Below are 140,928 nucleotides of genomic sequence, written 5' to 3' on the forward strand. Positions count from 1 at the left end.
TCACCTGAGACTTGAGATGGGATCAGGAGAGATAATCACACGCTCCCAAGTCTGATAGCCACATTTCTCCACTGGCTAATTCCTCTTGCTCCAGCTTTTAAGGACATTTTGAAAATAGCTAAAATTGTGTTCTGCATATTAGGATATTAGAAGCAGCTACCAAGTATAAAACACATGCTGACCAAACCCTTACCTCAGAACTGTGCAAAGATTTAGGATATAGATCATTCAAAAGGGAAGAAAATGCCCAAAGCCTAGTGAAACCAGAGGGATTCTTAAGCCTCTCTCTCCCAGTCTCTCTCTCATTTTCTGTCTCTCTTTCTCTCTATCTATACTAGAGGCCTGGTGCACAAAATTTATGCACTGGGGGCGAGGGGGTCCTTCAGCCTGGCCTGCATCCTCTCCAATCCGGGACCCCTTGGGGGATGTCTGACTGCCAGTTTAGGCCCGATCCCTGCAGGATCGGCCCTAAACTGGCAGTCAGACATCCTTCCCACAATCCGGGACCACTGGCTCCTAACCACTCACCTGCCTGCCTGCCTGATCACCCCTAAGCCCACTACCTGCCTACCTGATCGCCCCTAACCACCTCTGTCTGCCTGCCTGATGCCCCTAACCACTCTCTCCTGCCAGCCTGATTACCCCTAACCCCTCTGCCTGCCTGCCTGATCGCCCCTAACCGTTTCTGCCTCGGCCCCTGCCACCGTGGCTTTGTCTGGAAGGATGTCCGGAAGGACATCTGGAAGACATCCAGTCTATCCGGTCTAATTATTTCTATTTGACAGCAAAGAACATGGAGAGGGGGGGACGGGAGGGACGGCGGAGGTTGCATGTCCTGCTGAAGGACACACCTTTGGCAGAAGGAAGAGGCGGGACTCCTGCGCAGGTCTGTCTGTCTGTCTCCACAGCCCCTCTGTTCCTGCACTTCCCACCACCGCTTCTCGGGACAACTGAGGAGCGGTGGGCATAGGAGAAGGGGAAACTGAAACACTAGACAGATGTGCAGTGTCTCCGCCACAGTGTCCTAGGTTGGCGCCACCTCTGGCGCAAAACAGGGCCGTGAGCCTGTCTCTGGAGGCCTGGGTTGTGTGCGCAAGTTTTCAGAAAGCTTTGTTTCTTGTCAAAAATTAAACTGATGTTTTTCCTGGAATGGCTTTTGGAAGGGAGCATGATTGCTGACTAAATATGAAGTGGTTTGAAACCCAAGTGTCTCTCTGAATAACGTAATGTTTACTCCTGAGCGGGAACGGGTGCCAAGGGGCTGTCTCCCGGGGTGATTTACGTGTCCTGCTCTCCTACGTCCACTCTGCAAGCTGCTGCAGTGACCCTCTCTGGGTGTGATGCCGCCGCTGGGGATTGTGTCCTGAAGTGGCCTGAGGACTGGGAAGAAGGATGGCTGTCCCCAGAGCCATCAGCTCTGCTGGCTGAACCCCATGTCTGCCCAAACACTGGCTGCTTGGCTCTTCTGGGAGGAGGAGGCAGAGGCTTATGCACTCTCCTGCCACCTTAGTTTGGGACCATGAACCTTGGTACCAGGAACCCTAGCCCCGGAGGCTGGTGATGGAGTCCTGGTGGAGGGTGGAAGGAATGAGGGAAGGTTTTTCTGGAAGGGCCTCCTATGAATTCCTCAAAGACCCCTCCATACTGTCATTCTCATTGCCATTTTACAAATAAAATAAAATAAAAAAAAATAAAAACACTAAGGCCCCGGAAAGTTAATACTTTCCCCAAGTTCACACAGGATTTGAACCCAGGACTGTCTGATTCCAAAGCCCCTGTTTATTCTAGGAAGGAAAGACAGGGAGGGGGGCAAGGGGACTTACTTTATCCCAAGCACTGTACTAGGCAACTTGTTCCCCTCATCTTCTACCACTCCTTCAAGGGAGATATACTTAAGCCCATTTTACAGGTAAGAAAACAGAGGTTCAAATATCAGAGTGTTTGCCCAGGGCCACAGGCAGGTAGAAGCAGGCTACAGCCCAGGCTGGTTCTCATTTCCGACACTCCCTCATGCCCTGTGTGGAGTCCCAAAGTCAGGACCTCTTCCTAACTTTACCAGTAATTGGTATGTGATTTGGAACAAATCACTTGCCTCCTTCAACCTCAGTTTCCCCTTGAAAAGGCCTCAAGAGTCCCCCAGGTTTATAAACGCAAGACAAGGGAAGCCCAACAGGACAGTCTTTACATGTTGGAAAGATGACCTGGCTCCTGGCTGGGTTATAAACAAAGACTGTTTAAGAAGCTGGCCCGGGAGCTGTCTTTGTAGAGGAAAATATCCCAGAAGATACCAAAGAGTTCATGTTGGTCACTAGGGAGAGGTTGGAGGGGAACTGGAGTGTGGAGTATTTGGGAGAAGCAAGGAACTTCAAGAAATCCTTGGAAAGTCCCTGAAATAGCTTTTATGGCCGTCTCACCCAAGCAGCGCTGGAATAGTGCGCATGATCTGGGACGGTGTGTGAAGTGATTCTGAACTTGCTTAGAAGGAGGGTGGTATTTTCTGCCCACCTGCCTGAAGCAAATAGACCCCCAGATTATCATCCCCAATTGCTTCACCCTTTTCTATACCTCCAGCCTCTGCAAGAGTCAGGGCTTCATGAGCCCCTTGCAAGCATTCAGTTGTGGGGCCACCACTTCTTGTAGAGGCTCCCATAGACGTACCCCTGGGAGGGAAAGGAAGTACTTGGTTGCAGTTTAAGTGTATACCAGGCAGGTATTTAATAATAAAAGTAGCCAATACCACACTGTATCTTTTGCATAATAATTAGAAATAATACCAATACAAAGGAAAATAAAGACAATAAGAACAACAACCAATGCTTATGGAGTGCTTTGTGCTAATGTGTCAGGCCCTTTGCATGTATTATGTTAATCCTCACAACAATATTATAAAGTATTTACCATTCCTGTGCCCATTTCACCAACACAGCTTCCTGAGGCTCCAAGAGGCTGAGCAACTCATACAAAATCGCACACAAGGCAGCTGAACCCTGGTTAGTTTGACCTGAACGTTTTGGCTGCTCTTAGTTAAACCAGGAGGCCTCCTGGAGGCACTGCACCAACTTCCCCTTCTTCCCTCCTGTGAACTGTGTCACCTTGGTCAAGGCATCCAACCCCTCTGAACCTCAGTTTCCTTATCTGTAAAATGGACTAGTGTGGGAACCAAAAAGATTAGATCCATTCACGTATTTATTTGTGATTCCACAACCATTTGTGGGGCTTCGCTGGTGTATCAAGTGCTGAGCTGGAGCTTCATGAGAATCTCCACAAACAATGTACAAAAGACACAGGTGTTGCAACTCCTTCAGAAGGCAGATTGCTAAGCGTTGTTAGAGAACTGTTTGCACACCTGGAAGCACTGGGTAGATAGTCAGTGTTTTTAAAAGTCTTATATACCGGTAAATTATTATTGCTATTGATTGCTACTATCAAAGGGCCCTTGCCCTTCTGCATTGCACTTCCTGGGGTTCTCCCTTCAGATCCCGCAGCCCTGGTTTCAGAACTTTCGACACATTAAACTATTTTTCTTTGTAACCCTCCTGGAGCCTACAGCCTGGAAAACCCCAAAGGTGACTCAGAGACTTTCAGGGAAAGTGACAAAGTGGATGCCTCTAAAGCACCTGGATTCTACCAACTCTGCAGCCACCCCTTGCCCGGAGCAGAACTGGCTGAGCTGAATTACACAAATCTGCTCACTTCCTGAGGCAGCTGAGGGGGAGGGCATCCAGCTGGGAGTGTGTGTGTTGGGGGTGGGGGGGTGGGGGGGCTCAATACCCAGGTTCACCGTACCCCTTAGTGCTGTGTCGGTTGTGAATCCCTGGGCAAGTCCCTCCAAGCTCAGTGTCCTCATCCATAAAGAGGGGATAGAATATCAGCCCTCTCTTCCTTCCAAGACTCCTGTTAAAACTAAATGGGAAAATCCAGTATTATGCAATGATATTTCTGTAAGAGAGAATCCATTCATTCTCTATTTATTGAGCATACACTTTGCATCACAAACTGACCATAATATCTAACATTTACTGGGCACTATTTCATATATCAACTTAGTTTATAATTCATAATTCCATGTATTAACTTCCATATATTAACTAAGTTAATATATGTAAAGGTACTGCATACTAGTTAATATTAACACAGTTTTACATATATGAAGTTAATATATGGGAATATATGGAACTATTAAAAATACATAGTTTTACATATATTTAGTTAATTCTCATAACAGCCCTATAGGTATTTTCTCTATCCCCATTTTACAGATGGGGTGAAGTTCCAATAGACTTAAGTCTACACAGACACAACTGAAGAGCTGAAATATGAACCCAAAATCTGTGCTCATAGCTCTCTACTGTACTGCCTCACTCTCCATGGGCAAGATATGGTTCCTGCCTTCAGGGGGTTCACAGTCTAGAAGGAAAGAAAGACAAGTAAGCAAGCAATCTATATATATAAAAGCCTAATATGCAAATTGTCCCCATGGGAGTTCAACTGGGAAATGGATCATTCCCTATGATGTGCGCTGACCACCAGGGGGTGGCATGGAATGAAGGGAGGCCCTGACCAGCAGCCAGAAGGCCCCAATCAGCCCTGATCACCAACCAGGCCTAGGGACCCTACCCATGCACGACTTTCGTGCACCAGGCCTCTAGTTACAGAATAATATGATATACACTGTGACGGGGGAGATACATGAGGCCCCTGGAGCCAGAGAAGGGGCTCTGACTGAGACTGGGGATATTAAGTAAGGCTTCTTGGAGGAGGTGTGTTGGGAGTAACAAAATTATCTTGGCCAAAGCACCAGGTGTGGGAAAGCTCTGAGGTGAGAAATAGGCTGATGCATGTGAATAATGGGGAGAAGTTGGATAACTGGATGCAGGGGAGAGATCCGCTGGGGTAGAGCTCCGTCTCAGCAAGAAAGGGGTGACATTCTCACCTGAATGATTCAAGAGAAGCTTAAGAAGGAAACTTTACCCAAAGTGTGGGTAGAGAGTAGGGGAAGTAATAATGGACGCTGCAGTTTTGCAGGCTAGTCACCATCACCATCCTGAAGCCTGAGGGACCGGAGAAGGGTGGAGTTTAGGGAAGACTGTGAAGAGCTGTGGCCTTTGAGAGATGGGCACAGTCCTCCCACAGAAGGAAGGCAAGAGGGAAGCAGTAATTAAATGCTCTGACCACTCTCCTCTTCATGGGCCAATCAAAAGACATCCTTGCTCAGGAAATTATTCTTTATTCCGAGGATCCTGGGGAGACATTATACTGACACTATCACATCTTCATTATAGAAGAATGGCTTTCATCACAATGTGGTAGCAAATGAAAGCAGTGCATTAGACTGGACGCAGGGAGGCTAGTTATGAGGCTGTGGCAGACGTCCCAGTGGGATGGGTGTGGGCTTGGACCATGGCAGTGGGGTTTAGGTTAAAGAGACTTTGATAGGTCATTAGGAAAGTCCTTCCTTCTCAAACCTCAGGAAAATGCAAACCTTTCCTCTTCCTCCTCCTCCTCCTCCACCTCTACTGTAACACACCCTTACACCATTGCACATGCAAATGCACAGGTACTACCACCACCACCTCCAAACCACATGACCTGGTGCAGTCATGGGCTGCATCCTCCATTCTCCTGATTCAAATTCAAGGCACACTTGGGGAGCAATCCCAGTATAGCTGACACTGCCACTGAGTTGTTTTTTCATATGCTCCACAGCATGGTGATCTGTGACCCAGGCACTCTGCTCACATCTCACAGAGGAACAACATATACTTGTTCAGAGCTCCCACAGCAAGTAAGCAGCATACCCAGGACTTGAACCTCAGTTGGCCTAGCCTGCCTGATCTGGCTCATCCTGCTTTGACTATAAATGGAGTAGACCACCTCCTCTTTCCTTCATCGGTCCCCCCTGTCCTGCCATGAGGCCTTCAAGTCTTACACCTTGACCCCACAGGGTTTCCTTAACAAGAGGGAACTGAGTTAAGCAGACTGAGTTTAGCATTATTTCCCCACTGCCACAGGAAGCCTGGTGCATCACTGCAGCTTTGCAGGCCTGTGGTTCCAACAGCAGTAGGTCTGCTCCTCCCACCTTCCTAATCAGAGGGTGACAACCACAATAATGAGCTGGGAACTACTTAAAGGGCTTTACAATTAATGGTCACAAAACCCCATGTGGTGTGTCCTAAGAGTATTCCTATTTCACAGATGAGAACACTGAGGCAGGGGGTTTAAATGAATTACCTGAGGGCACGAAGAGAATGAGCAGCAAGACTAGATCAGAACTCAAGCAGGGTGGTTCTGTTTACTTAATCTCTGCATAGTTTTTTTGTCTAAGCTGGAAAGCCCCAAAGCTCATTCAATACCACTCCTCATTTTGAAAATGAAGAAAAGGAGACCCAGAGGGAGGGAGTGACTTGCGCAGGTCAGTGACAGTACACAGACTAGAACCCCTGACTCCCAGTCCAGTACTCCTCACACCTCCAGCACTGCACCTCCTCCCTCCCGAAGCTTTGTGCGCCCCTAGGTGGCCATAGGCTGAGGTTCTCACTTAACAGCTCGATGATGCTGGGGTGAGCATTCCCCTCCAGAAAGCCAGCTTACTGGACATTAAAGTCTCTTGCTAATGACCTATATTCCTCACATCCATGCTGGAGCGTGGCCAGGTACTCCAAGCGACTCCTTGAAGGAGTCGAGAAGCTTTTGGCTGGGAATTACCCAACGCCAATTATTTCCAGAGCAGGAAAACCCCTAGGGTCCCATTCCTCAGCTCCTCCTCAGCTCACAGGAAGTTGCTCTGCAGCCAATGGGAGATGTTTTTCTTTCATCCTGAGACTCTCAACAGATGGCACCTGGTTAGTCTGAGGTTACCATCACCTCCTAATCACCTTCACCCCAGAAGCAGACTATACTAGTAGATGGAAAACTTTGAGATGGGAAATGTCCTTTTCCAATGTTGAACCAATGGGGAAACTAAGTCACACAGTAGGGCCAGCAGAGGCCAGAGGTGGGCTGAAAACCCAATCCGTCCACTCTGAATTCTACTTTTTCCCACCACACTTTGTTGCAGCTTCCAAGCACTTTGTTTGACCAAAGCAAACATTGGCTAAAAGTGTTTTTATTATTCTTAAAAGCCTAAACAGTTGTAGATGTCCTTTCAAAAACATATTCGTAGAAATAAAGAAAAATTGTTCAGGGAATTACTTGTCTCCCTCTTCCCTTACTTCATCTGTTTACCCCAGGATTACTGGGTTACCAGGCTGTCCCCTTCCCTCCCCTTAGGGGCTTGAAGGAGGTAAATTTAGGACATATCAATGAGTCCAATGAACTAATGTTTGTGAAGTACTTCAGTGTACACAGTGTTTTCATGTTACATTTACACCAGCCTTGTGAAGTAAACACATGCCTATTGCGAGAGGCCCTGTGGCCTGGCCATGTCCCCGCTGCACAATGGAATGAAGCCAGTCTAGGGCTGGATCCCAGCCCCAACACACACAAGCTGCGTGAGCTCAGCCCAGTTATTTATCTTCTCGAAGCCTCCAACTTTCTCATTTATAAAACAGGCATCATACGTACTTCGAAGATTTGTTGGGAAGATAGAATGAGGTAAGGCACCCAGCACATTGTAGCACTTAGTAAATGTTAGGGTTGGTTATCTTTGTGCTGTCCTCTGCCAGGGACCACATTACCAAAAAGGTAGTTAACCCCAGGGTTTGTTATCCCAATACAGGCAGAAAATATAAATAAGCATTAGCAGGGTTTGATAGGTTCCAGATGACAAATCCATAGTGGGAGCTAGATAGGTTCAGGATTGGCAAAGTGCTCTGATTAATCTAATCAGAGGGATCCAGATCTTGTGTGGGAGCTACAAGGAAGATGTGCTATTTTTTTTCTGGTAGATGCAAACATAGCAAATGTAGGCCCACAGGTGCTGGCCAACATCTTGCCACCCTGTGGAAACTGAGAGTGAAACCAGCTTGGAGGCCTGAGCCCGGCTGGCATCAACCTTTAAAACAGGAGGTCACAGTTCAATTCTTGGTCAGGGCACATGCCTGGGTTGTGGGCTCGATCCCCTGTGGAGTGTGCAGGAAGCACCCGATCAATGATTCTCTCTCATCATTGGTGTTTCTCTCTCTCCATTTCTTTTCCTCTCTGAAAATTAATAAAATATACTTTAAAAAAAAAAGGAGGCCTAAGAAAGAGAGATGGGGTCCTACTGATACCATATGAGCTTCCCCGTTCAGCAATATCCCACTTAAATTGTATGAACTGATGCATGACTCTTTTTGATAGGGGAGGGTGTCTCTCACTTGTGAATGAAAGAGTTCTACAGATTCACCCACTGGCCTTGAGGGTTGTTGAAAGATCAAGAGAGATGCTGCCCTGCTGAGTGAGAAGGGTTAAATGATGCCATCAGATTGAGATACACAGGGCACTTCATGGAATTTGGAAATGTTCTACTTCTTAACCTGGATAGTGGGAACATTGGTGTGTCTTGTGCTAACCTTTGTGCTTTGCATGTATGAAATATCTCAAAATATATTTTTAAATTCTACCTAAAGAAGTAGAGCTTGGAACAGTTTTTTTAGAGACATTTTTGGCGGTATTTATCAATTACAATGCACAAATTGATTTATCAATTTAATTATTTAGATGATCAATTTAAAATGCACAAAGCTTCTAGCCCTAAAATTCCTCTTCTTATCCTAAGAAAATATTAAAATGTGCACAAAGATTTATGTTCCACAGTTTATAATTTTCAAAATGAAAAGTACGTATGACTTTTATCAAGAAGGAATGAGTAACCTATGGTAAATTCTTACAATGGAATATTTATGTAGTCGTGCAAAAGAATAGATTTTTTATACGTTGACAGGGAATATAATCTTTAATATAATGTTAAGTGTGGGGTGGGGAAGGTAGTAATTTCTATCATTTAGAAGTTGCACCTGGTACCAGTAACAGAAGACCTCAGCACAGTGGCTTTAAAACATGGAATTATTCTCCAATGTCCAAGCAGGACTGAAGAAAAGCAATCAGGCCAGTGTGGCTCTTCTTTATGGTAAGTTATTAAGGCCTCAGATACCTCTCTTTTGGTCTGCAATGTGTGGCTCGCATCCTTATATCCTACAATGATGATGGCTGGACCTTTACCTTCCCATCTGTTTGGCCAGTGAGAAGGAGACAGACAAAAGGCTGAAAAGACACATCTCCCATGTGAATTAGCCTCTTTTAGGCATCTTTCTTAGTGCCATACAGCCTGCCTGTGAACATGTTATTGCCCAGAACTTAGCCACAAGCACCCAAGCCACAGGAATGGAGGCTGGGAAATGTAGTCATTATTCCAGGCCCCAATGTGTGGTGTGTGGAGCTAAATATTGAGATTCTTCACTAAGACATGTGTGTGTGTGTGTGTGTGTGTGTGTGTGTGTGTGTGTGTGTAATGCATATACGTTTACATGAATACAGAATCAAGTCTGGAAACATATACAACATAACAAAAAATGGTGATGTCTGGAAAACCAAATTAATGAGTGTACTTACACTTGCTACTTCATATCATTCTGAATTAATAAAATTATATTCAACCAAGTTATGTTATTTTTAGAATCAGACAAAAAAAAATAAAGATATCTCAATTTTGGAGGAAAAAAGGGACAATAGTGTTAAAGAGTGCATTATGTAATTAGCAACAATGTTTTCTGCCAGGGTTTAGTATATGCATTTATACTCATGTAGTAACCAAGCATTCTTACAGCCTTTAGATGGGAGCAGGCATTGAATAAGGGAAAGGCCCAACACAGGAGACAGGGAACTTCTCTTCTGATCTAAAGAAATTCGAATCTACTGACGATATTCTTATGGCAATTCAATGAAGACTTCCTTTTACAAACATTTCCTCTCCCTATGAGGTTCATTCAATGAACATGAATGGCTGCCTAGCAATCCCTGGGCAATGCATTAGGTCTTTCCCACCTTTTCTCATGCAATCTTTAACAAAAACTGTTAAAGATAGTATCAGGCAGATACTATCATCCCATTTTATAGATGAGAAAACGAAGCCTCAGAGCAATGAAATAAGTCACTTGCCCAAATGTAGCTCAACACGAGGCCGGTCTGATTTCAAAGCTCATCCTTTTCTACTCTACTGGGGGGTGCCTCCAAGCTGAATCACCCCCAGCCGCTCCTCTGGAGGCCAGTGGATGATGACTGACAAGTAATCCTCACCGGGTTCCTTGTCTTAGACCTTAGGAGCCTCCGAGTCTGAGGCTTTCTAAAATTAGGTCCATGGCTTCCTTCCTTACCTCCAGCCAGTTTTAAATAAAGGCTCTCCTATCCATCTTCCTCACTCATGGATGTTTCCTCTGCACTTCATGGACCATCAAACCCCAGCAGTATTTTTCCTATTGCCCTCTTAATTTCCTGTGGGAGTCTGATTTGTTACTCATTTTGGACCCAGTGTCTTGTGAACTTAATGGTCCTCCTCACCTGTCAGCTCTGACACAGGTCAGGAAAAGCCCTGGTGGTTAGTCACCCCGTAGGTACAGGGCAGTGGGTGTCATCCAGCCCCTTCTACAGAACCTTGAGTGAATTTCCTGGAGGCAGTGGGTGGGATGGAGAGAACATAGGCTTTGGAACCATGCGGACTTGGGTTCAAATCTTAGCTGGGTGATATTTCTGACTCCTGGTTTCCTTATTTCTAAAATTCAGGTGATAATACGTATTTTCCAGGCTGCATGTGAGGATTTATTGAAATAATAGAAGTATTTTATCACCTGGCACCTGGGGATTAATAATTTAATTTCTTTTTCTTCCAGTTTTCTTGATGGAAAATGCCCCAAATGCTCACTTTATGGCTACAGACTATTAACATCTATGATAATTATGCCAACAATTACATAGCACAGGCTCTCGATAGGATGCCTGAATCTGAATCTCAGCTCCACGACTTAGCGGCTATGTGACCTTGGGCATTTACTTCAACCTTCTGAACCTCAGTTTTCTCTACTGCAAAATGAGTTTTATGATCACATCTACCTCATGGGGTTAAATCATTTAGAAAAATGCCTGCCCATTGTAAGCACTCTATTTCTATAAGCTATTATTATTGTCACTATGTGTTGAGCTCTTGCAAAATGCCTGGCTCTCTATTAAACTCTCACCCATTCTCTCTCATTTTCACAATGACATGGATCATACTGCCCCCACCTTTAGGCTGGGGAAACTGAGATTCACTGTGGGAGAGTGACTTGCCCCATTCCCACAGCTAGTAAGTGGCAGAGGATTCATGTCAGGTGGCCCTTTTCACTCCACAATTAGGTTATCTCCCTCTGACTTCCACCTCATTCTCCAAGGAGCCCCCTTGGCTCCTTCACAACTTCCTATCCTGATATCTGAGGGACATTTCCACATTAATCTTGGTTTCCTTGGCTATTTATGTTCTGTTACCTTGCCCATGCTGTATCCCAAAGGTTGATTAATCAGAAGTTGTGATGACCCTAAAGGAAATGTTCCAGAACCCTCGTCAGCCTGTCCCTGATCTCAGCTCATGAATGATGAGCTGTTTATCAGAGGGCAGAAGGCAGCCTATTGTTGGGATGTTAAGGGAAGATGACCAGGTTAGAGGGCCTGCTCCAAGACGTGGGCCTCTGCTGCTGAATAAGCTGGTGTTCACGTGGCCCTTGGTAAACAGGATGGTGTCAGCCCAAATTGCTGACAATCAGCTCTGCTATGCTACACCCTGAGTCATCCTGGAGCAGGGCCTCATCACCACAGAGACAGTCATGTGTCCACCTAACAACCAGTAGATAGTAATATCTTAGCAGTTATCTCTGACTGAGTGCTTCTCATGTGCTAAGGAGAAGGTACACATACCTCTTGGGTGTCAGGTCTCACCCCTCCCTGTCTTGCTCTAGGAACTCAGAAAATACCAAAGAACCCAGAGCCCCCCCAGGGGCACCATGCTAATTCTTGCCTCTATGCCTTTATCCATTCAAACTTTCTTTCAACAAATATATTTTGACTACCAACTATGCATCTTTTACAAGTTGAATTGCATCCCCTCACCCCAACTCTTATCTTGAAGTCCTAATACCTCATGTCTCAGAATGTAATCTTGCTTGGAAATAGGTTCATTGCATGTAATTAGTTGAGATGAGGTCATCCTGGCTGTTGACGTGGACCATGTTCTAGGCCATGATTCAACTGGCCTGAATGGTTGAAGTAGCTGGCTGGGCTATCACTAGTTAGACCCAAGTTCCTTGGAAGTGCTTAGCATTTTACAAATCACACTTTGACATTTCCATTTGATCCTTACAACAGTCTTAAAGTATGCAAACAGGATAATTGTCTTCATTTGACAGATAGGAAAATCTTGCTTCTGGGAGGTTAATTGAATGGCCTGGGATCTCACAGTTGGTGAGAAGAGCAAGGACTCCTGAGCCACTGCTTTTTCCATTCATGGTGCTGGCTCCACAACTAACTGACCCTCAGAACCATATCTCAGAGTCTTGGACCTTAGAGGACCGTCCACTTCTCTCGTCCAAACTCTTACAGACAAGGAAGAAGTGGCTCAGGGTTGGTGACTCCATGCTTAGCATCCTCACCCCCAGGCTGGCCTCAGTTCACTTGCTCCAAAGAAATACCAGAGAGATGCTGCTCTGTCCAAAAACAACAGGAAGCACCTGCCCTTTAAAGCAAAATAAACTAAAACCAAACCAAACAAAGGAAGAAAAAAAGAAAACCATTATCTAGACATTGCCCTTAAATCCATTTTTCCTAAGAACTGTACTTTCTCCTTCAAAGCCCCCTCATTTGAATAGCATCAGCTTTCCTAGAAGGTTGAGTTGAAGGAGGACAGAGTGATGATAAATCCACCAACCACAGCAGCCCCTTCCATCTTTAATGAGAAACACATGGAGGTAGATGGGAATGACGTCAAGGATGGACAGAACTCAAGGCCCTGCATAACCTATCTGGTGTGGATGGTAGGTTGTTGTGTATTTGACAGCCCAGCATTGCTAGCAGGAAATGTCAGAGAGCAGAAGTCCCGCCGTAGCCAGCATACTGTGGGTCGGCAAAGGTTACAAAGGCCTCCTCTCCACCTGAGAATTGCTGTCCTCTGTTCTGTCCCTACTGCCCAAGTCAAGGATATGGATTCAACCTAGAGAGATCAAGGTCAGATCCAGGAGCTGCAGTCAGCCCCAGTCCCCCATGTGAAAAAAATCTTTCAAGCTTACAAAACATTTGGGGGTAAAGTGTCTCAAAACTGATCTAAAGGAGAAGACTCTTATTTGCACCCCTACCCCAAAGCCTACTTCCACTCCTGTGTTCTCAATGAACACCAATACTCACCTATCATTCAGCTAGAAAAAAAAATCTGTATCTTAATTTTATCTCTATATTATCATTCCTATATTCAAATGATGAGTAAGGGCAGCTGACTCTACTTGAAAAATGTCTCCCCACTTTCACTTCCTCTCCCTTCCTGGAGCACCTGCCCTAGGTCAGGCCTCATTGCCTCTCTCTTGGCCTTCTTGTTACAGCAGTTCCTCCCCCCCCCCACCCCCCGCTCTTCCCCTGCTCCCCTGCCAACCCACCCTACCTCTTGGTGGGATATTCCTGCACAATTAACCAGGTCAATCCTCTGCTCTAACTGTTGCATTCCTATTTCCCTTGAGAAACATCTAAACTCTTTATCAGAAAATATAAGGTTCTGCCCAGGCATCATGGCTCAGTGGTTGAGCCTCGACCTATGAACCAGGAGGTCAAGGTTCAATTTCTGTCAGAACACATGCTGGGTTGTGGGCTCAATCCCCAGTGTGGGGTGTGCAGGAGGCAACCAATCAATGATTCTCTCTCATCATTGATGTTTCTATCTCTCTCACCCTCTCCCTCCCTCTCTGAAATCAATAAAAAATGTATTTTTTTAAAAAGAAAACATGAGGTCCTGCATAACCCAACCACATCTCCTCATCTACCACTTCTGTCTTCCACTTTTCTTTCCAGCAGCTTGAACTGCTTGTAGTTATAACATTACACCATTTATCATCTCCATTCGTTTCCTCATGTTAGTTACTTCTCCTGGCATGCTTCCCCTTCTCTCACCACCTCCCACCCCCACCCCCACTGCCCTGCCTAATGGCAACTCATTCTTTGATGTGAGCACAGGTATCATCTCCTCCAGGAAACTTTGCCATATCTGCCTTGCCCCATCCCAGCCCTAACCCTGGGGTATATGCCTTATTCACACTCCCTTAGCAGACTCTTACTATATTACATGCCCAGAGTGATAGACATATGTTCATGTGCCTTTCTTCTCATTTGACTGTGAGCTAGCTACTCAAGGGCCAAGGCTCTGTTCTATTTATGTCTATGCTAGAGGCCTGGTGCACAAAATTCATGCACGGGGGGGGGGGTGTCCCTCAACCCAGCCTGCACCCTCTCCAATCCGGGATCCCTCAGGGAATGTCCGACTGCCAGTTTAGGCCTGATCCCGACCAGCAGTCAGACATCCCTCTCACAATCCTGGACCGCTGGCTCCTAATTGCTCACCTGCCTGCCTGCCTGGTTGCCCCTAACCCCTAACTGCCCCCCCCCCCTGCCAGCCTGGTTGCCCCCAACTGCCCCCCCTGCTGGCCTGGTCATCCCTCACAGCCTCCCCGCTGGCCTGGTCACCCCACGCAGCCTACTTGTTCAGTCGTTTGGTCGTCCCTCACTAACACCCCTGCCGACCTGGTTGTAGGCAGCCATCTTGTGAGGGTGTGAGGGTTAATTTGCATATTACCGCTTTATTATATAGGATTACTAAAGCCCTGGCAAAAAGAACTACATAAATGTCAAATGAATGAATGAATGGATGAATGAATGAATGGTTGATGGACTTGATGTGACTTTTGAAGGAAAATAAGGAGTCTAGAATGATTCCAGGTTTGAGGATATAATGAGTGGTTAGATATTGATACTTTTCATAAGCAGAGTAAATACAGAATAAATGAAGGGTTAGGGAGCAAAGACTAGAGACTTCTACTAGGCAGTTGGATCTATGTACACATCTGGAGTTCAGGAAAGAATTTATCTGGGTGAGACATTATTTGGAGAACCACTGCATTGGGAAAATTCCCCAAAGAAGGGTCTAGAGCAGGTGTCCTCAAACTACGGCCCGCGGGCCACATGCGGCCCACTGAGGACATTTATCCGGCCCGCCGGGTGCCGCTGCCTGTCCTGCTTAGCAGCCGACTCATCCCGGGCCCGCAGTGCGCATAGAAATTTGTTCATAGTTTTTTTTTTAAACTATAGTCCGGCCCTCCAATGGCCTGAGGGACAGTGAACTGGCCCCCTGTTTAAAAAGTTTGAGGACCCCTGGTCTAGAGTGTCTAGAGTGATAAAAACTGTAGAGGGAACACTGAAGAATATTGGCATTAGAGGGTGGGCAAAGACAATCCCATGCAAATGGCAAATGGGTAGTGACCAGAGAGGTAGGCCCTGCTCCATCAGAGTATGCTATCACCCAAACCAAGGGAGAAGTGAATTCCAAGAAGAGTGATTAGTGCTTCCAAATGCAGCAGCCATGGCCACACTTCTTAAATGATGAGCAAGGTCTCATTTATAATCTGCCCTTGCCTGTATTCCCTACCTCAACCTCTTGCATTGTCAGTTCTAGCCTGTCTGCATAGCTTAGAGTTCCCTGAATATTTCATGCCATTTCACCCTTCCACGCCTTTGCTCAGTCATTCCCTCTACCTGTCAGATCCACATCCACCCACATCCATCCACCCCATCATTAATCAAATGCCATCTTGAGCTTTTCCTCCTGCAAAGCCTTCTCAACCTGGCCCCCACCCAAGTGGAATGAGTTGGCCACTCCCTTCTCCAGGCCTCCACTCTTCTGTAAACTTGGCTCTAACTCATCACCTGGAATACTACAGTTTTGTCCCCATGCCTATTTTCTCCACAAGATTTGAGTTGCCTTGGAGTGCAGGCTATTTTATTTATGTCTATAATGCCAATACCAGACACAGAGTCTGGCATAAAGTCAGAAGTATATTTTATTGAATGAGAAAAAGTAAATGAAGGACTTGGCACATCAGCATCACCAGAGAACAAATCATTAAAAGTACAAAAATAAAAATCTAGTTAATTGAAGATTTTTCTTTGTTGGGTTTTGGTTAACTGAGATTTCCCTGGAAATGCCTGGGTTAATGTTATACAAAATACATTAAGTGAGTTTTGCCCTGGTCTGTGGCTCCTGAACACAGTTGTAAATGAAATAATCTGGGTGGGAGGCAGCACCTTTGTGGGGTTAAATAGAAACAACCTTTTGTGTTGAGGCTACTAAACTGCCTTTTGGTCACCTCTCCTGCACTGAGGATGTCTCATAAATGTTAAATAATCATAATGACCATGCTCAAGGGAGTATAAGTGGCCATAAAAACTAGCTTTTATGGATGCTTCCCTGCGTCTCCTGGTGGGTGGTTAGAAATTGAGCAAGCGTTATGGCCAGAGGTCTACATACAAGCTGCATTTGAGAGACCAGGCTGCCCAGCCATTGATTGATTGTAGAAGGCCACCCACACTGAGCCTTCTGGAATCCATTGGTGAGTCATGAGCCAAAGGATTATGTCTTCAATATGGGCCATCGGGCCTGATACCAAGGCATTTCCTGCTTACAGCTTAGGGGAGCCATCCTTAATGAGGGTGATGACCTATAGGTTCAAGAAATAACCAGATGAGGGAAAGAAAAAACTATTCTTATTTATACATTGGAGGACATGGTTTCCTAAGCCTTTTCTGTTTGATTCTATATTCTCCATTAGACCTGTTTACATTCATTCCATCATTTATCCTTTGTACTAGTATTTACTCATTCCATGGACATTAATTGAGCACCTGTGCCCAGAGACAGTAAATGATCTATCAAAAGTCATCCTGAAATTTGGGTCAGAACCAAGACTCAGGAAAAAATGGAAATATTCTTCATCCCAACCCAAGTTTGATCAAGTTACCAAGTTTGACCTCAACTCCTTCCAAGACACTGTAAACTCCCTGGCCCAAGTTTCAGGGGGAAAAAAAAAAGGAAGTAGGAGGCAAAACCAGCATCTTATCAAGAAGTATAATGTTGGTAAAGAAGCCTGCCTGCAGATCTTCTCCCATGCCTTCTAGCCACTGTGCCTCCACTCTGCTGATTCCCAAAGGCAGAGCAGGAAGTTGATTGTTGACCAGATCTGCAGATCTAGAACCATTGCAACCATCCACCTGATACTTCTTTGGAATATAAAAAATCCAAAACCTTTTCCTCATAAGCAAATTAAATCTATGGATATATTCAAGTCACTTTAGACATAATAAAAATATTCCCAGGACATCCATCCAGGTACCCAAGGAGAAATCCAAGTGTGGTTCTAGCTCCTCCCTCTCTGTCTCTCCCATTCCAGTCCTGAAGCACACTCCTCTCTCCATCCTCTCTGACTTCAAAGCCACACCCTTTGTTTCCTGGGCTATTGCATTAGTGGCCTAACTAGTCCTCCTTCTTCCCATCTATCTTTCTTCTCTGTGCTGCCACCAGGATGGTTTTGACAAACCAGGGACATCCCCACTACTATCAGGTAAAACCCAATCTCTTTCACATAGCATACCACACCTTTTGTGATTTCCCCCAAACACCTGTCATTGCTCATCTCTACCTTCATATTCCAGGAAAGTGCACAAGTATTATTCATAGTTCTACAGATCTATTGTGTTCTCTAAAGTCTCTACCCCTTTGTTTGGGCTATTTCCTATGCCTGGAATGCTTCCCATCCTCAAATCCATCAGCCTTAGACATCTCTCCTATATTGGTCTCCTCAGATTACCATAACAAAATACCACAGACTGGGTAGCTTCAACAACAAAAATTTATTTTCTGACAGTTCTGGAGGCTAGAAGTTTAAGTTCAAGGTGTCGGTGACAGTTTGTTTCTGGTGAGAGGTCTCCTTCTGGCTTATAAGCAGCTGCCTTCTCTCTTGTCCTCACATGGCCTTTTTCCTTTGTGTGGGCATGGTGAGTTAACTTTCTGGTATCTCTTCCTCTTTTTATAAGGACACCTATAGTATTAGAATCCCATCCTTATGACCTCATGTGACCTTATAACCTTCCTAAAGGTATCTACTCCTATATTTCCAAATACAGCCACATTGAAGGCTAGGGCTTCAACTATGAATTAGGGGGAAGGGGACATAATTCAGGCTATAACACCTCAATTATAGCTCTTATCTCCATGTATTACTATGATGTTTTCATGTCTGTTTTCTCCACTGGCTTCTGAGTTCTTGAATTTTATATCAGTGAGAACTGGTCCAAGTTTTGCAAGGCCCAAGGCTTATAAAATGTGGTAGGAATATTGAGAAAAGGTTTAAAAAATAGGTATTAAGTGAATTTAGAAAGGGCTTTATAGCTTCACAGTTTATCTGCTTCTGAGCTCATAATAAAAGTCTTATTCTTGTAGAGAAGGAAGATTCATTTGATATGAACCACAACAAGGAATTTATCTGAGGAGATAGCTTCCCATTGTCAACCAAGGGCCCAATTTTTAGAAATAACAAGAGTCTAGCAGTCATTTGCTGACAGGGGCTCCTCATCTACTCTGTATACTGAGAACAGCCTCAGACTGAGCTCTTGGCTTCATATACTATGGCCTGCTTCCTTACACTGATTCAACCACTGCAGGGAAGCCTTGGTTTTATCTTTTGACCAATGGACCGAGACTTGCCCTGTCCAATCAGAACAGCACAATTATATCCTCACTAGAGGCCCATTGCACGAAGAGATGCAATAGGCCTTCCTTCCCTTGGCTTCCAGCACCAGTTTTTCTCTGGCACCTGGGACCTTGGCCTTCTCTCCGGCTGGAGTCTGCCACCTTTGCTGCAGACTCTGGCCAGAGTCTGCCTTCTTCGTCTTTGCTGCAGGCTCAGGCCAGAGTCTGCTGCCTTCGTCTTCGCTGCAGACTCTGGCTGGAGTCTGCCATCTTCTGCTGTCTTCGTCTTCGCTGCAGTGCAGTCTTCATCTTTGCTGTGGCCAGAGTGCCACTCCGGTAGATCCCTTCGCCCCCCGCCCTCCCTCTCAGAGCAGGCGTCCTGCCCAGCCTGGCCACTCTGTGCCTGGAGCAGCTGGGCGGCTGCCATCTTTCTCCTTCTAATTTACATATCCCCTCCTGATTGGCTGGTGGGCGTAGCAGAGTGATGGTTAATTTGCATGTTTCTCTTATATTAGTGTAAATTTGCATCTATACCAAGCAGAACTATTCTATAACAACCAATCAGAACCTATGATACCAAGCAATCAACAGCACAATTCAGACCAATTAAAACTATGTGAATTTGGAAACCTTATTTGCATAAATGGGGCAAGAGCTTTCTCTATAAAAGGTGAGCTCCCCGCCCTGACTGGTTTGGCTCAGTGGATAGAGCGTCGGCCTGCAGACTGAAAGGTTCCAGGTTCAATTCTGGTCAAGGGCATGTACCTTGGTTGTGGGCACATCCCCAGTAGGGGGTGTGCAGGAGGCAGCTGATTGATGTTTCTCTCTCATCAAAGGTTCTAACTCTCTATCTCTCTCCCTTCTTCTCTCTGTAAAATCAATAAAATATATTTTTAAAAAAAAAGGTGAGCTCCCCTTTGTCTTAGTGGTGTGTACTTTCAGTTTCTACCAGAGGCTTCATTTTTCTGGTTTGCTAACTATTTCACCTGAATAACATCTCTCCCCTTTTATGTGCCTCTTTGGGAATTTTGGTTTACATATGGTACTAGAAAGACCACAGGCTGGGTTGCATTCCAACTTTTCATCTCACTTTGGATAGATACTGTCACTATCTGCAGCTCAGTATTTCTACGTGTGTAAAATGGGCTTATAATACCTGCCTTGTGAGGTTGTTTTGAGGATATACTTAGATAACCAGAAAATATGTTAAATTTTTACTTGCTAATTGTCTGTATCCAACTACAATGTAAGTTCCGTAAAAAAGGGGACTTGGCTCTAGTTACTGCTGAATCCCCAATGTTCCATGATTATGTCTGGAAATTGTTGGATGCTCAATAAATATTTATTGATTGAAAGAATGTAGTACCTTGTAGTATCTGAAAAAATGGTGCCTGGTATTCATCAGTAAGTAAGTTCTCCCAATTGTAACTATTGCTATTATTAATGAATCTTAGTTAAATAAATAAGGAATAGACAGAAAATAGCAATGATCAGAAGACATAAAATCACTGTTAACTAGACTCTGAAGAGCATGATGATTCAAAATTTCTCAGTGTCCTAAATGTTTTTAAACCTAGAATAATAAAGTATGTAGAAGGAAGGGAGAGAAGGAGGGGAAAGGAGGAAAGGAGGGGAAAGGAAGGAAGGAAGGAAGGAAGGAAGGAAGGAAGGAAGGAAGGAAGGAAGGAAGGAAGGAAGGGTGAGAGACAGAGAAAGAAAGAAAGAAGGAAAGAAAGAAAGAAAGAAAGAAAGAAAGAAAGAAAGAAAGAAAGAAAGAAAGAAAGAAAAAGGAAGAAAGGACACCAAAACCATCCAGACAATGGGACAAGTTAAAATAGGAAAGCCCCAGAAATTTGCCATTATTTCTTTGGTGACCAAGACAATATATTTATTTATTACTCCAGGGAGTAGAGACTAATCCTGGATTCTGAATGCTCTCCAGTCAGCTGTTTAAGAGGCAGGAATAGCCATCATCAGATAACCTCAAATCATGTCAGGCCCAGTCTCTTCTAGCCCAGAGCTGAAAAGCCAATCCTCCAACTTTGCTCTGAACTCTTCACCCCAATCAATTACGAGAAATCCCATCAAAATCCCAAACAAGTAAGCTTGGCCTGACCTTGAGGACTCCAGTTAAAGAGATATCACTCCTCCTGGAAGAATCTATCATTTTTAAGCACCTCACACTGATGGTTGAGAAATTCGTGGAGAGTTAGACTGAGTCCAAGCACTTGAGAGCCAAGAGGGACCTCAGCCCTCACAGAGGGCACCCTTCATTACAGAAGAGGAAACTGAGGCTCAGACACAGGGAATGACCTTTTGAGGTCCTATAGCTTTGCTACTATAATTGTTAAAAGAAGTCTCTTAGATTGATCTAGATTTCTACACAGTCCATTTAATTCTCACACTTGACCATGTCAGTAACTCAGACACATGGTTCAAGAACAAGTGTGGCCTCAGCTTCACAACCTTATTTCAGTTTCTCATTCTGTTCCGTATTCACTGTGGGAACTTGGACAAGTGATTTCACTTTCTGGGCCTCACTTTTAACCTCTGCAGGACAGGATATAGCATTTTTCTCACATGGGTGTTTTCAAGATTAAGTGAGATAGGATTTACCTAAAAGCTGGTACTTTTGGTGCTGAATAAATGCTGATTTCCTACCTTCTCCCCACTCCCTCTTTCCCATCCTTCTTTTCTTTCTCCTTTCTTCCACTCTTTCTCTCTCTCTTTGTTCTTAATAGGACTATGACGAATGCAAAGTAGTATAACAGAGGCTCAAAGGACATTTGTCTCCAATTGGGCTTTGGTTTTCACATCCATAAAATGTAAAGGTGAGAAGAGATGGTTTCTGGAGACTCATGCTCCCCTGACCTACTTCTCCATCGCCACATAAGTTGATATGTATCAGCCCTGACTGCCGACCACTCCTCATGGCCAGGTCCTGGGTCATGTTGCAGAGATACACAAAGGTATATTCCCTGTCCTCAGGAGCACATAGAAAACTGGAGCCGAAGACAAGGGGAAAAAATCCCACAGTAAACCTAAAAGTACATAAACATTTTCAAGAGCTCAGAAGTCATGTAGAAGAAGGGAAATAGTCATGTCAGGGTCCAGTGATATGGTCAGAGGGGGGAAACCCAAGAAGTACTGTAGTTCTCCTACAAGTCAAAAAATAGCAAGCAAAAATAATTGTCAAAAGGAAGTACAAGTTCACCAGTCAGGGCGAACTCTTTCTGGGAACCCCATATTCTGAGGAAAATATAGTAAAAACCAACTACTACATTTATTCAGTCCTCAGGGTCCTGTGATTATTAAGCCTGGTGAGAAAATATATAAAATCATGTAACACTGGGAAAAAAAGAGAGAAAGTAAATGAAAGGAGAAGAGAAAAGAGGGAGGAAGAAAAGAAGGAATACCTTTGGTTTATACTCCTCTGTACTAAGTTCCATGTCAGGTCCCTTCATTTATTCATTCCAGGAGTGAAAGGAAAGGGTGGGAGGGGGGAAGAAGAGAGGAGGAATAAAATGTAGGGGTGGAGAGAAGGAAAAGGAAGGGAGAAAAGGAGAGATGGGAGGGGAAGGGAGAAGGAGGACAAAGAGGAGGGGGAGGGAGGGAAGAAGAGGGTTCAGAGGAAGAATGGAAGAAAAAGAAACCTGTGAGAAAGATATTATCTTCTTTTTAAACTGAGGAAACTAAAGCCAAGAGAGGATGTGCCTTGCCCAAGGCATCTCAGTCATAAGAAGCAAAACCAAGATTAAAAGCCAGCCAAAGCTCATACTCCTTTCAGGATATCCTGATCCTCAGGGCAAAGTCTACTTTATCCCCAGTGATGCATTAAGTGGTAGGTGTAGTCTGAAGAGCCAGGACATCATGGGAGTAGGACAAGAGCCCCTCCAAAGAATTCTACCACTCCTGTGATTATCTACATAAGGTTAACTTCTCCCTTTGTTACTGAGTTCACCCCGCGCAAGTCACCTAACTTCTCTGGGCTCCCAGTTGCCTTATCGGTAGAATGGGTCCATAATATCTTTATCATTTAAGGAAACAGACTGGATTAGTTCAACTCATGAGCTCCCTTCTAATTGGAAGTCTTTAAATTCTAATCCCTTCACAAAATTTCATACCCAGAAAGAACTTTAGAAATTAGTGTTCCTCAAACTTGAGAAATAATTAGACATGTAGAGATTTCTATTTGGTCCCTTCATCTGTTCTCTTCTTTTGCATAGTAATATAAGTTTTAGTTGGTCACAAGATTGGCCTCCCTTGCAGCTATGTGTGGCTCCATGACCAACTTACCTGTAGTGTAACATGTACAACGTTTTGCCCTTAAAATGAAATAGCAGACTCTCCCCTTCCCTCCCTTCCTCCTTCCCTCCTTCCTAGGGGATGAATGAAGACTTGCTGGCAGGAACAGGGGCTCCATCTCAAACTGGAAGGCCCATGTGGAGGACTACAGAACAACATGACAGAAGGAGTGGGGTTCTGATGCTTGTGGAGCCATTATTCTAGCCCCGGACCACCTACCTGGATTTTATATATGAGAAAGAAATTTTTATCTTGCTCCTACCACTGACTTGTAACAAATACATCCCTTTAAAAAAAATTAAAGATTTCCCAATTTTGAAAATACACTGCATGGAATGGGAAATGGGAAATACGTTAAATTGTTTTATGGTGTAACCACAATCATAAATACAAATTAAAATGGGGCCACTGAAATCTTATGTCTATACAAGGAAATCAGGGGTGGAAGGGAGTCATCTAGATTATGTTATATTGAATGGAGAGAGCATTCGATCATCATTTCAATGTAAACACAAAAATCGTAAAAATTATCACAGAACTTTTCAATTGTCTTCATCCCTAACCTGAGCCCAGGGGCCACAGCAGCCCAATGAGAAAGAAAATGAAAAAAAAAAATCTAATCCAATCATTTCAAACTGAATTCCACTATGACTCCAGGGCTGTCTTTAGTAGTAGCAGAAATCCTGAGAGGGTGAGGCAGGACAAGGTAGAATCGAAATAAGCAGAACTACAAGCCCCAACCTTTGCCTCAACTACAGCACCACGGCTTTTACCTGGTTTATACACCATAGTTCTCTAGAAGAATTTAAGGGCTGTGTTGTTCAAGCTTGAATAAATTCAACTTCCTGGTTAATAGAGGAAGAAACTAGTCCAGTAAGGAGCAGTACCTGACTTGCCCACAACCATACCATGAGGCAGAGGCCACCTTCCCAAACCTGGGAACAGCCTATCTCACCTGAATCAGACTACTGATCAGGCTAACAGCTTCTAACCTGGGAACAACCTGACCTCCTGGAATCCCTCCTGGAATCCCTCAGCCCACTTAACCCCAGAGACAGAGCTTCCGTTTTGTTAATCATTTTAGGTGATTCTGTCATCTTCACTGGTATTTTAACCAGAGGAGAAAAAGCCTTCACCACAACAGGTACCATAGCCTAAGGAGGAGCCGGTGAAAACCTATATAGGACTCAGGAAATCACAGGTCATCCAGCCTGCTCAGCTAACCCAAGAAGAAATGGATTTCTTTGCTGGTCAGGATGGGCCTTGACAGTGGGACAAGGGTGAGTGTCACAGTTCCTGTATCATGTGATCATAACCAAAGGTGTACAACTTAGTGGTTCGACAATCATATACTTCACCAGAAGATCCCAGTTCTTAAAGGGGTTTTACACATACACTATCTCATTGGGGTGTTGCACGATGCTAAGTGGGGCAGTAATCAGTATTCCCTCAGGATACCTTAACAGACACTGCAAGCCCATCAGGAGCTCACTAGGATGTAAATTCCTTAAGGGCAAGAGATTTTATCAACTTTGTTCACTATTATTTCTCTAGTGTGTACAGCACTAAACTTGGAATAAATATTTGCTTAATGAGTGAATAATAAACACCCTCTGTCAATCTTCCCAATCTCATCTCTCTTCAGTTCCCCCAATAACTACTCACTCCAGTCACACTGAACCAACAGCAGGTCCCCGAGTGAAAGAAACTCTTTCCCAGGCCTGCAGGTCTTATACATGCTCATTCCTCAGACTGAACTGGAGTCTTTGACCTTTGCCTTCCACTAGACCAGTGGTTGGCAAACCGCGGCTCGCGAGCCACATATGGCTCTTTGGCCCCTTGAGTGTGGCTCTTCCACAAAATACCACGTGTGGGCGCGCACGTACAGTGCGATTGAAACTTTGTGGCCCATGCACAGAAGTCGGGTTTTCGGCTCTCAAAAGAAATTTCAATGGTTATACTGTTGATATTTGGCTCTGTTGACTAATGAGTTTGCCGACCACTGCACTAGACCTTTACATCTCAATCTCAACCTTAAGGGCTGCTGTGTCCAAATATACAGGTTGTTCACAAGGCAAAAATGACTAGCCCAGGGGCCAACTGGAGGCACAAATATCTGCTTGGGACCTACTTGCCAGCTGTGCACCCTAATGTGGTGCTGCATCTGTCCAGAAAAAGACGTGCCTTTTTCAACTTTTCACAAAGATTCCAAAAGGGCTAACAGTGATCCTGTTAACATCCATCATTCTAGGAGGCCTTTGCCCAGACCCCAGGGTAATTTAGAATCTACTCACAATTTCTGTTCTTATCTATTTCCCCCTCAAGGCTGTATATTCTTCCACTGCAAGACCTGTCTACTTAGAAATTGTCTCATCCATTAAGACTGTGAGCTACGCCCACAGTACGGGTTCAAGAATTCCCCTCCCTTGCGCCCCCCCTCCCAGTGGTGAAAGGTAGTAGTTTATTATAGGACTGACCAAGTTAGAGAACTTATCAGCTCACTCCCTGAAAGACCCAACCCCCCAACGGCATGTAGGTTACAGATTATAAATAGGGCAAAATCAAAATACACCATGGGTTAATGGTCTGGGGTCATATAGGAGGTGATTGTGTTACCGCACTGGTTTCGAGCAGGGGCAAGCCTTACCTTGCCACAGTTCTCCAGGATCTCCAGGCTCTTGACTCACACAAGAAAGAAGAACAAGTTCACGTGAGTTCAAAAACAAGTTTTACGGGTAGTAATGCAAACTCCCTGCAGAAAACAGGCAGAGAGATTCTAGTCTTCCGATTCTGCTCTTGGAAACAAATCTTAGCTCAAGAAAATAAGAGATTCTTCAAGAAAAGCAATCATTCTGAAGAGGAAATTTTTGTTGTTTCAGCTCCCGGCCCAGAAAAGCAGGGAAACCAGACAAACCGCGCCATGGCTGACATCAGGACCAGCTGCATTGACTAATGACCCCCTGCCCTGATGCGGACAAATCAGTGGAGACTAGGACCCTAAAAGCATGCACCTGGAAAGCTGATGAATATTCTATTGAGATCCTCCACTGGGACCGCCCCTAAAATCCCCACCCTTAAAAGCCCCTAGGCCTAACCTCTCTACCTCTCTCCCTGGAGCATGCCTGCACCTTTCCCCTCCCGCTGTGACTCCCCTGAGGCCTGCTACCTTTACCTTTTTCTCTCCTAAGCACCAGGGCCATCCTTTTGCCTCTGTAACTTGTTTCCTGCGACCATTTCTTCTATAGCTCGCTTCTTTTTACCTCTTCTACCTTTGTGACTTTCTAAATAAACTTTCTCTTGTCGTTTGGGGGGGGGGGGGAGGTGGGGAGAAAGTTTTATTTAGGTAGAGAAAGAGGCCAGGATGCAGTTGCTGGAGCCGGGATCAGGGGTATGCCTGTTGTTCCCCTGGCTGCTAGTCTTACAGATGTGGCTCCACCATACTATCACTCTGTGACCTTTGGCAAATAACTGAACATCTCTGAGCATCAGTCTCCACGTCTGAATAAAAGGGATAAAAGTTTCCACATTGAAAGGGTTTTGTTGGTTGCACCCTTCTTTCCATATCTACTTATTAGTATAGCTAGGTAGGAAAGAGCAAGGCTCCAGGCTCCCACTCGCTGTGTCATCTTGGGTAAGTTACTTCTCTTAGTCTCAATTTCCTCTTTTGTGAAATACTGCCTACCTCATGGAGTTGTCACAAGGACTAAAAGAAACGAAAGTATATAAAGTACTTGTTTAGTAAGTGCTAAACAAGTGTGAACTCCTCTTACATTACATCTGACTACAAGTTATTAAGAAGACAGCCCAGCGGGTATTGCTCAAGAGTTGAGGTCATAGATTGATTCCCAGTCAGGGCACCTGCCCAGGTTGTGGGCTCAACCCCCAATAGAGAGCATGCAGGAGGCAGCCAATCAATGTTTCTCTCTCATCAATGTTTAACCCTCTCTATCCTCCTGCCCTTCTCTATTAAAAAAAAAAAAATCGATTAAAAACACCCTATTTAAAAAAAAGAAGACAGACCACAGATTACAAGGTAGAACACCTGGATTCCAGGCCCAAATCTGTCACCCTCTTGTTTTGTGATCTGAAATACCCTCTCTGGGCCTCCATTTGCTTCCTCAGTAAAAGGAAGGGGTGGAGGCTCCTTAAGGGCCTTGCAGTTCTTACACTCTGTGGTTACCAGGATCTCTGCCCCTATGAACCTCCTGCTCCCTGGGAATGAACCATCCATCTCTGCCTGTGGAACTTCCTGCTCATCCTGTGTGATGGGTTACATTTAATTTCCTCTGGGGATACCTTCCTGAATAGCACAGAACAAGCAAACAAAAACAAACATGGACATTTCCCCTGGCCTTTAGGATACAGCACTGGCTGCTTTACTATCGTTAGTTTCTCTTGTTCTCTCCTCACCCAGCAAACCAGGTACCCTGGAGGGCATGGTTGGGGTAGTGTAATAAAAAGTGCCTGGCCTTTGAAGGCAGATAGAGACCAAACCCGAATTCTGTCCCTGCTAACTAGGTGATATTGGGTAACACTTCCCCAACTCTTAATTGCTTTATCTTTAAAAAAGGGAGATGTACATCACAGGGTTGTGAGCATTCAATGCAGAAACCGCCAAGTGCTGGGACAGGAGAATCAGAAGCAGTCACTGGAATGGACTGGAAGTTGCCTTTCTTTCAGGAAACATTTCCAGGATGGGGCACAAAGGAAGCAAGAAATAAGTGTCGGTGGGACAAACGCTGTGCATAGAGCTGCTTGGAATTCGAAATCCTGCAGCCGCCAGGCCTCCCGCGACTAAACTACCGCCAAAAGGGTTAATGTTCAACAACCCTTCTAACCCCTAACTTACAATAAAAGGACTGGCTGGAAGCCCTGGGCTGCTCCTTCTGGGCCCGAGCCTGCCCCGCCCTTCCATCCGATTTGGTCTCTGGTTAGGGGGTGGGGGGGCGGGAGTCTGACAAAATCCTTTCGCTGTGACCTCACCGCCCTCTCCCAGACAAACCACAGCATGCAGCGCTCGCACACTAAAACGTCCCGGCTGGGAATGAACACAGGGGATTAGGTGCCGGGCGTCCCGTGGAGTTCTGAATCTCCCCGCCCGCCAGCAACCCAGGCCAGGGACCCCCATCTCACAGCCGCCTCACACTCAGGAGGGCACTAAGGAGTCAGGAGGAGTCCTAGCCACCGAGAAAGGACCTCTCCTCTCAGTCCTCCTCCCCTGGTCGGTGATAGGCCCCGTCCACAAGCGCGGGACTTCCAATCAGCGCTTCCTTCTCTCCTGCAACCGGATTGGACATCCGGGCAGCAGAGGCGGGAGGAAAGCCCAGGACCAAAACAAAAGGAACCTCCACTTCCCAGGAAACCAACCAAGCGGCTACGGGGGCCCCAAAAGTACCACTGAAAGAAACCGCAACTAACTTCCTCCAAAGAGGGAGACTGTAGTCCACCCGTGGAAACGACGGCAGATTCTGTTAAGACAGAGGAGAGCCCATTCCAGTGACTGCTTCTGATTCTCCTGTCCCAGCACTTGGTGGTTTCTGCATTGAATGCTCACAACCCTGTGATGTACATCTCCCTTTTTTAAAGATAAAGCAATTAAGACTTAGGGAAGTGTTACCCAATATCACCTAGTTAGCAGGGACAGAATTCGGGTTTGGTCTCCATCTGCCCTAGCCAGTGTCGCCTATCCTGTTCACACCTGTCAAACCCCAAGCTGGTTAAATCCAGCTCTGCTGTCCGCCCTCACCTGCGCCCACCCGGAGCAGCACACTGCCTTGCTGACTGGTCTCAATAAATTCCTGACACCAAACCCAGAACCTACTAAATTTCCCGAGTAGACTCTCTCCCACTCTTCTAAACATCTATTTTACATCCTCTTCTCTCTTGTCAGCCTCAACACCTCCTCCCCCATCTTTACTCACAGCTGCGAATCTTTGCTTTGGTTTTATTGAGGAAATAGAAGCAATCAGACCAGAACTCTTTGTGCCCTTGATCTCCGCACCTACATCCGCGCCTGCCCTGGGCCCATCCTCTCTGCCCCCCCTCCTGGGGGTTGCAGAGTGCTCTGTACTTTCTTAGGTCTCAGCTCTGCTAGTACTCCATGCCCATGCCTTCCACCGCCCCAGCAACCCTCACTCCTTGCCTGCACCATCACCTTTCCCCTCTTGACTAAATCGTTGTCCTCAGCACACAAGTACCTGTAATTTCTCTCATTTTTAAGCAGCAGCAAACTAAAACCAAACCAAAAACAAAAATCTGTTAGTTCCATATCTTCCTCCAACTCATTTCTCAGCATCTCTTTACAGCACAAGCCAGTGGTTTTCAAATTTGTTTGGTTAACCTACCCCCAAAAGAATTTTGAAAAATATGTTCTCTAACACACATGTTTAAGCCGATATCTAAACCTGCTCATTAAATAATTGCAAGGAAGGTAATTTATGGTAATTTCTAAATATTACTACATTTTTTAAATAAAGTTACTAAGTCACTCCTTTAAATGTATCTAGTTGAATTTAAGTATCATAGCATTCTTAAATACTTAAAAATATATGAAAGAGCTCTTAACAATCAGAAATTTTATACAGTTACTTTTATTCTCATATCTTCATTCCATTTACCTCCCCTCCAGAATTTTAACCTAATGCAGATTATATTATTTAAATTCTTTTATTGAGCCCTAGCTGGTTTGGCTCAGTGGATAAAGCGTAGGCCTGCAGACTGATTCCCATCAGTGCAGGAGGCAGCCAATCAATGATTCTCTCTTATCATTGATGTTTCTATCTTTCTCTCCCTCTCCCTTCCTCTCTGAAATAAACAGAAATGTAAAATGTTGTTTCCTGCAACCATATAATTCTAAGTATTATAAAATTCCATCTGAGCTGACTTATTATAATTATCAATACTACACAATTGATCAAAATAAATATATTATAAATTTAAAAAAATAAGTCTTAAACTTATAAAGTACAATTTTATAGGAAATTCATCTCATAATGAGATATATGAAGATTTTTAAATCAGTTCATGCATCTATTGACATATAATATTTATTGCTAGAATGACAGAGGGATAAACATCAAATTTATTCCTTTTTTCATATTTAACAGATGCCAACACTGAGAGACCTTACTCTCAAAAATAAGTATGTAGGGAAAGTTTTGTTATAGGAATGTGACTCATTCTTTGAACCCCATCTAAGCTGTATTCCAAAAGCCGCATAGTGAACTATCATCAAAAATTATTTTGAAGAGTATAGCATCTTATAGCTAATAAAGCAGGAGCTCAGTATAGGGCATGCTAATTGTGAGGTGCCTCTCAGACATTCAAGCAGAGATACAAGGGACTGTTTCTTCTGTCTCCTATGGCAGGTGGTGTCCGGCAGGAGCAGGATGTGAGAGGTGGCTGCGGAGGCTGACCCTGACCCTGACCCTGACTGCCAGTGGAACGGGAAGAGTGATGCACTGGAGTCAAAAGACTTGAGTTCTAGTCACAGGACAACCCTGCTGGCAGTGTGACCTTGAAGCTCTCTGATTCTCACGTTTCCTCTTCTGCCTTCATGCAGGCCTACAGAATCTGAAGGCAAGAGGAACTCTGGCAATTCAAATTTTTTGAGTTCTTTAACTTCTTAGGATAACAAAATAACAGATCCAGGTGCGGCTGAATCACCAGTCATGCACTCTGGTTTTTGTTATAATACACTAGTAGCCCTGTGCCTGAATCCATGCGCCACTAGCTCGCTACCGCCCTCCTGTAGCTCTCCCCACTCCCTTCCCGCTGCCCCCTCCCATAGCTTGCTGCCCTCCCCTCTCCTGTAGCTCTCCACCGCCCGCTTGTAGCTCGCTGCCCCACCCTCCTGCCGATCCATCCGCTTCATGGTGTAATGACCATTTGCATATTACATCTTTATTATATAGGATTTATGTAGTAAAATACTATACTTACGTGGTAAAATACTACATAAGATGGTAACATAAGAATACCATCTTAACCATTTTTTAATGTACAGTTTAGTACATAAGTATATTCACATTGTTGTACAACCATGTGTCAGAACTTACTCATCTTACAAAACTGAAACTTAAACTCATTAATAACAACTTTCCATTCCCTCTTCTCCTCAGCCCTCAACCCCTGGCAACCACCATTCCACTTTCTGTTGCTTTGACTACTCTAGATACCTCATACAAGTGAAATTATACAGCATTTGTCTTTTTGTGACTAGCTTATTTCATTTAGCATAATGAAATAAAGTTCATCCATGTTGTAGCATGTGTCAGAATTCCTTTCATTTTAAGGCTGAGTGATATTCCATTGTAAGTATATACCAACTCTATATTTTATTCCACTCAGATGAGGTTTTTGTTATTCAAAAACTGTTGATTGAGCACTTAATATGGTTGCGTATATACACTTACGTATGATGTACAATGTATGCCAAACCAATATAAAGTTTAGATTCGAGTATAGATTTAAAGTGGACTCATTCTCTTTCCCCATCTTTTCATCTATCAACCAAGCGTCTAGGTCATAATATCAAATTAGCACCACAATCTCAATATTCCAATTTGGAACCTGAGACTACCTAGTTTTATTCTCCACAAAGACAGTACATCTCCAGATTCTTCTTCACACCCATCCAAACCTCTGCCCCACCTGTATTCACTCCCCATTAATAGTTGCATGGGTGTCTGTATCTCTCAGAAGATTGTACACCTATTGGCAAATAAGAAGAAAATAAGATTTAATTCTGTATCCCTGATATTTTGACAAGATATTGGGCTCATAGAAATCTTCAATAATTGTTTTCTAATATTTATTCCTAAATCTGGAAAATCCTTTATTTACTCAAAATTATTCAAAATAATTTAAAAATTACTGCCTGCCTACTTGTGCCAGGCTCTGATCTGGGACTATTACAAAGAACAAGACAAGACTGACCCATACTCACATGACAAATTCTGGTCGGGAGGTAGGAGGATCAACAATGAGTAAAACACCAGACAGTGAGTAGATAAGGGAGCTAGAGTAGCAAGGGCCTGGCTTTCTGCTGATTTCTCCTGGAGGGTCAGGGACATCCTCTCTGCAGAAGTGTTAGTTGAGCAGAGATCTGAAAGACAAGGAGCCAAGTGGGGGAAGGTTATAGGGAAGGGCATTTGAGGAAGTAGGAACAGGGAGTGCAGAGGTCCTGAAGTAGAAAAGTTATATTGATGCAAGTTAAAATCATACTATGCCTATTTTTTAGAAATAAGACAACCAAATCTAAGAGAGAGGCAGTGATTTTCCCACCTCTCACAGAAGTGGTAGCTAGATTAGGAGTTGCATATAGTCAGAAAGTAATAATACTTGAGGGATTTGCGAACATTTGTCAAAGCAGTTCAATCCTCTAAGCTAGAGAAAAAGACTAGCCTGGCTGAACTTGATCCATTACACTCTCCCACTGGCCATCTATCTCATCCACTGCTCATGGCTTTCTTCACCTTCTCCATGTCCAGGTGGTTGACTCCTAAAAGTATATCTTCAGCCCAGATGTTTTTTCTGAGATTAGAGATTCTAGCCTGCATGAAAATACAAGCTCTACTTTATTTTGTACGTTACTGTGTGTTCAAAATCAAAGCATTGGCACACATAGTAGATACTCAATAAGTATTTGTTGAATGAATGAACTACTGGCCTATTTATCCAAGTACTTATCCAACTGGATGTGTTTATCTCAACATCCCACAAGCACCTGAAAGTTCAACATATCCAAATCAGAACTCCTGATCTCCACATCTCTCTCCTCCTAACTGTCCTTTCCCTGTTTTCTCTCTCTGAGATCAGTATACACTCCACCTAATTGCCCAAGTCAGAAACCTGGGCATCACATCTGATTTCTTTCCTGTATTTTTATCCATATCTGATAGACCATGAACTCTTCCCAATTCTAACTTTTATATTTCTAGAATCATCTCTGCATCTACATTCTTCTGGGTATGCCTTGTCTACAAACCTTATCATTTCTCTCCTGGATTATTATAATAATCAAATAATTGTTTCATTTCTTTCTGTATGCCTTAGTTAACCTCTATTCTGTACAATGTCTGTAAGAGTGATAATTTTAAAACAGTTTTTAAATGATAAATCTACATATTCATTTTAAAGATATGGAAAGTGTAGAGAAACTTAAAAAAAAGAGACAGAAATCACTGGTAATCCCACTATGCAGAGATAACTATAGTGTTTTGTTTTGTTTTGTGTACAATTCATTTCAATAGTTTTGTTGCACTTTATTTATTTATTTACAGCCCAAATCAGAATTATTGTATTTTAGGTTTGAACTTAAAAAATGCAAATCTTATCACATTAATCTTAGTTCATTAATACACAAGAGATTTGGATATGGTCATGTTCTTTGCCTAGAACACCCTTTTTTCCATCTAGCCAACTCCTAGCTGTTGCTTCAAAATATAGCATTAAATGTCATCTATATAAGATTAAATAAAATATCTTCCATTTAAATGCTTGCAGTGAGTCAGACTCTATGCTAAAAACTCATTTAATTTAATTATCGCAACCATTTTGCATAGATATGCTATCTCCAATGTCCAACTGAAGAAATAGAGGCTCAATTAGTGAGTGGCTAATGTAGGTGAGTAGCAGAGTGGAGATTTAAACCCCGTCTGTCTGATTATAAGCCCATGTTCTTTATCAGTGTGTCTTTAACTTTCTTTCCCTCTGATCTCCCTGTCATTTAGATTCCTCTGGGTTTCCATAGTATGCAAGGCTCACCTTTGTCTTTCTGTGTGTCCAAATATCAGTCTCCCTTGTTGGACTGTAAATTCCTTGAGGGCAGGAACTATGTCTGATTCACAGTGTCAGAGCTCAGGGAATATTCATTGAATAGATGAGGAATGGATATACAAACAATGGTTGTAGTATTATAACTCTGACCTCGGTTTTCCTTAATTTCCTTTGCTTTCACCCATGATGACTTTATGAGCTTGTTGCCTGGGGGGGCTCACCACTCATTTCCTCTGTCTTGATTCATGCTGGGGTCCTCCAATTGAGCCATGGTGACATCATGGTGGGAGAACTCCTCTGCCAGGAAAGGTGGACCCCAGACAGCAGCCCCTGAATCAAGCAGAGGAGAAAGATGTCAAGAGGGAGAACCAGTAAAAAGTTTCTGTTTGCCCACAAGTGCCAGAGTAATGAGGGGAAAGGAAACAGAGAAATAGAAGGCAGAAGCTTAATGGGATGGAAAGAAGCCCCCGTATGAAGCAGGAACTGGTTTCAACAGATTAAAATGAAAAAAGTAAAAACTTTGCATATAAGCTTCAATTTAAATCAGAGAGATCAGGTCCACAGGAACCGTTGTTGTCCATCAAAACTGTCCCGTCAATGTCAAAACTTCCTCACACCTTGAACCCAAGAACAGTGTGCTGTTAACTTAGGTACAATGGATTCCACACCCCATGATAGGCACCTTCCAGAGGGAGAGTTTCTGAGAGCTGCTTGGACCACATATTCCACAATTTGGTAACCAAAGTGGCAATTATCCTTTACTTCTCCTCTCCACTGTCACCGCAAACATTATAGCATCTCCACAAATGCTACCTAAGGGTTTGTGTGACCCACTCAGAAGAAGCAGTGCAAATATGCACATAACATGCCTATTACATGAACACACACAAAAACTTGTATGCATATCCAGAGATACACAATTGTGTATTTGCAAATACATATATATACTTGTACATACACACACACACACACATACACACTTCTACATATGTAAGCTAAAGAATGGACTGTCTAGGAATCTATTCAATAAAAAAACATCGAGTACTGCCCTAGCTGGTTTGGCTCAGTGGATAGAGCGTCAGCCTGTGGACTGAAGGGTCCCAGGTTTGATTCCAGTCAAGGGCACATGCCCGGATTGTGGGCTCGATCCCCAGTGTGGGGCGTGCAGGATGCAGCTGATCAATGATTCTCTCTCATCATTGATGTTTCTGTCTCTCTCTCCCTCTCCCTTCCTCTATGAAATAAATAAAAATAATTATTTTTTAAAAAAGAATCAATGTTGTTTCATGTACTCACAACTGTAAACTTACTTTTGCCTCACCCTGTGTGTTTATTTTCATTTGTATATCCCTGATTTTTTTAAAAAAATGGGTTGTTTCTCTTTTTCTTATTCATTATTATTTACAACCTGTTTGGTATTCAAAAAAAATTACCAAAGCCTCCCAGATACTCAACATTCATCTCTGAAATCTGGGGCCATTCATTCCACATCTTCCTTTAGAAGGAGTGGAGAATCCAATGTGATTGGCGTACTCAAGTGTTTTTCAAAATGGGAAATGGAAAGGATGTTAAAGGCTAATTGTCAACATGAGAAGGATTCATGCACAACTGGCTTTTTTTTTCTTTTTCAGAGTTGTATGTTCTAGAAGGTTACACAAAGAATATCAAAGGCTTTTGGAGAGAAACCAAGATGGTGGCATAGGTAAACACCTAAACTGCTGCTTCGCACAACAATTGCAAAACTACAACTAAAAGAAAATGGACATCATCCAGAACCACAGGAAGGATGGCCGAGTGGAAATTCTACAACTAGAAGGAAAGAGAAAAGCACACTGAGACTCAGAGGAGCTACAGGAGGCAGAGGTACTGAGACGCGCGCGTGGAGAGGACTGGCAACTGAGTGCGCGGCTGGCTTTCTCAAGCGGGAGAGAGACAAAAACTCCCGACTGCACTGAACTCCAGTTCCAGGCGAGACACTGGGGACTCAGACTCATTCAGGGAGAAACTGGACTGTCTGGCAGCAGGTGTGAGGGCAGCTTTCTCTCAGAGGTGCTTGCAGTGATTACCACGGGACACTGAGACACAGGGGCCCATTAGGGCAGGGCTGACGGGAAACCAATGCTGTCTGCTCCACCCTGAGACTCCGCCCCATTCAAGCTGAGCACAGAGGCTTTTGAAAGTCTTCTCCCATAAGGGTGTCTCCAGCACAGAAGTTCTCCCAGCGCAGACACAGCTGATCCTCACAGCCAATTGGCCTGGAGATCAATTCCTCCCAGTGATACCAACAACAATCAAGGCTTAACTACAACAAGACTGTGCACACAGCCCACAAAGCGGTGCACCAAAAGCATCTACCTCAGATAACTGGGGAGGCTGAGCCACTGGGCCCTATAGGACACCTAGCACACAAAGCCACTCTATCAACTCAGGGAAGCAGCCAAAATGCGGAGACAAAGAAACAGGTCACAAATGAAAGAAATGGAGGAAAGCAAATGACTGGATATAGAGTTCAAAACCACGGTTATAAGATTTTTCAAGAATTTTCTAGAAAAAGCCGATAAATTTAGCGAGACCCTTGAGGATATGAAAAAGGACCAACTAGAAATTAAGCATACACTGACTGAAATAAAAAATAATACACAGATATCGAACAGCAGACTAGAGGACCGCAAGAATCAAGTCGAAGATTTGAAATACAAAGAAGCAAAAAACATTCAACCAGAAAAGAAAAAAGAAAAAAGAATGCAAAAGTATGAAGACAGTGTAAGGAACCTCTGGGACAACTTCAAGTGTACCAACATCCAAATTATGGGGGTGCCAGAAGAAGAGAGAGAGCAAGATACTGAAAACCTATTTGAAGAAATAATGACCGAAAACTTCCCCCACCTGGTGAAAGAAATAGACTTACAAGTCCAGGAAGTGCAGAGAACCCCAAACAAAAGGAATATAAAGAGGACCACACCAAGACACATCATAATTAAAATGCCAAGAGCAAAAGACAAAGAGAATATTAAAAGCAGCAAGAGAAAAACAGTTAGTTACCTACAAGGGAGCACCCATACGACTGTCAGCGTATTTCTCAATAGAAACTATGCAGGCCAGATGGGAGTGGCAAGAAATATTCAAAGTGATGAATAGCAAGAACCTACAACCAAGATTACTCTACCCAGCAATGCTATCATTCAGAATTGAAGGTCAGATAAAGAGCTTCACAGATAAGAAAAAGCTAAAGGAGTTCATCAACACCAAACCAGTATTATATGAAATGCTGAAAGGTATTCTTTAAGAAGAGGAAGAAAAAGAAAAAGGTAAAGATAAAAATTATGAACAACAAATACATATCTATCAACAAGTGAATCTAAAAATCAAGTGAATAAAAAAATCTGATGAATAGAATAAACTGGTGAATATAATAGAATCAGGGGCATAGAAAGGGAGTGGACTGACAATTCTCGGGGGGAAAGGGGTGTGGGGGGTGCAGGAAGAGACTGGACAAAAATCGTACACCTATGGATGAGGACAGTGGGGGGAGGGGTAAGGGTAGAGGGTGGTGTGGGAACCGGGTGGAGGGGAGCTACGGGGGGAAAAAGAGGAACAATTATAATAATCTGAACAATAAAGATTTATTAAATTTTAAAAAAAGTCTTTTGGACTCATTCTATTTTCATTCCCACAGCAGTTCATCTAGCCCCTCCTCCCCTTATTACACTGCCATAATTATTTACTTACTCATGTTTCTCTCCTTCAGCAGGGCTCTTTCCATTCATTCTGTTGGTTTAGAGGCATGGTGTAAACAATCTTTGGGCTCTAGGTAGAACTCAGGGAAACCACCCTCAGATAGGACAGGTCTTCCTGCCGAAGTCTCTCATAGCTTCCTGTACTATCGATACTAATAATAGACTAGGGCCATCATGACCAGAGGACGACTGGTCCAGGCGGGTACACTGGGCCCACCGCCAAGTGCGGGAAAGCGGAGTCTGGGCGGGAGCAGCCCGAGCGCCTGTGGCTGGGTGACCGTGGGGGCTGTGCAGATGGACAGACCACGTTGGATGGACCACGCTGTACGGAGCCAGCGGGCTTCGCAAAAGGCCACAGAGGTATGGAGCTATAGGGCAGTGGCCCGCGTAGTCAGTGAGGCTGGGGTGCCAGGTAGGCCCCAGGTCCTCGGGCGCTGCCGGGGGAGCGTGGCCATCCAAAGTGGGAGAGAAAGCCCTTCTTTCTGGAAGAACGCGATGGTTTAAACGTGCATAGCGAAACTGCAACGGTACCAACATGGCTATGTCAGTTCCCCGAGCCGCCTGTCGGTGCCCGACTGCAGGCTTCACTGTGGGGCGTAGGCAGGATGTGACCTTGGCAGCCAGACTCACCCCTGGCATAGCCTCAGCATTATGACTTCACGACGTCACCCACAAGTGGCCATCGCTGCTGGTCTGTGGTCCCCAGTGAGCTGGCGCCGTGCATGCTCAGAGCAGCGCTCTCTGTGTTTCTGTTGAAAAGACACCGTATGTGATGGGTGCTGTTGATTCCTTAAGGTTAAAATGGGGCAGCCTGAACTTGTTTATGACACGATCTTTTCTCCATATTTTACCGCACAGTCTTCTCGTGCATCAGGCCTCTAGTTTCTTCATAACACTCATCTTAGTTCTTAATTACAATTTGTGTGCTCATTTGTAATTTTCGCATTCTCTCCTAGCCTACATAAGCCCCTGGAAGCCAATACCCCATCCGTGTCATCCATTATCCTATCTCATGTGTCTACCAGTGCATGGTACATAGTAGCTAATAAATACTAGTTAACAAGTAATTCAAATGCTTTGGATCTGAATCCCAGAGCTAACCCATTGTCTGGCATGGCTTCATTGTTACTGAAGTCCCCATGAAATGGGTTTATTTCTTTTTAGACTAGTTTAGACTAAAAAGACAGGAAGAGCCCTAGCTGGTTTGGCTCAGGGGATAGACCCCCAGCCTGTGGACTGAAGGGTCCTGGGTTCAATTCCTGTCAAAGGCACGTACCTCGGTTGCAGGCTCCTTCCTGGTCTGGGCCCTGGTGGGGGCTCATGCAGGAGGCAACTAACTGATGTGTTTTCTCAAATGGTTATTTCTCTCTGTCTTTCCCTCTCTCTTCCACTCTCTCTAAAAATCAATGGAAAATATCCTCGGGTGAAGATTAAAAAAGAAAAAACGACTAGAAGACTAGTAGTAAGGAGAGTCTTGGGGTTTGGTCTCACCAGTTTCTCCACTAACTTGCTGTGTTCCCCTCTTCTCCCACCAATAAGTTATTTTTGTCTATAGGGACCTAAGTTCCCCTAGATTTCAAGGGGAAAATTTGGACTCTGGCCTTCAGTGTCTCCCTAGCTACATCTTGGGGCCCAAAGTTACATTTCCACTTACAGCAGAATGCTGAGAAAGTGTTGAGCTAGTGCAAGGGCCTACATGGGGCTGGTCTAGCAGCAAAAAGCAGGCTGAGCTTGGTGCCAGTAAAGGAAGCCACAAGCCACATGGGTTTATTCCCCAGGCCCTGAAACCAAACGGACTTTGCCTGGGGACTTTGAAATTGCCTGGGACCAATGACTCTTTCTTTTCTTCCATTTTCTCTTTTGAACAAGAATATCTGTAACTGTTATTCTATGCCTGTCTCATCATTAAACTTTGAGAGCAGATAACTTGTTCCTTGAGTTTCACAGGTTCATTGATGGATAACAATTGTGCCTCAGGATGAATTAAACTCAGAACCTTATATTTACCTGATTTAGATAACGTAGTTTGGATGGTGAGATTTGGGACTTGAACATTTTGGATTTAGAGTTAATGCTGTAATGTGTTGAGATTTGGGGGAATGTTGCCATATTTTGCATGTGGGCCAGAGGCTGTACAATGGTAGGCAGAATAATGGCCCCCTCAAAGAAGTCCATGTCCTCATCCCTGGCACCTGTTAATATATTATGTGACATGGCAAAGGAGAATTAAGACAGCAGATGGAATTCAGGCTGCTAATCAGTTTACCTTTCCATAGGTGGGTTATCCTGGGTTATCTGAATGGGCCCCATGCAATCACCAGGGCCCTGAATGTGTAAGAGGTGGCAGAAGGGGAACCAGAGAGAGGGGAGAGTGAGGGCTGGCCCAGTGTTGCCTGGCTTTGAGATGGAGGAAGAGGGCCAGAAACCAAAGGGTGCAGGCGGCTTCTGGAAGCCAGAAAAGGCCAGGAAACAGCCTCTCCCTGGAGCCTTCAGATCAGTAAGATAATAAATTCGTGTCCGTTTAACCCACCAAACTTGTGGTAATTTGTTAGCCAGAAGCAGAAAATGAATACAAGTCCTGGCTTGCAGTTTACTCTTCTAGTATCTTAGACAAGTTGTTTCATCTTTGCATTCCTTAGTATTCCTCATTTCTAAAAACAACAATAATAATAACTGCTATAATCATCAAAAGTGTTAAAGTGCCAGGCACATAGGTGGCTCTCGCTCCCCCCAACCCCCCACTCCTTCCGGGTTGAGGCAAGAAATGAGGGGCCATAGACCATTCTCAGCAGTGCACCTCCTTTCTTTGACGTTGTCTGTGTGAAAGATGCCCGCCCTCGTGAGCTCCTAAACACACCTTATCCAGCAATGCTCCTTAGCTGCCTTTGGGCACCCACAGCTCCTCCTTTCCTGGTGAAACCCCTCTTAGAACACAACAGCCGTTTAGAGGAGCCTGAGATCTGATCTTTTCAGAGTGCAGTCAAGATGTGGAGTAGGTGGAAGCTGCGCTCACCTCCTCCTATGACCACATAACAATTACAACTGAATTATAGAATGATCAACCTCAATAACCATCTGAAGACTAGCTGAGCAAGTCCTATAACTAAGGATATAAAGAAGCCACACAGACTGGTGAGAGGGGCAGAGATGTGCACGGACTGACCCTGCACCCATGTGTGGTGGTTGAGAATTGGAAGGGATCTCAGCTGCAGAACACCCATCTGGCTATAAAGAAGCATGGATTCTGTCTGGGTGAGAGGGAAGGCTGCTGGAAACCCAGGCACCCTCTTAAAGGGCCAGCACACAAACTCTCACTCCCAGGCACTCACCTTGGGTTCCATAGGAGGGTCAGCGGCTTAAGGGGCACTGCTGACATACAGTGAGAAACAGTTGTTTCGCTTTGAGGTGAGGTCCCGCAGGGCAGCCACAATTGTCCCTTGGTAAGCCCTCCCCACCGCACAACAGAACATTAACCTGCATTAACTTCTCTAGCTCCACCTAATGGTTCAGAGGCCCCGCCCTACCCAACTCAACTTCTGATGCCCTACCAAGCTCAGGTGATCAGGAAGACTGGGCTTCTGGGTTCCACAGGCCACCTACCACATAGGGCTACCCTAACAAGACTGGAAGTCATAGCAGATCTACCTAAAACACAGAAACAAACACAGAGAGGCAAAGAAACATGCCCCAAATTAGAGAACAGGAGAAATCTCCAGAAAAAGAGCTAAATGTAATGGAGGCAAGCAATCTACCAGATACAGAGGTCAAAATAATGGTTATGAGAATGCTCAGGGAACTTAGGGGAAGAATAGATCAACTCAGTGAGAACTTCAACAGAGATAGTAAGCATAAAATAGACATAAAAACCATAAAAATAACCAGTCAGAAATGAAGACTACAGTGACTGAAATGAATGAATCAACAGCACATTAGATGAAACAGCGGATCGAATCAGTGATTTGGGAAACAGGGTAGCAGAAGACACCCAATCAGAAAAGCAAAAAGAAAAAATATTTTTTTTAAAAAAAATGAGGGTAGTTTAAGGGATCTCTGGGATAATAGCAAGCATAACATTGCATCATAGGGGTACCAGAAGGAGAAAAGAGCAAGGTTAATTTATAATAGCCAAGATATGGAAGCAACCCAAGTGCCCATTAATAGATGAGTGGATAAAGAAGATGTAGTACATATATGTACTACATAATGGAATATTACTTGACCATAAAAAAGAATGAGATCTTCCCATTTGCAACAACATGGTTGGACTTAGAGGGTACTATGCTGAGATAAGTCAGACATAGAAAGACAAAAACTATATGATTTCACTTATGTGGAATCTAAAGAACAAAATAAAAACAAACAAAACAGAAAGACTCACAGATATGGAGAACAGCTTGAGGGTTGCCAGTTGGGGGGGCTGATGAAAAGGTGAGGTATTAAGCACAAGTGGTAGTTACAAAACAGTCATGGGGATGTAAAGTACAGCATAGGGAATATATTCAATAATATTGTAATAACTATACATGGTGCCAGGTTGTACTTGAATTATCGCAGGAACCACTTTGTAAATTGTGTAATTGTCTATTCACTATGCTGTACATCTGAAACTAATCCTATATAATAAAAGCCTATGATGCACACTAACCACCAGGGGGCAGATGCTCAATGCAGGAGCTGCCTGGCAGGGGGTGGGGGGATGGGGCAGGGGGCGGGGCCAGCAAGCAGGCGGCGCCAGGCCTGTCAAGGTGGGTGCCAGCGGGGGGGCCCCCCCAGTTGCCCCACAGATTGGCCCTGATCGCTGGCCAGGTCTAGGGACCCCACCTGTGCACAAATTTCATGCACCAGGCCTCTAGTATAAAATAATACTGAATGACAACTGTAATTGCAAAAAAAAAAGTCTGAGATGAAAGCTTGGCAAACAGGCTTTCAGAGATTAAAGAACAGCTTTGACATCTGTACCCATATGACGGCCACCATATTTCCCACTGAAAGAATCAGGAGGTGGTGCCTTGAGTTAAGGCAAGCCCATTCACAGAGATGGGCCTGCTATCCCCCCTCCTCTTACCCACATACCCAAGGCAAACATCCCTCAAACATTCCAGGCTTCCAACTCCTTAATTAGTTGTGTTATGAGCTTTTATTTAAAAAGCACATTTAATACAAGTATAGTTTCGCAGATACAAGTTTTCACTTTGTATTCTACAAAAGTCTTTGAATATTATTCTCTTTACAAAATGGAACCTTACAAAAATACTGACAATTTAATGTTTTTATACAGTTTTCTCTAGTTGCAGTTATTTCTTTTATTGTAAAACAATGTCTACCACAGAACTACAATATTTTAGTTGATATTAAAAAAATTAACTCAATGCTTCTTTAAGCAGCTAATGAAATAACACAGGTCGAGACACAGTTTATAATCATAGTGGATATAGCTAAAATTGTTTCAGAAATAATATTTTACATAGTTAACTTTTAATGTTTTATACATTATTTATATAATATTTATATATAAAAATCATAGCTTGCTATATGTTGAAATGACAGGACGGCTTCTGTGGTAAAGATGTGCTTGTGGTTGATCCGTGTGTTTACATTTAGCCCGGTGTGCATCCGAGATCTGAAAGCATTTCTTCCTTCCTCCTTTTCTCAAAGGTTCAGTAGAAGGGGTCCTGCCTACTGCCTAGAGTGGACCTCGCCTGGGAGGACGGATACAGGATGAAAACTCTCTACGGAGATTTAACCCATGTGTTCTGCCCAGCAGAACCTACCAAGATCTGCCCTAGAGATCAACCCCAAGACAATAGTGCTTTACACAACTTAGCAAGAGCGACTCCCTCAGAGGCCCTCATCAGCTCTGTTATCTGGAAGGGCAACCTCTCAGGCATGAGACCGTTTGCTACTCTGGCTCATCCTGACTTTGAGTAGCCAAAAGGTTGGTTCATTTTTCATTCTTGCCCCTTCACTCCCCCACCTTGTGTACAGAAGGCTGCTTTCCATCAGCCGGCAGCAGACCACGCCTTGGCTTGTCTCCGGACCCTCGCAGGAAATCCCGATGGGCACAGAGCAAGGATTTCAAGGGGGAAAGCAGTAACCAAAGCTAACCATGACTAAGAGTGTGCAAGTGCCCGGGTGATTGATATACGTCAGCATCCTGCAATCCATGTTTCAACATCATAGGATGATGCGTCCAAAGAAGAAAAATGAGGGCCTGGACCCTCTATCTCTTCTGAAATTGTGCTATTTGTGAAATTCACTCATCCACAAAGAGTCTCCTAATCACTAACGTGAGGGACTGTGGTGTTGGCCAATGGGCCAGGAAGTGAGTGATAAGGCTTTAGGTCTAGGAATCTGGATTCAGGATCTGATCGTTTGATGAAGCATTTGCTCTTTCTCTGTATTAAACAACAACAAAACTTAAAAACAACAACTTCCTGAACCAAAGTCACAGTAGAAGATAGAGTGGTGTGGACACAGAGATGCAAGAGGGGAGCCTCCCCCCCTCCCCGGCATGGCTATTTTCTTTCTTCAGTGCTATTTCTGGCATCACGTGCTACAATGTGAATTTGAGCTTTTCTCACAAGCCTGGGACACGTCTCAGGTCACAAAGGTGACCGGCAGACTCTACTCAAAACCTTTTAGTGTTTGTTCCAGAACAAGCCCGTGTTCACTAGAACATGAACACTTCAACCAATTGCACATCCAGGATTCTGGCACTTGGTGTTAGTTTGCTGTTGTCTCCACATAGGTGAACACTACCTATTTTGGAAGGCCACAAAGTAAGACTTTTTTTCCTTTTTAAAATCAGTCGGGTAAAAAGTTTTTCCCTACATTCTACTGTCTGATGAGATTGGAGAGCAGCAAGACCTTGCTGTCAGCAGTCATTTTATAAGAACAGCTCAGGAGGCGGGCGGCGCCTACACCATGTTGTGGTGATTGTTCCTGTCGATAATGTCCACAGGTGAGAGGATCTCCTTCCTGATGGGGGGAGACAGGGAGAGTGCCGTCTTGGTCTTGAAGAGGTCGGACACGAAGAAAACCTAGAAGGACACATCAGAGATCCAAGTCAGAAAATGATATCTGGGGTCTGAGGACAACCAAGGGAAGGTGGTAAGAGCATGGACTTCAGGAAAAAGGGGGTCCCAACCCATAGATCTTTGAATAGGGAAGGACCCTAAAGGGCATGCAGTCCAACTCTTACTGTACAGACAGGGAAACCAAGGCCCAGGGAAGGGCCATGACGTGCCCCAGGTTGCACAGCCATGGCAGGAATAGAGCTCAGTTCTGTGGACTCCCAGCCTACTGCTCCGCGTTGTCAACCCCCACTCCCTTATTTCTCAAGGCAAATGAACAGCAATGAAAGATAAGTTCCTAAACAAAGGAAGCAGGTCCAAATGGGTCAGTCATTAATCCATGATCATTTCCCTTGCCTCACAAAGGACTCGAGGGTGTAACCAAAGAGATGGCCACTATGAATTCCTATCAGCAGGAGCTGGAGTAAGGAAGTTGCTGTGACCATTTTTCCTGGAAGCCCAGTGATATCAGTTTGATGGGGGTCAAGAAGCTAGGGTTTGTTGCTGAGGGAGACAGCAACTAACCCAGAGGAAAGGTCAATGAAAACCTGCCTATCGCTCCGCTCAGGTCCTTCCTCCCTCTGGGCACTGACCTCACCGGGTATCTGTGGAATCACTGAGAAACATTTACTGAACACCCACCAGCAAGGGGGTCAGGATGGCGCAGGTGTAGTTCCTGTCTCAATTAGCTTCCGATGAAAGATTCAAGAATTTGGTGAGTTACTGGAGTAAGAAAAATTTATGCTTTGTATTAGATGGCAAAGTAAACACAGACATCCATTTGAGCCATTTAGCAACAGGCGTTTGTATTAAGTCACCATAAGCTGCACCTATCGGTCATGCGATTTAATAGGAAACACATGGCTGAGCTTCAAAACGGGGAATGAAACACTTTCACAGTTCCCCTGTCTAATGGCTTTCTGGATGGAAAAGTCTTTGTCCTGCAGAGGGTAATGTTCTCACTATTAATGATGGCACTGTGACTCATTCCGGACACATTCTGGGCAAGAAAATAAAGTTCTTCATAAAACTTCACCAACGTCACGGCTCTCGCAGCCAGCGACTGGCCACACTAAGGACTTGGGTCATTTGTGGAGCCAATTGCCACAATGTCCCTTCTGTAGTAATGCGACAATTAGCAAAGTGCTACAAAAATCACAGCAAGAAACTGGTGACGCTGACTACTCCAGGAGGACAGGGTGACTAGAAGACAGACTTGCTGGTCACCACAAAACCCTTTACCTCCTTTGAATTTTGGACCCATTACAAGAGTTTTTCCCATATATTTGTAAAAAGAAAGAAGGCCGGGCTATTTCTATGCTACTAGAAGAAGGTAAAATAGCCTAAAAATGTAAGATTTTAATACATTGACAGCCTCAGTGCTCTTGAATGTACCACTGTGCAAAAGAAAAAATCTGACTTTGTGTCCCTGTCCTTTCTAAGGAGGTATGGCCAGGGAGAACTGTGGACCAGAAAGGTTTGTCCCCCAGCCAGAGCCACACCTGGGAAGCAAGAATGAAAACGTCAGCCCAGCCAGGAGGCTCTAGACTCCTGTTCAGGAACCTGCACAAGTGCTCAGACAGAGAAGGAGTTTCACCTGCTCACATAAGGAAATACTAGCGAATGTGATTTAAGTTAAATGTGGAGATACACTCTCCAGCTCTCCTCTGATAGGTACAGAGCCCGTGTCCTCACCTCTGCCTGGAAACCACCTTCCCCTCCCTCCTTCACTGTGTCCAGAGGAAGGTTTCGGTCAATCCCTCCATCGCTCGCTTCCAACTCCACTTCTCCCAGCCTAGCAGCTAGCTCTACCAAATAAGGCTCTGTCCACGCCCATTTCTGAGAGGTCTCTCCCCAGCCTCCATCCTGTCTGCTGAGGGCAAATACAACAGGGGACAGTCTCTCCACCCCCAAATATAACACCCCTTCCCCCTTCAAGATCCTGACACCACTTTAAGCTACTGGCTTATTTCCCAATTTAATTTTCTGAGCACATATCCACTGCCTACTAGGGCTTCCGTTTCCTAACTGCAAGTTAGGAATAATATGAAGGTTAAGGGCAACATTGTGCTGAGAAAACCTAGATCTAGGCCTGGTACAGAGTTCAATCAAAGGTGTTCCTTTCTGTAATTCCCAAAGTAATGACTGAGCCAAAACTTTGCTGATCAGCCTTTCTTCCTAGCTGGGAGGCTTCTTGAGGATGGAGCCTTGGACCTACTCACCCTGTATCACCTACAGCGCTCAGCATTAAGCCTTGCACACAGCAGGGGCTCAACAAATGTTTGTTGTTAAATTTCTAAACTCCTCTCTACTGGAGCAAACACTCCGGCCTTGGATCCTATCAGCACACAAAACGCCTACGGACTTCAGGGGAATCACATTCTCACACGCCACATGCACACAGCCAAGCGGCAAGATGAAGAGTGGAGTCTGGTCCAGCAGAATTCCTACCTCCCACCCCCCACCCTCCTGAAGCAGTATTTCACGTTCAGCCTGGCTTGAGGTTACACAAACACTTTTTTGGGATCCTGAAACATGATCCTGTCAAGACTCAAATAGGGCTCAGTCTTCCTAATGCTTGGACAGCAGAACACAAAAAGGACCTGTAAGAGCGAAAGTGTCTCGGCTTGGAGCCGTTCCATTTCCTGCAGAAGACCATCTCCACCCAGAAAGAAAACCCAGAGGCGCAGGCTGGGGAGGGTCTATATAAAGTAGGTAGCTCTCTTAGGCTCCCAGCCCCAGTCCCACTCCACAGATCTCCCCTGGAAGAAAGAACACATCAGACAATACACAGTCTCAGCAAACATAAAATCTATATCCGAAGCACCAAGAAGAGTTCTAAGTTAAACTGCTCCGATAGATGCTTTCAATTCCATCCCTCCTTTTGTTTGCATTTTATAAAATGCTTTCTTGCAAAATGCAATCAGTACTGGTAAACACTTATTGAACATTCACTCTGTGCCAAGTCCTGAGATTATAAGATTAAATATACATAAGACAGTGTCCTTTGCCCTCTGAGAGCTCACAGGGCAATGAGGGAGAGATCTAGGTAAACAGACCCCTACGATTGCGCTGTTGTAAGGATTATGATAAGGGGAAGCCAGGGTGTTAGAGAAGCACAGAGAATGTGACATCTAACCCAGGCTGAAGGGGAGGTGAGGGCCTTAGGAGGCTTTCCCCAGAGGAGGTATAGTTGAGCTTAGCTTTGAAGGATAAGTAGGAGTTAGCCAGGTGGTGACTGACAGGAATGTTGTTCTAGGCACAGGGAGCAGTGTGTGCAGAGGCTCGGCGGCGAGTACAGCACGTTCGGGAGCTGCAGGAAGCTCAGCATGGCCAGCGTCAAGCAGTCGACGAGGCTGGAGAGGAGATGGCCAGGTCTTCAGAAGCCTCCTAGGACAATGAGGGAACTCTGACCTTATCCTCTTGGCCTTTGGAGCCATTGTCAAGGCTGAATCAGGAGAGCAGCGTGTTGGGACAACTTGCACTAAAATCATGATGGTATCTAAGATGGAGAAGGAATTAGAAAGAGCGTGAAAGCAAGGGCACCAGTCTAGACATTATTGCAGAACCTAGGAGAGGATGAGTCCTGAACTACAACCATGCAGTGCAGACAAAGAGGAAGAGATGAGTGTGTGTGTGTGTGTGTGTGTGTGTGTGTGTGTGTGTGTGTGTTTAATACATTTTTAGTGATTTCAGAGAGGGGGAGAGAGAGAGAGAGAGAGAGAGAGAGAGAGAGAGAGAGAGAGAGAGAGATATTAATGATAAGAGAGAATCATTGATCAGCTGCCTCCTGCACATCCCCCACTGGGGATCAAGCCCACAACCCAGGCATGTGCCCTGAACAGGAATCAAACCATGACCTTCAGATTCATAGGTTGATGCTATATCCACTGAGCCTCACCGAATGGGCAAGAGATGGTTTTTGAAATGCTGAGACAGAGCTGCAGTGGGTGGAGGGGTGTGCTTGTGTGCAGGGGGAGCTGATCCTTTTCTCTCCACTTCTGTTTCCACCTCTAGAAATCTTTGCACTTGCTCCCATCAAAACTCTTAAAGGTTGGGTAACTATGCTAGTGAAAAAGATTCTAGCTCTGTTTCCCTCTGCGTTCTAATATTTGGGGTCCTTCTGATACTGGCTTGGGGAAGTGGTTCCACCCTCCTCCTGGGTTGGAACGGCAGGCTGCTCTGAGATCTGATTTACTCAGGCACCAGGACAAGGCAGCCCTTCCACCAAGAGCAAGACCACACAGACAAGGACACTGCTGGCCGGAGGGGTCCCGTTCACTGTGATGAGGAGCTGGGAAATGGAGTGCCCTTGCCAATGACGACTATTGGTATGATAACATCAGTCACTGTCTCCCACTCCCCACCCAACACGCACAGCCCTGCTCAAAGCTTTGCCCTATGGAGTGGGACAGACTTGCCTTCCAATCCAGGTTCTGCCATGTTCAGCAAAACGCCTAAATGAGGGATACATTCCCCAGCTCAGAGGTTTGGATTACATGACATAAAAGGCACAAGTGTGGTATAGTGTCTGGCGCTTAGTAAAAGGTTAATAAAAGGGAGCCATTTCATGAGGCCTTGTGTGTTCAGTATCTACCTGCACAAAGTCACTTCTCTTCCCTTCTCCTATGTGTGGAAAGAGGAGAAAGAAGAGAAAAGGACTAGAAAGAAGAAAAAGGAGAAAATAGGACTGATTGGGAATATGAATGAACACATGAAAACCTGTACAGATTCAAGCAGGCCATGAAGATCACCTGCAGATGGGCATTTTCCATAGGACAGAAAGGACTCGCTCTCAAAGTCCTATCATTTCTGGGGCTATTCTGGAGAATGAGTCAGCACACTCAAAAAGGAAGAAGCTCTGATGTCTTGTTGCCGCATTCACCCACTGTGGCGATGCCAGCCTTCCGGGGCGCTCACAGCCCAGCCCTGCTGGGGTGTTGCTGGCTGGAGCTCACAAGGACCAAGCTGCCAGAAACAAGAAGTCCGTAGTAGCCAGGTTTCCACGCCCATTGCTGCAAATGGCCAGGTCAGCAATTTCTGAGGGTCATTTAAGGGCAGATTATGACAATAAAATTGTCCTTGAAATGTCTCTGGAGTCCCTGAGTGTCTCAATTCCTGAGAGTGTATACGTGAACTCCCCGAAGAAATCATGTCTTTATTCCTCAGGATGTTCACACACTCCTGTGGGGCTTAGGTGCCAGCACAGAGCAGAGAAGTATAAAAGCAGAATTTTGGAATCTTAGAACCAGGAGAAAACGAAGAGTTGTCTATTCCGGTGTTTCTCAAAGTGTCGTCCTCAGACCATCTATTTCAGAATCAGCTGGATACTTCCTGGAAAACCAGATTCCTGGGCCCACCCTGGACCTACTGGAAGGTGGCCTGGAACCTGAATTTAATAAACACTACCAGTGTCGTTATACACGCAAAAGTCAGGCAAACTATTAGTGGACAGTTTATAAAATAGATTGGCTCAAATCCTAGATCTGCCATTTCATGGACACGTGTCTTAGATATATATCTTGTTATCTTTTTGAGAGCAGCTCCTTTATCTGTAAACTGACCTTCATTAAACCTTCCCGGAGCCACCCCTATCTTCTCTCTTTGGCACCCATACTGAACTTCTAATGACCTTCTGTCTTAGCTTGAGCCATAGGCTTTCATGCAGAATGCCTTAAATGCCACGCTAGGTTTCCCCTTTCGACTATGAGCTACTCAAGGGGATGAACTGTGCTCAGAGCCCCGCAATTGTAGCCTCTGGTAAATCTAGCCCCTTCTCGCCTAGTGTCGGGACAGACACCACGCACTGCTCCTTTTGTGCACATCCCCACATCTTTGCTCTGGGATTCCCTTTTGCATCCCACTCTAAAGTGATAAGCAATCTATAGATTAAGGAATAACTTTCTTTGCAGGAGAAAGTCTTGGGACCTGGCTCACCTCATGCTCTAAGTATAGTAATGTCTAAAGAAAAGCCATCTTTGGCAGCCCTATTCTTTTTACTAAATGGGAGTTGAAAGCAATCGTTTTTTTGTTGTTTTTGTTTGTTTGTTTGTTTTTGACTTCAATAAAGTGCTTTCAGTGGCTTTTGGCCCTGGGAATTTATAAGGAAGCATGAGGGGTGGAAAGAGTGTCCCACTAGGAGTGAGGATCTGGTCCCCAAACTGCTACAGCTGTGTGACCCAGCTAAGTCATACTCGTGTCTAGGCTTGAATTTAAACAAAATGAAGAGGTTTATGACTTCAGATGATGAACCTGTACTGTATTTTGTGCAAATGTTACTTAAAAATCTACCTTCCCATAGTTACTATAAGGCTGAAATAGAAGAATTTATGTGAAAACACTTATACAGGTTATTCGAATCCTACTTTGGGTACCATCGTTTACGATCATCTTGCTACTGAGGGACATGAAGGAGGAAGTTAATATGAAGGACAGCTTGGAGCAGCAGAGGATAGAGAATTGCGGGCAATTCTGAAGGTCAAGAGGGAGCTATGTCCTGCCAAGGAGACTTACAGAGAGGCACTTCTAGGCTGTCATGATGAAGAGTTTCTGGTAAGGAGGATCCCGAGGGCTGACAGCTCTGTCGATGGGATTTTAGATTCAGCAGGAGCCGGAGTTCAAGAGTGTGGTAACCAAGGATGACAGGGGCTGGCCAAAGACAGGGACCCCCACTCCCAGAAATCATACACTGTGAAGTTGAAAGGGTGAAGGGGACCATGATTCACTGAGCCCACCTCTCCCATTATCCTACAAATTCCATCATTTATTGCTGGAGTTACAAGACATACCATACTCTCATCCATCTCCAAGTCTGTTATTCCTTCAGTATAAAATGCCCTTCCTTATCGTTTGCATCTCATAGAAAATGTCCACGCATTTTTCAAGAATCACCTCCCCAAGAAATTTTTTTCTAGCCTTCTAACAGCCTTAAGGAGAATGAACTAACCCCTCTCTTGAGCCCCACTGTCCCCAGTAGAGGGTCCCTCCTTGCAGCTGAGCTCTTCAATTGCATGTTTGTTCACATGTCTGTCTGCCCTAGATCAGTGTTTTTCAAACTGCATGTCATAAATCATTAGTAAGTTACAATATCAATATACTGGGTGGTCAATACCAGCATTTTAAAAAATTAAATTAAAAATGTTACAGTGTAAAAAAATATTATAGTGTATCACACACTACAGCTAAGTCTTAGTTTGTGAAATATTTTAGTTATGTGCGGGCATCTCCATTGGGTTTTGATGTAAAATGTATTTGTTGTGGATTGTGGTCAAGTCTTGGAAAGCTACTATATTCTAACTAAGCTCTTCAAGGACCAACTCTTTTTAGTGAAAATCTTTAACCTAGTACTTAACACATGATACACATACTATCAATGTGTTGCATGTGCCAAACACGGTACATCTTTCCTTCACTGAATTCTCAATCCAAAGATTGTGTAATGTTATCACCATCCGTATTTCATAGAAAGGGAAAAGGTGGTTGAAAAGAAGTGACTTGCCCAACCAGTAAGTGGCAGGAATAGCACTCCCCTTTTTGAGTCTCTGCCTCATCACCCATCTCATCCACCTCGGCAGGGGAATGCAAAGGAGACTTAAAAGGATGCTGCAAACCTTGGAATACTCCAAAGACACTTCATCCTCTACTGGTGGTCAAAGTTTATCTATGCCTTTGCTTCCTTCTCTCTCCCACATCCACATTCCTGGCACCCCTCCCCACCTGGGAGTCAGGGCCTGGGGTTGCAAAGAGCTAGGCTTTTGCAGGACCAGAAAAGATTTGGGAGGTCATTTCATCCATTCCCCTGTGCCTAGGCAGAGTAGAATAAATCCAAAGGGAATAGGTGGTAATCTCTCCTGTTGGAGAAGAAAGAGATCTCACAAGTTCATGGCATAGACTAAGCATGTTTTTGGAGCTTACTATTCTAGTCCTTTGAGATAGAAGCAAGACCCTGAGATCTGGTTCCACTCTGCCACTGTGCGTCCCCAGGCATGCCACACACTCTCCTCCTGTACCCCAGCTTCCGCTTGAACTCTTCTTCACATTCACATCTCTTTACTTCACAGGGGCAAAGACAAAGAATGCCCTCGCCCTTCCCTACATCCTGGAGGAAGACAGCAGCACACAAAAGAGTGACCAGAGCAGAGCCCCACCCCGGGGAGAGGAAAACCAGGAAAGACTCTGCTGGGTGTTTATGAAATTCACCAGCAGCTGCTTCCTCTGCTGAACCTGCAGCCACGACAGCCTAGCCTTGCCCCGACCACTCCCAGGGCCCCATAATTTGCCATCTGTTAGGGGGTCAAAGGAGAAGGTGACCAGAAAGGAAATGAACTGATGTCTGTCCCCTCATCCCAGTCCCTGGAGTGGATATGGTGAGTCCAGCTGAAGAGCTCACACCTTGACAGGGTGACTGTGTGTGTGTGGGGGGGGGGCTCCCATCTGCCCCTATGAGCCCATGTCTTTGTATTGAGTCCATGACACTGGGTAGGATTTCTGTCTGTGTTGGGTACCATTGTCTTCTCTCTCTGAAAAGGGTTCAACTAGTGAGCAGCGGGGAGGAAGCCGAACCCACTCCTGCCTGGCATGTGATCGTTGTCTAGACACGCTTGCTTGCTGTGACAGGACTTACTCCCCAGACCTGTGTAAAAGTGCTTGGCTGTCACGGCCTTTGCTGAGGCTCCACAGTGACTAAGCCAACATTCTAGGGTGATGCACTGTACTCCCAGAGGCTCAGAGACATGTCATGATCCCTGGTAGAGGCCATCTTCTTGGGCATTTCAGGGATTTGGTAACATCTGAGAGAGCAAGTCCAGCTTAGTTACTAACAAGAGTCAGGGATGCCACAAACTGTGGGAGAAGGTCACAGAGCTACAGGGCCTCTAGGATCAATTCACAGTTGAGGAAACTTGGCTCAGAGGGGAAGTGTCTTACCTGAGGTCACAAGCTAATTCATCACTCATTCTTTAACCAATGCTTACCAAGCACCTATTGTGTGTCAACCACTGCGCTAGGTGCTGAAAATGCATAATCAGAAAGTTAAGCCATGGAGTCTGCTATTAAGGCATCTGCAATTATATTGGAGAGACAGACATCTGAGCAGACAATTATGATAGAACCAGGTTGAATACCACAGCAGGAAAAACATGCAAAGGGCCATGGGGGCACAAGATGTGGCAGACTAAACAATGGCCCCCAAAGATGTCCTGTCCTAATCCCCAGAACCTATGACTATGTTATCTGACGTGGCAAAGTAGATTTTGCAGATGTAATTAAGATAAAGATCTTGAAATGGGAGAGATTACCCTGGATTATCCAGGTCAGTCCAATGTAATCATGAGTCCTCATAAGAGGGAGGCAGGAGTCCTCATAAGAGGGAGGCAGTAAAGTCAGAATTACAGGAGATGTGACAATGGAAGCAGGGGCCAGAGAGAGCCAAAGAGAGACTTGATGCTACGCTGCTGGTTTTGAGGATGGAGGAAGGGACCACAGCCAAAGCATGCAGGCAGGCTCTAGACGCTGGAAAGGTCAAGAAAACGGATTCTCCCCAGTGCCTCCAAAAGGAACTCAGTCCTGCCAACACCTTGATTTTAGCCCAGTGAGACCCGTTTTGCAATATCAAACTTGAGAACTCTAAGACAATGGATTTGTGTTGTTTTATAGCACTAAGTTGGTGGTAATTTGTTGCAGCAGCAACATGGGAAACTAACACAGAAGGTTTCATCAGAGATGAGGGAAAACTGGAACTGTGTAACACCAACGGGGATAACTGTATAAGAGCTCAGGGAGTTGGAGAGTATTGACAAGTTCCATGTGCTTGGAGAGGAGCAGGAGATGAGGCCCTGAGAAGAAGCTTGGGTCTGACAGCACTGCCTCTGACTGGCTCTGTGTGGACCCACATCCTGGCTTCTCTACTTACTAGTGCACACACCCATCCCCCACTGTCACTTCACATGGAAGGACCAAGCACCGAGCATTGAGAACAAGCTGGTCAGTGACAGCCACTCCCATCAACAGCTGCTCTCCCAATTTCCCTCCCTCTGGCCTTAACTAAAAAAAAGAAAAGAATGAACAAAACCACCAAAACAGCCAGTCCCTGAGGTTAGGATTCCTGTGCCAGGCTGGCACGCAGCTCAGAGGCTATTTTCATTGTGGTGCCCACTTGGATTGCCCCAACTCCCTGCCCCTGTTCTTGCTCACTGCACTGAGTCTGGCCCTCGCCTGCCCGTTGAAGTGCCCTGGTCCTGTTTCCATCGCAGCCCCACGAGGTACTGTAACTCCCATGGTTGGCCTGACTGTGGGAGTGACTAGACTGGGATTTCCTTGGGAGCAAGGCCTGTGTCCTATCCATCCTCTGTCTTCAAGAGCATGTCTTTAGAGTGTTCTCAGGAAAGGGAACATCCACTCATTGAGTCTAGCTTCTTGCTGCAAGGCATGCATTAATTTACTCTGAGCTAGGATCCCTGAGAGGCCTTGGTGAGACAGGGAGAATTAGATATATCTTATACATGGGCCTGCCCCCGAGGAACACACATTCTAAAAGAAGGTACATTAACAATTTCAACACAGATAAATGCTCTCACAGGAGGGTGAGAGGTTATTGTAAGGGGACATAGGGCTGCAGCCAGGCTTAGAAATTAGGGAAGGACAGGGGCTGGCCTATATCGCTCCATTGTTCATGATTCCTTCTGTAAATGAGCAAGGGTTATACTAACAATAGTACAACCTATACACGCATGGTGCTTAAACATCCAGCCATTACTGGATTCCTGGATTCCTGCTGGGCTAGGGGAAGCCCGCCTGAGAAGAGCCCAGAAGACACAATATCAGAATAGTTGCTCATTCATGTTTGCTGAATATATCCCTCAAAACTTTTAGCAGGCAGGAAAAGCAGATTCCCAAAGAGAGCGAATCTCAGAGAGGGGGAATACTTTAACCCACCCTCACTAGGACCAGTATGTGGAAAGGGGAACCCATTCATTTGGGGCAAATCAGAATGTGGCCCATCCCAAGGCCATTCTCTAGGGAGCTCTGTGACAGAATGCGTAAGGCCCTCAGGTTGGGGGAGGCCTTAGCCTTCACCAAACTCCCTTTTCTCTAGCCAACACTGAGACTGAGGTTTGACCAAAGGTCACAGTGGGGCAGACAGAAGTTTTCCAAGAAGCTGAGTTCTACTAAACAGTAAGTGTCCACCAAAGCAGCATTTGAGTACCCTGAGTCAGGACTTAGAGTTGACATGTGACCTGGGGCAAGTTTCTTCCCCTCTCAACCCTAAATGTCCTCAGAGATAAAGTGAGTTGGACATATTCTACAATCTCTTCTAGTTGTGACATTCTGCAAGCCCCAAACCTGCCATTGTTTATGGAGCAGAGGATGTGCAGACCCTGTTGGATGAAAAGGCACAGGCTTCAAAGAGGCGGTCATGATTCTCATTTTGCTGGAGGGGTCCCGAGGTGGGTGACTCCTCAGATACCAAGCAAAGAAGAGGACCAGGAGCTCCCTGGCTGTGGTCCCTGAGCCGGAAACACTTACAAAGCAGCAGCCCAGGGCTTGCTTGCATACTGAGGACGAGGTGCTACTTACTATGCAGCAGGCGACCAGAGCTCCTTGAGCAAATCCTGCCAGGACGTCGCTGGGATGGTGCTTGTGGTCAGATACGCGGGACAGTCCTGTATAAAAGGCCATCATGATCAGGGTGAACTGCAGGAGGGGCCGGAGCAGACGAGCACCTCGCCAAGTGAAGCGGGCCTGAAGGTACAGCTGGAGGCAGGAGAGAAAAGGAAGAGACAGTAAGTCACTCACTGTTCAGGGCATTATAGTGCCTGGCTGACACACGCTGCATCTGGACCTTGGGGTTGGCATCTTGTAGAAAGAGCATTCAACTTGGATATGACCTCAAGCCAGGTTATAAACCTTGAGCCTTAGCTCCCATACTAAAAAAATAAGAAAATGGGAGTTTTCCGAGGGAGATGAGCTAGAGCGAGCTGAGGAAGATAATACATGACAGTGGCCTTAGCATATGACTGGCACAAAGTAGACACCTAATAAACATTTCGTTTCCTTTTCTTTACTTCTTGATTAGAACTAATTTAAAAATAGTAACCAGGGTTACTAGAGGTTACTTTTCAACAAATGATAACTCCCTGGAGCCTGTGGCTATGCAATCCCTGTAGGGCCTGCCTCTCAGCACCGTCAGGGAAACAGAGATGCATGATGATAAGCAGGTTATCCTGATAGTCACCGGAGATGCCTGAGCTTCAGAAGAAGCAACTTATTAGAGGACAGGTTCCTAAGTCAGGGCTTGTGCCCGTGGATGTCGAATTAGAATATAAGGAAACATAAATCATCCAGACAATGCCAGAGGACTTTCAGACAGAGGCTGACAGACACTGCGCTGGGTGCGGCAGGAGAGTAACCTGAAGAAAAATTAAAGAAAAAAAACCACCTCTGGCCGAAGCAAAAAAGCTGAAATGACGTCAACTGGGCATTGTCCCCCATAGTTATCTTGCTGCAGTTTCCGTTCTAACCTCTGGGCACAACCCACTTTCCAGGTTCCTGTGGGAACTTGGGAAACGTGGGGGGGAAGAAGCAAGGGGACAAGGGGAACTTCCGACGACAAATCAAAGCAAAGCCCTGGGAGAGGCCAGAAGAAAGGGGAAGAGGGCTGAGGGGAGGGGGCTGCCGGCCTAAAGATAGGCCTCTGCCCTTCCTGAGACAAATGGACACTTTCCTTTTGGTGGTCAGGAAAGACCACGCCAGCAGCCGGGCCTGAGAAGACAGAGGGTGGAAGATTCTGGAGTCACTCTTGCCTGTGTAGGAAGAGGGTCTAGCACTGAATCCTTAACTACTTGGAAGACAATCTGTTTCAACAGCCCAGGCCTGGAAAACAGCAGGCAACTCTATAACCCTTATGAAATTATATGAACGTAGTATTGGAAATCTAAGACTAACACATGAAAACATAATAAAGAGAATGCATTAATATTGTTGGTTGCTAAACAAGGGATGAAAATCAATGTGTGTTTTTTCACACATAAAAAATAACCAGTTAAAGATCTAAAAGAGGTAAAATAATAATAGCAAAGATGATTAAATAAATAGTAGTTATCTTACAAAAACCTACATAGCTTTTGTGAAATAAGGAACATAAAGGACAATTTAAATGGAGAGCTAGAATTTTATTTCTAAGAACACTTTAACTTGCAAAATTGAGTAAATTGGCATGTAAATTCAATCAGATTCCCATGGATATCCTGTAAAAATTTGGAGAGGAAAAACCTGGAAAAAATATTCTAAAACTAACCTACCGGGCCTAATCTATGGAACTAGGGAAAAATAAAATAAAATTAAATTAAATTAAATAAAAACAAGCATTATGATACACGTGCTAAGGATACAAAATGAGAAGTTATAATTCCTGCCCTATGGATCATACAGTTGGGGGCAGGGAAATCTACATGAAAACAAAAATAAGTATACTTAGGGGTTTTATAGGAACTATGAAAGAAGTTGGGGTGAGTTACCAAGTGCGAGGGATATTTGACTTGAATCCTCAAGATGAATAGGAGTTTGCTGGGAGTTAAGGGGATAGTAGTGAGGGGCATGTATTTCAGGCAGCTTGATGACTTAGAAGCCAGCAATCAGAGCTCCACAGCACTTGAGTGGCTCAGCGCAGCTGAAGAGGGTGCTGGAGGCTGGTGAGAAACAGGGGCGCAGGGGTGGGCAAACTTTTTGACTCGAGGGCCACAGTTGGTTCTTAAACTGGACCGGAGGGCCGGAACAAAAGCATGGATGGAGTGTTTGTGTGAACTAATATAAATTCAAAGTAAAGGAGCGGAGGGGAGAGCAAGAGAACCGGATAGAACAGCCGGATCCGGCCCGCGCGGGCCGTAGTTTGCCCACGGCTGGGCTAGAGGCAAGCAGAGGCTGCTGACGAAGGACATTGGGTGTCAAACCAAGGAACTTGTCTTTATTTAGGAGGTCAGTCTTTCCTAAGCCGTACTGCATGGACTTTTAGGGTCTTTTTAAAAAAAAGAATGGTAAACGCTCTATACTAAATCTTTGTTTTTATCATTTACAATAATTAATTTTACAGGACATCTCCCTATTGAGTCCCTATTGAGAAATGTTGCTGTAAGCAATGGTGAAAAATTAAATGGTTCTAAGCAAGGCATGAGGAACCATAAAAAAATAATCTACTTTAAAAAATAATCTGCACATCAAATGCTAGTCCCTCATTTCTGCTGAAATGATGCAACAGCAGATTCTACAACTATGAATCAAAAGCTCCCTTCCTTTGGTAACTTGGGATGGGGATGATGTTGGTGTAACTCCAATTCAACCCAAGTCTTAAGGACAATGGCAAGTTCAGGGAACAAGGAATTTGTATTGAGCCCATGATGGTCTGATCTCCCACCAGTAAGTCTTGTCAGTGGATGGGGTGAGGTGGGTAACAGAAAGAGCACAGATTTTCATCTGAAAAACCTCACTGAGCCCGGCTGGTGTGGTTCAGTGGTTGAGCGTCAACCTATGAACCAGGAGGTCACTGTTCGACTCCCGGTCAGGGCACATGCCAGGTTGTGGGCTCCATCCCCAGTAGGGGGCATGCAGGAGGCAGCCAATCAATAATTCTCTCTCATCATTGATGTTTCTATCTCTCCCTCTCTCTTACTCTCTGAAATCAATTTTAAAAAAACCACATTTTTTTTAAATGTAAGAAAAACCTCACTGAGCCTCAGTTTTCTCACATGTATGATAAGTGTGATAACCACTTTCTTACAGATTGCAGTCCAGATCAGTGGTAACACAGATCCAGCACCTGGCACCATATGCTGCTCAATCAACAGATGATCTTACTCTCTAACCATGTTCTTAACTTGGACCTAAGATTTTTCTAATTTCCCTCAACTGAAAAAGCAGCAGGTCTTCGGAAAAGGCTAATTCAAAATTCTCCAAAACTTCCCCCTGCCCCCTCCATGTAGACTTAAGGTCACAGGCCTTGGAAATCAGGGTGGGGCAGAGGAAGGGTGGGTTTCCCAACCGGACAAGGCACACATCTCCCCTTCCACTGACTCACATACTTAAGGCTGAAGCTTAATGAAAGAAAAAAATGAGAGGAACTTGAGAGAGGGAGAGAGACCAGTCATCAGCGGCATAGCTTCAGGAAAAGAATGCTTATGAATGAGCAAGAAGCAGGGGTCTCGGGGAAAAGACTCATCTTGGAAAGCAGTAAGATTTGGAATTACAGTGGGGGGCAGGGGAAGGGTGGACGCACGGAAGCTTGTCCCCACCCCACACATTTATGGAGAAATGTCGAGATCTCAGGACTGGTCCTGGTGTCTGCAGCTGGAGCTTCAGGGGAAAGTGCTGTGGTAGTAAAGTGAGTTTTGGGGTGACAGCCTGATTCCAGTCCTGGCTCTTCCATTCACTGTATGATCACTTCTCTAAGCCTCCTCATCTTGGCAGAACAGCAAGCATCTCCCTCTCCCTCTCATTGAGTCCTGGCAACTCCCTCTTAGGGTTGCCAGGACTCAATGAGACAACACGGAAAATTAAATGGACCCTGCCTGGCATAAGATGGGTAGGCAAAGCACTCTTCCAGAAATCCACACCACCCTTTTGCCTTGGTAAATGAGATTTACTCAATGCCTGCGCTTGATTTCAGCAAAACAAGTCCATTGCTAAACAAAGATTACACAATGACCTTCTACCCAGTGGCTACTTCTGATTTGAGAAGTAAGCAGGCGGCAACAGGCTGTGAGGTTGATCGAAGGACCTGATGACTCCCTCCATCCCACAGCAATCAAACTGCTAAATGAACTGAATTTTGCTGGTTCATAGCCAGGTTTGCAGGAACCATTCCAGGACAGAGGCGTAGGCCTCACGGCGATCAGTAAGTACTTTCTGGAGCGCCCAGCTCTCTTGGAAACCTGAGCCTGGGAAACTATGTGGGTCAGCAGGCTCCATTCACTCCCACTCCACAAGGGCAGGTACCCCTAAGGCAGGAGAGGAAGTCAAACCTCCTGACCACGAGGATGTAAATGGACCGAACAGCAAGGAGGCGTTCCCAGAATCAGAATTCCTACAGGAGCTTCATCACAGTCTTAGGCACCCTGAAATGGGGAGAGCAAAGCTGGAGAGAAAACAAGAAAGCCTAAATCACCCTGACCTCTCATACTGCTCAGCAGCTCCTAGGGCTTGTCTGATCCACTTTCACATCCCCATGTGTGGGAAGGTGTCTGGGCTGGAAGAATCCACTCCCGAACCATCAGTGTGATGTTGAAAAAGCAAATAGTGTTCGACTTGCAATCAGAGCAACTAGGTTTGAATCTTTGCTTTGTACTAGCTGTCTGACCATGGACGAGTCACAGTGCTTCTCTGAATTTCTGCTTTCTCGTATGTAACATACAGAGATTTGTTCACTAAAAAGAAAACACACCCACATGTTGTGAGCATCTATTCTATTCAAAACTCTGCAAAAGACACAGACATGAATAAAATAAGTTCCTTCATGAGAAAAGAATATAATTTTAAAGTTCTTTTCTTGTACTAACATTTTTCTGCCAATTGCTCACACTGCTATTGTAGATATGATGAAAATGACATCATATCTACAATATGTGTCAGGTCGCCCCTCTCTCCCATCATGTGTGTGGAAGTCCCTGGCAAAGAGACCTTACCCCATGAATGGAGTTCTCTTCTTCCTGGCCCTAGCTTCAAAATCGGGGTCCTGTGGAATTCTAACAAAACCTCCTTAGAAAGCTCTGGCTGGACTCAATCTGGCTCCCCTGGTCTTTACCAGCAGAGTTAGATGTGGGGTGAGTCACGCTCCGTTTTTGCTAAGTCATTTGTGTTTCATTATGTGATTTGCATACTGGTGAAACAGGTCTGCACTGTCCTCTCGCTTCATTTCCATCACTCCGGGGACAGCTCTGCTGAGAGTGAAAAGGAGGCTTTTGTCCTTCCTTCTGTCCCTGCCAGCTCTCTTCCTGGAAGTTGGTCCAGATCGCTGACACCCGCAGGGTAAAACTTTCTCCCTTCTCGCATCTCCTCAAGTGGTTACACTTGGCTCTGGCTCATGTGCCTGGTGACTCCTCTACATGGTGTAGAACTGGGATTTCTCTCTAGGAAGTTACTCAACTACTTTCAGGACAAAAAAGAAATTTTTAGTTGACTTTTCTTTTTCTTCAGAAGGGAGTCAGCCCAGCTAATGCGGCTCAGTGGGTGAGTGTCAACCTATGAACTAGGAGGTCAGGGTTTGATTCCAGGTCAGGGCATATGCCCAGGTTTCAGGCTCAATCCCCAGTAGGGGGTGTGCAGGAGGCAGCCGATCAATGATTCTCTCTCATCACTGATGTTTCTATCTTTCTCTCTTCCTCTCTGAAACCAATAAAAATATATTTTTAAAAACTTCAAAAAAGGGGGGAGTCAGATCTTTTTTTCTGTCACTATCAGGGGTAGAAAAAGAAACTACCATTTTGCTGAGCACTGTTTTAGATACTAGGTGCTTTAAATGATATAACCAGCATTGTTACAGCATTCTCTTAGGTTTGACACCATTGTGCCCATTTTGCAGATAAAGAGAACAAGTCCAAAAAAGGTCATGTCACTTGTTCAAGGTAACAAAGAGCCATGCTTTAGATGGAGTAAGATTTGCTTCTTTCTAAGTCCATACTCCTAATCACAGAACCACCTGGCTTCCTTAGGTAATTAGTACTTCGCACACAAAGTATTGGGATCTTATGTATTGGACTTCTGCCTTTGGAGAAAAGAGGGGACTACATAGTTGTCCTAACTAAAGGACAATCTGCATGGGACATTTGGAACTTCAGGCTCCTCCCATTTCCCACTTTTGTAACACCCAGTCTGAAACACAAGTGCACAGCCTTTGTAAGCATTATGTAGAATCTCTGACCTGCTCGTGAGCTAAAGGCACCTCACAGCAGAGTTAACGGCCCTTTCCTCTGTGCTCCAACCCTTCAGTCTACCCTGGATCAGAGAAGTTGTTTTGCAGCCATGTACTTTTCAGGCTTCCCACACAAAATGGCACTCTTTCAATGTCCCCAGGTGCTCACAAGGCCTAATTACAGGTCACTAACACTGGGAGGATGGAAGGATGGATGGAAGGAGAAAGGGAAGGAGGAAGGGAGGCGGCAAGAGAGGGAGAGAGCAAGGGATGAAAGGTTGGGTGGATAGATGGATGGATGGATAGATGGATGATGTAGAGAAAAAACATCTGGCACAGTGGTAGATTCCACTTGCAAACAGCAATCTTGTTCCTGCAAAGTTTCAGCAGACACCCCCAGGATCTGTGGGTATGCCTTGTGGGTACACCAGACCTTACTGCTCCAGAATTCTAAACATGTTGAACAAAACCTCAATGACTAACAACCACAGGCCGGAGAACACGAATGTCGAGCCACTTCCCTGTTTCCTTGGTACCAGGCATACCCTCTGACACATAAACAGTTCTCACGAGCACCATAGGAAAGAGTCATTCATTCGGTAAACAGTTCAGTGAAGACACAGCAAAGGTCTCCTTTACACCACACAGACCCCTCGTGATCTACTAAGTCAGCGATGCGGAGACAAACAAAGTTCTGATTGCAACAGAAAGAAGCTTACAGTTTCTCTGGTGGATATACACAAAGAAGTGAATGGTGAGAAACTGGGACGAGAAACTTCCTTACACTCCCCAATTGGGGATCAAACCCGCAACCCAGGTATCTGCCCTGACTGGGAATAGAACCCGCATCATTTTAGTGCACAGGAAGATGCTCAATCAACTGAGCCACTCTGGCTGGGCTGGTTTCTGTAAATTTTGTAAATTACTTGAATTTTCGGAGTCTTACTTGGTAATCCTTCCCCACAACAGAAATAATGTTACTTATGAGATAAGGTTCCTGTAACGATCAACTGAGTTAATGGATTTTCGGAAAACATTGCTTATTAATAAATGTTATACAAGTGTTTTCATCACTTTATAATTTCAAAATGGGTATAAAATGCTTATCAAGCAGATATGCTAAATATTATTTTTATTTAAAAAATGAGAAAATCCTGGAAAGTAAAATAACTTCTGCTAAGGCAATGGCTGAGCTCAGAATAGAACTTAATTTTTCTAGCTAATCTCTTTTTCAAGGATTTCACAGTAAAACTGTCCCTAATCAATCTGTAGGTTTTATGTACAGAAGGGATTTAAGCTGGGGCTGGATGCTGGACATTGGAATCAGAGGGCAGGTACTTACCACCAAATACAGCATAGTGTACATGGAGAAGGAGGCGTGGCCAGAGAAGAAGGACTTCCTGCAAGAGCAAGAGAGGGCCATGAAAGAGCCGTATTCACATTCCCATACACATTTCACTCCTGTCTTCTCTCCCTAGATTGTCACCTTGAGAGCAGCACTATTTGTTTATTTTTGCAGCCCTGATGGTGCTTTAGATGAGTTGTCTGGAACCTTGCAGGTACCCATGAATGAATTAATAAACGAATGAGTGAATGAATGAACATACCAATACTATATCATCCTTATTTATCTGTATATCTATCTTAATCATTTGTGAGTTCCTCAAGAACAAGGACTCTGACGTACTCGCCCATTAAACCCAGAGCCCAGCACTGGGCCTGGCACCTAGGAGATGCTTTGGTATATGCTCACTAAACTGCCTGCATCAAACAGGTACACATGGTGGTCATAGGAGTGGTGCCTCACCTGGCTTCCTGGACTTTGCTGTCATCGCCTCTGCACTTATAGTTTTGAATGTAGCCCTCAGAGCAGTTGATGAGGCTGAAATCAGGGTTGCAGACGCTCAAGAAATGAGGACGCAGACGTCCTATGGAGACTTTAGCAATGTCTGTGAAGGACTGGCTGATGGCACAGCCAAAGAGGAAGCAACCCACTTGCTTATAGAGGGCTGCTACGTAGGGATTTCGAATTGTGGACCGGGACTTCTCCTTCAGGTAATAGATCCGGTAGAATTCCCCTGTGATGATCTAAAAGGAAAGCAAGAGGGGAATTAGGCAGGATCAAGACCCATCATCAAAACTGATGCTGTAAAGGATATTTAACAACAGAAGAGAATGTTCAGTACATAACTGCAAGTTATAATCTAGGGAAACCCAAGTTCTATTTAGAGGCATAAAGATACAAATATGCATGGGAGGAAAGTTCAAAGTGCTAACATGGACATTATTTCCCCTGTTCAAGGAAGTCCTGCATAGCCATATAGTACCTTCATAATAAAAACGTACACTCAAATATTGTCATGCAAATATATATTTTAACATGAGAAAGAGATAAATAAGAACTTAGCTATATAAAATACATTTAGATGAAGAAGCAAGAACAGTTAAGAGTGGTCAGGATGTCAGAGGATCGAAGCAAATGTGAGGACTCTGGGATTGGGGTAAAGGTTCACCAACAACAATCTAAGTCTACAAAGGGCCTCAGCCTTGTGCCAACACTGAGCCACAGTGGGGATTTCTGTAGTAAAGGGTGAATGCCCCAAGGCCAAGTCCTGAGTTTGAGTCTGAACTCTGTCACGCACCTGGTGTCCTTAACTTCTCCAAGCTTCAGTCTCCTCCCTCCAAGAAAGGAGACTACACACCTTTGCAGAGTTTTGGGTTTACATGTGATAAATAAACTGGGTCATGGAAAGTGTTTATTCCATCTTCCTTTTTAGAAGTACGGTAGGATGCAATGAACACTGGTTTACAAACCATGAACTTTTCATACCATGCCCTTCAGTGTGTTTGTGAATTTTCTCAAGTCAGGTCTGCATTGTCCCTTTGATCCTGAAGGACAGCGAGTCATGATTTTCATACCCTTCCTTCATCCCTCAATGTCTACTTCTTGATACTCAGAGGACATTTATCACTATTAAAAAAAAGGAAGAAAAAAAAAAAAAAAAGAGCCACCGATCACTGAATCCCTACTTCATACCAGGCATTGCTTTTATATACTTCATTTTGTGAAATCTTCACAACAACCATGATAGATACAACTGAGGCTCAGAGGGGGATGCACTTCAACCGAAGCTGGTTTTATAGTAAGAATGTGGGGCCAGCAGATTCCCTGTACGATAAATGCCTATGTTGCCTACATAGCAGAGGACCGATTCTGCTCTGGTGATGAACCAAACCACACAGCCTGCTGCCCTTCTCTTAACTCTGCAGCACAGCCCTGGCCACTTCCTGGTTGCAACCACAGTCCAGGGGGAGCGATATTCAACTCATCACTCACCACAAAGGCCCTTTCTCTCTTCCTCACAGGGCAGGAAGATGAGCCACACTTGCCCTTTCAGGGAGCAGAGAGCATGTTCACAACCACAAGGGAAGCAATAGGCTGACATGTCGGGCATTCCTTTCCAAAGTCTCCTGTTATTCTTCCACAGCGCGGGGGCAGGCGTCAAGGCATGGGGTCTGATCCAAGTCCTCCAGGGCTCCAGAGGCTGGGGATAGGATGGCCATGAAAAAAGGGGCATGCCAGCTGGGTCAAGGGGCCAACAGGTGCAACAGTGAGAAGAGCTACTTCCACAGCTAACGTTCAGACAGTGATTCTGTGTTTATAAGTGCTTGCTATTTTTTTTTTAATGTGTTTTATTGACTTCAAAGAGAGAAAGGGAGAGATAGAAACATCGATGAGAGAGAAGCAGATGGATCGGCAGCCTCCGGCAAGCCCCCTACCGGGGATTTAGCCCACAACCTGAGCATGTGTCCTGACTGGGAATTGAACCAGCGACCTCCTGGTGCATGGGACAATGCTCAACCAACTGAGCCACAGTGGCCGGACACTATATTTCTAAGTACTACATTTTGGTTTCCCAGATCAGATTGAATGTGATTCTATATTAGAGGGAGACAAAGGCCAGTCCAGCCAGTCTCCTGGCTTAGGACAGTAGTCTTCACAATTGTCTTATTGCAAAATTGGAAATATCCTCTAAACATTCCCAAGAGTCCTTTGATAACACATTGCAAAGATTAAAATCTGAGAAGCATAGCAAGTCAGAAATGAAAGAGTCCATTATATACAGAAGAAACTGAGGTCCAAGCTAACTCACATTTTAAAGATTAGACCCAGGTGTTCCGAGTCCCCACCCAGCATTCTTTCCTACCATTCATGGTCTAATTCCCCTTTTGAACCTGTTTACACTTTTACCCTATGTAACCTTACAGGCTAACAAGTTCCAGATGTTTATAACCGCCATCATGTACTCGAACTCTTTCTTATTCTTATTTATAAGTCATGCTCACGTGACTTTAGACGCAGGGGGAAGAACACCAAAGTAGGAATCAAGGAGCCAAGGTTCAAAAGTCCCTACTCATTGAGTGAATTTGGAATAAGTTAGGCTTTCCATTTGCAAAATGAGGGCACTGGGCTCCATGATTTATTACCTCATAATTGCAATGACATGTATTCTCAACTCTCCTGTGCCACCTCCACCACTACCTCCTAACCCAGCAAAGGTAATAAGCAGGAGGAAAACAAAGTACTTCCTAGGAGATGACTGCAGGCAAGGAGCGGAAGCAAGGCCCTGTGCACGATCCCTGCCCTTGGATTGCTCCTGAGGTACCTGAACCATATCACTGTCACAGATTATGAAACTGTTTCTAATTGGCTCAGCTTGAGTGTGATTTCCTGTTTGATGCTGAGAAAGAACATGTGGGTTCCCACTGCAAATTAGTATCTTTTACGTGAATTTACTAATGCACCTCAGGTGAGTCACCTCTCTGCATCAGTCAGCTTAGAGAGAAAGGGCTTGACTACAACTCAAAGATTCCTTTCAGGTCTGACATGCCTTCATTATAAAACTTCAGTTTTCCATGCCCCAGTCTTGCAAACAGTAAATCGCTAGTTAAAATGCTTCCTCCAATCATGGGGAGATAAAAAGAACATTTTATGGTACCTCAAATTCCTAATAACAATGTTAATCATAGCAGCAATCATCCTCATTTCTTTTGCACTTTATAGTTTCATTTAATCTGCAACTCTGTGGAGAAGATATACCCATTTTACAGATGGTAATATTGAGGCTCTGAGAGCTACTGATTTATCTGCAGGATTAAAAGGAGAGCTCGGATATTCTGACTCTCAAGTTCCAAGACCCACGGCTGACTACATTGAGAAAACTGTATTATTTCTATTGTTATGAAAAACAGTTTCCACTGTACTATAGCAATCGTATATTTTCAAGGATTGGGCCAGGCTGAAGCCATTTAGCAGACACATGACTCCAGGACCACATGGCTTCTGGGCCAGCCCTGACAGATCTTGGAGTTAATGAGCAACAAATTATGTATTTTCTCTCTCCCCTTGTACAGAAGGGTCGGGGAGTCGACAACACAGCCATAAATCATCATTATGAACCAGCCGGACTTGGCTTCTTGTAATCCTAACCCTTAAAAGACCATTTAATGAAATTCGGGCTGTGAATGACTGCCCCGCATACCTCACCTCTGCACAAGAGGCGAAGGCTTAAATTGTTCCCTGACACGTTACACACCTAACTCCGGAGTCCCAGATTTACTGCTTTCGGACTTTATTCATTACTCACAATGTTTTTATTCCTGGTTAATAAAATAAGCTCTTCTCTTCCCCTCCCTCTCCTCCTACAAAGGCCATGTCCCCACCCCCAGACTCAGCCCCTGGAGCCCTCAATTCTGCTTCAGTCAGCAAGGTTGTGATATGTAAATTTCACTGCTGAGACAAATGCCTTCAATGTTGATCCCTTTCTGAAGCAGCAAGCAACAGATTCTGGGGGGATGGCAGGCTGCCAGAGGAGCAGAGAACTCTCCCCTACCTGCCTCTTAAAGCACTTGGCACAGAATCTGGAAACTAATAAACTGGAAAGCACTGCAATTAAGCTACGAGGGGACAGAAAGGGATCAGTCCTTGCCTGAGAACGGCTGCAGTTTGGGGGGAGAGGTTGTCTCCAACTCTAAGAGGGCCACTCTTCCTGTCTTTCCTGGTGAAAAAGAGCTCAACTGCCCACCTAGTCACAAATATTGAACTGTTCTGGGGAGGAAATTTGGAGAAACATTGGGATAGACTTTCTGGATAGGAGAGAGCCTAGGGTGGTGAGATAGCACTGACTCCGGAGCCAGCAGAACCTTGGTCTGAATCTCATCTCTTAACCTTAGGCAAGTGACTTCATCGCTCACGGTTTGATAGTATCTACCTGGCAGGATGGTGAAGGGGACTCAAGTAGGTGATATGTCAAATGGCCGGCATGTAGCTGAGGAGCCCTCTGAAAGGTAATTTTCTCCTTCCATTGAAGAAGGGGAAACAGTAAACTAACAAATACTCGTAGAGAATATCTTTTTCCAGATACTTCCAAGGGCTCCTAGGAAGAGAACATTCCAGGAAGTAGTTTAGAAGTACCACCCCTCCAGACACATGTGTATAGATGACGTGGGTTTTGACCATTTTATCTAAGATGACTTTTTCAAGGGAACAAACTGGAAGGCAAGTCTAAACCCAAAGCAGAAAGAGCATACTGTATCGTCTGTTATTTTTTTAAACATTCCACTCTATTTTAAATTATATCAAGAAAAGATCTTTGCAGTGTCTCAAGGATCCCTCTTTTTAGAGATGCAGAACTCATCTTCTTTCCCTATTGAGTTTGAAGGACCAACTTCCCTATGCTCTGATCTGCTTGAATACTATTTGCAGAGCACTTTACAGCTTACAAAATATTTTCACATCTACTGTGTTATTTGCTTCTCACAACAACCTGTGAATTACTAAGTTATTACTGACACTTTATAAGTGAGTATGGTGAAGGGCAGAGGGGCCAGTAAGTCAGGCCAGTGAATCATTCTAGGTCAGAAATAAGGAGGTCTGGACCTCCTTGTTCTAGTTTTTATGCTCTGTCTGATGGCATCAAGCTGGCTTTCTTAGAAGTCCTAGCAGGCAGCAGCATTTATGTCTCAGTAAGATGGATATTGCACCTGGTGAGGCACTTGGACATCCAAGTCCCAGATCACCACAGAGCAACGAGTTGTTCTTTCACATCTCAGCTGTGTGCATCAATGAACCTCTTTCAGTTCAGAAGAGATTCATTCAACAAACATTTGATGATGGAGAATACTAAAGGGAGAATCATTTTTCTCAGGCCCAAGAGAAAGGAAACATAATGTATCCAAGTCCTGCTTCTAAGGATGGAGAGACAAGTGTAGCTGTATTTTCTCTGAAGCTGAATGCTCAATCCACTGTAAGGAATCGCAGTATCTTTGTGACTACAAACACTTGATGAAAATTTCCATTTTTTTATTTGCATAGCAAATCAACCTCTTTGGCAGGAGATCAGCACTTCACAGACTGAAAGATGATGAGGACATAGATCTATCCAAGGCCACCAGTGGGCTCTAAGGGTAAGTTAAAACTCCAATATCTAGAACACGGACAGCAGCAAAGAGGCCAGATAGAGGCCACAGAAGCAACTCAGTTGAAATCAGCACTGGCCGCCCTATGCTCACTAGTCATATGAAGAAGGCAGTTTGAAGCATGAAGCCTCATTCTTTTCCCAAAAGTCAAAGACTCGACGAAGCCATGGGTCTCTGAGATGCCTAGCTCTGCCTGTCCATGCAAGAGACTCCTGGCTGCTCTTTCCCAGCATTGCCTACTGCCCATCTCTTACTCCTTTGTGACATTGACTTTTCTAAGCTTCCTTGAGACAGCACCACTGTTCTTTTCTTCCTATTTCTCAAACACCTTTCTCCTTTTTTCAGTGGCTCCACTTCTGGGTTTTCCCAGATAAAAGTGGATCTTCCCTAAGGTTGTCTTCTTGCCTATCTGCTGTGATCTCAGCTGTTTCAATTATACTTTTGTGAAGAAGGCCTCCATTAGGGTCTCTCTCTCTCTCTCTCTCCATCTCTAGTTTCAGATTACACCTTACCCCTATCTGCCCTATTCCAATCTTCAATAAATCTCCCAACTGGCTATCAAATCAATGTCATTAGCCCGTCATCCTAATTATTCCACTCATTCCCACTTCTGCCCCAAACCTCACTTTTCTCCATTTCTGCTCAAGGTGCCATAAAACATACAACTTCAAAGACATGAAGCCCTAGACTCCTCCATCTTCCTTATGCCCCTGTCACCCAATTCTGCTCATCCTGCTTTTGCAAGACGACTCACACACCGTGTTTTTCTCTCTCTTCTCCTTGCATTGCCTGTGGTTCAGGTCTCATGTTTATCTGGGTTGGGAAATTGACCAAACTAGCTTAAAATACTTTTCATCAATCTCTAGCCAATTAATTGCAGGAAAAACTCCTCAGCATTCAAGGAATTTCACAATCTTGCTGTCATCTTTTCCTATCTTATCTTTGTCTACTCCCTTATAGGTTATTTCTCCAGCCAAGCAGGCCTATTGTTTAGTCTCTACCATCCTTGACGCAATCCTCTGCCTGGAATGTCAGGATCTCTGATGAAAGTTTTGACCATCTTTCAAAGTAGAGCTCAAGTGCCAACTGGTATACAGGGTTCTAGTTCTGGCTCTTTTACGTAAGGGTCTTGCACAACTGAGCTGAGAAGTCTCAGTTTCCTTATGTGTAAAAACAGGCATGTTGCGGTACCAACAGCTCAAGGGCTGTTGTGATAATTAAATGGGTGAAGTTACTCAATGAATCATGATGCTGATGAAGTCCTCGCCAATGAAAATAACCTTCAGCGATCTTCCTCTGAACTCTTGTAGCACCTCAGACCATTTATAGCATTTGGCCTATTTTGTCCTTGAAGCTCTCACTCCTCTGAGGCCCAGCTACCTGCACTGTTCTGAGTCTCTTCTTATTCTCTGAACAATTCTTTATCTCCTTGGGAGTCTAACAGTATAGTCAGTCTTGTATTTGCCCTGCTTCTCTTTTAGACCATAAGCTTTGAGGACAGTATTGTCTTATACATCAGCTTCTAGGCCAGGGGTGGGCAAACTTTTTGACTCGAGGGCCACAATGGGTTCTTAAACTGGACCAGAGGGCCGGAACAAAAGCATGGATGGAGTGTTTGTGTGAACTAATATAAATTCAAAGTAAAGGAGCGGAGGGGAGAGCAAGAGAACCGGATAGAACAGCCGGATCCGGCCCGGGGCCGTAGTTTGCCCACGGCTGTTCTAGGCAAAGCTGCCTATCACATACCTGCTTGTTCCAGGGGAGGTCTCGCCAAGTATGTACCTATCACCTCCTGCACAAACCACTTCCTACAGAACACTATCACACACTGTCAATCTTAGACAGCCACTTGGCTGGTGGTCTCGATGTTTTGTCTTCCTCCATACATTGGACTCTCCAAGCCCCAGGTCTAAAAGCTTTGGCAGCTCACTAAATAAAGAGCACTCTGCAGAGCACTGAGCGGCGGGCCTTCCATAAACGTCAGTGCAAGTGCTGGGCTTTGGAGTCAGACAGATCTGGGTTTTAATTCCCCCACTCACTAAGCAGAGAAACCTTACACTGGTCACGTCACCCTGGTAAGCATCAGCACACTCCCTCTCATTGTAAGTGGGGTAAATAATACCTATCTCAGGCAGCTGTTGAAGAGGATTTAAGATAAGGCATCTTAGTTTCTGGCCCATTATATAGCTGGCCAATGTTATCCAACTCTCTACCCCACCCCCTAATACACCCTGACTCACAGGAACAGACTTTTCAGCCGCTTAAGCATTATCACTTAAAATGAAGAAAATTGTCACCTTCAGAGTAGATACCTTTTCAAACAGTCATTAACCCCTCAGACCGCTGCATAACCAAGGAAGAACTAACTGCACAGCTCTCCCTTCTTCCAATGCAGGAGCAGGGCGGTAGGGAAAGGGAACAAATTACAGTAAATCCTAATCTCCATGCCTGTGTTTTGTTAAATCGAAAATAGATGCCCCCACCCACCACCCCTCCAGGGATAAGAAGGCCTCAGAAGAACGCCATAGCCATCTGATCAGGGGATGACACAGTTGAAGGATTAATGTGGCTACTCTCTGTTGGTGGTCTTGGTAATTGTACAGATGCAGTGGATTGTAAACTGGGGGACAGGGTCTCCCACTAAGGCAGCGCCGGGCCAGCACGGCTTCACTTTTTTTTTCAGAGTTGAAAACACGACTAACCTTTAATGAGGAGGCAATCTTGGGGAACCTTGTTTTCTTGGCAGTGCTTTCTCAGATAAAGGGAGATGGGGGTGGGGAGGAAGTAATGAAGTCCAGATGTAGGCACACTGAAGCCTGATCCTGAATAAACAAGTCTTGGAGGAATTAAGCTCTTCTTCATGTCTCTCCAGCAAGAAATGCTCATGTGGCACAGAGCACGTTCTGTGTGCATCGTGGACCATACAGGGAAGCAAATAGGACACTTCTCCCTGCTCCAGACATCTTCTGACCCAATAGTTTTTGATTTTCTACCCCAAATGTATGGCCTCCTGTGATTTTTACAAACATATATTGACCATCAAAGTCTGTGCCTTGTGCTAGCAATATACAATCAAACCAGACTGGTCCATATCCTGATGCAGATACCAGGGTACGCAGGAAACAGACAAGTCAATAGACGTGACACTTCAACACCGTAACTGTAAAGATAGAGGTGGGCCCAAGGGCCTGGGGGACCTTTGGAAGGTGGGGAAAGACAGCCAAAGAATGGTTGCTGAAGAAGGAAATGTCTGCGTGGTGTTTGTTTAGTACCGACCATGTGCAAGAGGAAAAGGCCTGGTCTCTGCCTCCCAGGAACCTATTATCTAGCTGGGGAGACAAGACACGGACACAAATCACATTACAAGGCAATGTGTATTGAAGAGGCTATTTATCTGCTTGAGGTGGGGCAGCCTGTAGCAGTTTAGTGATGAGAGAAACCACCCAGCTGGTTGGGATAAGGTTCACCACTGTGTCCCCAGCACTTGCTACACCATGGGTATTTGATAAGTAAGGTGGGCAGGCTGTAGGAGGCAGCCATGGTGTCATTATTTCTACAAAAAGCCTTGGCCTTAGCGTCAGAGGATTCCTGTTCTGACCCTTCCACTAACCAGTTATGGGAAAGCCACCTCCTATCCTTGGGCCTCAGTTACCTAAGCCATAAGAATCAACCTCCCAAGAGGACTGCCAGGTACACACGCGAAAATGTGCACATAAAGGCCACTTTGTACACTCTACGACACAGACATGAAAAGAATGATTCTCACTGAGGACACAGATAATGTCACTTGTCTTGACCCCCAAAACAAGCCATGGAGTTGGTGAACTTCTGTCAACAACTTACAGAAAAGGAAGGCATAGCTCTTTTCCAAGGGAGTCAATGGCTTTGCCTGAGGTTGAAGGATAAATAACAGAATAAGTAAGCACAGAGGTTGGGACATGAACCTAAGTGAGGTGATGACCAAGTCTGAGCTTTTTCTCCAGTTAGGAAGATTATCACAGAGGATTAGATTCACTGGGATGTAAGAGGAAAGTAGCTGTTTTATGGCTGAGGAGACAAGGGGATTCACCCATGCATCAACTCCTAGATATTAAGGATCTACATAAATCCCTTGCAGGGCTTGACCAAGGCAATCCCTGATCCCATGTTTATTTTAAAAGAATACTGAGTATTTTTTCCATGTTAAAATCTTTGCCCATAATACTCTTCACAGCATAGGGCCAGGCAACATGACAGGAGGCTGATAGGAGATGATGTTTTACTCTTTGCTCCTAATCTCACTGCTGCTAGAGCCATTAAGCCTTTATACGGCAGGGATAGAATCCACTGCTTTGTGGATTTGGAAGGAATTCCCACCATGCTAATTCCAGAACCTGAGGTACATCTGAAAAAGAGGTCAATGTGACTCGATTTTTCCTGCTCTCCTGCCACAGAAGGGTGTCTGCTTTCTCCATAACTTCTGCTGATCTCCACCACCGCCGTTCCATTGGTTATGGGCACATTCAAACTAAAGCAAGGGCACCCCATCAGCCAAGGCTTCCCTTGTTATTTGACACAAACCTGACATTTGGCAGAGCAGGAGGATTAGGTTTCCAGCTCTGAGTGCCCAGCTGCCACCCCTGACTATCACCCGTGCCCTCTGACCAAAGCAGATTCTGGATGGAGCCAGCCGGCCTCCAGGACTGGCCATAAAGGGAAAGTGGGAAACAGGTTATTGTTGTTTAATTTAAGCTGTATAGCTTTTCCAGAAATGAGTCTATTAAGGTGAATGATTCACTTTTCTTCATTTGTATTTATTTTTTTCCCATCACCATTTATCCCCCATACCCTCTTCCACCTCCACCCACTCCTCCATCCACCCCAAACACCACACTGGTCCATGTTGATTCACTTTTCCTCTGAGGTCTGCTTTGACATTTTTCCATGATAACTCTGGCACTTCATGGCAGGTAAATAGCCCCACTTAGGAGCCCACATCTCACACCACCCCTCTCCCCCCACCCTCAGCTGACATGCAAGGGCAGCTGGGTCAGGAGGGAAAGGTCTTTTGCAAAGAACAGAGGAGCAACAGTCATGAGACCTGAGTTCTAGTTCATTAGCTACAAGGATAGAGCAGAAAATCAGAGTCCAAAGGCTGGTATTTCTTTCCTGATTCTATTTCCACCAGATACAGGGTCTTGGCTAAGTCACTTCACCATTCTTTGAATCTGTTTACTCATCCTATATAATAAAGAGGTAATATGCAAATTGACCATCACTCCAACACACAAGATGGCCACCCCCATGTGGACAAAGATGGCCGCCCCCATGTGGACACAAGATGGCCACCACAAGATGGCCAGCAAGGGAGGGAAGTTGGGAGGGACCAGGCCTGCAAGGGAGGGCAGTTGGGGGTGACCAGGCTGGCAGGGGAGGGCAGTTAGGGGCAATTGGGCCGGCAGGGGAGCAGTTAGGTGTCGATCAGGCTGGCAAGGGAGTGGTTAGGGGGTGATTAAGCTGGCAGGCAGAAGTGATTAGGGGAAATCAGGCAGGCAGGCCAGCGAGCGGTTGGGAACCAGCAGTCCTGGATTGGAGAGGGTGCAGGCTGGGCTGAGGGACACACACCCCCGCCCCAGTGCACGAATTTTGTGCACCGGGCCTCTAGTTTATAATAAAAATAATTGACATTTATTGAATATATGGTAGGTGCTGGGCACTGAGTTACTTTACATACATTAGCTCCTTTAATTCTGAAAACCTTAATAAGTAGGCATACAATCTCCATTTAAGAGATGAGCCTGCTGAGACTCAATGAGGCTCAACTTGCTACTGTTCCACAGCAGGGGATCTCAGATGTGCACCAGAGCTTATGCCTTTAACCACATCCTAAACTAAGAACCATAAGAATACCTAGCTCTGGGGGACTCTGAGGAGGATGAAATGCTTGAACATGGGCCACAGGTTTTTATGGCAGACAGCAGGACCTGACGAAAGATCATTATTGCAGTACTAGTGTTTGCTTGCCTGGTCTTTCTCAGAACTACAGGAAAGCACTACCCAAACCTATTTTGCTCATGTTGCATGGGACGGGGCAGCAATGATATTGCTTATCCTACAACCAATACCACAGCACATGACTATTTCAAGGAAACCAGGGAGGCCAGGGAGCATTTATAATTTAAACATTAACATGACATGAAGAGAAAGGCCAGTCACAATGAAGCTCTTAAAAACAGAGTATTCATGGAAATGCTAGCATCTTAAGGTGGAAGGGACGGTCTTGGCAAACAGCAGGAAAGAGTGACTGCCTAGGAGATTTGCTGGAGGAAGCATGGATCTTGCAAAAGCTGCTTTAGCACCCTGGGTTCATCTGGCCTGCTGTTACAAGGCACATTCCCACGAATGACAGCATTTGATTCTTAGGGAAATCCCCACCAGGGAATTCAAACATCACTCTCATTTTACAGATGAAGAAAAATGAGGCTAGAGAAACCAGAGATTCGCCTCATTCACATAGTCAGTGGGTGCTGGGGCCTCTGAAAAGTGTCTCTTTCCACAGCGCTGTGTCCGGGAGCATCTCACTAGACAAGCCGTTCATAATCACATGTGCTATTCTTATCGTAATCACTCCCTGGTTACAGTCGGCCTCCTAAAAGCATTCAATTAACTGATCCTCCAAGAGTCAAAAACACCTGTTCAAACCTTGCTACAATTACTTGCCTTCTATAACAAACATCTTTTCCAGGAAAAGCCATTCTTCCTTGAGAACTCAACCCCACACTGTCAATTATGAACAAATAGTAAAATCAGATTTTAAATTCTTCATTTTCTGAACACAAAGATCCTTAAGTCCACCTTTTAAGAAACTACTGCAGTTGCCAAATGGACTGTTTTTCTTTTAAAGGTTGGAAAGAATTCTACTAGCCTCCCTTCCCCCTCCCCAATTTCAAACTGTTGATTGTGTGCCTGGTTTATGATGTTATTAAAAAACAAAGAGGGGTCTCAAAGTTTACAACCAACCCCCAGAGTGGGGAAGTCAAAAGAAAAACTTTATGAAATGTGGTTCATGTACCATCAACAGCTTACATTGGATCCAAAGTAGGCAAGATTAGCCAACTGCCTATCCCCTTGAGCAGTTCATTTGGAATAGACAACCTCCATTCCAAAATCAAGTCTGCAAGATGGAAAGAGGGCTTTGAAATAAGCCAGGGATAGGTATGAACCCCAACTTGTATGAGCTGTAGACTTTGCGCTCATCATTTAACCCTTTAAACCTTCTGATTTTCCATTTGTATAATGGCACTTATTTCACATGTAGTATTCTTAATATTAACTTCCTTTTTCTTGGCTTGTTCAAACAGGCCAAAGATAAGCTTCCAGGCTATGGCTAAGACACAGATGACTCAAGGATCTGTGAGAAAGAATTTATGATCTTGGCGGACATGATGTTTATTTATGGGTTTCATCCACATGGCTAAGGTTCAGGAGCAAAGAACAAACTTAGAGGAATACTGGAGATGTGGAATGGACAGCTGTGAAAAATGTATGACTCACAATTATAAGACTGGATCACAATCAATTACTCTTTCCCTCCCCTGCCCCAACTGGATAGATCTAAAACTCGGTGGTCACCTTCCAAGTAGAGCCAGGATAGGCCATACCCCAATTTGCATGAAGCTACCATTGCTAAAGATAATTGTTAAATCTTGTTCAAGTCCTGTGGCACATCTCTGCATCCTCAATGAGGACTTCGTCCTCCACGGATGATCCAGATGTAAGTCTGGACTTTACACCTGCATGAGTAACCTGCTCAGCAGTTAAGAGTTTGCAAAGTATTTCAATATTCATGATCTCTTTTACCCCTCCATGTTATGCTATGAAGCAAGATGATCATCCTTGGTTTTAAAGGTGTAGCTCGTTGGTAGAGGGCCAGGTCTAACACTGAGGTCTCTAGATTCCAAGTCTCATCTTATTTTCACTCTGATACCACAGCCACTGGATGAGAGAACTGAACAATATGTCAGAGAATGCCAGCGGCATTGTCACTGTTACAGCAGCACAGCGATGACACGGAAGGAACCCAGAAAATGCCTGTGTTATCTGACAAGGCATTTCCCCCTCCTCTGAGAATCAGAGCTCAGACTCTGGGCTAAGGGACAATTACGTTAAAATCCTACTTATTAACCAAGTGATCTTGGGCAAATTACTTTTACTCTGTGGACCTCAGTTTCTTAATATGTAGGAGAAAGATAAGAACAATATCTAGACTTCATTGGATTGTTGGGAGGATGCTGCATGCAAAGTATTTTAGCAGGGTGTTCAGCATACTTTTATAATACTTTTAGTATACAGTAAGTCCTCACCATAGGCTCCGTGATTTTGAGCAAAATGACATAAACAAATTTTACCACAGGCTCATTGATGTAAACAAGAATTAATTCCTATGGCATCTCACCAATGCTATAATGAAAAGACGATGAATGAAATTGTTATTCGAAGAGCTGCTGCATATGTATGTGTGTATGTACTTAGTATTTTAAAATACCTTTAATAATGGTATTAACTGCATTAAAGAAATAGTGCTAATCAAGTGAAATTTTGATTGATCTGCCAAGTCTCTGCTGACGCAGATATTCTACAGGGGAAGTGAGACGGTGAGCACAGCAGTCTGGGCACTTACTGCAAGGATGGCGATGACGATCCCCACGGCGCAGAGCACAGCATCATTTATTGTCTCCCCAGTTTTCAGAGGATACTTGATGCTGTCATCGTTGCAGTAGAACCCTCGGTGGTAAGGCTTGATGGTGCTCGTCTCAATGATCAGGAAGGGCAGGCCCGCTGGTCAGGATGGAACCATCGCACATACCAGGAAAAACAAAACAAAACGAGGGGAAAACATCAGTGCAATGTGGTTAAAGAATGACTACAGCAAAGACCACCCCAAATGACAACACTGACAGTGATATTAACTCTTTGAGAACTTCCACTCCACACATCCCCTCTCCTCCTTTCCTCATCCCTCGTGTCTAAGGGCACAGGGGAAGGCGGTGGAAGAGCCAGAGCGGCGCGTCCCCACTGCTCTACAGCATCCTGTTAAAAGTTAACCCCCAATTTGTACTAATGACTAACACAGCCCACATCTAATGATGTCTCATTATGCCTTCAAGTACATTCTTCTCCCGTCCTAACCATTTCCCCTTTGAGAAGTGCATCCTAAGGCTGTGGAGCATGGAGTCATGAAGGCCTGGGGTCAGATACCTTGAATTTGAACCCCAGATCCACCACTTCCCAGTAGTAGGACTTCTGGTTCTCACACTACCTTCCTGGGCCTCAGCTTGCCCATATATCAAAGGCCTGTGGTGATGACTAAGGGAGAAAAAAGCACAGGGAATTGCTAGCACAGTGCCTGGCACACAGTAGCTGTCCAATGAATACCACTTTCTGTCCTTTTCTTTCACTGTTCAAAGAGTCATTGAGAAGATGGAGCAGAGCTGAGCTGGCCCCACTGCCCGCGGACCTGGAGCAGCGCCCAAGGGCACCTGAGAGCGCCAAGCTGCTAGTGCAGCTGCTGCTGGTTTAATCAGTGGCCAGCTCAGATGCTGTTCTCTTAAAGGTCATGGCAAATGGATGCCATCACCTGCCAGGAAAAAGTTCCTCATAGCCCTAAAGTAAAGGGTGAAAGGTCACAATATTTCTTGCCTCAACACAGCAACAGCCTCTAAATCAGTCCCCTGGCCTTCACTGCTTCTTACACATTGCCTCGCTATAGCCTCTTCAGAGGTTCCTTGTTGCACAAGACGAGATAAAGTATGGCCTGCAGTTACCCATGACCTGAGCCTCCCCTCTCCAGATCAGGGTCTCCTGCCCCACTCCCATCCTACAAGGAAACTATACTCAGAGACTCTTATCCTGCTGCAGGCTCTTTTCTGAGACCAGAAGACCTATTTCTCCCCTAGCACCCAAGTTCAACACCAAGCCCCAATGCCACCCCACAATGCAATGTAAAATGCGAGTCACTGAATGTCAGGACTAGGGAAGACCACGAAAAACAGCGGGTTAATGGCCACAGACATGCTAATGTGCACCTACAATGTGTAAGATATTTTACATCCATTTTTGCATCGAATCTTTCAACAATCCTGAGAGGTCATTTTAAAGCATCATTTAAGCATGACTATCGCTCATTTTCAAGTGGGAAAAAAGAGATTCATAGAGACTATTTAGCTCACTCCAAGTCTCTTAGTCCACCCCCAAATGCCTAAATCACGAATTTTACTTTGCAAATTGGATTTATCCCAATGTGAATTTCATTAGCTAAAAAAAAAATCCCAAGATAAGCTGTTGTTGAAAAGATAAAATTCCATTGTCATGTTTTCAAAAAGAATAAAATTCATGTCACATTGCTCAAGGGCCTAGACCACCTCTTCAAAAAAAAAAAGAAAGAAAGAAAAAAATGTACCATGAACTCCACAATTTTTCAATTACTTCGGTCCAGACCGGCAGCGATAAAAATGTTCACTTTCTAAAAAGTGTATTTATGTATCACTGTGCATACACGCATGGATTTATTTGGTTTTATTCTTTGGATTTATTTGAATTCTACGGCTATTTATTTTGTGACCCCTAACTGCTTCCTGCTAGAACAACAATTTACTTTATCAAATTCATACTAGTGCTTTGAAAAGAAAGAACAGCAACACACCACAAGCATTGTGCCTGACCTTCTCAAAGTCAACACAGAAGGGCCCTGAAGGCAATAACCATCAGCCCTTGAAACTCCTTCTGCGCAAAGGAGTAAAGGGGGCAAGGGAGACGGCAGATAAACATGCTGGCTTAGAAATGGCAACAGCAATTAGCTGATCTTTTGGGGTTGCGGAGCTGGGAGGGAAAGCTATCACCTGGGTTTGAGCCATCTTCATTCCACTGCCTAAACATTTTGAAATGTGACCAACTTGGCTATGAAAAGCCACTGAGAAGCCAGCCGTATGATATTAATAGTCCACTTTTAAGTTCCACCCGTTGTGATAAAATCATTCAGCTTGGTGTCTGTGCACAGCCGCAGCCTCTGTGGTGCCTGGGAGCCAAAACATTGCTAATAAATTCAGGTAGGGAACAGACCCTGAGTTCCTTAAACGTGTGCTGCCCTCTCAGACCCCCAATTTCTATTTTTAATGGCGTTCACATGATAGGCCTGTAAAACATATGTTTCTAAGGACAATAAAACATATATAAAAGGGCTGTGGTGTAAGACAGAACTGGGTTAATGATCTCAACTCTGCTCCCTTCTACTTGAACAAGCTATTTCACATCTCCAAAAGCCCTGCTCATCTGTTCAATGGGAAGAATGAAATCTAGCTTTGGGATAGCTGGGATGATGACTACGGTAATGTAGTCATTCATTCATTCATTTGTACAAATATATATTGAGTCTTTACTATGTATACTAACTACAGGGAATACAAAGATGACACAAGCCCTGCCCTCAGGGAGCTTATGATCCAGAAGGGGAAGGCACATCTGCTCAATTAAAATCGGAACAGGATGTTGCTTCAGTCGGAAGGCACCAGGCCACAGCATTGGTAATGTGAGCACAGTCTGGCACATGCTATGGACCCTCAGTAAATGTTAAAAGGAAGAAGGGGAAATGTCCCACAGAGAAGGTTAGGAAAGAAAATGTCCGGTCAGTGCCTTTGCCCTCCTAACCGGGGAGCAATCCAAACCCTTTCTTCCTCCCTTGTTCAAGGCTTGGGGAGGGTTTCCGGTTCTGATTATGTAGAGGATGACCACAAACAGACAAGAAGTTGGATCTGAATATGTTCTGTTTGTATTCTTGAAAGGCATTGAAGTAGCACTGAGGAAACCCAATGGCTTTTTTTTTTTTTTTTTTTTTTTGTCTATCCTACCAACTGTGGTCTGAGTGGGGGGTGATGCCAGTCAAATCTTTGTTCCAGGAAGAGAGTACCCTCAGATTTCTTCAATGGATGGGAAAAGCATAAACACTTTCCCCAATGGGGCAGCTAGTTCTCAAGAGATATATCACCCTGCCTTCCCTCTCTAGGACACAGAGAAGAGGCTAGTTTTTTTGTGTTTGTTTTTTTTTTCCCCCAAAACAGGATCTCCATTTCCAACTTGGCACCCCCTTTACTACCAACCACTACAGTGCCTGATCATTTCATTTCAAGAAAATTCCCATTACTCGCCACTGGAAATCTGAAGGTGAATAACATCACAGGACTTGTCCTCAAGAGGTTCGTGGTATTATAAGAAAGACACAAAAACAAGTGCACTAAAATATTCCTAACGTGTGACTGACATGTAGACTATAGCGAGGACACAAAAGACTACTCTGCTATGGATACTAAAGATGGACCATGGCTGATGGGAAGCTTGAGATGATCTTATATGAGCAAGAGATTTCTGGGGTCCAGAGGCTAAGTACACTTAGGAGAACTCAGTGTAGTTTAGGGATTCCAACAAGGCAATCAACAAAACTGATGGCCATTATGAAAATACAATTTTATATTTAGCTACAGAGCTGGAACAGATACACAAGTAAACACTGAAAGGAAGCAAGGGAAAAATAGCATGAAGAACAGTAATAATAGCTAACAGTTAATAAACAACTATTACGTGCCCTCACTGTGCTGAGGACCGTCACGTAAACACTGCAGTCTGACAACCCTGGCTGCCTATAATGTTCTAGGTACTGATGGAGCTGCTGAGATGAAGGAATTCACATACCAGCCGTCAGATAGACCACGAGCTAATGGGAAAAACAGTTATGAAAACTAACACATTAGGGCCTTGGCTGAGTAGTTCAGTTGGTTAGAGCATTGTCCCAATATGCCAAGGTTGTAGGTTTGATCCAGTCAGGGCACATACAAGAATCAACCAATGAATGCATAAATAAGTGGAACAATAAATCTTTTTTTCTCTTTCTCAAAACAAAACAAAACACACGAAAAACTAATATATTAGTAGTCATCTCCAAATGGTAAATTACAGATACTTTTGCTTTTTGTTGTTCCTGTTGGATGTATTTTCTAAATGTTTTACAATAAAAACACATTTACTTTAAAGTAAAAAAGTTATTTCTAAAGAAAAAAAAACTAACATGTTAAGTCACCTTAAGGTTCAAAGGGATTCAAGTGACTTACCAGCCACTGTGCAAGTACATAGTGGAGTCAGATGGGGCTCAAATGATCTAAAGCAAGTGAGTCACTTAAAACAGAGAAGGAAGCACCTATGAGTATTAATAAGTTAAATAAAACTCAGCGAACCTCCTGACCTTTGAAGAAAAATACTGTCCACTGAACATTCACCATGTACCCCAAGTGCTCAAGATCTAATTTAATTGAAACTCTGGAGCCAATATCCCAGAACTTAAGATTTATCTATAATGAAAGGTAGATTACCAGCTTTTTGCAAAGCAGAACCAAAAGTGTGTACACACACACACACACACACACACACACATACCATCTGGTGACTCCAGACCCAGACTCAAGTATTTCTCCTTCTTTTAATCAAGGATCAATTAACTTCCTATACCTCCAGGGACCTCTTGGGATGTGTAAGCTGCAGAGGAGGCGAAATACGAACTCACTGACAAACACTTAATGGGCAGAAAATCAAAGCATGAAGAAAGGCCCCTGTGTTGGGTTCGGGCCTTTGAAACTTCTTGGGCTTTGAAAAACTAACACTTGGGAAGGCTGGGTGGTTGGGAGTGGAGTGTAAAAAAAACAGAGGATAAGTTTTCGTGGCCCACCCATTGATAAAGTCATGTGGGAAGTGTTACCAAAGTGACCCAGCCCGTTAGCCCTGCACCCCTCAGCCACAGCTTCGAATTTGCACAAAATTAAACACAGCCTCCTGCTCCCAGTGCTTGTTAGAAAGTCCTGGGTGTGGGTAGGGAAAGAGTGGGGGTCAGAGACGGAATGAGAAATCTTTGCACTTTTGCATGACCCAAATCAGAGCACTAGGGAGGGGCTTCCCATGTCTCCTTATATTTCCAGTCGTTCGAGTGCCTTTTCCAGAGTTGTCCAACTTTCCACTTCTCCCGATCTGTATTTACCTTAAAATAAGCAAAGTCCAGGATCTGTGATAGTAATAATTAAACTCACATCTGCAGAAAGCCCACACACCTACCCATAAAATAATACCGAATGCAGAATATGTGCATACTGGTAAGTATCAAACAGAGTAAGTTGCTCTAATCAGGCAGCTATTAGGACTCTGTGACAGGAATTTACCCATCTTACCTACACTATAGAGTTCTGCTCATTTTACAAATGAAAAATTGAGGTTTATAAAGGTTAAGCAGCTCATCTGAAGTGCAAAGCTAGCAAATGGCATCAATTTGGATCAGATGTTAGAAATATAGATGGAAGATGTTGGGCTTCTGATTTTAAGGAGTTTAGACTCTAGTTAAGAATTAATGTATGTATTCTAATCTCTACTGTCGCTGAAAAGTTATAGGTCATTATTTTCATTTGTTCCCAACAGAAAACTAAGGCCAGAAGTTTTATAACTTGTCCAAGCGTCCCAAGGAAGTCAATTGGTCATGGGATTTGAACCCAGGTCCTTCTTTCTTTTGGGTCATGTTTTCTTACTCCATGACCTGACCCTCCTCTTCTTTATAAATGTATTCCCTGTTAAAATATGACCAACTGATTTTCTTTTTCAATCACTTAGGGCCAGAATGGTCAACCCAACTACTACTTAGAGGTTCAAAATATAAATATTTATGTTGCTTGTAGGTGACAGGGTTTCTATTTAAAGTAATTAATTGCTACTTGTCTTAGAAGTGTGCAAACTTTCTCTGGTTTACAATATTTGTCCAGATTTTCAGACTGGATACAATCCAGATGAGACAAAATTAATGTACTATGAAGGTGTTTCCTACCTTTGAAAGGGGCTGCCATGAAAAACACTTGCTGTTGGCTGGGGTGAGCATGCAATCCTCTGGGTCTAGAGGTTCTCTTTGATACATGCTCAGTTCTTCAGTACTGGAAAGTTCAGGGCCTTTCTTCACACAAAGAAGATTGGCAGAACCGAAAGTACCTACATCAAACATGTCAAACTCACGGCCCACAGGCCACATGCGGCCCACAACAAATATTTTTGCGGCCCAGCCAATATAACAGTTGTAAGAAACGTTTTAATAAAAATTTTGTAACTTAATTTTTACAATATCATGCCATACATAATTATTAATAACAGACTACAACATTCGCTAATGACTGATTACTATAATTGTGTTGCATTCATTTCCCTTATGCGCCTTACACGCAGGCACACCATTTCTCTCCACTAACACTAGCAGCGAATGATTTGTTTGGTGTGCGCAACAGGAAATATTTCACTTTTGGAGAACAAGTAAAATAGGTTTATTTGTGTTACGCTTATTAATTTGTGAAGTTATTCATGTAAGTTAATGTTCAAGAAAAAATATAATTTTTATTAAAATGTTCTATTATTTTATGTTAACGATTACTCATTCATTTCAGCCCTTTCTATTCAGCATGTCTCTATCGAACTAAACCTACGTTTCTATGAAAATTGAAGCTTTTGTTTTTTTGCAGCCCACACAAACTTAAACCTTATTTATTTGGCCCGTGTTAGCCTTATAGTTGGACATGCTTGACCTACATGGTAGATATGAAGAAACTAACGGCAGGTCTAGTCCTGGTGCCTAGGTTTCCTGACCCAGGTCCAAGGTGTTTAGACTAAACTGAGCACTGGGAACTATGTTAGGTGCTGGGGCCATAATGATGAGCAAGATATTGCACTATTTTTGTCTTTTTTATTTCTTTCTTTCTTTTTTCATCACGCTCTGCACTATTTTTTAGTTCCTCAACTTAGGAAAGTTTCAGGTTCCATGACAAAGAGACACCTGTCTTTAGTCTAATCGTGACTATGAGAAAGAACTTAGGATAGCCTTTCTTATTTGAAAATGCTTAAAGTTAAAACACTTTATTCCTTAAAATAATTAATATCAGTTGCCTTAACACCCCCAGCTCTGGCTGTTTTGGCCTTTATTAAGGGGCTGCCATATCCACCAGGAACTGAAAACAAAATGATCAACAGCCATGGCTCATGCCTTTCACCGAGACAGATCCAGACATCTTTTGTGGCTATTACATATTTCCCAAATGGAATATTTTATTTCTAGTGCAAATACACTGCTCCCAGAGCCAACAGGACTTGTGATTCCTGTACCCCAGATAAACCTTGGTCATCTCCCAGACTTCCTTCCTTTCTGTTGATCCTGCTTTTAAATAAGGATGAAAGTAAATTTACATTCATTGAGCACCTATTATGTGCCAGTAGTTTTGGATACATCAGCTGGCTTAACTCTCAAAATAATCCCCAAAATTAAGTAGCACACAGCCCAAAACCTGAGGGTCAGAGAGATTATAATTTGCCTCTGCCAAGTGCCATAACTAGGATATGTAATCGATACTCTGACTCTAAAGTTCACTCAGAGATGTGGCCAACTAGTCTTTCTTGCTAAGTACACATGAACTGTGTCCATGCAGATATTAGCAAAGCTACAAAGCTCAGGAAAGTATATGTTGACCTTGAACAAGGATAAAAAGCAAGTTCTTCCTAAGATGTTGAGATGGATTAATGCAGACGCAGCCACCTCTGCCTCAGTTTCCCTTATGACCTAAATGAGTTCATTTGCAATAGGGTTGTGCAGAGTGAGGGCACCACAAGAATCACATGTGTGCACAGGGCTTTATAGCTCTTACATAAAGAATCACATTTGGCCAAAACCGGTTTGGCTCAGTGGATAGAGCGTCGGCCTGCGGACTGAAAGGCCCCAGGTTCGATTCCGGTGAAAGGCACGTACGTTGGTTGCGGGCACATCCCCAGTAGGGGGTGTGCAGGAGGCAGCTGATCGATGTTTCTCTCTCATCGATGTTTCTAGCTCTCTATCCCTCTCCTCTCTCTTCCTCTCTGTAAAAAAATTAATAAAATATATATTAAAAAAAAAAAAAAAGAATCACATTTGATCTTCCTACCAGCTCTGTGAAGTAATGTTTTAACATCTGGACTACAGTACCACTGACAAACTCCTATTCGTCCTTCAAGACTAAATATCTTTGCTCAGTTACTTATTTCCAATTTACCCATGAACTTTAGAGTCAAGCAGACAGGATTCCACTTCCCACTTCTATCAGCTGTCATACTTACTGTGTGACCTTAGGCAAGTCCCTTTACCTCCTGAACTTCATTTTCATCACTGCACAATAAGACTTAGTACTAAGAATTTCCAACATACAGAATTCATTATGAAGACTAGCTGAGACACAGTTAACATATCCAGTAATCGCCTGGCTCCCTATATGTTTGTTCTTGCTCCTGTCAATGACAGAAAGCTACTGAAAACTTTTAGAGCAGAAATAAGATGCAATCAAAGTTCTGTCAAAATCTCAGTGAAGTGGCCACAGGCCTGCTAGTCACTCCCCAAAAGCAATGTGATCCCAAGGGAAAAGCATGCTCATAAAATCCTATAATTCCATGGACTTTGGGGGATTGTATAAACAGAAGGAGCTTCAGCAGTGGTTAGCAAGACCTGGCACCCTGACTCGGAGAAGAAATGTCACGGCAGGAACTCTGCCATCATTCTCAAAGATCATACGAGGCCAAAGGGGAGGTAAAGCTCTAATAAGGGTGGAAAGAAACATTTCTTTTTATTTTTCCAACAGTTAAACATATGTTCGTCAGTATGCATGGCCCCATCCAAGCCATGCTGCCCAGGTGTACACAAAACACCAAGTTCACATGGCGGTAAAATAAACATCATGTGGACTGGCAGGACATCAGACACCGGGGAAGGTCAAAGTTTGAGATAGTCAAAGGCAGAACTGGAGCCAGATGCAATGCCAAAAATGAAGAGTGGAAGCATTATTGGAGGCACTGTGAGAACATCGGGCTGGTCTGCACTCCAAGGCCATTGGGGCACTCCAAGTTCTACTTCAAAGGTCACAAACTGGCAGCCCATGGCCAAATCTGGCCTGCAGAGATGTTCTGATTGGCCCACCCAGGGTTTAAAATTCTTTAAATTAGTTGTTAACATTTAATAACAGGAGGTCTCACATAACATCCAGCTTCTTCAACCAGTTCTCATGCCATTCGGCAATGCAGGCAGTGGTAATCCTGGCTGCACGCATTCCCCATCCTAGGGTGTCAACATTCCCTACTGTCTCCATTACAGTAAGTGTGGCAAGCCGGCACGGCCATGGCATACTCAGCCCCAGGGCGACTTATGTGCCGAGCCAGCTCAGCCAAGTTCGGTGAGCCTGAGTGGGGGCGGTGAAGGATTGAGAAAAGACAGACAAGAGAACAAAAGCTGGGTTCGCGGTGAGACGCTGTCCTCTCTTATGGAGAGCTAGCGACAGCGCCACGGACTACAAACCGTGTCTTTATTTTATAGCCAGATTCCACAAGGCAAAGTAGGGCGTGGTCAAGATGTTTAGGGGTCCTCAAACTTTTTAAACAGGGGGCCAGTTCACTGTCCCTCAGGCAGTTGGAGGGTCGGACTATAGTTTAAAAAAAAAACTATGAACAAATTCCTATGCGCACTGCGGGCCCGGGACGAGTCGGCTGCTAAGCAGGACAGGCAGCAGCACCCGGCGGGCCGGATAAATGTCCTCGGCGGGCCACATGTGGCCTGCGGGCCGTAGTTTGAGGATGCCTGGCACAACATTCTCATGGGTTTCAATCCTACTCAATTAAATGCACCTGAACTCTATCAAGCCCACATCACTTCCACACGTGGGGCCATGTTTTCGGACCATAGGTTCAAGCTTACAACTATAGCTGTTGGCTATAGTTGTGCTGGGAGGGCAGAGCCCTCCAAGCTGGGACTTGCACGTGGCCATGAGAGGACTGTGCCCTCTCATTAGTCCGAGGCTTGAACCTGTCCAAACACTGTAGCTGGTCTCCACAAGTAAGGCTGCATGTCAGTTGCCATTCTTACTGAGTTTTCTGTACCTGGTCTATACCAATCATTTATGTTAAACTGCCTGGCCCCTGTAGACATTTAGCTTTTCCATCCCTGCTCTAAAGAATATGGAAGTCCTTGCATAAACCCATAAAAATAGAAATAACACCCGGCCTGTGTGGCTCAGTGCTTGAGTGTCACCTATGAACCACAAGGTCACAGTTCGATTACTGGTGAGGGCAGATGCCCAGGTTTCGGGCTCAATCCCCAGTGGGGGTTGTGGAGGAGGCAGCCAATCAATGATTCTCTCTCATCATTGATGTTTCTATCTCTCTCTCCCTCTCCCTTCCTCTCTGAAATCAATAAAAATATATTTAAAATAAAATAAAAATAGAAATAATTAACTCTTGATTCAACTGTTTCCTCCGTGGTAGATAATAGTCACATTGGACATGTGTGTATATGTGAATAGATATGTGCATGTGTTTATGTATATGTCTTTTTTTTGGGGGGGGTGTTTCTTTTTTGAATTTAAAAAAATATTTTTTAATTTTTTAATTACAGTTGACATACAATATTATATTAGTTATAAGGATACAACATAGTGATTAGACATTTATATAACCTATAAAGTAATAAGTCTACTACCCAATATGTATATGTCTTAATCTTATTCTAAGACTGAGTCTATCTATGTTTTCAATTATAAATCCAAGGACTGTGGCAAGTCACCACTGCAAAGTAGGTAAGAATATTTGCATTTTAGATATGGGCAAACTGAATTCAGAAGTGAAATGACTTGCCAAAGGTCTCAGTTAGTGAAAAGGATGAGGGTTAGAAGCCACAGCTTAACTACAAAGCCCATCCCTTAGCAAGTTTGCTCCATGTGGCTGGCGGTGGGTGGAGTTATCAGAGAGTTCTATTTTTAAGTCAACAGCTATTTAAAATAAAAACAAAACAGCCTTCTTCTGATAGCAGCTCATGAATTCTAAAGAGTAAAAGCCAAGTGACTAAAGCCCATCAGATATTTATTGGTATTACACTCTAAAAGGAGGGAGGCAGTAATATGCTAATCAAGTTGTGGAACTACAAGAGATCTTAGATGCCATTTACTCAATATAATAGATGGGAAGACTGAGGCTCACCACACTTTGGCATTCTAATTATTCCTTCCCTGTATGTCTCCTTCACTAGCTGAGTCTTTTCAGAAAAGGGTCCATATATTTTGTCTATATCCCCAGCACAGAGAATAATTCCTGGCACTTGGTGGGAGCTCAGCAAATGTGTTTTGAATAAAGGTATAGGAAACAAACTAAAATTTAGAATATCTGACTCCACCCCTAATACACTCTATGACCTGTGGATTCTTCTTCTCCCTTCTAAATTCTGAACTCCCCCTATCTAATCTCTCTCAGACCTCAAATCCTGTTTTTTAAGACAGCCCCCAAAGCAACACAATGTCACATATTCTCATGAAGGAATAATTTATGGGGAACTCCATCAGCTTCAAATTCTCAAATGGGTGGTTGAGTTGGATGATCTTAATTGTCAGCTTCCAGGACTTTTTCACAGAGTGAAACTACCAGACAATAGTTGGTAGGGCAGCCCCAGGTAAGCTGAGGAGGCCACTGGTCGGTGACTCAGCAATCATACTCCACCCTGCCCAGCTGCCCCAGGGCCAGAAGGGATCCTTATCAGCCCATCCTCTAACCCATTTGCTGGGATCCTCTCTAGAGCAGGCATCCTCAAACTATGGCCCGAGGGCCACAACCGGCCCACCGAGGACATTTATCCGCCCGCCCGCCCGGTGCCGCCGCCTGTCCTGCTTAGCAGCCGACCCGGGCCCGCAGTGCGCATAGGAATTTGTTCATAGTTTGTTTTTGTTTTTTAACTATAGTCTGACCCTCCAACAGTCTGAGGGACAGTGAACTGACCCCCTGTTTAAAAAGTTTGAGGACCCCTGCTCTAGAGAATCTCTGCCCTGAAGAAAGCGCTAAGTCAAAGAGCACCAATCTCAACAAAGCAACTCAAAGCTGGGTTTGAAAACCAGTTTTGCCACTTGTAATCTATGCAATCTTCAGCAGGCTGCTTAACTTCTCTGAAGCCCAGTTGTAAAGAGGATGCCAATAGCCATTCAGGTGGTAGGTATTAAGGCTATAACATCTCTGCCCTCCCAATCCAGAAAATCTACCACCCAGCTGTTTACAGGATGCCAATCAACCGGCTTGACTGGTTTGCAAAAGAAAGAGGCTAAACTAACCTGGACAGAGCTGTGTCAGCTCAGAGGAGAAGACTGTCACTCAAGTGGAGCGAGACTGGAGCCGGTCCAGTGGGCTGCGAAGTAGACAACCCTCACCCCAGGAGCACGCCCCCCATTCCCAGCCCTATCAATGTTCCTTTTGTAAAACACTGAAACCTTCTTCAACTATGACAGCTGCCACCTGCACAAATAATTCAGGGATGTAATTTTGTAACTGAATACAAGCCCTGAAAGCTGAAAAGTTTGAAGTCCAAAATAATCCCTTTGACCTTCTGCTTAAACACTCACTAATCACTTTTTAATTTGTAGTTTATTTCCTCTCTCTGTGCTGTCCTCATAGGCTCCATTTTCACTTTAGAAGTATCCAGGGAGTGAATGGTATTACAAAACACCTGATTAAAGTACAAGTCAAACTTCTTTCCCACACATCTGAGGCTTGGTCCGTGCCCGGCAGAGTTTTACACATTGCACTGGGTGGCAAGAAAGTGAAGGAGAAGAAGGCTGCTTTGAACCTGGGAACTCCTCCCTGAGAGAATTATGAGCTACAGAAACTAATAAGCCATGGTCCCCGCCCTGGAGGAATGCATACTCCAGGGACAACAACCCATGATGCAACATGACAGGAACTCCCATAGAGGCATTTCTGAGACATTGAGGGAGTCAGAGGATCTGCTCGGCACATGACCTGCAGGTGGCAGGGATGCAATACCAGTTTATCAACTAGCCCGGCGAATGCATTTCAAGCATTCCTTGTTATCTTTGAATGGCAATAATGCATTTAATGCTACACTAAAAGAAAAAAAAAAAATCCAGAATGGGAAAGCCCCCGCCCCCCCCCCCCAAAAAAAAGTTAACAAAATTGTTGTGTTCTACCCTCATCCCCCACTCAACTTAAAAAAAAAATTTTTATTGATTTCAGAGAAGAAGGGAGAGGCAAAGAGAGATAGACACATCAATGATGTGAGAGAATCATTGATCGGCTGCCTCCTGCACACCCCACACTGGGGATCAAATCTGCAACCCAGGCATGTGCCCTGACCAGCAATCAAACCCTGATCTCCAGGTTCATAAGTTGACACTCAACCATTGAGCCATGCTGGCTGACCCCTTACCCAACTTTTAACCCTGAGGACAAAAGATAAAAGTAGTTTAAAGGAGCCCATCTGATCTGACAACATAGATGCTGAAAGCATGTGAAAAAGAAAAAAAACTGGTAGTTAAAAATGTTGTTCAATCCAGAAGACAGTTCTTAATTGGGGAAAAAGGTTTCTGGTTTAATCATTACTAGGATTACTATAAATTGAAGTAAACTGATGCTAAATGAAGATATTGGAGTCATTCTACTCTGTGTGGCTGTCTAGCAAATTAGCCAGCCTTTCACCTCTGGAGTGATAGTCTCATGTAGTCTGAGCTGGGTCAGCTCAGTCAGTATCCTGGAAAGGAAAATCATTTCAACCCCAGTTTTTGGTTCAGTGAACACATGCCTGATATCGATAAGATAACCCAGGTGACTTTGGGAGTATTAGTTAAGTTTCTTTTGCCAAGGCAACCTTAAAAAACAAATACTAGGCAACAATGATTGATAACTTGCATTCCTCAGTGCTCATCCTGCTGCTAACTATAATCACACCGCGGCTCTCTCAGGCTCCATGTCTTCATGTACAAGCGAAAAGGGTGGTGTTACCAGCTGTCTTATGGACCTTTCTAAGTTCAGGAGTTTTCACCTTTATCCAAGGAGTGCTGGGCATTTTATAAACACACTGAAGGCTTCATTTCCACAGCATCTCTACAGAGCAGATGGGCATCACTCTGCCCACTATCCTGGCTGGGTAACTGAGGAGCACGCTATTTCACATTTGTAAAGGTCGACTGGCCAAGCAGAGCCCCCCGGAGTTCAAAGATGCTCACTTATAAAGAACAATTCCAGAAAACATTCCCAAATCTGCAAACCTTCAGATACAAAGGAAATTAATGACAGGCAGCTCTTGGCTCTGTCAAAGGAGTGGCTATCAGCAAAAATGTGGCGTGGGTTGGAAGCAGGTGGGAATTAGCATTAGCTATAGCTGCAAACAGGATACTCCTATTCTAGGTGCTTTATAGCCGGGCCTCATTTATTCACCCCCAGGAACCCTTTCCAGGTAAGCAGTCCCAGCTCGATTTGGGACACATCATAACTGAAGATCCGAAACAGGGTCTCAGAGCAGCACAGAGGGCGTGGCGCTGGGTCAGCGGGGCTCTCCACAGCTCTGCGCAGCCATCCCCCCTTTCCCTTGCGTAGGTGCTGTGATTGGACCCGAGAAGGGATGCATCTCAAACTGGCTGGCCCTCTGTAGACAGAAACCCATGACTTGGGCCACCCTCAGTTGCTTAGGCAGCCCTGCCCCTTCCCCCACCGGGATCCGGACAACAAAGTGTGGGGGTATCCAGATCCTCGTGGGAGAACCAGCTGCAGTAAAAACTCCTAGGTGGTTGGCGACAGGAACCCTATTGTTCCAGAGGGAAGTTCTTTTGCCAAAACTCTCCAGGAAGCCACTGCTCTGTGATGCATTTTTCAGCTGTTGAGAGAAAAGAGTAGCTCCTGGGATGTTTCTTCAATGGATCTGGAAGCCAGGTCCTTAATCCCTGCAAAGCAGCGAGGAGCCAGCTTCTCGCAGAGGGACAGAATGTCTAGTGTCCTTCCTCCAAATAAAAATACAAAAACTGCCCAACTACCCCTTTACAAAGGCCCCAAATGTGTGCATCAGGCCGAGAGGGAGAGGAGGGTCTGGAAGCCCAAGTGGGGTTCAGGCCTTCTCTGCACCCTGCCTCCCTCCCCTCATGACCCTGCCCACCTGACCTCTCTATTGCAGTAGATTACAAAGCCCCCACTGTTCTCTCTGCCCGTCCTGTCCCCCACATACCCCCCACCATCACCACATACACTTTTTTATAGAGCAAAATGCCAAATAACAGTATTCCCCTTCAACATGGTATTGCCACAAGAACTACCTAGTCGGTTTGCCTGAAAAATGGAAGGTTTTCATGGAAATCTTGCCCTCCCCTCTAGCTCTCTCTTTGTGGAAATAGACTTGGAAAGAAATGGAAGGATCCCCAACTGGAACCTAACTGGGTGGGGAAGAGTGGAGAACGAGGCCCCTGGAATTGCTCAAAAACCCAAGGAATAGTGCTGCCTCCTGGAACAGACCTCTGTGCACCCTCACAAAGCCACCGTCTCCAGCCCCTCTCTCATGCCTCTGTGCTTCTGTACCAGGTGGCTCTCTGGAATGGGTGGCCTCCCCCAGCGTAGGAGACCCTATTATATAGTTTGAGGAGGGAGGGGAGCATTGACAGTACCCAGATTACCCACAATGCAAACAGTATTCCTGTGTGCCATGTAAATTGCAGGGAAGTGTTTCACCGTCTGTATGAATCAACTGAGCAGCCAGAAAAATCAAGAAGGGTTTTCCGAGTTTGGTTTGGTGTGGTGACAGTTTGTAATTAGCAGCCCTAGGAGAGACCCTCCCTCTCTGCCAGGTTGTGGCAGCGTGACCCTGGATTAGTGAGTTCTCAGGACCTCTACGTCCTCATTGGCGAAACAGATCACGCAGTCTGGAAGGGCTACTGGGAGGATTTCCTGAGATGGGGTGTTAAACAGTCGAGCACGGAGCAGAATCACTCTAATGCTCTAATGCTTCTTTCTCCCCACCAAATGCACGGAGGGAAGGGGGCCGGATTCGGGAGGATCCAACAAGATCGTGAGAAATAATCTCTCCTATCATGCTCCAAGTACCGCAGAGAGCAGAACCACTGTGCGGGCTCCGCATGTCCATCAAGCTGACAGAATGGGTTTGGGGGAATTAATTATTCAACAAACTCGCCCTTCACAAATCCCATCCAAAGGAATGGTTTGATGCCTTTCAGCACACTGACTATAGAAAATACTGAAAGACCAGTGCACTTCAAAAGCCTCACAAAAACCCAGGCCTGGGTTTGGCAGGAGTTCCTCAGCCACTGGGTTTTTCTGTGTGTGGTTTGTAATAACATGCAAACCCGATGCCAAGTCCTAATCTATTAAGGGACTGCCAATTAGCAGGAGGCTTAGAGCTGCAGGTTTGAGAACCAGGAGCAGGTCTAATTAAGCTTGCAAATAATTTCTCTCCATCACCCTTCTCAACCTGACACTGGTACACTGGCCACTTGTTCCGCATATATCCTGTCTGTATTCCTATGCACACGTTGATTTGTTTGTTTGTTTGAAGGTTGCAGGCCTGAAGCCTAGTGCCTATTTTCACATCTGTCTTTAAGGGTAAAATTGGGGATTGAACCAATCGGAACAATTGAATAATCTGGACAGTGATTCTCAGATTTGACCAGTCATCAAAATCATCAGGGTCACTTATTACAAAATACATTCTAGGCACTACCCAGTCCTACTCAATTATTCAATCGGAATTTCTGGGGCAAGGGCCTGAGAATTCTCATTTTTAACAAGACTTTGAGATGGTTCTGTCCCAAGGTGATTTGGTAGTCACTGCTCAAAAAGGAAAAACAATTTCATTTTTTACTTTCAGGGCTTAAAAAAAATTGATATATAATATACATAAGATGCAATTTATCTATGCATATGCCAAATGCAAAACATTGACTGAAGGTCAGTGTTTACTCAGCCTATTGTGTGCTAGGGATGAAAAACACTGAGATGGTAAGGCAAGGTTTCTGCCCTCAAAGAGCTCCCTGCCTAGGGGCCCAGGAACATCCCACCTGAAAAAACCTGTCTTGCCTTGGTAGGGATCCTGTAAGAATTCAAAACTGCAATTCTCCCACCTCTCTTCTGACTCCTGTGAATCTAGCCTTTCCAATATCTTTGCCAGGCTGACTCCAAAAAAGAAATGGAATGATTTCAGACACCAAACAGCAGAGGCCAATCTTAGAAGGGGAGAAAAGGCCTGAGAAGCATATGGTTTCAAGATACAGCCGGGGAAAAATGTGCCTTCATCTGAAGACAGAAACAGAGTGAGGAGTAAAATGACGAGGCCCCTGGGCAGCAGAAAAAGCCCTGGGCTGGGTCTTGGAGCCCAGGTTGGAGTCTTTTGCGATTTAAGTCCCTTTTCCTCACTGAGCCTCCTTATCTACTAAGGAGAGGTTGGGTCACTTGGTCATATCCCAAAGTATATCTGACATGAACCTTTCTTCCTGGAGCCTTCATCCAATTTCACTGTTGAGCTTCAACAGGGAGATATCCCACCTAGAAGAGCCAGTGATCCAGAACACTCCCTGAGAAAATGTGGCCTAAACGGTAGCCTTTCGACATCTAACCGGCTCTGAAAGTATGTTCTGTGTGCATGGCTTTCAAACAGGACTGATTTTCTAGCCATCAGGGACAACATTTTTATTTATCCTCTACAGTGATAGATACACAGCAGACGCTCAAAGCAAGCACTATGTCTGGGGTCGACAGTGGCGTGGCCAGGCTGTGTTAGAAAGCTCACTCTGGTGGCATGTGGAAGATGGACAGGAGCAGGGGACCTTTGTAACTAAAGCTCCCTGCTCAGTGAGGTGTGACCAACCACCTTCCCAAGGAAAAGCCTTCTGCACTCTTCAGACACATCCCCACCAACTCTGAATAAGGTCTATTAAGGCCTCTCCCCATCGTGACACAAGCCAGGCCCTAGACAGCACAGCTCAAACACCGCCTGCCCTCCAGAGGCGCTGGGGCTGTTTCCCTCTTTGATTCCAACACCTCACTGAACTGATGGCTAATCTCCCTCTTCAGACTCACTCAGGGTATCTTCACACAGCACTATTCAGGAGCACACTTAGGTGCAGATTAGAACTAAACAGGTAAAAAGGGCAATCCACCTGTGGGAAACTGAAGAACACTGTAGCATGATGTAGCTCTAAGCAAGCACATGGATTTTGGAAATAGATACTCCTGGGTCCTGTCTCCACCTTAAATAAGTCAGTGAACCTCTCACAGTAATGAGATAGGAAAAAGATATTTCAAATTTTTTTACTGACTGATTGATTTTAGAGAGATAGAGGACAGGGGGAAAAGAGACAGAGACAGAGACAGAAAGAAAGATCAGTTTGTTGTGCCACCTATTTATGCACTCATTGGTTGCTTCTTGTGTGTGCCTTGACCAGGATCAAATCCGGAACCTTGGCATATCAAGATGATTCTAACCAACTGAACTACCCGGCCAGGGGAGAGGGATAACATATTGTGTGTGAAGATGCTTCATATAATGCCTGGCACAGAAATGATAAAAAATGTTAGCATATGAATATGGGATGGTGTGTCTCCTGTAAGGAGAGGCCAGTGTTATTTTGGCACATTAAAAAAATCCATTATTCACTTCACATAGAGTGACAAAATATGTACTCCAAAAGCCACCGCCTTTGGCTTTGGGTGATTGACAATACAAATGTTCAGGAAAAGCACAGGCTTTGGGGTCAAATAGATTTGCATTTGGAGCTTGGGATCTGTTCCTTTTACTCCTGTGACATTGGGCAAGCTGTAAGTGCTGTAGGCCATCTGTAGAATGGGGCTAGTACAGCCGGCCTTGAGGGCTAATGTGAAGTGTAGAGATACAGTACCATATGTGGTACACTCAGTTCATGGAAGCTATTGTTACTGTTCATGGTTCTTCCTCCAAACACATTGGAATGAAGAAAGATGCCTTTGGTAGCCCTTTGTCTCTATGTGGGAGCTTCTCCTTTCCTTTAAAGCAGTGGTTGGCAAACTGCGGCTCGCGAGCCACATGCGGCTCTTTGGCCCCTTGAGTGTGGCTCTTCCACAAAATACCATGGCCTGGGAGAGTCTATTTTGAAGAAGTAGCATTAGAAGAAGTTTAAGTTTAAAAAATTTGGCTCTCAAAAGAAATTTCAATTGTTGTACTGTTGATATTTGGCTCTGTTGACTAATGAGTTTGCCGACCACCTTTAAAGGAAGCAAGGGCAATGGGGTATGTAGAGTATGTAAAATATCAATGTTTTTTTGATGTCTGATTATTCCCAGCTAAAGGAAATAACTAGGGATTTTCTTAGTACTTCATGCTGGTTGAATGGTATGTCCCTGTCTTCCTTCAAATTTTCAAGTAAGAATGGAACGATCTATGCAATAGGCTTAACAAATGCTTTAAAACAATGCAAAAGTTTTAACTTAAGCACAGTGTGTTGTACTTAACCTTGTTTGCAAATAACATGATTATAAGGTTTTGATTGGTCAAACTCAGTTAAATTTAGCAGTTAATAACCATCAAACATAGTCTCACCCTAATCAAACTCAGATCAAGGAAGACTTTTTCTTTGTTCACAGTATTTTTTTTTACTTCGTGGGTAGAAAACAGGAAGTGATGAAAGCACATCATTTCAGTCACATAGGCCTAAATTCAACTCTCAAACTACTTGGCTTGGGCCTCAATTTCCTCACATATACACGGGGTTGGAGAGGCAGTTATAGGTCTAACCATGTCGCCCTCTCCAAAACAATTTCTTATGTTGAAGTTCTAACCCGAGGACCTCAGAGTGTGACCTTATTTGGAGACAGGGCCTTTACAGAGATAATCAAGCTACTATGATGTCATTAGGGTGGGTCCTTATCCAACATGACTGGTGACCTGATAAAAAGGAGATATTTGGACAGAGATGTGCATACGGGGAGAATGACATGAAGACAGACATCTACAAGCCAAAAAGAGATCCTTCTCTCATATCCCTCAGAAGGAATCACCTTGCATCACCTTCATTTTGGACTTTTAGACTTCAGAGATTGGGGAAATACATCTCTGAGGTTTAAGCAACCCAGTTTGTGGCATTAGTTACAGCAGCCCTAGAAAATAGGGAGCAACTGTACCTACCCCAGAGAGTTGTGGTCTGGGGGAGTGAGGCAAAGCAAAGCGAAAAGGAATAAACGATGCTTAATTCTGAATGATATAGTCAGAGGTCATTTGGTCAAATAAAAATAAAGTAACTATTAGCAACATAGAAAATCATATGAACATGTACCTAAATAACCAAAAGGAAGTCAAATAAAAATTACTAAAAGGAAATATGCCCGAATGGTGTTTGCATCAGGCAGTGGATTATGGGTGATTTTCCCCTTTTCTCAAATTTGTGGTGATGTAGTTTAAGACAGCAATAATGGAAAGCAAATTTGCCTTTTAGAAAAACTGCTAAAAGTTTTATGCTAGTGTCAAAAATGACATGGGTCTTTCTATTTTGTTCAATTTTCACTAAACAACTTATATACACTGGGCCCCAAGTAAGGTACTAGGAATATAGAAGAAAAAAAGATGAGGTCCTTGTTTCAGATTTCACTGTCACGGTTTTCATAAACTCATACGTATTATCTATACCTCTCCACATATGCATAGAAATACAGTATTTTCACTGGATTTTAACCTACCACACAAACACACTAAAGAAAAAAAAGTGTGTATCTTATTAGGAAAGACCGTCTCCTTCACTTCATATCTTCAAGTTTTGGTCAACTAGATTTTGAGCTCCTTGAACTGTATCTTTTTAACTTCATAGCCACATCAACCTAGCATACTCGGGTGATTAATAAATATTGCATGATTAAGTGGACGAATGAATGAATTCATGAAAGAAAAGCATTGGTCTTCCAGTCCAACAACCTTGCTGGAAATGGTAATGTCTACATGTACCTTTGCAGATAATTTTCCTTTTGTGCTCAAAGACAAAATGTGGTTAAGTCCACCTTTTATAGGCACGCTGATTAAGCTGACAGGAAAGATAACGCATCTGAAACCAACTTTCGAGGGTTTAGAAATAAACTCTCACTGTATGGAGAAACTTTATACTTCTTCCATCCATCGATCTCCTAGTCCCTCTTCAACTCAGCAAGTCCCAGGGCACATTTCCAACCCCACATTGCTCTGTGCTGAAGCCAAAGCCCAGTTTCCTGCCTCAAAGGCCCTTTGTTTGGGCTCTCTTTCCAAATCAGCGTATCCTGAGCTTGAACCCTCTTGCTTTTGAGAACTCCGATGCTTTGGCAGCAGAAGGCTTTGCCAGAAGGTTTGTGGTCCTAACAGCTTTCAAAAACCTCAATGTGAGGGCATGTCTCTAGCTAAGAAACTCTTTTCATGGCGGGGGGGGAGGGGGGGGAAGGAGTATTATTTTAAGAGTTGCAAAAACAATTTCAAATTGACTCTTTAGTCGTTAATTGCTACCAGAAGACTGAGAACTTCTTGTTCTCTTGTATTTAATTAAGATGATAGTTTTAATCAACTTTAAATGATATTGGTTAATATGCTCTGCTCAATCTCTGGCAAGTTTTGCCTCAGAACACTGGAATGCATTAAAGACAAATATTCAACATGTTCTCTCCCAATTGGAAAACACCTTCCTAAAGCAAGTGCAGATGGGAAGGCGGCTATCGTGCAGGTGCCATATGGTGTTCTGGAAGGATTCCAAAGCTACTTTTCAAAGATCAGATAAACTGCACCTAATCCACACTGTATATTACAGATGCTATAAATGCAGGTAGCACTCTTTTATACACTTGTTTGTTCTGAAGGTCGCTAATTATCTATGACAGATAACAGTTCCCAAACAAAAAGTTTTTAGGATGCAGGATAGATTAATGTGGAAGAACCTGCCACACATCTTCTAATCTTGGGACAACCAGTAAGACAGGAATTATTGTCCCCATTTCACAGATGAGGAAACTGAAGGTCAGGGAAGTAAGCTAGCCAATAGTGGGGCCAAGATTTGAGCCCAGAACTGCCTGACCCCAAGACAAAATCCTCTTTCCATTAAGCCACACTGCCTCTTAAATAAGTTTAACACTTTACAACTCCGAGTTTAAAATTGTGAAGCCCTGTGATAGTGAATCTTTTCAAGTCACCTCTCATGTCACAACACTTCGACAGGACTCAACAATTCAACATGGTCAAGACCTCCCACTGTCCTAGGTGCAGTCTTTTTCATTTGATGACCTCAGCAGACCTTAAAGACCATCTAATTCTGCCACATTCTTTAGATAAGGAAAAGTTGGGCCAACAATGTGTAAGTGATTTGTTTAAGATCACTAAATAGTGCCAGAACTGGCAATGACTTTGAAATGAGGGGGAAGTACCCCAAAGGTAGAGTAGTGAGGAAGTGGGGTGAGCAGAAACTAGCCTTAAGCATGAATACCCTTTCCCATAGGCAGAGAAGAAGGGGAGGGTGCTTTGAAGGGAATAGACATGATCAAAGGCCAGAAGGCAGACACCTGTGGGGTGGATCTAGGAAACAATGAGGCCAGTAAGGATGAAGGTGGATGTCAATGAGAACACCTGTGCGCTCAAAATAAGGCTGGCAGGAACTTGGAGGGATGCTGAGAGGGTTGCTCCCTTCTAAAGTAATCCTATTTCTGGAATATTTTCACAAAAAGAATATTTAGGGGTGAGGAAAAGTAGGTTTACAGTTGCAAGTACGTGAAACACAGTTCATGCTGGTATTATTATTATTGTATTATGTTCCATATGCACAACTATAAACCTACTTTTGCCCACCCTGAATTGCTGTGCTTTGGGATGTTAAGGTTTAAAGATGCTTGTAGATTACTAACACGTGGGGCCAATATCTGATTTGCAGAATAACCAAATCCAGAGTGTAAAGGGATACTTTAAAATATGATAGTGGATTTAAACTTCAATCTATACAAAGTAAGAATTTTGTTTCCTCTGGATTTTACTCATTTCCGAAGCCAGTTAACTTTTCTGAGTCCAGTTTTCCCATCTATAAAATGGGAGTGGGCAGGGACCACATCCCATCCATGATTAGGTACCAGCTACACTCAAGGTGCTCAATAAATGTTTGTGGAAATGACGCATCACTACCATTTATTTAGGGGCCTTTAATTATAAGACTGATTAATATTATTAGTGCTAGTAATTACTTATCAACATGAAACCAAACATAGTTGATGCTGGGCTAAAATTATAGGAAGGTAGATTGTATATTAAGATAACCTTTTGAACAATTAGAACTGCCTCCAAGGAATAAACTCGCCATCACTGGAAGTATTAAGCAGAGGCTTCATACTAACCAAGAAAAGATGACTTAGCGGGGTTGTGTGCCCTGGATGGGGGTGAGATTAAAAGGATTGATTATAGTCTTGAAGCCTGAATTTTGAAATAAGGTACACAGTGCTGGGGTTGATTCTTAATACCTAACCTCTCTGTACCCCACTTTTATCATCTATAAAACTAGAGTAATATACCCATTCCACAAGGATACTGCAGGGACTGAATAAAATACATGAAGCATGAGGAACACATTAGGTGCACTATACTGTTAGGTCCTTTCTCTTCTGAATCAGACACTTTGGTATTTCAATGTCAGCCCTCTCAGAATGGAGAAGCAAAAGAAACCCAAATAAATATCTAACAAGGCAAACATACAAACATGCAGTGTGCTGGTACATTAGGGGATTGTTTTAAAGTTTTTCCATAGATAAAAGCAATGATCCAAATACTTTTGAAGTGATAGAATTAAGAACAACTATGGCAATTTGATCAAACAGAAAAAAGGTTAAAGGAGAAAATCACTACCTTCCTCCCTTGAAGTGAGAACTTCACCATATTTTAAGAAACAGGGATTTCAGCGGAAGTACCCAGTTGGGCAAAAGAATTAGGGAATTCTTCATGCTGGAAGATTTCATTGTCCCATGTCACAGATGAGGCAACAGAGCTACAGAGAGGGAAAGTTAGTTGGCCAAGGTGACCCAGTAAGTTAGCAACAAAGCCAGGATGTAAACCCAGATTTCTTGACTCCCAGCTTGGGCATCTTTTCTCCATAGGAGGAGGTTTCTACTTTCCCATTCAGAGGCCCTCCTAATGCAAGGCAAGGATGAGAAGAATCACCCATTCTGAATACAGCCCTTTTAAGGTAAGTTAAACTTCTTTTTTTAATAGAAGCCATCATGGTTAGTACAAATTCAGTCTGTTGACCAAGTTCAAAACACTATATGAATACAAAATTGAACTTAAAATACCTAGGTGCTCTTAAGTTACATACTCCCAATCCTTCCAGGTTAGTTAATCCTTCATTATGGGCTGTTACAAACTCTAGCAAGCAAAGGTTTTTTCCATTTCATCACACTGACTTGCAGGAGGTACGTATTAAGCACCCGGTGTTTAGCTTTATAATTATACTTAATAATAATTCAGCTATTTATAGAAAGAGATACGGTGCCCGTGGCTACTTTAGGGTTTCAGTAGTATAGGTAACAAAAATTTTCTTTTTGCTTCTTGTCTGCATTTTCTAAAATAACTTTTTATTGACATTTTCATCATATACAAGGAAGTTATAATCTATTAAGATGGAACCACACAAAATTGTGAAAACAAGTCAAAAATTTACATCAGAAAGGTCAACACAAAGTGCTATAGAAGCCCAAAGAAGGCTTAAATGTGGCCCTGGCCGGTGTGACTCACTTGGTTGAGCATCATCCCATGCACTGAAAGGTCACCAGCAGATTCTCGGTCAAGGCACATACCCAGGCTGTGGGCTTGATCCCTGCCGATCAATGTCTCTCTCTTCTCTCTCTTCTCTCTTCTCTCTCTCTCTCTCTCTCTCTCTCCCCCCCCCCCCTCTCTCTCTCCCCCTCCTTTCGGAAGGAAGGAAGGAAGGAAGGAAGGAAGGAAGGAAGGAAGGAAGGAAGGAAGGAAGGAAAGAAGGAAGAAGGAAGGAAGGAAGGACGGACTTAATAAAGACATATTTTAAATAAAGACTTAATTCTGCTCAGAGAAAATCAGGAAAGGCAGGGATGGACTTGAACTGAGTAACAGAGTAGCACATACCAAGCAAAAAGAATGACATGGCAGGAAAGTGCCTGGGCTAGCCACAGACTGGAGCTGTCTGGCACAAGGTATGGAGGGGGGAGTAGAGGGGATGGGAAACAAGGGAATAAATAGGGAGTAGAAAGGGTTGGTGATAGCCAGATTCTGAAGGGTCTCAAATATGCTAAGACGTTTATTCTGTAGTTAACAAGGGCATCATAAAAGTCCTGTTCTGGAGGGAAGAACCTATATGATCAGAACTGTGGTTCTGAGAAATGACTCCTGTAAAATCACTGCATAAAGGATATACAGATAATCCCCAGCTAGCGTGGCTCAGTGGTTGAGCATCGACCTATGAACCAGGAGGTCATGGTTCAATTCCCAGTCAGGGCACATGCCCTGGTTTTGGTCTCCATTCCACATGTGGGGTTTGCAAGAGGCAGCCGATCAAGAATTCTCTCTCATCATTGATATTTCTCTCTCTCCCTCTCCCTTCATCTCTGAAATCAATTTAAAAAAATTTTTTTAAAAGGATATACACAGGAGAAACCATCACCCTAGGGAAAAACCTATAAAGAAATGTTTTCAGCTCTTAGTGTATACAGGCAGTCCTCAGGTTACGTCAGAGATCTGTTCCTACAGCGCCACGAAACGCGATTTTCGCCGTAAGTCGGAACCCACCTACATAAGCACCTACGTCACTCACATGGAGCACATACACAGCAGTAATGAAGTGAAACAGTAAAAAAAAAAAAATTAAAAGGTAACAATTCCTGACCTTTACTTGTGGTAAATAAATAATAAAAAACATAAAGCACATATGTACATACGTCAAAATGATGGAACTTTTTTTTTATAAATACTGTGAATCAGAGATGGCGACGTAACAACGAAACGACGTAAGTCGAGTCCAACGTAACCGAGGACTGCCTGTAATAGCATGTGCCTAAAATAGGTTAGAAATAGATTGGAGAGAGGGCAGATTCAGAAGACAAAAGAAAATTATATTCATTGCACAAATAGGACTTTATAGTCATATGCTTCAGAGCATTTTCCTGTATATTCGTGATGGGCTACCCTTTGGTTTCCACAGCTCTATGAGGTAGGCAGAAGTGAATCATCGCCCCCATTTTATCATGCCTACAGTGGCAGTGATTTGCCAAGGGTCACCCAGCTAACGTAGCAAAGCTAGAAACAGAGCCCAGCTCAGCACTTAGCTAGATTTTTTAAACTTTTAAAAAATGTCACTCAATGACCAGCTCAAGACATCTGGCCAAGTTTTCTCCATCTGCTGGTGGTGTGTCTATTTTCTCATCCTCTCACCTACCCCTTGAATGCAGGAGCCACCTCTTGTGTTTCTTGTATCTCCCTCAGTGCTTTGTATTTATCTCAATAAATACTGAGGAATAGATAATTTAGACAACGGAGTCCCAGGAATGTTCTCATCTGTAGTTTCTGACAACAGAGAATAGTCAAGAGCCCAGGGTACACTTCCCCATTGGTCTTGTATTTCCCATTCATCACCGGTCCACAGTGGAGGAACAGCCCCTGCTATGACTCCTATGATCTGAGGTGTCTCTTGCCAGCTGCTCTGCTGCTCTGCATTCTAAGTGGGAAGGCTCTGTACAAACGGGCCTTCTCGGGGTCCTGTTTAAGTTTTCCATTGGTCTATGTTTGTCAAAGCGTCATGCCAACTCTGTCAGAAAAAGAAATGCCACAAAACTTCTTTTAGAAAAGGGGAAAAAAGACCTACATTATACACTTGCTCTCATGCTAATCACACCACCACCATTCAAATCCCAGCTGAATAGCAGCCCTACAATAGCCTGGGAAGTACACAGAGCCTTTAACCAAAGTGTGGGCTACTCTGCTCCAAATGCTGCATTTCCCTGGCTTTTACACTCCCCTTTGGAGAAGACTGATAAGAAAAAGAAGAATTAACAATACAATCTGCAGTTCTATCCCTGGGCAGAAAAGTCATTCCATTTCCGTATGAAATTGGCCGAGTATTTTCCTGCCATAGCTTCTGCCCTTTGCTTCTGAGGCTCCCCAGAATTGGAGCTGAGCTTGTCACTGACACACTTACAATAAAAGTGGATGCATGGTCTGAGTGACCAGCACAAAGCAGATTCTAGCAAAGCACTTCCCCTGGAATCTTAACAAGCCATCTCTGCCAGTGACTAGCTAGTTGAATTATTAATACAGCGTGTCACCACCCAACCACTCAGAAGAGTAGCGATGGGCATCGCTGACCAGGTTGTGGAAAACCGAAATGAACTCCAATATCCTCCTTCTTAGAGTTGTTATGAAATCCAGTTGTTATGTTTCATCCAAAATGAACAACGCATGTAAAGCCCCCTACACTACTGCCTACTACGGAATTATTCAGTCAAGTTCACACACCCTTCCCCCTTCCTACCCAGAGGTTTTAAGTCTAATGTCTATCCTCTAGGAATTTATAATGAAATAGGCAACACAGGCAAATGGCTTTAAAACCCAAATCACAGCTGAACACTTAACAAGACTGGATAATTTCATTTTAAAACTTCCTGGTTTGCCTGCTTTCTTCATATGCTTATTATGGAAAATAGTTGTCAGTGCAAATTCCAATGCCAGGCTTCATTGTTGGAAGAAAGACCATAGATGTTGGTTGGTTCTTATCACAGATGCTCTTCCATTTTCCAGTTGCAGGATTCCCAGCAAGTCCCTCAACCTCTGCAAAGGGCAAATGCCTCATCTGCAAAATCAATTAGAGCAGTATCTCCCCTTCAGGATTGTTCAGTTTTATTAGATACATGAATATGCCTAACTATAAAGGTTCAAAAATGTTCCTTTTCCAGTTGACATTTGGAAATAATGATATCCTGGGTGTGGTGGTTTTGATGGTTTGTTTGTGTTGGCTTTTCAGGGCTGGAGAGCTGGAGATCTAGAATGAGAAACATCAATGGAGGCAGGAAAAGGATATTTCCATTCAAATCTCAGGTGCATCCATCATCATTTGGTAGAACTATTCGGTGAAAGAGATTATTAATTAATAATAAATGTTTTAATTTCTCAGTTGAGGCCAGCACAACCTTAAATAACCCATTTAAGGCAGAATTATAATTATAGGTTCTTCAACCCCATCAATGACTTTAGGAGAACGTTTTGACCCAAGAAGTGTATTTTATTTCCCAGCCAGCCCCTGGGAATTCCGCATCTACATGATGCCTGAGATATAGAACCTCCGAAGCAATGGTTTACAAGGGTGAGAGCAGCCCATAGCATTGGAACCTGGCTTTCCAAACAAATTTAAATGAGAAGCCCACTAAACCAAAGACTCAAGAAAATTGGTAACACCTTGGAAATATGTTTAAAACCTCAGCCTGACAGAAGTTCCTCCCTATGATCATGGCATATGCAGTTGCATCAAAAGGAGACACTATGCAATTAATAAAAATATCAACTAGGGCCAAGATGACAGCAAGACAAATGCCATGATGAGAAATAGTGTATTAGGCCATTCATCCCTAAAAACCCACACAAGCTGAATTGACTGAAACAGCTCTATGGGCAAGTGTCTAATGAAATCCACTGTGTGGATGAGAAGCATTCCTGCCACTTCCTGCCCGTGGTTGCTAACTTGACAACAATGTGGGTCATTTGTGGGGAAGAGGCTACTGGTGGAAGGTCTATTTACTGCATTTAATGAAGGTGCAGCATCCGCAGCCGCTAACCAGAGAAGCTCAAAATTTCTCAGTGTGATCCAAAGGTTACACCAAACCACAAGGACAGCAGATCGGTCCCACGGCGACCCATTGCTGCTGCCTGATACGAGGGACAAAGGCTTAGTTCAAACCCCTTCTCCCTTCTGGGAACCTTCCCAGGATCCCATGCTCTTTTTCTCTTCTACATTCACAGAGCTGTTTATCCATTCCGGGATGTCCCACCTTTCACAACCGAAAACCCCTCACAGTTCCTTCTTAAGCCTCTGTCGTGTCTGGAAGACGTCTTTATCTACCAAGTAAACTGTTTAAAATCATTTCTCCATTTAGGTTAACCAAAGTATACAAAAGTGCCAGTCCCATCTCTGGGTTCATGAAAACGACCAGCAAGCCTAGAGAGAACTGGAATGTGCCATTCCAAATTCAACTGACAAGCAGAATGCAGATGCTCTGAGTTAGTTAGAGCAAGCCAATCATTGGGACCCCTACAATACCCATCAGATATCATTAAAGCACTGAAAAGAGCCTAAGATGCCTCATGATTGCCCTAATTGGTCTTTATTAGTCCAAAGAACCCACGGTGAGGATCGCAGGTTTCACTCATTTTGGACAATGCATCTTGTGTTGCTGATGTGAAAGCTAGCACAGGGCTGGGAAAAATTGGGGCTTTAGAGACAGTTGGAAAACATACGCAGTAAAGCCGAGTGGTTAAAAATTGGTCTCACAAGACAGACTTCTCAGGCCCCACTCTCCAACTCACTTGCTACATAGTCTTTTGTAGGTTATTTATAACCCCTCTGAACCTCAGTTCTGTAAAATGAAGATAGCAGTAATAAGGACTCATAGGAGGATTTAATAAGAGAATGCACACACATTGCTTAAGCCAGTGGGAGGTGCAAAGCTAGCACTAGATAAATGTAAGCAACTGTCATTATTTAGTCAGGCTTAAGTCCAAACACCAGCCCCAACACAATATTAGCCGTGAACCTGGGCAAATCATTTACCTCTCTGAGTTGCAAAACCAGGTTATTGACATCTTCCTTCTTGTTATTGAAAAGATTAAGTAAGATGTCATCTAAAGCTCCTAGTAATAAAGGTGAATGCCTTTTCCTCACCTCTTGTAATATCTGTGGTTTAATTTTCATGCACTTGTAAGTGCAATTTATAACCTGATGCTCCAATGAATCCCTAAAAGTTTGTATTTGTGCCTTATATTCTTTAATATCTCCAAGTTTCCAACGCATGAGTCTAAAAGATGTGTGGTGATTTAATTTCTGAGATGATAATTATGTATACGGGGGGGGGGGGGAGTGAATTACCAACCTTATCAGAAACTACAGTTCTAGTTCATGGTCTTAAAAAACTTGTAAAGTTGCCCTGGCCAGGTGGCGCAGTTAGTTGGAGTCTTCTCCCTACACCAGTGGTCAGCAAACTGCGGCTCACGAGCCACATGCGGCTCACGAGCCACGGTTTGCTGCTCTGTTGACTAATGAGTTTGCCAACCACTGACCTAGACTCTAGATTCCAATAATTACAGTTTGCCGACCACTGCCCTACACCAAAAGGTGGAGGGTTCGATTCCGGTCAGGGCACATATCTCGGTTGTGGGTTAGATCCCCAGTCAAGGGGTGTAAGGAGGCAACTGATCAATGTTGCCCTCTCTCTCCCTCCTCCCCTCCCTTCCCTCCTTTCCTTTCTTTCTAAATTCAATAGGAACATATTAGCAGGTGAGGATTAAAAAAAAAAAAAAAAACTTGTAAAGCAGATCCTAGGAATATGTGGGTTTACTAATATTTGTACTTTTAACTGTTTTTAAGGAACTCTGAAGATCCAACGCTTTTTTCATTTGCTGAGGCAGGAACCTGCTTGTCACAGCCTACTGGTGGAAGTATTCCCAGGGGCTGTAGAAGTATTTTGCTCAGGGGGTGAGCAGGTCTCGCTGACCACCCAGCACTCATTCCCCAGTCATCTTTATTGTCCCCTGCTCACTCATCTTTAATCTAGTAACATTATTAAGTTGATAAAAACTTTGTTTCTTTGTGAAAAACACCCTTAAGAGCAAAGCAACACTACAGTGGTTTCATGAATATGTTAATTCCAGTCTTTGGTAAAACCTTTGTATTTTTTCCTTACATATTTTAATTAATCCTAATATGTTTCTGAGATGGTACAGCCACTATGGAAAATAATTTGGCAGTTTCATAAAAAGTTAAACATAGAGTTACCATATGATCCAGCAATTCTACTCCTGAGTATATACACCCAAGAGAATTGAAAACACATGTCCACACAAACATCTGTACGTGAATATTCCTAGCAACACAATGCATAATAGTAAAAAAATGGAAATAACCCAGATGTCCACTGACTGATAAATGTATAAATTAAATGTGGTACGTCCGTACAATGGAATATTATTTGGCAATAAAAGTAAATGTAGTACTGATACATGCTAAACGCACACAATACAAGATGGAGAAACCTTAACACATGACACTAAGTGCAAGAAGCCAGTCACAAAAAGCCAAAACATATGATTCCACTGATACAAGAAATGTCCAGAATAGGCAAATCTATAGAAAAGAAGGTTGATTAGTGGTTGCCACGAGATGGGGGGATGAGGAGGGTAATTTAGCAGTGAGTACAGGTTTCTTATTGGAATGAAGAAAATGTTCTAAAATTGATAGTGGTGATGATGGCCTAACTCTGAATACACTAAAATCTGGCAAACTGTAAGCTTTAAATGGATGAATTGTATAGTATGATGAATTATTTATATATATAAAAGCCTAATATGCAAATTTTCCCCTCGGGAGTTCAACCAGGAGACCAGGAGTTCGATCGCTTGCTATGACTATGACATGCACTGACCACCAGGGGGTGGTACGGAATGAAGGAAGGCCCTGGCTGGCAGCTGGCAACTGGCAGCTGGGGAAGGAAGGCCCTGGCCGGCAGCCAGAAGGCCCCGATTGGCCCTGATCACCAGCCAGGCCTAGGGGCCCTACCCATGCACGAATTTCATGCAAAGGGCCTCTAGTATCTCAATAAAACCTTTTAATATGCCATTACTACCCAAGAAAAACCATCTCCATCTCTGTAAATCAAGAGCATTTCTAACAGTCCATTTATTTTAAGGGGCATGTGAGACATTTAAAAAGATAACTACAGCCTCCTCTTTCTAATTAGGCTATGATCATGAAGATGCACTGACTAACCCTAGCATATGGGTTTTGAAAGTCTTCTATAAACACTGCATTGGAGGTGTCTATGGAGAAAGCAGCATGGCCACAGTTCAGGAGTTCCCAGCCAGGAGTCAAGAACCACCTGTAATCTCTTTCTTGCCCATCCCCATCCCCTCTCTCTCCAATGCCTAGGGTCAGCTCTCACCTAATTCCCAGCTGGTCTCCCCTCTTAAATTTTTTTTCACGAATATGTTCATCTAAACGTTGTCTGTAAAACCTTTGTATTTTGCTCTACATATTTTAACTAACCTTGTTATTTCTAAAATGGTGCAGCCACTATGGAAAAACAGTTTGGCAGTTCCTCAAAAAGTTAAACATGGAGTTAACCCTGTGACCCAGCAATTCCACTCCCCACTTTATATTGTGTTTCATTTCTATATGAAATTTTCCATAATAAAAGAAAAATGAAAACAAAAATAAAACTTTATTTGCTCTGCTGGTGCTCCTAAATAAAGTTCAAGTTCCTTCGCTGCCTGCCATTTACAGCCTGCCTTTCTAAGCTTGCTCCAACCTCTTCCTCCAGCCCCACTCAATGCAAATACACCACACTTACCCTCCAAATACTCACCCTTCCCAAGTGCATCACCTCATCTCAGCACCTGCTGTTCCTTGGCTATAATACCCTCTCCCCCTTCATGGCTTATGAGCTATTTTCTCTCTTGCAGGACCCAGATCCATGCCTTTAAGCAAACTTCATCACTCTTCACCAAGCTGTTATACTCTTTCCTTACCACGGCAAAGTCAGCATCTCTGTGAGTGTGTGAGTGTGTGTGTGTGTGTGTGTGTGTGTGTGTGTGTGTGTGTGTAAAAATCATGCAAAAGTTTCCCATTCACCAGCCTGGTATTCTTAAAGGGCAAGGAACCCCCTGGATCTAGCATATAGTAGGTGCTCAAGAAATATCTGCAAAGGATACACACTTGAAAAGACAGACACAAACACAGACTTCATTAAATAGACTCTCTAGAAATTATATGAGTGATACCGCAAACTAATTTGGGGGCCAGATATAAAGAAAGCATCAATGAGAAGGCTTCCTTCGTGTCAATGTAATTATGTATATTATGTGTTTTAGGGATACATAAACAGGAACCAAAGCATACTGCTTATTATGACAAGGTGCCTATACTGATTTGCATTTCTCTACAGAACTCTCTAGGCATATAATTTTGTTAATTTGTAACAAACCTCAAAAACACACTTCCCACCAATACGCTGATTGCAATATATACTTTCAAAGCGCACAGAAATCACCAAGTTCCTTTCAAAAGCTTCCAACTGGGTCTTATCTGTGTTATTTAGTCTGGTTTGTTTTAAATTTGGGAATTTTAATGCAGATCATAATTTATAATTTAATCGGGACCTAAGGGAAGAATAGTTTCACAAGGATGTTCAAGAACCTGACATGGACTTCTTTTGAATGACCACCAATTAATGCATGACCTTGAGAAAATTATTTAATCTGAGACTCAGTTTCCCCCTCAGTCAAATAAGAATAATTTCTACCTCAAGAAATTAAAAAAGCAAAAACTTCAAAAACATGGGTTCTCTTTCTTCTCTCCTTGAATACATCACTTGAAAAAGATGGTGCCTGTTTGAGCTCAAATCAGTCAGCAGCTATCTTTGGTAACAAGCACTTTCTAGAACATGCACCAGTTTGAAGAAAAGTAACATATCAAAAACAGCCTAGTCCTTCAAATGTGTCCCATGTATCTCTGGCCTCACTCAACTATCACCCACTGATTGGATCAAAAGTTAAACCTGTTTGTCTTGTTCCTCTTTTAATTGACCCAGGCAAGAGAAAGAAGAGACTATAGCTCTCTGGACAGTGCTGCCTCATAAATGGTATCAAATTTCAAACTGACGAGTAAACACCAGAAAAGCAACATGGTGGAAAGCCAACACCTTGGTTCTAGGCCCTGCTCTTCCATGATCACTGGACGATTACTCACCAACCAATCCAGGCCTCAGGTTCACTGTACCTGAACGCACTGAGGACTCCACGGCAGTGATGACAGCAGCTGCCACCTGGTGAGTATGTGTGCATCGTGCCCTATACCAGGCACATCCTCACAACCACACATGCATACATTACCCCATCTTACAGATGAGGAAACTGAGGCCTCAGAGAAATTCAGTAACTTGCCTATGTTTATGTAGCTAATAATATACTAAGTAAACTCGCATCTATCTGACTCTATAAAGCCTGTGCTTTACCCCTCAGACCTCCCAACCTTCCCCTGTTCAAAGACTGAGATAAAAAAAAAATGACTTTGGAATTGTTGATAATGAGATTGATAGCTCCAAGGTGCTATCAAATTCCAATCTGGGCAATGAAGAACTGCTCTGATGATATTTTCTTTATTATGTCCAGAGAGACTCATTCAGCACACTCTAAGCTATTTTGTAATTATTTATGAAAATTGTCTCCTCCACTGCTCAAAATGATTCTTGAGGTAAGACTCGTATCTGTGTCCTCTATTGAGCCCCATAGAACATAGTGTACATATTCGGACTCAATAACATTGAAATAAATTAAATGGATTGAAAAGAAAAGAGTCTTCCTTGCATTAATTGCATCAAAAAGTGGGGCAACAAACTAAGCTGACAAGGGCTGTGGTGAGTACCTAGAAGCTGGGAGCCCTTGTGCAAGTTATTTAACCTCTCTGAGCTGCAGCTGCCTCATCTATAAAAAGGATCCAATATCTATACCACATGGTTAGCACGAATAATAAATATGAACAGTTACTTCTTTCTTCAACAAATATGTGAAGTACCCTGGGTAACAAGCATTTTGATCATTTTCAGTCACAGCTGTTTTATTTAGTTGTGTTTTTCCCTGGGCTGCCAAAAGATACAGGGAAGAGTTGATGCTAAAACAGACCATTTGTCCAAATCCCCTCCCACCCTTCTAAGGTGTATTTGTCTTTCTCCTAACATGATATGGCCCTCTTCCTTTCAAGGGGGGAGGAGGCAACCACCGAAGGCCATTGAGGCTCCGACACTGGAACTTTCCCAGATCAGAAAACTGCCCCTGCACTTATTCAGCTAATGGGAAACATTTGTGTTCCCCCTACCTCGTTTTTTGCTTAGGATTCTCCTCACAATTTTTTCTCCTCATATATTTCAGGCAACTCTGTTGCCAAAAAATGAAAGAGGACTCCACAGAACCATGGAGGAAGGAAAGGAAATCACTACTATTACTATGAATAATATCAGCAACATAATATCTGATAATGATATCAACTTTTCAAAGTGCTTTCAGATCCATGATCTCATCTGAGAATCCTCACACAAGGGTGTCACTAGGTTTGCTTATTTCTTTCACAGATCAGGAAACTGGAGCAAGGGAAGGTTAAATAATTTTTGCCTATGTCACACCTATCTTAGCTTTAAGTCAAGATGCTTAGATTCATCTGTGTGTGAATCCAAAGCTTGTATTGTTTCTACAATATTTGCCAAGCTAACTGTGATCTTTTAAAGGCTCTATTGGGAGATCTAATATATTCCATTCACGTTTTATTCATACACAAACTTCAGTATCTCAAAAGAAAATATTTATAGAGTTAACACCTCATTCATCCAAAGTGGTCAGTTAGCTGGCAACTTCGACTACCTAGAACTCAGTGTGGAACCCAGAAACAAAAACAAATCCCAGCCTCTCAGCAATTAGGAGACACCACCAAGTCCTTGCACTAAAATCACAGGGGACCTCAGCATGGCACACAGAGGTAGTTTTTTCTTTTGAAAGAACTGTAACAAGCTTGATTGTCTTTACTGAGAAAGACTAGTGGCCACAAATGGGGGGGGGGAAGTACAGTAAGGATAATCTAACAATGTGGCAAGTGCCAGAACTTTCAGTGCAGGAACAAAACGCCCTCTACCTAAGTCAACCACCCTTAAGACATCAGCTGTTAAACAGCATAGTGATTCTCAAAGCGGCTTTAAAGGAGCCACCAGAAGCTTTGATAAAATACAGAATCCCAGTCACTGGCCCAAGGCCTACTGAATCTGACTCTCCCAGGAAGGGGTCTGTGAATCTATATTTCACACCAGATGGGTCTCTCATCTATAAAAGGGAACCAATATCTATACGAGCAAGTATCCCCAAAATAGATTATTACTCCTCAAATAATGTGTACTAAATGGAGTTGACACACAGGGTAGGGTTTCTCCATAAATATAACTGCCTACACACAGGGAAGGACTCTTTGATTACGGTCTCATTAGCATCATCCTGTGACCAAATGGGCTTGCCAGCCCAAAGAACTGCACATGGAGGGGGAAAGAAAGAATCCGAAATGGACAGGAAATCCAAAGGGCTAAAAGTGGAAAAGGCCATCAACTCTGGCTTTAGCAGTCTCTCTCAAAGGCAGCTACACCCCCCTGGTATATCTCTTAAGTATATGAGAAAGTTAGGGAAGAAGCAGCAAAGAAAAATACTAGCCATTCTGGACAATGAGGAAATGGGAAAGTCAGCTGGGGTTACCTACTAAATGGAGGTTCCTTCGTTATTTCAACCCATGCAGGGTGCTCAGCTAGGTGGTTCACCAGTTGACTAATGAAAATCTGTTTCTATATTCTGTGGTTCCATATTAAGTTATCAAAACCAATTGAGTTATTGAAAACCCATAGTGAATATCATAACTGAGCAACAGAAAGAAGGGAAGTCACCTGGTTTACTTGTTCACTGTGATTACTATAAATTTCAGGGGGCAGGTGAAAGGGCATATCCAGTCAAGGAAAAATCTGGCCTGTTTCTCAGCACATTGGTTAACCAAGAAAAGTGCTTACTCTCTGAGAATGAACACCAATGTAAGCACATTGTCAGCACCAGTTCTTTGGTAAAAAATAAGAGAAGCAATTACTGGGTTTCTACATCACAATACCTACCAGCACAGACCCATACTTGTTAGCACTAAAGGGGATCTGAGAGATTATCTAGTCCCTTCCCTTTGTTGCAATGGTAAAGAAACAAAGGCCCAGAAACCTTAAGTGAATTTTCTCAAAGCCACACAGCCATTCAGTGGCAGTACAAGACCCAATAGCAACTTTTCTAGGCTCCTCAGTGCTGTGAGGACGCACTGAGGTAATGTACAATGAAGAGCTAAAGAGACGGCATGCATGAGGTGGACAGTCAACAGCTGTGAATGTCATTCCTCTCTTCTTGAAATCGGTCACAGAATGTTGCATAGCAGCCTTCGACATTGGACAGAATCTCGTCCAAACAGCCCCATTATACCAATGGAAAATAACTGAGATCCATAGAAAGCCTACGTATCCATAACCACACAACTAGATGGTGGCATTGGATGGCCTGGAATCTGGTTTCTGGCTCCAAATTGCCCATTCTCTTCATTATACAACACTGCCTCCCTCTCACTATTAAAAGTGAATAGTTTACTAACACATGATGATTTTATGTATCCCATATTTAGGATGAGTGCAGGAATTAGATCTCAACCATGTAATTGCAAATTGAGAAATGTCCTAAAACATTCTGGAACCAAGAAATTATAAAGCAGGGTCGCTGGCTATCCAAAGTCAACATTTCTACCTGTTTGAACCTCTTTTCCTTTGCCACATGACACTTTACCCACCAACTTTTGTTTTCTGGTGGGGAATGGAACAGAAGTCAAGACCTTCAGACCAAGCTGACCATCAACTGCTTCCTTAAACATCTCCCATCCCTACCATAAGCTCAGCTAACCTACCTCCTGGTATCAAAAGCCAAATGAAGAACAGTTTTTCTGAACAAAACAACTTCCTCTAAAGAGGATTAGATGGTGCCCTAGCTGGGTAACTCAGATGGTTAGAGCTTCTTCTCTACTAGTATACACCAAAGTTGAGGATTTGATCCCTTATCAGGGCACATACAAGAGTCAACCAATGATTGCATAAAGAAGTGGAACAAATTTCTCTCTCTCTCTCTCTCTTTCTCTCTCTCTCTCTCTCTCTCTCTCTCTCTCCATATCCAATAAATGCATACATACATACATATTTCAAGAAGCTACCTTAAAATCTAGGGCTTAAGAATTCTGCTACCATTTAGATCAACAATGAATGGAAAGCATCTGTCCTCAGCTTACTGGGCAAATGTGCCATTCTGCTATTTCAAGTGAATAGTTTATGGTCTTCACTATAATATCATTACTGAGAATTTACTTCATGGTCTCATCTACCAATAAGACACAATATATAAAGACAATCACAAAACCTTCATCCAGGGCACCAGATTATAAATCTCTTGCAACTGTCCAAGTCTCTAGATATGACAAAATAAATTTCACATCCAGCATTTCTTCTGATCCTCACAGTAACATTGTTAGTGGCCATTCTGATCCCATTTTGCAGATGAGCTAAGTGGACTCAGACAATGAAGGGCCTTGAACAAGGTCCGTAGGACAAAAAGCTGAACCTGTCTACAATTGCCTACCCAGCAAAGTGCATGGGTTGGAAGGAGGAACTCAATACATAAGTAGGAAGGGAGACAGAGTAGAGGGAAGGCATGACACAGAAACAGAAGCTCAACATCGATTTACCAAATCTCTGCATTGCGCTACAGCCATGTACTTCTTTGTGTTCTTTCTTTGGAACCATTGTCTCATGGGGGTAAAAGGTGGCCTCAAAGTCTGGGAATCACTTAGTACTAGACCTAGCTCTAAATCACAATAATGCCATGAAGCAACAAGGCCACACCACTGACCAGAAGAGTTGAACTGCCTTTACCCATCTGCTTAGGTACAGATGGGTAACTAGAAAATGTGGAGAGGCAGGATTTTCTGCAAACTGAGCTTCAGGATTTTCTGATGATAATCTGAGTTTGGGGATTTTTCAGATAGAACAGGAGAGGGGGATGGCCTCCAGTCATGCTCCTGAGAATTAGGGATCAACCCAAATCAACTTCAGTACGAATCTCAGTCTTTCCCTTCTCTGACATTTGGTTTTCTCATCTATGAAATGGAGACAATCTCTTCATGAGGGTTTCAGTGAAGAGTACATAAAGTAATTTATATAAAAAAGAGGTAAACAATAGTAAATGCACCTCCCTTCTTGCCTGAGAATATTCTCTGCTGTTCTCATGTAACTTCATACACCAGAATCAATGCACAGAAAACAGGAGGCATATATATTACTTAATGGCAAGGATAACAAAATCAATTTCAGAACAACTTCCACGAAAAGATTCATAACTGTATTTAGAAAAGCAATTAGTCAGTGAAGGTGAAAACAGCTGTTCAATGGGAAGTAAGTTCCCATTGGTGTTCACTGACACCAGATCATTTTGGCCTTCAGATAAGAGAGGACTTTTGTGGGTTTTTCTTCACCAAGAATTTTATGTGGAACAAGTTAAACTGCTTGTGTATTTCCACTTGCATAACACTTTTAGAGCACATGAGCTTTTATGTTTTTTACAGATACAAGAAGATGAAGCTTGGTATATATTCCTGTGAGAAAATAAACAGAAAACTATGTCTCTTTTTAATATATTAGTGCTCTGTAATCCAGACCATATGATCAAAACTATATAAAAATTAAATCATACTGACAGTCTTGGGCAAAAAGTGAAGCAAGTAGAAACAATTTTTTTTTTAGGACTGTGTTGTGTAGAATATTAAAATCACATGTTGTGTTATTAATTTTCTTTTGGAAGCCAAGTAGAGTTCTCTCACATAAATTTCTCAAGTAAATATTTACCTTACGGTTTTCCCCATGAAAGTTGTTAGAAGCATTTAATTAGTGGTATTGTCATTAGGCCAATGTATAGGGTTGACATTGATAATAAGTCACTTTGAAATGACTTAGTTGACATGGCTTTAATGGCAACATACATACATTAAGCGGATAGCTACATGTGTCTTATAATAAAATACAAGGTCCTGTTATCATTCCTTTTTTAAGGTAAACAAAAATCACTTATTCAAACAGGCCACAGTGAGTAAACATAATAAACAACGAGGCTTAGAATATTAGCTTTTGAGAGTGACACAGGGAGTCCGGGCAGATGAAACATACCCCTTCCCCATACCTCCCATGCACAACAGAGCAGCTTGGGGTTTCTGTGTCCCTGCCTACAAGAGAGCTGATAGGTGTATCTTTTCCCAAATTCCTTCACACTCTCTCTCTTTTAATAATAATACACCATCTCTTGGGACTGGAGGAGGAGAGCAACCGGGCTGCACAAAGGCTGTCCAGCGTGTTCTTGCTGGGCTTTCCTAATCACAAAGTAGGAGGTAGGAAAGGACACTGCACCAGTTGACAAGAAAGAGCTCACCCCACCACCAACCAAACTCGCCGGTAAACACTGGAAGCTCCAGGCAAGTTTACAGCAAACAGCTTCAATGTGTTTAGTGCTTCCTGATTCTCCCCCAGGCCCAGGGAGGGTCTTTTAAAAATTCAATAGCTTGGCAAAGAAAGTACTAATCTTCCCACTGTGCATGATAATAAGCCAGCCGCCTCAGGAAGGTGGGCCCCCCAGTGACAATTCCTTTACATAGCATCTTAATGTTGAATTTCCATGAAGAGGTGGGAATGGGATTTGCAGTCAGCTTTCTTGCTCTGCACAGAACACCGTTTTACCCTAAACCCTCTCTCTACATAGCTACAGGGGGCCAATCTTATGTTTAAATTCTCTTTAAGAGTCCTATCTTTCTTTGACTCTCAAAATTTACCATGGACTGGCAAGCCAAGGAGGGATGGACCTCAGGAAGGGCTCTGCTATGGAAAGTCCTAACAGAGGAAATGTGCACAATCTGCCTGGACAAATCCATTTCAAAGGGGACTGAAGTCTCAGTGCAGGAGTTCTATTTGGAGGGGACTGAATCGGGAACACAGATGTTTCTCAGTTAGCAGAGTTGGCAGAACAGCTCCTGGACCAAATCCGAGTTCTTAATGCAGGAAGAGGCCTTGGAGAGCATCTAGTTGAACCCACTTACTGACATGAGGAGGAAACTGAGGCCCATGAGGCAGTTAGGTGGCACACCCAACAAGTGGCAGAGTGGCAGTGCTCTGATGACAAGTCCTGTGCGCTTTCCATTACACCATGATTCGCTTGAAAAAAATAAATAAAAATTCTACGCTGACTTCAACCTTGGAACTCCTGTAGATTCGTGTCAATAGCTTTTCCCCTCCCCGCACGGAGTTCATAAATCCTTCCCCTCCCACTCCAATTCCTTTCACTCCCACAGCCCTTCCAACTAGTTTGATAAACAGACGTGGACTATCGCCTGAATGTTTTGGGGTGCATTCATTATGGTCCCAAAACTTGAACGTGACTTGCTTTCCCAGTGCCTCAGTTTCCTCGTCGGTGAAATGGGGCTTCTCACCCGAACTGCAGAGTCAGGGAGAGAGCTGGTTAAAATTACCACCTTGCACACAGTAGGCGCTTAAGAAGTGATTGCAGAAAGGGGACCCCCCACCAAGACCCTAGAGACCGCCTTCCAAACCCCTGGGGGGCGTTGAGGAGAGGAGCAAATGGAAAGGCCAGCTTGCAGGTCTGGCGGGGCCAGGGCAGCGACGGCGGAAGGGGTTGGATGTTTACATACAGTCAAGGGAAGGCAGCTCGGCTCCAGGCGGGAGCCCGGCGCTCCAGCAGATCCATTTTACTTGGACGGAGGGCAACCATCTACGCGCTGATTCTAGATCATGGTTCAACCAACTGCCCCTATTCTAAAAGGCGGAATCCACATCTTCCGTGGGAATTCCACCTGGGCTTCCAAGTGGGACGGCTTTTAAGGAGCGGGTTTACAGTTGCCCGCGAAATCCTAAGCACGCCCAAGCATTCACGTGCAGGCCGGGAAGTCGGTGGGATCGGGGAGGGAGCGGGCCAGGGGGCCAGAAGGGGAGCGAAGGATCCCCGAGACGCAGCGAGGGCCTCCCGGGGCTGACAGCCCGGCGGTGCCCAGAGATGCGGCCGGCCGGCGGCCCCGCGCCAGCGAGGAAGTACCGAGCCCCGCGCGCAGGCACCCCGCTGGTCTGGGACCCGCGCGGAGGGGCCGCGGGGCAAAGGGGCCAAGGGACAGCGGGGCTGCGCTCACCCATAAAGAGGCAAAAGAGGTCGAGGCAGATGAGCAGCGCCCGCTTGCTGCCGCCCTTCCTCGGGTTGTTGTTGAGCGCCGGGCTGCCGCCGTTCTTGCTCTCCGGGACGATCGCCTTGTCGTACTTGTAGTTTTGCATGGCGCTGGCTGCGGCGCGATCCTCCCGCCCCGCGAAGACGCTCCGCAAGAGCGGCCACACACCCAGACGCGGGGTTCGCTTCCTGGCCGAGGCTGCTCCGGAGAGGGGCGGGTCGGCCCGGGTTTGGGGAGCGGAGGGAGGCGAGAGTGCGGCTTCGCTGCCTGCTTCCAACGCAGACAGTGGTGTTTTCTGCTCCCCTTGGGTGCCTCTGCTTTCTTCCTCTCTCAACCCCAAATCGTTCGAAAGTCCAAGAGGAAGAGAGCCAAATCCCGAGCAGAAAGTTTTGCAGAGCTGCGCTGCTCGGGGCGCGCTGGGCTGGCGTGTGCCTGGGGGAGTGAGCGAGCGAGTGGGCAGCGCGGGCGCTCGGCCACCTTCCTCCGCAGCTGGCGACTTAATGAATGGGAGCTGCGCGGAGCCCGGCCACTCCGGAGCGCCAGCCCAGCTCCAACTTTTCCTCCTCCTGCTGCTGCCGCCGCCGCGGCTGCTGTTGTGATCGCCTTGGGTTTGTTTTCTGCACTTTTATTTCACGAGGTCCTTTAAAAAGAGAGAGAGGGAACGAGAGGGACCTCCTCACTTGGCTCTGAAGGGATTCAGAAAGCACAGCCCCTTCCTTAAGCTGCCTAAGACGTAGGATAATTAAGGCCACATTTTCCCCCACCCCCTTCAAAAAAAAAAAAAAAATCCTAAAAGGAAAAGTTACTCTCAAACTAGAGAATCAGGGAGCCCCTAGCGTTCAGAAACATCAGGTTGTCACAAAAGGAAAATTATAATATATATATATTAAAAAAGAAACATTTTCTTGCTGGCCTTGGATCAGGCAAAATTTAAGGCTGTACAGCTAAAATGCACTTCTCACAAGTTTGGGGCTTTCAAGTCTTTTTTTTATCCCCAAGTCTTTATTTTTATTTGAATCACATTTTCCTGAAAATATTCAAGGGAAACTGTGGTATGTTGTTTTTTGTTGTTTTTGTTTTTGTTCTTGTTTTTGGAAGATCTTAACACCTAGCACGGATTCCTGTGCTAGATTCTAAGTATAGTAACATGAAAAAGACTACAGGACTCTGGAGCTAGACTCAGTGGGTTTGAATCCTGGCTGTGGCTCTGTGCCTCAGTTTCCCCACATGTAAACTGGAGCTGATAACCCTCCCATATAGTGTAATTGTGGAGATTTAATTAGTTAATCTACATAGAAAAGTGCCAGGGGTATAGGAAGTGCTCTATATATGGATTCCATGTGTTTTACTCCTGTTGCTGGGGTGAAGGAGTCTCAAGCCTCCAGTCCCTGTGCCAGCTGTACACCGTGGGGTGGGGAGAAGCCAGGCCAGCAGGAGTATTCCCTGGAGATACTATCTTTAGCTTGCATTTGGGAGCAATCTAAGCTTTGCCTTAGATTGTCATATTATTTTTAAATTATTTTATGTGACTTAATCACTTCCAGATAAACATTCACAAGGCAAGGGCCTTCCCTTATATTTTCTATAGTGCCTAGCAGAGAGTTAAATACACAGTAGACAATAAATGAATATTTCTTCCAGATGTCTCTTTTTATACATCCTGTAGCTTTTTAATACTTGATATGGGGTTCCATAACTCTATCAGCCACTTGCCCTTTCTTTCTTTCTCTCTCTCTTTTTTTTTTTTAATTGCTTTTTCAGAAAGAGAGGAAGGGAGGGAGAAAATCAGAAACATTAATGTGAGAGTGAAACATTGATCAGCTGCTTCCTGCATGCCCCCTACTGGGGATTGAGCCTACAATCAGGGCATGTGCCCTGACCAAGAATTGAACCAGCAACCTTCCAGTGGATGGGAGGACACCCAACCAACTGAGCCACACCTGCCAGGGCCACTTGCCCTCTCTCAAACAGTCTTTTCACAGTCCAACCCTTGCCCCCGTACTCCTTCGACCTATAATGCACATTTGTCCCTTCTCTAGCTCCCACAATGCTCTCTTGCTTTAAGGTCCTCTGAAATGTTACCTTCTCTGGGACCCCTTTCTTGACCCCTGGACAGAATTAACTTCACCTTCCACACTTTGCCATAACTCTCTGGTAGCACTTGTCACTGTCTGATTTGGCGTCATAAGACTAGTCCACTCTATAAATTACCCGCTTCACAGCATGTCCTCAGTACCTGGCACACCGCTTAGTGGCTGCTGAATTAAGCTCAAGTCCAGACTGGATAACAATACATGGGGCTTACAAAGAAAGGCAAACTCGCTGTTTTTCTGGAAGCTGAGAGTAAATGAATCTCCAAGACAATGTTGAAACTGGGACACAGTACCCAAGAGAAAAAAAATAGCAGCGAGTAAAAGCCAGGGTAACTAACAAAATAGATTCCTTAGGTAGCTTTTCAGTGAGAAATGTCTTCTTTTGAACTGTTAAAGTAGCAGAAACAATACAAGGTTGATTTCACCATTATTGACATTGTAAAAGGAATTCAAGGATCCCAGTGTCTCTCCCTTGCCCATCCAACCCTCTTTGCAATTATAATCATCTCTCAAGTTCTAAGTTGCCAAACCGTATCTATGGAATTTCAACTTAAAAGTGCTTACCTTCCTGAAACTACACTCCACTGGGATCTTTTCTTTCTTGGAATTCGAAAAGTCCTTGGGCATGTGTGCCATTAAGAAGGCCACTTATGCCCTGGGCAGTTTGGCTCAATGGACAGAGTCAGCCTGTGGACTGAAGGGTCCCAGGTTCGATTCTGGTCAAGGGCACATGCCCAGGTTGCGGGCTTCAGCCCCAGTAGTGGGTGTGGAGGAGGCAGCCAATCAGTGATTCTCATCATTGATGTTTCTATCTCTTTCTCCCTCTCCCTTCCTCTCTGAAATCAATAAAAGTACTTTTTTTTTTAAAGAAAAGAAAAAAAATGAAGGCCATTTATATTCCACTGTATACTGCTCTGTTCTGTTATTTGAATTATAGAGTTACCTCCCTTCACTTTATCTGTGAAATTACTTTTATTAATTTAAGAATAAACATTTTTAAAAGCCAGGTTTTTACTGTAGTTGAATGATATCATAATTCACCAATCATTGTTGGTCTCTTTAAAGTTATAGGGTAAGATTGTTAACTTTATTAGGCACTAGATTGAATACTAGGAACCCATTTTGCTTTAAGGTTCTCTGGACTAAACTCAGCTAATTTTTAAGAAGAATAAAAATCAGTTATTCCAGGGGTGAATGAAAGGGAAAAATCAATGGATGCTTAAATGATAGTTTTACATTTCCATTTACAAGGGTCTGTGGGCTATTTTTTTTTCATAACAAAATGACCCTAGTGTTAATTGATGCATGTAGTTGTATGCAAACAAGTATACTTGGATAACTCTTCAAGGGAACAGAAACTACAGAGGCTCATTAAAATTGACTTGAGCAAGTCATAAATATAGTGTCAGTATCATTCTTTAGATAATAGGAAATAAAACAGCCTTCCAAATACATAAATGTGACGGTCTTTTTGCTTTAAACCCAAAATTGAACAATCTACCTAACAAGTAATGCCACAGAACAGACTTGATAGTTTAGAATGGTGTCATTTAAAAGTAATTAAAATTCCTGGTAAATGTAGCTTACCAAAATTCACACCTAAAATGACAGCCAGATCACTAAATTAGTCTGTATGAAAACTATAGCATCAGCCTGAATAGATGCCTTTTTAAGATTAACTTATTATGTGTGGCAATGACAACACATCATTCTTAATAACTGACACCTCCCAAGAGACAGAAATGGCCTTCATTTCTAAGATCTCTTGTTACCTCATAATTTTATTTCTCTCTTTTTAACCCCTAACATTCAATCATTCAATAATTAATCATTTAAATTTTTTTTCAAAGAGGCATGAATTGGATCTGGAAATGTTTAAGGGAGAGATAACTGAGTTCCCTTCATATAAAGGTATATATAGTCCAAAGGTCAGAGCCCAAATTTCCCAAGCCATTGAAATTCACTTAAGAAGACAGATGAGTCCAAGCCAGTTTGCCTCAGTGGATAAAGCATTGACCGGCAGACTGAAGGATCCCAGAGTTTGATTCCTGTCACCAGCATGTACCTTGGTTGCAGGCTCCATCACCCACCGTGGTCACAGTGCTTGTGGGAGGAAACCAATCAATGTGTCTCTCTCACATCAATGTTTCTCTCTCTCTCTCTCTCTTTTCCCCCCTCCCTTTCACTCTGTCTAAAAATCAATGGAGAAAAGTTTTCTCAGTGAGGATTAATTAACAAAAAAAAACAAAAGAAGGAGAAGGAGAAGAAGAGGAAGAGAAGGAGGAGGAGGAGGAGGGGGAGGGGGAAGGGGAGGGGGCTGGGGAAGGGGAGGAGGAGGGGGAGGAGGAGAGAAGGAGAAGGAGGAGGAAGAGAGAAGGAGAAGGAGAAGGAGAAGGAGAAGGAGAAGGAGAAGGAGAAGGAGAAGACAACAGATGAGTTTGGGCTACTAGTATCCATTTATCCAGCTTCTTCAGGTTTTCCATTTACATTCCACCTCACTTTTTACTAAACGAAAGTTGCTGCTTGGTGCTGGTTGGATGAGGGGAGCCACCACAGGACTGAGTAGAGGCCTCCACAGAAACAGTCCTGATAAAGACAGGAGAAGCAGAGGATTTGAGGTCTGACTATTTTGTCTTAGATCTGCTGTATGACCCGAGGCAAGCTGGGCAACTTCTCAGAGTTTCAGCTTCCTTGACTTTGAAATGGGGCTGACGTTTTTCTCTGGTTCTGGGGACTCTAACATTAAAAATGAAGTAATGCGTTTGAAAATAGCTGGTATGCAACAAGCAGTTGACAAATGTTAGTTGAAGGTTAATATTTTAAATGAACACATTGTTCCTCAATACACTAAGTTAGTATATGTACTGCAGAAGCACACAATACACCTAACCATTTAATTTTATTCATCCTTCACTAAATGTCATAACACCTTCAGCGGCTCTCTCTAAAACACCTTCAGCGTCTCTCTCCCTATCTTCTTTTAAATGCACAATTTCTTGAGATTTCTGAAGGTAGTAAATTAAATAAGCTTTGTTTTGCAACTTAGTTACATACTGTTTTCTTCAGGATTGTTTGTGAAACTCTAGAAAAGCCATTTGCTTAAGCTAATAATCTTGGGCCAGTGAGAGCACTTTCATTTTAAAGACACTTTCATTCCTATTATCTTATTTTATCCTTACAACTCACTGAAGTAGGTGGGGTTGCTATCATTAGCCTATTTTATAGATGAGAAAACTGAGGCAAGACCATGTAACTGGCTAGAACTGGGTTTTCCCATAGGCAAAGTGAAAATGATTCTAACCTTAGTTCACTCAATATAAAATAAACACCTTTACATTTTATAAAGGTATTTGCATTCACTAAACTGATTTCAAGTAGGTAAGGCAGAGATTATGATTTAGAAATAAAGGTACTGAATATTGAAAAGATAAGAGATGTGTTTAAAGTGGGGGTCAGGAGATTCCTGAAGCAACACCAGGATTCCCGGTCTCTCAATTTCTAAACCAAGATTCTTCATACCACAAGGTCTCACCCTCGAAGGTACTCAGTAGTTTCTGCTTCTCGGCAGCGGTTTCCCAGGGTAATTCAGAGGGATTGCAGAATCAACCTCACGTCTATTTAAAAGACAAGGAGAAGTTTTATTTTGTTTTGTCTTTTCTTACAGACTTGGAAAAGAACAACTTTGTTGCATCTTGTGTCACTGAAAGGGAAGCTTTGGGTTCATTATTTGCCAAGCAGTTATTTGTTACCAAAACGGAGCTTGGAGAACACAAAACAGTAGTGTTAATGTAAAGCAGCCTTGATTCATGTGAATATTTTTACTTTTCTACAAGTGGTAATCTTTTCTTTAGCTAAAAATTGGGGCGGTTAAGAGATAACCTTACGATAATTCAAACAGTTAACATTGTTCATTTAAATAAAAAAGGATCTAGAATGGATGAATTTGCATATAGAGACGTTGCAAAGCCTGTCTCTAGAACAGGTCGAACTAGAGCGATGCTGGTAATTCAAAAGGAGACTGATGCTGCCACCTTGTGTCATTGTAGAAAGATGCCAGGACTCCCAAAGTGAAAACTTGTAATTGGGGCATGGGGAATGGTTGGAATAAGAATTCAGAATCTAGAGGTCAATGGGGGAGAAAAGGAGACATATGTAAAACTTACAACAATAAAAAATTAAAAAAAAAAAGAATTCAGAACTTTTATATCATACATAAAAAATAATAGCCAACTGTTATTGCTATTTTCCTGATCCAGGTATTTGTCCTTTATGCAACAGATATTTACTGAGCACCTACTATGTACCAAGCACTCTTCTAGGGGCTAGTGAGACAGGATAGTAAGAAGTCAGGAAAATTCCTTGGCAAGTGGAACTGGGAACCTGGCCCAGCAATTTACAGCCAGCAAAACTGACATAGGACCTTGCCCCCAGGTTGGACTTTCCTCCCCTGGCATATCACTGGCCATGCAGTTTAGACCCCCATTACCTTTCCTCCTTAGAGATAACATCTAGGCCTCAGTTGTACTATTTCAGTTCCAGGCCCAGAAAAGCAGCAAAACCAGGTGGGCGATGCCAGGACCAGCTGCAATGCTAATGAGCCCCTACCCTGGTGTTGACCAATCCGCAGAGACCAGGACACTGAAATGGCACACCTGGAAAAGCTGATGAATATTTTACTGAAATCTCACCTGAGACCTCCCCTAAACTCCCAGCTTTAAAAACCCTCAAAACAAAGGTCCCAGCCTGTGCTCCCTCTCCCAGGAGCAGGCCCACACCTCTCCCTTCCCCTCTTCTTCACCCACAGGCATGCATCTCCTAAATTCTAAGGGTCCCCACGAGACTTGCAACCAGCAGAGCAATGAGCAGCGACAGCTTGTCCCAGGCTAACCCCCTGAACTTGTCTCCAAGGCCCCCTTTTCTCTGATTCTCCAGTGAGCTGACAGTAGCCCTACCTCGGCTCACTTCTTTCCCGTAATGTTTTAGAGAGCCACAGCAGCCCCACCTAGTCTCTCTCCTGTTGCTTCTTTTCTCCTAGGCCTTTCCTGTTTCACTGTCCCCAGCTTTAATAAACATACTCTCAAAATCACCTGAACTCCTGTTGTGAAATCTTTCCTATACAAAGTCCAGAACTTACATCATACAGACTGGTCAGAAGCAGATCTGCTCCAGGCCAGATGCCTGTCTGGTAACACTAGGAATATGGCAATGAACAAAGCAGACAAAAACTCCTGTCCTCACTGAGCCTTTAGAACTCTAATTATTTTATTTGTATGAATTCACGTAATAGTCTAAACAACTCTATAAGGAAGGCTTTGCATTTTATACTAGTAAATGAGGTTACTGGGACACGGGGAGGTTACGTAACTGGTCTAAGATTATGTGGTTACCGAGTTATAGAGTCTGTATTTGAATATGATATAAGAGCAGCCAAGACTTTAATCATCTATCTAGACAAGCGATTTTCAACCAGTGTGCCACAAGAATTTTTTTAAACATGCAATAGCTGACTATTTAGGCGGAGGTACTGACCTCTTTCCCCTTAGGTTGTCAAATAAAAAAACGACAACAGCCAACACAACAATAGCTGTCTGATGTCCATGAATCAAAATTATACCTATTTTTATGTAGGATAGGCAAAAAATACAATATTTTTTTATGTACCACAGAATTTTAGTAATTAGCTTGTGTTTGCTATGAGATGAAAAAGGTTGAAAATCACTGATCTAGACTGAATAAACTTTGTCCTCTGTCTAAGGTACACAGAGAAAGATCAGTGGTTTCCCCAAGTGCAGCTAGCTGTGTGTCTGGGAGGAAGGGTAGAAGGTGCATGTGTATTATTCACTGAATTCATATATATACATATTCTGTATACATATTCACTATATATAAATGTATTTATTCACTGAATGTGTATGGGTATTTATCATCAAATTTTCAAGAGCTCCTATTCCATACTAGAATTCATGCTAGGTGCTAGAGATAATCTAATTAGAGCTTATGATCCCTTTCTCCAAATAAATCATTTTTAGTAGGAGAAAAGCTTAACAAATTACTTGCCACAATACCATGGCACATATCACATCTATAATAATAAAAGCATAATATGCAAATGGACCGAACAACCGAATAGCAAAATGACCGTCTGGATGACCACACTATGACACGCACTGGCACCAGGCCAGCCAAAGTGGGTGCGATGCAATTGGGGTGGGGAGAGGCGCCATCGCCCCACGATCGCCCCTCTGCAGGGTGATCGATTGGGTTGTGGAGAGGGGGGCGCTCCGTGGATCCGAGGAACTGGGGGTGTGTGGTGGTGGACATGGGCAGCACCAGGCCAATGTGGGTGCGGGTAGGGGGTGGGGGGACCGGGGCTGTGAAGCTGAAGCAGGCAGCCGGGGGAAGGAAGGCCTACCCTTGCACGAATTTCATGCAGTGGGCCTCTTGTTTTACTATAAAGACTTAATTGTTTTCTTCAAAAGACTCTAACCCCCTTCAGACAACAGGCAAATCTTGGTGCCTAGCATGATACGTAATAAGCCTTCTTAAAGTCATTGTTGAATGAATGACTTGCAGACAGTTATGCTGTCAGGGAAAGTTTTACAGAGCAGATAAGTCATAGCTGCATCATACATTTGCAACAAGTATATAATAACTGGTCTATCTACATACAAACAAAAGCGTAAGACCTCTACTTCACACCATACACTGAACTTAATCCCAGAAGAGCAGTCATGCACACACGTAAGAGAAGACCATGTGGGGATGGAGGCAGAGGTGACAGGGAGGAAGCCAGCAGTGCTGGGGCCGCCACCAGCAGGGGGCAGAGGCAAGGAAAGGACTCTCTCCTAAAGGGACAGAGCGAGTGTGCTCTCTGGATTTTGGACCCCTGGCCTCCAGAACTGTGAGAGAACCTATTTTTGTTGTTTTAAGCCACCCAGTTTGTACTAATTTGTTAAAGCAGCCCTCAGAAACATGGAGTTACTGAGTGCATTATCTTCTTCAATTCAGACATTTTTTTCTTTCTTTAAATGTTAGGGGATGGGGAAATGGGATACAGAAGGGCAGGGACAGGAAGATGCAGGCCTTTGCACTAATGTTCCCTCCATCTGGAATGTTCTTTAGGCCTTTGCTTTATTGACCATGCCCGCATCTCTCCTGTTGCCCTGGCTTTATTTTCCTTCATAGAATGTACATATTTTTAACTTGTGTTTCCTGTCTTCCTCACCAGACTTCAGACTCCATTAGGATAAGAACTTTTGTCTTTTTGCCCTTTAGTCTACTATGTGTCTGGCACTTAGCAAATATCCTATATAATAAAGAGGTAATATTCAAATTAACCCTCACACCCTCACAAGATGGCTGCCTATGACCAGGCTGGCAGGGGGGTTAGTGAGGGACAACCAAACGACTGAACAGCAGGCTGTATGGGGCAACCAGGCCAGGAGGGGGTTTAGTGAGGGACGACCAAATGACTGAACAGCAGGCTGCGTGGGGCGACCAGGCTGGCGGGGGGGAGGGGGCTGTGAGGGACAACCAGGCTGGCAGAGGGGGCAGTTAGGGGTGACCAGGTCAGCAGAGGGAGGCAGTTGGGGGCAACCAGGCCGGTGGGGGGGGGGCAGTGAGGGGCAACTAGGCTGGCGGGGGAGGGCAGTTGGGGGCGATCGGGCCAGCAGGGGAGTGGGTAAGGGCAATCAGGCTGGCAGGCAGAAGCGGTTAGTGGCAATCAGGCAGGCAGGCAGGTGAGTGGTTAGGAGACAGCAGTCCTGGATCAGGCCTAAACCAGCAGTTGGACATCCCCCGAGGGGTCCCAGATTGGAGAGGGTGCAGGCTAGGCTGAGGGACACCCCCCCCCCCCCCAGTGCATGAATTGCATGCATTGGACCTCTAGTAACATAATAAAACACATCCATTTAAAGTGGTTTTATTATATCCACCAAGATGTACAACCATAAGCAAAATCAATTTTAGAACACTTTTATCATTCCCAAAATGAACCTGTACCCATTAGCAATCACTACCCATTTCCTCCAACCCCTCCAGCCCTAGGTAGTCACTAATCTATTTTCTGTCTCTGTGGATTTTCTTATTCTTGACCTTTCATATATATGCAGTATGCAATATGTTGTCTTTTGTGTCTGGTTTCTTTCACTTAGGATAATGTTTTCAAGGTTAATCCAAGCTGTAGCATATATTAGTACTTAACTTTTTTTTCTCTTACCAAGTATTACTCCATTGCAAGGCTACACTACCTTTTTCTTTATACATCCATTTGGTGATATTTGGTTTATTTCCTCTGGATTATCTATAATAATAAAAGGGTAATATGCTAATTATACCGAACATCTTCCGGATGTCATTCTGGATGTCTTTCCTGATGAAGCCAGGCTGGAGGGAAGCCAGCCGGGTTCCTGGGTGACAGAGGGAAGCCGGTGCTGGCAACCAGGGAAAGGAAGGCCTACTCTTGCACGAATTTTTCTGCATCGGACCTCTAGTCCATACTATTAAAAGCCTAATATGCTAATTAGGCCAGACAGCCAAACGACCTTCCGGACATCATTCCGAACATCCTTCCAGACAAAGCTGTGGTGGCCGGGGCTGAGGCAGAGGTGGTTAGGGGTGATCAGGCTGGCAGGGGATCAGTTAGGGGCAATCAAGCTGGCAAGGAAGCAGTTAGGGGCAATGAGGCTGGCAGGCAAACAGTTAGAGGAGATCAGGAAGGCAGGGAGAGGGTAAAGGGTTAGGGTTAGGTTTAGGGTTTAGGGTTAGGTTTAGGGTTAGGGTTAGGGTTAGAGTTGGGGTTTAGGGTTACAGTTAGGGTTAGGGTTAGGGTAAGGGTTAAGGTTTAGGGATAGGGTTAGGGTTAGGTTTAGGATTTAGGGTTAGGTTTAGGGTTTAGGATTAGGGTTAGGGTTAGGTTAGGGTTTGGGTTAGGGTTAGGTTTAGGGTTTGGGTTAGGGTTGAGGGTTAGGATTAGTGTTAGCGTTTAGAGTTAAGGTTAGGATTAGAATTAGGGTTTAGGGTTTAGGGTTAGGGTTAGGATTTAAGGTTAAGATTGAGGGTTAGGGTTTAGGGTTAGGTTTGAGGGTTAGGGTTTAGGGTTAGGGTTAGGGTTAGGATTTAGGGTTAGAGTTAGGATTAGGGTTAGAGTTAGGGTCATAGATAGGGTTAAGGTTAGGGTTAGGATTAGGTTAGGGTTTTGGTTAGGTTTAGGGTTAGGGTTGAGGGTTAGGGTTAGCATTAGGGTTCAGGGTTTAGTATTAGGGTTAAGGTTAGTGTTAGGATTTAGGGTTAGGGTTAGGGTTAGGGTTGAGGGTTAGGGTTAGGGTTTAGGGTTAGGGTTAGGGTTGGGGTTAGGATTTAGGGTTATGGTTAGGGTTATGGTTAGGGTCATAGATAGGGTTAGGGTTGAGGGTTAGGGTTAGGGTTTAGGATTAGGGTTAGTATTTAGGGTTAGGGTTAGGGTTATGGTTTGGGTTAGGGTTAGCGTTGAGGGTTAAGGTTAGGGTTAGGGTTTAGGGTTTAGGGTTTAGGTAAGGGTTAGGGTTAGGGTTAGGGTTAGCTTTGAGGGTTAAGGCTAGGGATAAGATTTAGGATTTATATAGGTTTAATGTTAGGGTTAGCTTTGAGGGTTAAGGCTAGGGATAAGATTTAGGATTTATTATAGGTTTAATGTTAGGCTTAGGGCTGAGGATTAGGGTTAGGGTTTAGTGTTATGTTTAGGGTTGTGGTTAGGATTTAGGTTTAGAGTTAGGGTTAGGGTTAAATTCTCACCCTAACCCAAACCTAAAACTAACCCAAACCCTAACTCTATCTCTCAACCCTAACCCTAACACTAACCATAACCATAAACCCTAACCCTAAACCCTAACCCTAACCCAACCCTAAACCTAACCCTAACCCAAACTCTAACCCTAACCTTCAACCCTAACCCTAACCATAACCCTAACCCTCAACCCTAATCCTAACCTTCAAGCCTAACCCTAACCTTAACCCTAACCCTAACCCTAACCCTAACCCTAACCTAACCCTAAAAGAACCCTAACCCAAACTCTAACCTAACCCTAACCCTCAACCCTAACCCTAACCCTAATCCTTACCCTAAACCCTAACCATAACCCAAACACTAAACCCTAATCCTAACCCTAATTCTAAACCCTAACCCTCAACCCTAACTCTAACCCTAACCCTAAACCCTAAACATGATCAGTTTGTTGTTGGACCTGTAAGATTTGAAATATTAGTTATTCCCATGGTCCAGTAGACAGATATTTAGTATTAGAGGCCTGGTGCATGAATTTCATGCACAGAGGGGGTTCGGGGGGGTGGGTTCAGCCCAGCCTCCACCCTTTCCAATTCGGGACCCCTCAGGGGAGGTCTGACAGCTGGTTTAGGCCCGATCCTGGGGGTCGGGCCTAAACCAGCAGTCGGACATCCCTCTCACAATCCAGTACCGCTGGCTCCTAACTGCTCACCTGACTGCCTGCTTGATCACCCCTAACTGGCCCCCCTGCCTACCTTGTCACCCCCAACTGTCCCCCACTGCCGGCCTGGTGACCCTTAACTGCCCACCCCTCCAGCATGGTCTACCCTTACTTCCCCCCCTTGCTGGCCTGGTTGCCCCCAACAGCACCCCTTTGCTGGCCTGGTCACCCCTAACTGCCCCCCCCCCCGCCAGCTTTGTTGCCCCCAACTGCCGTCCGCATCAACCTGGTTGCCCACAACTGCTCCCCCTGCCAGCCTGGTCGCCCCTCACTGCCCCCCTCTGCTGGCCTGGTTGCCCCTAACTGCCCCCGCCCCACTGACGTGGTCACCCCCAATTGACCCCCCCCCCCCCCGCTTGTTCAGTCATTTGGTTGTCCCTCACTAACCCCCCTGCTGGCCTGGTCGCCCCACACAGCCTGATATTCAGTCATTTGGTCATCCTTCACTAACCCCCCTGCCCGCCTGGTCGCCCCCAACAGCCCCCTTCTGCCGGCCTGGTCACCCCTAACTGCTCCTCTGTCAACCTGATTGCCCCCAACTGCCCCCCCCCCCCGCTTGCCTGGTTACCCATCACTGACCCCCCTGCTGGCCTAGTCGACCCCAACTGCCCCGCTACTGGCCTGGTTGCCCTTCACTGGCCCCCCTGCCGGCCTGGTCACCCCACACAGTCTGATGTTCAGTCATTGGGTCGTCCCTCACTAACCCCCCTGCCCACCTGGTAGCCCCCAACAGCCCCCCTCTGCCAGCCTGGTCGCCCCTTACTGCCCCCCCTGCCATCCTGGTTGCTCCCATCTGCCCCCCCCCCCACCAGCCTAGTCACCCCTAACTGCCCCCCCTGCTGACCTGGTCACACCCAACTGCCCCCACCCACCTGCCTGGTCAGCCCTAACTACTGCCCCCCTCACCAACCTGGTTGCCCCCATCTGTCCCCCCTTCCCCGCCGGCCTGGTTGCCCCCCCCTTACTGCCCCCCTCTGTCGGCCTGGTCACCCCTAACTGCCCCCCCCCCCGCCAACCTGGTCGCCCCCATCTGCACCCCCTTCCCCACCGGCCTGGTTGCCCCTCACTGTCTCCCTCTGCTGGCCTGGTGGCCCCACGCAGCCTGCTGCTCAGTCATTTGTTCATCCCTCACTAACCCCCCTACCAGCCTGGTCACCCCACACAGCCTGTTTGGTTTTCTGTTCAGTTGTTTTGGATGTGATGGCTCCTGACTCTTTATATAGATAGACAGATATAATTTTATTTTCATTATAACATCAAATAACTTGTATACCAATTTAATTCTTTATTCACTCAGTAAAGAATTAGTGTATGCTCATTATGTGTAAGGCATAATTGTAGCTGATAAAGATAATCTAATTCTGATTATTCCTCAGACAGTATTCTACATCTTGCCAGTAATCAGTGAATACAGTGTGTGGTCAGGAGACATAAATATTAGTTATGTCTCTGTTTTAACTGCTTTTGTGATCTTGGGCAAGTATTTTCACTTACATGTGCCTCAGTTTCTTCTACTTTAAAATGGGATTGCTGTGCATGATGATAGCAATGATCCCTGTCCCCCCTCCTCACTCCCCCCACACACAGAGCCTTAAAAATTCTTCTACTTGTTTATCTTTATTGAAAACTAGTTTTCCGCAGGTAACATCATTTCCTTGGAACTTTGCTGGAGAAGGCAGCTACTTTTCCTTCTCCTTCCAATTCACTGGTCAAAGAAAAAGAAGTTGGTCTATATATTGCTGACTCTCCATAGCCACTTCTCTGCCTTTGTTTCTCTTGCATGAACTTAGCAATCTCTATTCTTTAAAAAACAAACAAACAAACAAATGTGTTTTTTTATTATTATTACAAGAGTAATTACCATTTATATGTAGATAAACATAAAAAGTTATGTTGCCTCCCCATTTTATATGCTAATTTTCATAACACTGTACTCACACATCTGGTATGACATTCATAACATTCTGCCTGCTATTGTAGTTATTTGTGTGCTTGGAGATTATATCTTTCATGAGATCAGGGACTATGTCATACTCATTTTTATAGTTCCCATAGTGTTCAGCTTAGTGCCTTGTCAATCACAAACACCCCAAAAATGTACTGAATTAATAAGTGAATCAATAAACTATCTATAATAAAATATATTTTAAAAAATCCAATATACAATAAAATAAAATTTTTCAGAAGGACCCTTCTAATGTCTGTGGGTGGTTTCTTGGCTCTTTTGAGCTTTTCTGTAATATCATTATACCTCCTTTGATTTTATATCCACCTATGAGATCATGGAATTCTCTCTGGCACATGCAAGGTATTTCTGATTTTCTATAAAAGTAGCACAGTGAAAATATTATTGAAAATGAAATCAGCAATTTGAATCCCAAAGTCTGTCACTAAGTAGCTGTGTGACTTTGGGTAAGTTGCTGTTTCTCCCTAAACCCAAGTTCCCAGTTTGATAGTGAGAAACAGACCTTATACAATGGGTTGATATAGGAATACAATGAGATCATGAATGTGGAAATTCTTGGTAGACTGAAATGACACCGTTAAAAATTATCCTTTAAAAATTTTTCTGAACAGATATAATATTACATTATTTTTACTGTTTAAATGATCAAAATTCTTCAATGGAATATTTTTTTAAAATATATTTTTATTGATTTCAGAGAGGAAGGGAGAGGGAGAGAGAGAGAGAAACATCAATGTTGAGAGAGAATCACCGATTGGCTGCCTTCTGCACGCCCCACACTAGGGATAGAGCCTGCAACCCAGGCATGTGCCCTTGACCGGAATCGAACCTGGGACCCTTCAGTCCGCAGGCCGACGCTCTATCCACCGAGCCAAACCAGCCAGGGCATTCAATGGAATATTTTAGTAGACTCCTAGCTTAATGCTAATATTTGACAGGAATCTGACTTGAGAGGTATGGTCTATAATTTTCAAGTAATTGTTATTAATATAAACATATTGGTAATATGTTTATATACATTATATATAATTATTTATATACATTATATATAATTATTTATTATTTATGGACAGAATTCTATTCATAAAAATTTTTGAAATTTATGTAATCTAGGGCCACCACATGTGGCCACACAATTCCAGGATTTCCATTCACACATGTAACCCCCATGAAACCTCCAGCCTTGTGCAGTGGAGTGGTCCTGGTAGTCAGCCTTGCAGTTATAAAAAGAATGGAGAGATTCAGTACAAGTACCTAATACATCCTGTAAGTATTTTAGGAGACATATTTATAATGAATTCTTAAACTGCATATGTCAGTCTTTATTATTAGTACTAAAAGCATGAAGAAAAAGTATTGAGACAAATATTAAAAGAGATTAAGGTGAAAGAATATCACTAACTAGATAGAGATATAGATGTAAATATAAATTCATCTTTGGCCTAAGTGCTTCCCATCATTTTATTAATGTAAACCTGGATATTGTTCTCCAATAGGAAGTGTTTCCATACAAAGGTACAGTTGTACTTTGTTAAAACTTACATATCTTAATAAATAAATCATAAGGACTAAAAAATATGTGCAATTACATAGTACACTTGAATACATACATATTATGCTATATGTTTCTTATCCTATCTAATAAAAGGATAATATGCAAATTAACCATCACTCCATCACAAAGATGGTGGCACTTGTAGCCACAAGGTGGCGGCGCCCAGTCCTCTCAGCCCTGCCAGAGTCCCCCAGTCCCAGGGGGGCGGCCGCTGAGAGTGGGCAGAGTGAGCGGCCTGGCGGAAAGCTTGCTTTGTCACTGCAGTGACGAGGCAAGTGTTCCACCCTGGCTGCGAGGGCCTCTGGGCAGCAGGCATGGAGCGGCGGCGGGGAGGGGGAACACTTGCGTTGTCACCCTGGCAACGAGGCAAGCATTCCGACCCGGCCGCAGATGGGCCTCTGGCCAGGCCGGGGCGCGGATGGGCCTCTGGGCCGCGGACAGCCTCTGGGCAGCGGCCGCGGAGCAGCCAGGCCCCACAGAGAGCTACTGGTGTATGGATTCATGCTCAGGGCTACTGGTATAATAATATAACTGTTATGCTTACTTAGCTATATTTCATCAATTTATCCATTTATTCAATAAATATAATTGGACATTGACTCTTGTAAAGTCCTAGGAACAAAAAATTGTCCTCAAGATGCTCACAGATATTCATTGTGGTTCCTAGGGCTCCTGAAAGACCATGAAATAAATGTGATTTGTGTGGAATCCAGCATGGGGTTAAACCTCAAAAAAAAAAAAAAAAAAAAAAAAAAAAAGAAGGCATTTGGTGTTGGGGAGGATAAAGATCATCCCTAATTACCATGAGGTAAAATCATCTTGATAGAAAACAATTGAGACACGTGAATCAGCTTGGAGCCAAGTTGATCTTTTGACAAAGAACTGTGTCAAGCAGAACATTGACTCACTATCAAATGTGTCATTGCAGCCAACAGGGAAAACCAAGTGCAAATGCTGAAAGGGGAAGACCTTCTTCCATTCCCAGGCATGACGAGTGATATCAGTGAGGGCAGAAGAGTAGTGTTGGAATGAACCCAGCAAGTGCCAAAACAGCAGTAGACCCCAGAGAAAAGGGAGAAACTTGGGGGCTTGGGATCCTAGTGACTTCACTGGGAAAGTTTCATAATATTAAAGATAGTCCCATGGTAACAAGAAGAAAGGGTCTCACAAAGGGACATTTTTGTCCCTCAGTCTCTTACAAGAATGATAAGCCTATTTAGCCTTAAAAATATAAAACACAGGTCCTCTTTTTCCACAATATTATTGAAACTCATTTTCCTCATTTTTTAACCTATTTTGTGTTATAGTGATAAAGAAGACATTATTTTACAGATGAATCTGCGCAAAGTATTTTGTCTAATACCCCAAACTGTGGGTTAGAGTGGAAATCAAAGAAACTATCCTAAGGTAATCTTATGTATGTCCTTGAGCATTCTTTCTAGGCCATTCTCCTGGGATAATCAGGAGTTACTCAGGTTCCAGGATTTGATATAGATACTCTCTTTTGGAACAGGAAACACAGGAGAAAATATTAGGGTTAATGTTTGAGAAAGTTTCTCAATGTTCAATTTCGTTGAAAAATGATGTCTTTTTAAAATTACCTAAATGATTCAGTTGATTAATTTCGATATTGTGATAGTGTGGTGTCAGATAGGCTGTACTACTTACCAGCATGTGTGGCCATGAACAAGCTACTTCCTGAAGTTTTCTGATCTGTAAAATGAGCTATATCTGCATTATAGAGTTCCCTTGCAGGTTAAGTAAAGATTGTACCTAAAGTGTTAAATAAATGCTCAACTCATGGTAATTTTGTATAATTAAGCAACATAATGAGACTACTCCTTAGAAATGACAACCTTTTACAACTGGAGGATTAACACTTCAGGTCTGGTAACTAATTGAAATGCACAAGTTTCTGAAGTGTACAGACAAATGAGGAAACAAGTTTAATAGTCTATTAAACTTGAAGGCAAAGAGTTGCATCCAAACAGAAATAGCTAAAGACAAAAACACAAGACTGAGAGCTCACACACAGGTAGGCCAATAAAAAGCTTGATCTGAAAAAGTTTGGGAGGTTGTGTACATTCTTCCTAGGCTGTGTTACCTGACCTCTAGATTACTTGATTGCATCTAAATTGAATCTAAACCCCTACCCTCTGTAATTTACAAAGTTGCAAAACTGGTCTGGGTGTCCAATCTTTGCTACAGAGAGAAAGCACCTCAGCAGAATTATTTCTTGAACATGTTAAAATCTTTAAACCTTAGAGCCAAAAGGACTTTGAATTGTAGCTTTGTAATTAGACAACCAAGGGTTCCCAGCTGCCTGTCACTACTTGAGCCAATTAAAGAGAGACAGAGTTAAAACGTATATGAGCGTTCATTCCAATAATGCCAGCAGTATAGGAGAGCAGCAGGTCATTCACAAAAATCTGCTCTGCAACTCCCCCATAAGCCAGCTGCTTACATTGGGTAGGACAAAGATTACATGGAGAAGTAGGAATTACAGGCATGGGGAAGTAGGCTATGTGGGCTGGGGTCGGACTCCACTGTTTAGGCAACAAGGTTGTTCATCTTTCCATATAATAGGCAGTTCTTGAATGACAATGGACTGAATTCCAAGGTTGACTCCAAGGTCCAAGGTTGACTGCCAGATCCAAGGTTGACTTTCAGGTCCCAGTGGCATACAACTCCCAGCCAGGTTAGAATGTCCTTTCTTTAATCAGAACAAGGCAATCATGGTTAACAAAGCATGATTAATATTTCTTATAACTATAGCTAGTTCCCAATATTCTGTTTTTTGCCCCTAGCAGCTTGGACCTCATTTTATACTAAAAATTATCTTAGAGAGACTAAAGGGCTTGCTTAAAACAGGAAAACAAAACAAAACAAAACAAGATCCCAGATCTTCTCAGACCTCATCCTGTGCACTACTACACCACATTGCTTCTGTTTTTGTTTTGTGCTTTTTATTTTCATGTGAAGGATTACATTTCAGCAAAGAATTAGGGGAAAGAAAGAGCCATTACGCTCATATAATAGTTGGCAGTTAGACAGGCATGAGCAGAGCAAGAACAATAGGCCAGGTGTAGAAGGTCACCAGTACTAAAAGCAAGTAACAATTGTAGGGTGGGACCTCACCCCCAGGGTGACCTCTCCTCGCTATCATATTGCTGGTCAAGCGGTTTAGACCCCTGACCTTTCATAATGCTAGTCATGTGGTAGACCCCCTTAGAGGAGGAACAAGGGGGGGGGGGTGCAAAAAATAGCCTCATATGACCCTTGCACAACCACTCCCTTAAGTATTAAGCCCTAGAGATAACATCTAGGCCTCAGCTGTGTTTCAGCTCCAGCCCAGAAAAGCAGCAAGCAAGGCCTGGTGACGTGATGCCATGGCTGAGGACCAGCTTCCATGACCAATGAACCCCTGCCCTGGTGCAAACCAATCAGTAGAGATCAAGACCCTGAAAGCACACACCTGGAAAGCTGATGAATATTCTATTCAGATCCTCCCCTGAGACCTCCAGATAAAACCCCTTAAAACAAAGCACCCAGTGCACTTTCTTTCTAGTTCTGGAGCGTGCCTGCCCTTTTACCCCTCTCCATCCTGCAAGCACATTCTCTCTGCCTTTCTTTTTCCTAAGCTCCAAGAGACTTTCTTTTGCCTCTGTATCTTATTTTTTTGAGCCCATGCAGCCCAACTGGCTCATCTTTTCTACCTCTGTGACTTTCTAAATAAACTTCATCTTATAATTTGAGTTCCTTGGCTCTCAATTCTCTTTGCCAAACTCAAGTACTGAGGTTGCTGAGCCAAGGTTCAGTAACAATTTGGTGCCTTTTCACCATTAACATGTCTATTCTTGTGCCTCCT

General features: G+C 43.9%; 1 protein-coding gene and 1 long non-coding RNA gene across 3 annotated transcripts; one reads left to right on the forward strand and one right to left on the reverse strand.

The window, feature by feature from the left end:
• The first annotated feature begins 7,450 nt into the window (after nt 1-7,450).
• LOC308241668 lies at nt 7,451-31,286 on the forward strand. Of its 2 annotated transcripts, XR_013959876.1 has the most exons (4): nt 7,451-7,593; nt 24,108-24,303; nt 25,903-26,654; nt 30,391-31,286. It is a non-coding gene; the product is annotated as an uncharacterized lncRNA (long non-coding RNA). The 2 variants fall into 2 exon arrangements; XR_013959877.1 differs by lacking the exon at nt 30,391-31,286 and having other exon boundaries at nt 25,903-26,991.
• Nucleotides 31,287-42,659: 11,373 nt separating this feature from the next.
• On the reverse strand, nt 42,660-121,683 carry PLPP3 (phospholipid phosphatase 3). The gene is made up of 6 exons (XM_080656295.1): nt 120,933-121,683; nt 78,647-78,804; nt 64,316-64,596; nt 63,851-63,908; nt 56,187-56,363; nt 42,660-44,579 (listed from the first exon to the last, which is right to left on the reverse strand). The coding sequence occupies exons 1-6, from the start codon at nt 121,069-121,071 to the stop codon at nt 44,457-44,459; spliced, it is 936 nt and encodes a 311-aa protein (XP_080512421.1). The 5' UTR covers nt 121,072-121,683; the 3' UTR covers nt 42,660-44,456.
• Between the last annotated feature and the right edge of the window lie 19,245 nt (nt 121,684-140,928).

Source organism: Plecotus auritus (assembly GCF_963455305.1).
Source record: "Plecotus auritus genome assembly, chromosome: 2".
NCBI classification, from domain to species: domain Eukaryota; kingdom Metazoa; phylum Chordata; class Mammalia; order Chiroptera; family Vespertilionidae; genus Plecotus; species Plecotus auritus.

What these genes read in the sequence shown, in the direction of transcription:
- PLPP3 (XM_080656295.1), bottom strand. Translation starts at nt 121,071, where the DNA reads ATGCAAAACTACAAGTACGACAAGGCGATCGTCCCGGAGAGCAAGAAC. An exon ending in TCGTCATCGCCATCCTTGCA is followed by an intron (nt 64,597 to 78,646) that starts GTAAGTGCCCAG and finishes CTTTCCTTTTAG; the next exon opens with ATCATCACAGGGGAATTCTA. An exon ending in CTCTGGTCGCCTGCTGCATA is followed by an intron (nt 44,580 to 56,186) that starts GTAAGTAGCACC and finishes GTGTCCTTCTAG; the next exon opens with GTTTTCTTCGTGTCCGACCT.